The sequence below is a fragment of the Eleginops maclovinus genome, chromosome 9 (genome assembly GCF_036324505.1).
Source record: "Eleginops maclovinus isolate JMC-PN-2008 ecotype Puerto Natales chromosome 9, JC_Emac_rtc_rv5, whole genome shotgun sequence".
In the NCBI taxonomy this organism is placed as follows: Eukaryota; Metazoa; Chordata; class Actinopteri; order Perciformes; family Eleginopidae; genus Eleginops; species Eleginops maclovinus.
The window spans coordinates 1-126,441 of NC_086357.1; the positions used below are offsets into that span (position 1 = coordinate 1).

General features: G+C 42.4%; 2 protein-coding genes and 1 long non-coding RNA gene across 3 annotated transcripts; 1 reads left to right on the forward strand and 2 right to left on the reverse strand.

Moving 5' to 3' along the window:
* Positions 1 to 6,822: 6,822 nt before the first annotated feature.
* Positions 6,823 to 10,949, reverse strand: LOC134869712 (zinc finger MYM-type protein 1-like). Its single transcript, XM_063891582.1, has 4 exons — positions 10,906 to 10,949; positions 7,788 to 8,906; positions 7,581 to 7,683; positions 6,823 to 7,047 (listed from the first exon to the last, which is right to left on the reverse strand). Exons 1-4 carry the CDS (start codon positions 10,947 to 10,949, stop codon positions 6,823 to 6,825), a joined length of 1,491 nt encoding a protein of 496 aa, XP_063747652.1.
* A 6,858-nt stretch (positions 10,950 to 17,807) lies between these two features.
* Positions 17,808 to 106,508, forward strand: nrd1b (nardilysin b (N-arginine dibasic convertase)). Its single transcript, XM_063891681.1, has 31 exons — positions 17,808 to 18,120; positions 19,205 to 19,426; positions 36,560 to 36,833; positions 37,240 to 37,321; positions 37,451 to 37,604; positions 50,059 to 50,132; positions 50,328 to 50,423; positions 50,558 to 50,680; positions 51,713 to 51,770; positions 51,975 to 52,048; positions 52,305 to 52,374; positions 52,871 to 52,948; positions 53,043 to 53,163; positions 53,275 to 53,333; positions 53,806 to 53,860; positions 54,346 to 54,450; positions 72,082 to 72,205; positions 72,539 to 72,625; positions 72,731 to 72,850; positions 81,423 to 81,474; positions 81,578 to 81,728; positions 82,826 to 82,953; positions 83,673 to 83,835; positions 84,293 to 84,324; positions 103,722 to 103,860; positions 104,093 to 104,140; positions 104,359 to 104,411; positions 104,506 to 104,589; positions 104,670 to 104,877; positions 105,229 to 105,321; positions 105,711 to 106,508. Exons 2-31 carry the CDS (start codon positions 19,233 to 19,235, stop codon positions 105,930 to 105,932), a joined length of 3,321 nt encoding a protein of 1,106 aa, XP_063747751.1. The 5' UTR covers positions 17,808 to 18,120; positions 19,205 to 19,232; the 3' UTR covers positions 105,933 to 106,508.
* A 4,822-nt stretch (positions 106,509 to 111,330) lies between these two features.
* On the reverse strand, positions 111,331 to 112,560 carry LOC134869843 (uncharacterized). The gene is made up of 2 exons (XR_010166459.1): positions 112,073 to 112,560; positions 111,331 to 111,799 (listed from the first exon to the last, which is right to left on the reverse strand). It is a non-coding gene; the product is annotated as an uncharacterized LOC134869843 (long non-coding RNA).
* Between the last annotated feature and the right edge of the window lie 13,881 nt (positions 112,561 to 126,441).

Here is a 126,441-nt window from a genome sequence, read left to right on the forward strand (position 1 = left end):
ATTAGGAGAAAATGTAATTCCCTTATCAAAAGACATAATTTTTACGTGAGGGGGGACCCTTATCAAGAAACATATTTTTTACGTAAGTGGGGACCCTTATCAAAAATTATTTTTTAAGTAAGGGGGACCCTGATCAAAAAACATAATTTTTACGTAAAGTGGGGACCCTTATCAAAAAACATAATGATTACGTAAGTGGGGAACCTTATCAAAAAACATAATTTTTATATAAGGGGGGACCCTTATCCAAAAACATGATTTTTCATAAAGGGCGACCCTTATCAAAAAACAAAAATTTTACTTAAGGGGGGACCCTTACCCAAAAACATCATTTTTACGTAAGGGGGGACCCTTATCAAAAACATATTTTTTACGTAAGGGGGGACCCTTATCAAAAAACATAATTTTTACGTAAGGGGGGACCCTTATCAAAAAACTACTTTTTAAGTAAGGGGTGACCAATATGAGAAAATGTATTTGCCTTATCAAAAAACTGCTTTTTACGTAAGGGGGGACCCTTATCAAAAAACATAATTTTTACGTAAAGTGGGGACCCTTATCAAAAAACATAATGATTACGTAAGTGGGGAACCTTATCAAAAAACATAATTTTTACGTAAGGGGGGACCCTTATCCAAAAACATGATTTTTCATAAGGGGCGACCCTTATCAATAAACAAAAATGTTACTTAAGGGTGGACCCTTATCCAAAAACTATTTATTACGTAAGGGGGGACCCTTATCAAAAAACTACTTTTTAAGTAAGGGGGGACCAATATGAGAAAATGTGTTTGCCTTATCAAAAAACTAGTTTTTACGTAAGGGGGGACCCTTATCAAAAAACTAGTTTTTACGTAAGGGGGGACCCTTATCAAAAAACATCATTTTTACGTAAGGGGGGACCCTTATCAACAAACATATTTTTTACCTAAGGGGGGACCCTTATGAGAAAATGTAATTCCCTTATCAAGAAACATATTTTTTACGTAAGTGGGGACCCTTATCAAAAACTATTTTTTAAGTAAGGGGGGACCCTTATCAAAAAGCATAATTTTTACGTAAGTGGGGACCCTTATCAAAAAATGTATTTCCCTCATTTAATGAAATATTTTCTACGTAAGGGGTGACCCTTATCAAAAAACATAATTTTTACGTAAGGGGGGACACTTAACAGAAAATGTATTTCCTTCATCTAATGAAATATTTTTTACATAAGGGGTGACCCTTATCAAAAGATATATTTGTTACGTGAAGGGGGACCCTTATCAAAATATATATTTTTTTCGTAAGGGGGACCCTTATCAAAAAACGACTTTTTAAGTCAGGGGGGAGCAATATGAGAAAATGTGTTTGCCTTATTAAAAAAATAGTTTTTACGTAAGGGGGGACCCTTATCAAAAAACATCATTTTTACGTCAGGGGGGACCCTTATGAGAAAATGTAATTCCCTTAGCAAAAGACATATTTTTTACATAAGGGGGGACCCTTATCCAAAAACATAATTTTTACGTAAGGGGGAACCCTTATCAGAATATGTATTTCCCTCATATAATGAAATATTTTTTACGTTAGGGGGGATCCTTATCAAAAAACATAATTTTTACTGTAAGTGGGGACTCTTATCCAAAAACTATATTTTTTACGTAAATGGGGACCCTTATCAAAAAACACAATTTTTACGTAAGGGGGGACCCTTATCAAAAAGCATAATATTTACGTAAGTTGGGACCCTTATCCAAAAACTATATTTTTTACGTAAGGGGGGACCCTTAACAAAAAACTACTTTTTAAGTAAGGGGGGACCAATATGAGAAAATGCATTTGCCTTATCAAAAAACTACTTTTTACGTAAGGGGGGACCCTTATCAAAAAACATAATTTTTACGTAAGGGTGGACCCTTATCAAAAAACATAAATTTTACTTAAGGGGGGGCCCTTATCCAAAAACTGATTTTTACATAAGGGGGGGACCTTATCAAATAATATAATTTTTACGTAAGGTGGGACCCTTGTCAAAAAACATAATGGTTAAGTAAGGGGAGACCCTTATCAAAAAACATAATTTTTACGTATGGGGGGGCCCTTATCAAAAAACTAAAATTTAACTTAAGGGAGGGCCCTTGTCCAAAAACTATTATTTATGTAAGGGGGGACCCTTATCAAAAAACAAAAATGTTACGTAAGGGGGGACCCTTATCAAAAAACATAAATTTTACGTAAGGGGGGACCCTTATCCTAAAGATATTTCGAAGGGGGACTTATCAAAAGATTATTTTACGTAAGGGGGGACCCTTTCAAAAAATTTTTTTACGTAAGTGGGGACCTACAAAAGTATATTTTTATGGGGGGACCTTACAAAGATAATTGTAGTAAATGGGGACCCTTATCAAAAGATATATTTTTTACGTAAGGGGGGACCATATCAAAAAACTATTTTTTAAGTAAGGGGGGGACCCTTATCAAAAAACATAATTTTTACGTAAGTGGGGAGCCTTATCAAAAAAATAATGATTACGTAAGGGGGGACCCTTATCCACAAAACATGATTTTTCATAAAGGGCGGACCCTTATCAAAAAACAATAATTTTACTTAAGGGGGGACCCTTATCCAAAAACTATTTTTTACGTAAGGGGGGACCCTTATGAGAAAATGTATTTCCCTTATCAAAAGATATATTTGTTACGTAAAGGGGGACCCTTATCAAAAGATATAGTTTTTACCTAAGGGTGGACCCTTATCAAAAAACATAATTTTTACGTAAGGGGGTCCCTTATAAAAAACCTATTTTTTACGTAAGGGGGGACCCTTATCAAAAAACGTAATTTTTACGTAAGGGGGGACCCATATGAGAAAATGTATTTCCCTTATCAAAAATCAAAAATTTTACTTAAGGGGGGACCCTTATCAAAAAACATAAATTTTACTTAACGGTGGGCCCTTATCCAAAAAGTATATTTTACGTAAGGGTGGACCCTTATCAAAAAACATAATTTTTACGTAAGGACCCTTATCAAAAAACATAATTTTTACGTAAGGGGGGACCCTTATCAAAAAACTAAAATTTTACTTAAGGGAGGGCCCTTATCAAAAAACTATTTTTTATGTAAGGGGGGACCCTTATCCAAAGACATAATTTTTACGTAAGTGGGGACCCTTATCAAAATATATATTTGTTACGTAAAGGGGGACCCTTATCAAAAAACTATTTTTTAAGTAAGGGGGGACCATTATCAAAAAACATAATTTTTACGTAAGGGGGGACCCTTATCAAAAAATGTATTTCCTTCATATAATGAAATATTTTCTACGTAAGGGGGGACCCTTATCAAAAAACATAATTTTTACGTAAGTTGGGACCCTTATCCATAAACTATTTTCTACGTTAGGGGGGACCCTTATCAAAAAACATCATTTTTACATAAGGGGGGACCCTTATCAAAAAACATAATTTTTACGTAAGGGGGGACCCTTATGAGAAAATGTATTTCCCTTATCAAAAGATATATTTTTTACGTAAGGGGGGAGGGATCCTTATCCAAAACAATAATTTTTCATAAGGGGCGAACCTTATCAAAAAATAAAAATCTTACTAAAGGGGGGACCCTTATCCAAAAACCATTTATTACGTACGGAAGAGTATTAGGGCCACATGAAGAGAAAATATTTTTTGAAATTTTCGAGAAAAAAGTCAAAATTTTCGAGAACAAAAGTCGAAATTTCTGAGAAAAAAAGTCGAAATTTTTGAGAAAAAAAGTCGAAATGTTTGAGAAAAAAAGTCAGAAATCTGCCAGGAACGGCGGAAGTGGGCTACTAGTCCTTCACAACAGAGCTGGTTCGTGTTTGGTTTTATGCTAAAATGGTAGACTTAATTGAGTGTTATTTCAGGATTCGGTTAAATAACAAGGAGATCCTTGGTGTCTTGGCTCAGAATCACAATATTATTATTTCTATCCGTACGTTAAAGAGGCGTTGTCGCAAACTTGGTCTTTTCAGGAGGCGTAATCAGACCGACATAGACCAAGTGATAGCCTTCATGCAGGAGGAACTGAGGGGAAATAGCCAGATGCATGGGTATCGTTGGCTGCACCTTCGAGCAGTTCAGAGGGGATTGGTAGTCTCGCAAGAAACAGTAAGGCAGATCATCAAAGCACTTGATCCACACGAGGTACAAATGAGACAGGCCCATCGTCTGAGGCGGCGTCTGTATACAACCCGCGGGCCTAATGCACTTTGGCATATGGATTCATATGACAAATTGAAGCCATTTGGGATTTGCATCAACGGGTGCATCGATGGCTACAGTCGTTATGTCTTATGGATGGAGGCTTACACCACCAATAATGATCCCAAAGTCATTGCTTCCTACTACCTCCAGTGTGTTGAGCGTGTTGGGGGCTGTCCAGAGCGGCTGCGAGCTGACAGGGGCACTGAGAACGGTCACGTTGAGGGCATGCAAAACTTCCTAAGAAGAGAACACAGCGATGCATTTGCCGGCGAAAAGAGCTTCCTGTACGGCCGCAGCACTGCAAATCAGCGCATCAAATCCTGGGGGGGTATCCTTCGAAAGCAGAGCGTCCAATTTTGGATGAGCCTTTTTTAAATCGGTGCAAGATGCTGGTCACTTCTCCGGGGATTTTGTGGATAAGAGTCTCATGCAATTTTGCTTCCTCGAACTAGTTCAGGTATGTTATATGTGCATCAAGACAATAATTCTCCACACACACACACACACACACACACACACACACACACACACACACACACACACACACACACACACACACACACACACACACACACACACACACACACACACACAGGCAATATAGGCCATAAAAAACCCTTGGCTACTACTTTGCATGGAGGTAATCAAAACACTGCTCATGTGTCATATTGTAAAAATACACAGTAAATGATTTTGATGTATCGTCATTGACAAAATCAGATGATCATGTAGACTAATTAAGCACTATCCATTTTCTTGCAGAAAGAGCTGGACGAGGTTGTACGGACATGGAATTCTCATCGAATCAGACCAGTTCCATCCAGGGGTGACTCTGGGGGTCGCCCAGTCCTACTCTACACAGCCCAACAGATTTTTGGTGGAGAGGACAGACTGAAGTTGTTTGATCAAGAGGAAATCGACCTTTGCAAGGAGGAGTGCAGACCCAAGGGTCAATTGCCTTGTGATGAAGATGTCTTTGATCTGTCAGTGTTGCTGATGCAGGAAAATGGATGGGACACTCCTAAAGATGCGTTTGATGCTGCTGAACTGTACACACTGTTACGAGAGGAGATACGAAATAAGTTTTGAGGACTGACTGCCATCTCCTCTGCCTCCACTGCTGTGCCCATCACCATCGTCTCGGCTGCTGTGCCCATCTCCTCTGCCTCCACTGCTGTGCCCATCTCCACCACAAACAGCATTATCCATACTGAATGTAAACTACATAGAATATGTTGTAATGTTTTATTTTATGCTGCTTGATGATGTTTATAAATTGTATAAAATGTACCTAGTATGCCTATAAATTAAAATGTCCGTCACATTAAATTGCATGCTTTTCCAAAATGCCCTTGTATTTTGTTTATGTGGTCCTTTTTAAGACTCAGCTATATTTATTTATCAGTATGATCTCAGCTTTTGTTGGAAGTGACAATAACCTGAACTAAAAAGATTTAAAACAAACATGAAGTAATTCAGAAGTAAGACTTTATAGGATATGGCTATATAATGTTTAGAATGTGACATAGTAGCCCTGCACCACAGAATAAGAACAATTGTATTATCAAATGGAGTATAAGCATTAGCAATATTAATATATCAGAGTATGTAACTCCGTCATCATGGGGTGTTTTGACAGGCAACAGGAGACAGAGTAAAGGGTGCTTGACAAGTCTTTTGAGTGGTGTGCCCAAAAACCATCTTCAGGTAAATGTTGGTAAGATCTGACCTAAGATTTTCATCTGTGGAGTTGATGTGGAAGTTGTGCACTCCTACAAATACCTTGGTGTGCACTTAGATGAGAGACTGGTGTGGTCTAGGATTACAGAGGCCCCTTATAAGAAGGGGTGTAGCGATCTGTATTTTCTACCAGTTAAAATCTTTTAATGTCTGCAGTAACCTGCTACAAATGCTATCAGGCAGTGACATGTAGTGGTGGTGTGAAAAGCAAAATACATCAACAAACTGTACAAGCTGATCAGGAAGGCCTGCTCAGTCATTGGTGGAGCAATTCAACTGGACTCAGTGGGGATGCCTCCGGAGAAATGGATACTGGACAACAGTGGCGGCTGGTGAACATTTTTTTTGGGGGGGCGCAGTTGGGCGGCACGGTTTAAATAGCACTCCGCAATGAGAAAATAACCCACAAAAGAGATTCAGTAGAATATATTGAAAAACAAAGATTTATTAAACAAAAACACACTGCTCATTACAAACATTGGAACTAGGTTTAGATTAGTATTCAGACACATATTCATCACATTTGACATTTATGTGCCAGAGTAGGCCCCACTACTTGTAAAGAAATTTAGCCCTCCTCTCTTTCAAGCTGGCAAATTCCTCAATAACTCTCTGGTTAAAGTCAATCATGTCTGTGACCAGCCTTTTTTCCATTGAGAGCATGGCTAAGGCATTCAGTCTCTCCTGACTCATGGTGTTCCTGAGGAAGGTTTTAATCCTTTTCAGAGTTGAAAAACACCTCTCAGCCTCAGCAGTGGTCATGGGAGTTGTGATCATGATTTTCAGCAGTGTAACTGTCTCTGAAAATACCTCAGATAGATTGTTTTCCATGAACAACTGGAAAAGATCCACAGCACTACGGCAGGATCTGAATTCGTCTGTGCCATAGATGAGGCCAAGCCTCTGTCTTCAGCTTGCCTCCATCCAGAATTGGATAGGCCTTCAATGTGGTGGCCAAAGCAACTTCAGGGAATACCTTGAGGTAGCATTCAAACTGGTTGCCCTGCAGTAAGGTGGCACTGATGAGGTGGTCTTTGAAGGCAAAGCGTTCCTTGGTGTGTCCAAGTATGGTGTCACATACCTACAGATAAATATATATAGAGAGAGAGAGAGGAAAGACAGATAAGTTGTGGGAAATATCTATATCAGATCACTTAAAGCCAAGTCTTAGTCTGGGTTAAGTTTAGATGATTTATTTAAATCAGACCATAATCTTACACACCAAACTACATCTCAAATAGACCCACACTCTTAGTTTGCATAGCACCAGGTCAGAGCAATCAAGCTTAGCCTTTTGTTTATGTTTAAACCTATCAGACTTGGTTCTTTGCTTTTGTGTGTCTAAGAACCAGAGCTATCAGATTTGGTTCCTGGCTTTTGTTGGTCTAGGTGCCAGAGCAATCAGACCCTGATGGTTGGCCTATGTCTGAAGCCATGACATTAACATTTGTATGGCCATACCCCTATGGTCAAGCACACCCCCTACCACCAAAGAACTCAGTATTTCAGTCTCTAAATATTGAACTCCAGCCATGTTATTAACTCAAACTGTATATCAAACCTATTTGCATGGATTTAACTGTAACACAGGCATCTGCTGATTTTGACACTCACCTCAGCAGCAATCCTTCTAAGCTCATCTTCCGACACAGCCCGGCGCTTCCTCGGCTGCTGAGAGCCACTGCTTTGCTCCACCACCATTGCATGGAGAGAATCTCTGTAAATAAAAATAACAATAATTTACAAATCATGTTTATCTTATAACTATGGTACAAGTGAAAGAATGCACTGACTACGCTTACAGAATAACAATGAGATTACCTGATTTTTTGTATGTCCTCTTGGAACTGCTGGATGCATCTTTCTATATGGACTGAATCTATGTCTCTCTTCTGGAGCTTGGCATAGAGGACGTCCACGTGTGGCATTATTTTATGAAACAGTTGCAGGAAGAAGTTGAACTGAGGATCCTCCAGTAGCCTGATGTAGCCTCCTGCTTCTTGGCTGGTCTTGTCATCAAAGCCACCTGATGCTCGAATTCTTTCAAAGCATTCAACGAGGTGTTCTCTTTGCTCAAACACAGTATTGACGGCACGGCTGTGAAAGTTCCATCTCACAGTGCTGGCTGTTGGTAGTCTATGGGCCACTACCTCATCAAGCACACTGGTCCGCTTGGGGGATCTTGAAAAAAACGCAGAAAATCCACCCAGGTCGGAAAAAAAGTTTTTGACTTTGACTACGTGGGAGGTAGCCTGTTGCATGATAAGATTGAGCTGATGGGCATAGCAGTGGATATAGTGGGCTGTTGGGTAGTCATCCCGGATTCTCTTCTGAACTCCTGAAGTGGCACCCCTCATTACACTAGCACCGTCATATGCCTGGCAGATGAGTTTACTTTTCTGCTCACCTGGGAGGATGGCAGCAAGGCGTTCTTTTAAAGCATCGGCAATGGTCTCTGCTATAGCCGACTGCAGAGGGATGAACTCAAAGAATCTTTCCACCAGATTCTTATCGTTGATGTAGCGAAGCACAAGCACAAGTTGGGCTTGTGTGCTAATGTCCGTGATTTCATCTGCTTGGATCGATAGAAAATCGCTGCTTTGAACTTCACTGATGATCTTTTCCCTCACAACAGACAGCATACAGTCAAGAAGTTCATTCTGGACTGTTTTGGATGTTCCCTTAAAGACAGTTGCGCTCTCCAGATGCTCTTTCAGTACACCGTCCAGTGATGCAACGACGTCCACCAAGCCACGAAAAATCCCTGGGTTCTCCGAGTTTTCGCTCTCGTCATGGCCACGAAGGGCCAACTCAAAGGCACCACAGAACTTCACACAGTCTATTATTCTGGAGAGGATGTGTCGGTTTTTTCTCACCTCTTCATTATGTTTCCGAATGCCAATTCGGTATCCTTCATCCAGCTGCTCGGCAATGCTCAGTCTTCCAAAGAGGTTTAGCTTAAGACAGTTGGTTAGGTGGCTGCGGCCACATTCGTGCTTCTTACATTTTTGTGTGAAGTGCTTTAGATCCTTCATCCCGGTTGTAGTCCAAAGTGTTTCAGTCCCAGGACTTTGAAATAACAGACAAGGGAAACAAAAAAAGGCATTGCTCACTGTACAACCAGCTAACCAATTCCGCTTAGCATACAAGTTTGAGGAGAAAGTCCGAGTGTAGGTTCTCCCGCGATCAGTGGTCGTCTGTTGAATGTTTAAATCCGGACGCTCGGGTCCCAAGTCTTTCAATTTCTTCTTTTCGACATCTGATAGTCGATGAAACGGTGTTCTAAGTAGAGCTTGCACGGAGTTCTCAGCCATCGATGTCGCCATATTCACTCAATCTAAGTTTCAGCTAGCTACGGTGCTGCTCTTTACGCTTGTGGTTAGGGAATGATAACTATGCTGATTCGCCGAAATAGTCCAATCGCGTATCTAAGAATGTCACATTGAACTAAGAAACAATGCCATTGGCTGTGGGTGCAAAGATTAGCGCCCACAGATCTAAGTTTCATCCCCCAATGAAAAGCTATCCTTGCTAAAATGACTGAGAAAAGTATAAGCTCTCCTATAGACTCCCATGTTATCGGCGCCCACGGACGGTAGCCGACCTGCCTATTCTCAGAAAAGGCGAATGGCAATATATTATGTCCGGACACATTTTAGCGGTTCTTGACAGTGGTCTCCCATACACATTTAACCCATAAACACGGTACATTTCTTATTTCAATTATGTTGTATATATAACGTTTTTTAACTCAAAAAGTCAGGGTGGGCGGCGCCCAAGCGCCCACTATTGACGCACCGCCACTGCTGGACAAGCTGAACATTCTAATCCACTGAATGGCAAGTCTGTTGAGCTGAAGAGTACCTTTACTGGGTGATTTCCTCTAAGTGTTTTGACTAGAAGATACTGTTCTTTTCTACCAGCAGTGATGAGGCTGTACAACTCATCTCTTTATCACCCTCAGAAACTAACTTGACATATTTTATTTTTATCTATCTTACTTTTGTTTGATTTTGCACTTGACAGTGCTGTTGTGACACGCTGCTTACCCTGCCACAGACCTCACAGCATGCCATCACTGAATAACAATGTAAGTGACAAATAAAATCACTGACTTCTTAAATGGTTTCGAAAGCGTTTACTTAAAACTCATTTTACTTATTGTTTTCAATGTACTCAAGTACACTGAGCAGCTCAAGTTCCAACAAACAACACATAGGCCTATTGTGTTCAAACAGCACATAGGCCTACACCATATAAAACATGACAGCTTTACAAAAATACAAAAAAGTACAAATACAAAAAAATGCATACAACAAAAGTTATGTAGTGCTAGAGAACAGTATACATAAAAGTATAGATCAATATTTCAAGAGGAATAACTTTCAAATGCATGTAGAAACATTTATGACCGATATGCATGTGACAAGCCAAAACATACAAATCTCAGTCAGACTCAAATACATAGGCCTAAACACAAATTGTGTCCAATGAACACATAGCCTAAACTGTATAAAACATGAGTGCAATTATACAATTGGCTGTATAATAAAAAAAAACAGCTGAAGTGCTAGAGAACATAAACATATATGTTACAGAATTAACGTTTCAGGTAGCAGCGTTTTCAAAGCCCTGTAAAAACATCCCTGAGCAATATGCATGTGACAGGGCAAAACATCAGAAGCCTAGACAATGTCCATAACCCAGATGTTGCTGTCCAAAACAGCATCTAAAATCTGGGAAGTTATCGTAACTATCTGACACCTCCAGCACAAATGCACATGTGTGGCCAATAGGCCTCCTGGAGAAGTCTGACATTTTTGTAAAGACAACCTGGATTTTGGTACAAGTGATTATATCACAACAATCAATTACATACCTAGGTTTTTGTACTAGTTCTTTATGTGCAATCTCCTTCAGGATCTGTGGAAGCGTTTACGCTTTGATCATCTTTCGGCACTCGTAGTTCTCAAGGACTTCCATGAGCTCGCTGGGATCAACTGATGAGAAATCCTCAAGCGCCTTTTTGAGAATGTCCTGGTCCTGAATACTCACATACTGAAGAAAGCTTTCTAGGAGTTTGCTGCACACAGATCCATGAAAGAGGTTCTCCATCAGAGGAAAAGCTAATTTTATCGGCAAATACTGACATGTTTGTAAACCTGAAAGCAAAATTCTGGCAATGGCCTTCCAGGTTTCACAGCTAAAGTCATGCCTAATGAATGGAACTTTGACTGCTGTTCCAGCAGTACAGCGATCATAAAATTATTGCCAAAAAGAACAGTAAATATCTCTGACAACACCTTCGCCAATCCCTTTTCTACACTGTTATCTGGAAGTATTCTTCTCATAATTAATGGGCGTGTGAGCAAAGTAGGATCCATGAACTCTTTAATCAACTCATTTAGGCAATTACCGTGGTGTAGGTTTTATTTTGGCGAGATGGCCTTTTTGGGGGGCCGGAGTTGGGGGAGTGTTTTGGGATATGTTGATGTGGAGAGAGTTGCCAGGGGGGGGTCCATGACTTGCTAAAGTGGGGAGAATGAATAGAGGAAAAGGGGTTATGGTGGTATTTTGGTTTGGGGGCTAAAACCCCAAAATAAAAGGTTTGTGTTTGTTGGTATTTAATTGCAAAAAAAAAGGTTATTGATTAATGTATTTGGGTAAAAATGTATATGTATATGTTGGACTTTTTCCTTGATTTTTTTTAATTTTAAGAGAGTTTTTGTTTTTAAGAAGTGGGGTGGTGATATTTATTATTAGTTATTTAAGTTTTGTTTTTTGTGGTATTTTTATTTGGGGGAGTAAAAAAAAAATGAAGTGATGAAAAGTATATAGTAAAACCAATTTTATGGGGTTTGTTTATTTTAAGTTGAATTGATTGTTTTTGATGAAATATCAAAAAAGGTTTTTTTTGAAGGAATTTTTACATTTTTTAATAGGTAATTTTGTTTTGTTTAAAAGTTTTTTGTTTTTTTTTTTAAAATTTTAAATCATTTATTTTAAAGGGGGGTTGTTTGTTTGTTTGAAAAATGTGATGAATAGTGGTTGGTTTTTTGGTTTTTTCCCCTTTTTTTTTCCCTTTTTCTTTTCTCGATTATTTTGCTTCAATTTGAGAAAAGAAGATGGCCCCGAGGATGGCTGCCGTTTTCCGACTCCTAACAACCCACTCTTTTTTTTTATTGTTTTACTTTTTGGGTTGTTTTTAACTTTTTTTTTGCAACAGAAAACGCCCAAGCGACCCCTAATCCAATAGTAAGAACAATTTTAACCATCAGGTCGTGGGGGACAGCAATAATCCACGAGACTGCAAAAAAAATGGGGGTCCCCCGTGTTTACCTGCTGGGCTTCCCTTGGAGCGCGGGAGAAGAGACACGAGGTTCCCGGGGGCCCGGGGTCCTGGTAAGGCTGGGAAACATAAAAAACGGCCCCCTCTACCGAGTTTATTCTGGCAAATTCAATCCCTGGAAAAAAACCTGGACAAACTCCGACAGGGGGCATTCAAGGGGGACATAAACCTTAAAAAGGGTTTTCCGGAGCTTGGCTCGCCCCGTACAACCCCCATTGTCCACACGATTCTCCTTTCTCCCCCGGGACCCGGGGAAAATTTTAATGGGAAAAAGGGGGGAGGGTCTGTTCATGTTTAAAACAACTGGGCTCAGAGTGGAGCATTTTTCGGTTTTCCCCCACCTAGAGCAATTGATGGATCCCGGCCTTTTATTCCCGGGGGAGTTCACTCTGTTGTTCTAACAGCAGTGTAGTTTCCCCCGACGCTGACAACAACACAGCGGGAGGAGCTGTATGGGATTATCGAAGGAAAGCCCCTTCTGGGCCCAGAGGGCATTTTTTGTGGCCGGGGTTTTAAACAAGCCAACATAAAAAATCTGCCAAATATATCAGCACGTAGCTGCCAGGTTGGGGAAAAAAATAATTAAGGGGTTTAAACCCAGCCGGCAAAAAAGCCGGGATGGAACGGCGGATTTGGGGAGTACAGGTTAAAAAACATCGGGACAAGGGAAAAAAAACGGGGGGGGGGGATAAACAAAAAAAATGGGTTGGAAAAAATTTCAACTCAAAAGGAACGAAATTTAGGGGGGGTTTGACCCCCGGAAGAAAAAAGCCGTTTAGCCCCGGTTTACCCCAAAAGGAGGGTCCCTGAGGTTTTTAACCCAAATTTTTAACCGGGAAAATTCCCCCAAAAGGTTGGTGTGGCATTCCGGGCCCAATGGTAGTTCGCTGGAGGGCCCAAAAATTTAAAGGTCATTCCCCGTTGGCCCATGTTTTTAAGGGGTAGCCCTTCCCCCAAAACAAAAAACCCTTGGCCCAAACAAACCCCCTTATCACCTCCTCCGAATGCTTTTAAGGGGGGTCAAAAATTTTTTTTTTCCCCCCCTCCCGCCACTGGCCCCCCCTTTTTCCAAGGGGCAAAAGGGGGATGTGCCCTTCCCCCCTCCAAAACCCCTTCCCAAAAAAACCCAGGAATTTTGGTCAAACTCGTTCGATTCAAAACCCTTTTGCCCCAAGATCCAAAAGGGGGCCTTGGGGTCAAAACGCCCCTTACGGGCGAGCCCTAGGGGGTCCGGGTTCTAAACTTTCCCCACCCCGACCCAAAAACCACCCTTTGGGGGGTTTCTACCCCCTTCCCTTTGCACGACGCAGGGGGAAAACCCCAAACCACATCTTTTTTTGACCCCCCCCCCCCCCACCCCCCTCAAAGGGGCCCCCCCGCCCCCCCCCCCAAACCCCCCCCCCCCCCCCAAAAATTTTCCAAAACAAAAAACCCCCCCCCCACCCCCCCCCCCCCCCAAAAAAAACCCCCCCCCCCCAAAAAAAACCCCCCCCCCCCCCACCCAAACCCCCCTCCCCCAACCCCCCCCAAACCCCCAAGGCCCCTCCCCCCACCCCCCCACCCCCCCCCCCCCCCCTACCCCCTTTTCCCCCCCCCCCCCCCCCCGGGGCCCCCCCAAACTTTCCCCCAAAAAACCAAAAAAACCCCCCCCCCTTTTCCCCCCCCCCCCCCCCCCCCCCACCCCCCCAACCCCACCAAAAATACCCCAAAAACCCCCCCCCCCCTTTTTCCCCCCCCCCAAACCCCCCCCCCCCCCCCCCAAAAAAAAAAACCCCCCCCCCCCCCAACAAAAACCCCCCCCAAAAAAACCCCCCCCCCCCCCCCCCCCCCCCCCCCCCCCCCCCAAAAAAAAAACCCCATTTTTTTCCCCCCCCCCCCCCCCCCCCCCCAAAAACCCCCCCCCCCCCCCCTTTTTTTTTTTCCCCCCCCCCCCCCCCCCACAAAACCCCCCCCCCTTCCCCCCCCCCCCCAAAAACCCCCCCCCCCCCCCCAAAAACCCCAACCAAAAAAAATTTTTTTTTTTTCCCCAAAAAACCCCCACCCCCCCCCCCCCCACCCACCCCACAAAACCGCCAAAAAAAAAAAAACCCCCCCCCCCCAAAAAAAACCCCCCCCCCCCAAAAAACCCCCCCCCCCCCCCCCCCCCCCCCCCCCCCCCCCCCCCCCCAAAACCTTCAAAACCCCCCCCCCCCCCCAAAAACCCCCCCCCCCCCCCCCCCCCCCCAAAAAATTTTTTTTTTTTAAAAAAACCCCCCCCCCCCCCCCCCCCCATTTCCCCCCCCCCCCCCAAACCAAACCACCCCCCCCCCCCCCCCCCAAACCCCAACCCCCCCCCCCCCCCAACCCAAAAAACCCCCCCCCCCCCCCCCCCCAAAAAACCCCCCCAAAAATTTTTTCCCCCCCCCCCCCCCCCCAAACTTTTTCCCCCCCCCCCAACCCCCCCCAAACCCCAAACAAAAAAACCCCCCCCCCCCCCCCCCCCCCCCCCCAACCCCCCAACCAACCAACCCCCCCCCTTTTTCCAAACCCAAAAAAATTTTTCCCCCCCCCCCCCCCCCCAAATTTAAAAACCCCCCCCCCCCCCCCCCCCCTTTTTTTTTAAAAAAAAAAACCAAAAACAAACAAAAAAAAACCCCCAAAAAAACCCCAAAACACCCCCCCCCAAAAAAAAAACCCCCCCCAACCCCTTTCCCAACCCCCCCACCAAAACCCCACCCAAAAAAACCCCCCCCCCCCCCCCCCAAACCACCCCCCCAACCCAAAAACCCCCCCCCCCCCCCCCCCCCAAAAAACCCACCCAAAAAACCAAAACAAAACCCCCCAAAAACAACCCCCCTTTCCCCCCCCCCAAAACCCAAACCACCCCCCCCCCCCCCCCCCCCCCCCCCCCCCCCCCCCCCCCCCCCCCCCAAAACCCCCCCCCCCCAAAAAACCCCCCCCCCAAAAAACCCCCCCCCCCCCACACCCCCCCCCCCCCCCCCCCCTCCCCCCCTTTTTTTCCCCCCCCCCCCCCCCCCCCCCCCCCCCTTTTAAACCCCCCCCCCCCCCCCCCCCCCCCCCCACACCCCCCCAAAAAACCCCAAAACACCCCCCCCCCCCAAAACACCAAAAAAAACCCCCCCCCCCCCCCCCCCCCCCCCAAAAAAACGTGGAACTGTCCATTTTGTATTTTGAAATTAGCACTGATAGGGACGTAGCCTGTGCAAGTAACTGAAATACACTGTTCACTAAAATCAACTTTGTCATTTAAAAGTGGCATGATATTTTATCGATGGGAAACTTGGGCTGTGCAGACGCACGTTAAGCTACCTAACACGAAGGACATATTGACAACGGGCTCAATGGAAAACGTAAACTTGGGCTGTGTAGAGACGCACGTTAGGCTAGCTACCTAGCTCGAAGGACACCTAACTGACAACGGGCTCAATGGAAAACGTGCTTGCCATTCCGGCTTAACATCGCAAGAAAGCACAAGGCCTACAGTAGGCCTATATTAATCCACAAATGCGTTAAGTTACCCTGATGAATATGATTCATTTTAGTCTTTTCTTAAAGATATCAATGCAGCCATCAGCACATAAGCCCAAATGGACGGCAGCGATGACAGAGATTTAACAGAGCTGTATGGGCAAAGATACAAACATATACCGTCTTCGGTATGAGTTTACGCAATCATAGTAAGCAGCTAGACTAACCTATGCCTACAAAACGAACACTATCACCTCATATAAGTTAATTCACTCACCTGATGCAGCCATGGCATGCCGATCGATCCCGATGCCCTCCTCATGCCATCCTGTAACTGGAGTGACTCATAGCCCACTTCCGCCGTTCCTGGCAGATTTCTGACTTTTTTTCTCGAAAATTCTGACTTTTTTTCTCGAAGATTTTGACTTTTTTTCTCAGAAATTTTGACTTTTTTTCTCGAACATTTCGACTTTTTTTCTCAGAAATTTCGACTTTTTTCTCAGAAATTTCGACTTTTTTTCTCGAAAATTTCGAGTTTTTTCTCGAAAATTTCGAGTTTTTCTCAGAAATTTAAAAAATATTTTCTCTTCATGTGGCCCTAATACTCTTCAGTACTCTTCCGTATTTTTGTCAGAAATAATTTCAAAAGATATTTTAAAATGTTTAATATTTAAATTTGAAATGTTTGCACACAAAATTATTCATTTTTAAATGTTTATCTAATCATATTTTTTTATTATGAATCCATTTATTTGATTGTATTTCCTTGAGGCTGGGAAAGATATCCAGCATGTTCAACATGCAAATGTTCTAATAGAAGTAAGTAATGTATAAGTATACCATGAACAAGTAAATGAAATAAGTTTAATTGGAGGATGTGGATTTATATTCTCTCACATTGTATTTACACAATTAAACTATCTGTAATTTAGCTCTGGCCTTCACTCACAAAAAAACATTATGTTGATTTGGATACATTTTTACGAAGGTCCATTGACTGACATGCAAGGACAGCGACTGATGGAAAGATGAGGGTGATGAATCTGCAAGAAATGAACTAGGGGCAGAGACAAATCTCAGTATTAAAGACAACCGCATCATAAGAGTGAAATGTGTGTGTCACTGTGCTAAAGGATAGTTGTGACCAGCTATCCAGGCCAGTCTCTAAAGACTTTCCAAACAAAATAAAATGCTGCTGCTGGAATACTGACTGGAAGCAGTGCTGATATCAGTCTACCATCCTCTTATAATACTCTGTCCAACAATATCAGTCTCCTGAAAGAATGTTGCAAAAACATGCATTCTTGTATTCAGGAGGGGACTTTGACAGAGGATTACTCAAAAAAGGTACAGTAAAAGTACGTCATAGTACTTGTGGGATTAGTTTCACTAGTACTGAGTCCATCAGTATCAATAACACGAAGCACTTATGGCAAAAAAATAATTGTATCCCTCATAAAACTTATAGAGTAGAAGTGGCTTGATTTTGTTCTCAGGAGGGGGCTTTGACAGAGTATTTCACAAAAAATACACAGTAAAAGTACTTCAGTGTATTGTTGGTAGAGGGCCTACTACTACAAAGTCAAATAGTATCAATTTAATTATGAACTAATGTCAAAATAAAATAAAAAAATATTTGTATCGCTCATCAAATAGGCTATAGCAGGAAAAAAAGAGCTGCTGATTTGACCAAGAAAACGCGAGATACCGCTGAGTTGACCGCTGTATAATTTAAATCTCCTAACAATGCTGTCCATTTTAGACACAGCCATACGGCGCTTAGTGGTTTATAGATTTACAGTACAGCCCTCAATATCTTTTTTTTTTTTTTTTTCTGGGCTCAATGTGTGTCGTTTTCGTTGTGATCGCAATGAACCAGCCTAAATTCACGTCATTTTCCCTTGTTTATAATATTATCATTGTTCCTTCAGCCGGATACTGTAGTGCTTCAATGCGAGTGTATTTTAGCATGCGAGTGCTTTTGTTTTGAAATGACTTCCGAGAGTTTTGCCCCGCCCCTAGCTCCAATGACCGTTGGACCATTTAGAAAGGTAAAAAGCAAAAACGAAAAAAGCTTGACGCTCTTCCGTTTACTGGTTCGACAAAGAAAAACAAATGGCCCGTAGATACGAGGATTATACACGGATTTCCATTGCTACTCGGTGTTTTCATTCAAATTCAAATGCTCTGTCACATATTCCACCAATCAGTCAGACCGTTTGTTTGTGATTGACGTGCTCTCAGCGAATCACACTCTTTGTTTTGATTTACCACTATCTAACCAAGCTAGGCGGCTGTATTGATACTGTTGACGTCCATAAACTGGCAGAAACAAAGGTGAGAGCCTCGTTATGTTAAACGAACTGCTATGCCATGATTTAGAGTTTAGACAAAGCTAGCTGGCTTGTTAATGGCTACACAACACGACTCGTAATGTAGCCACTACGTTAAAATGGGCATTCTCAATAACAGGATTACTCAAATCCGATATACAGCTAACGCTAACGAAGCCGGTAGCCGTTGAGCCAAAGTCACTGCCTGTAGCAGCGGTGATGTTATTACGATTTTTTAAAGTTAACTCAAACTGTTAGCTTGGTAGCTTCCCAGCAGTTCTTGTCGCTATATGTCATGTCCCTTATGATAGCAACACATGAACATATTAACGTGACGCTTAGTACACAACAGCTCCGTACCATCACTTCCCATAAATCTGATATTTTCATGTCATGTGTCTGTTTAATATATAATCATGACACGACAATTGGAATTAATCTGATCGGATTTAGAAAGGGACTACTGATCAATTGAATGTTTTGCAATGAATGTATGTATGTTGTTTTTTTTTTTAAGTGATCCCATAATTTTGTGTATATTACAATAGTTTTTATTCGATGTAATGATTGTTCCTATCCTCACTGGCTTTGAAAAGACTCTTTAATTAATCCCATTTCATTGGTGGAGAAAATTAACCACATTCCTTGATGTGTACAAAAATATTTCTAAAGATCAGCATTCTGAGTGATACATTACCTTTTGTATGTCTCCCTCTTTATATATTCACCCACAATGGCCCTTTAATCTGTTGTTGTTGTTGTTGTTGTTTTATCCTGTAAAATGATATACAATGGTAAAAAAAACAAAAAACATTTGTGTTGCACATTAGGAATACTTTTTTCTAAATGAACATTATGTTTTGTAGCAACATATTTCCCATTCACTAGATCAAGGGCTACAGTACATACCTTGGGCTAATTAGTTAACCTGTAGGATTTTGGTACAATAGGACAATATTGATGATTCCCAAACTTTCAAAAATGTTAGAAAAATAGCTAAATGGTTATTGATTGGTAGATTTTTTTGTACCATTTTGACAGAAACTCATTCGTTCAACATTTACCTGTGTGCTTTCATGCATCTCTAGCGCTGTTACTCCAAAGGACTCTGTCAAAATGCCTCAGACCAAGAAGTCAGTGAATGGTTGCAGTGCTCAAGTACCGGCTTCTGCTCCAGACCAGGGTGAGCCAACGCATCCACAGGAAGTCGGGTATCAGGTGGCTACTGGGGATGGAGGTCAAAGAGTTCCTGCAGAAGACCAGGGGGACTTGGAGATCATCAAATCTCCCAGTGACCCTAAGAAATACAGGTGAGAGAGACAATGTCTTGTTTATTTTATTTTAGGATTTTGATATAACAAGTCCAGTTATGGTCTGGTAGCATTAACATGCAGAGCAGAGAAGCAATGCTCTTACACTGGCCGTGAATAACAATACAGGATTGAAGACATTTAAAATTTAACAAATGTTTTATGAGGAATGAAATGCATTCATCATGTTTGTTAGACTTCAATGATACACGCAAGGAGCTTTGGTAAGAAACACCTAATGAAACTATGTTTTCTTATTTAAAAGAAAAGTACACATGACTGTTCAGTAAGTTTGATATGGAAGCCCGTTTGCGCCACAGAAAAAAACCCAAAAACATTTAAGTCATAATGATGACTTCTCCATGTCATGACTTACCATCTCATTGTTATAATTTTTTTAAACAATAGATTTTTAGGTTTTTCCAGTTTTTACAACACAATAATGCATTTATGATTACAGGAGATTTATGAGGTTCCTTTAACAATAACAGTCGACAATTCAGGTCAAGGGAAATTTAACTAAGGCTGCCAGAGTGTATGGATCTGGTCAGATTTGGCATGTAAAACATTGGTGAGATATTCCACGGGAACCAACTCAAATAAAATGTTGCGCAAGCCTTTGAGAGATGGAAACTGATCCTTACTACACTGTAGTAAAATATTTTTCCTAGCAGCAAAAGTAAGGACATTCTATAATCTTCTGTTCGCAGCAGTAGGGAGTGATTTGACTGGTAGACCTAAAATCATAGACAGATCCATATCTAAATGTCTGAAATATCTTCCCTATTTCATCTAATATGTCAGACCAATATTTCTGCAGTTTGCAGCATGACCAGAAGCAATGGGTCAGGGTTCCTACTTCTGTTTTACATTTAAGACACATGGGGGAGAGTGAGGGGTTAAAACAGTGCATGCGATTAGGGGATATATGTAGCCTGTGTATAATTCTCAACTGTATTGCTTTTGTTCTGGCACATACATCTTCCCATGTCTCCTCATCGATAGTCACTGACAATTACTTATCCCAAGCCCCTTTGATTGTCTGCGTATTATTAGGAGTCATGCCTCACATTACTTTGTAAAACAAACTGAGAGACAATCTCCCTGGTTGACGGTACAGCAACTTCTCAGATACCTCCATGTGATCTATTAGCAGGGGCGCCGCTTGCCAACAGGTAAGGCAGGCAACTGCTTGGGGCCCCAGACCAGTAGGGGGCCCCCGAGGGCCGACACAACTTTAAATGACAGCAGTGTCGATTCGCAAAGGTTTTTTTTTTATTTTAATTTTTTATTGATTCAAAATTAAGAACATCAAATGATAGAAAAAATAAAATTCAACAGACATCATAAGCCTTAATCAAATTCAGTTCATCTACAATAGTGAGGCTATGCGCAACGTTTGCAATGACAGTAGGTAACCTCCCTAGCGGGGACCCACCTGATCCGTCTCACTCCCATCAGCGTCGCAAGTCGCGTGCATGATTCTTGTTTACAAAAAATCCTGATGACAACTTGGAAAACAACTGAAAAATTAAGAGAAATTATCCTTGTGGAAAAAAAAGTAAGAAGAAGAAAGATGAAGAGGTGGAGAAAAAACAAGACAGTGGTAAGTTGAGCAGATAACAATGAAAAAAATAACTAAATGCTACTATTCGGTGGGAGGGAGAAACTTGAATTAAGTAACTTCCAGCATGAAATTATTTATTTTGTTTAACATGAGTTAACTTCGCTCACATAACATTATCTGCTCTGCTGGCCGTGACATTGCTGAGTCAAGTGTGCGCGGCCGGGTCGTATTGACGTGTTAGCTTAGCTTAGCTAGCCAGCTGGAAGACCGTAGAAGCTAGTGTAAGAAATGTTCGTTTATTTGAAGCCCAGGAGTCGGTTTAAAAGAAAGAAAGCAAACCTCCCTTAAAAGTTATAAAAGGAGTGTTTAATAATGGATGCAGTAGTAGGTTTTACAAAAGTTTCACAGCTGTGGCTCAATAGCCCGGGACACGCGTCCACAGGCCACTGACTGAGTGGAGCTCATCAGTAGTTACTGTCTGGCGGTCCGGAACAAAAGAGAGCCTGGTTCTACAATACAAACATGTTTTATAGAACCACCCCTTTCCGACCATGCAATACACAACTTCAAAATAAGACGCGCTCCGCTCTCGTGCTCTCATTGGTTGGTAGCGGGGGGCTGGATCCTGTTGGCCGCTTGTCACATGGGGTTCTCTGGACTCTTCTATAGGCTGACGTTGTCGGGGGCGGGTCCTCTTATGACATCACCGGTGCCATCTTGTTAGCGAAGTCCTGGAGCTCTCAACTACAATATTCTATTATGCAATTCTTCTGAGGTTTATCAGTTATTAAACAGGCAACTGTATCATTGCAGCATCAATGAGTGAGAGGTAGAGGCGGTGTGTTTAGTATGTAACTCCACTGGTCCTTCTCCCTCTACTCATGTATACAATACAATATTAGCTTTATGCTATCTGAGACTAAAAACAACATCCGGTAATACTACCAGAAGTGGACAAATATGATCTGTCCAGAAACAGTGAATTATCTTTTAAAGTTCCGCTCCAATATATTGATTATTTCTAACACTAGTAGTTACAGGTCATAACCTGTTCATAACCAGTCAACTTGGTCTTTGGCATTGTTACTAAAATAAACATGGTCTCAGCCATTTCCAGATCAACATTTTACCTGTCGTTTAATAGGACACCATTAATGGAGTGATGGGGTAGCGGGGATAAGCAAACTTTTTCTGTAGGCTAGTTAACTGATGAAGCTTTGTCTGACTGAGCTAACTGTTAAGCTTTGAGGTTAAATTATGAAATTTAGATGCAAGAAATGTGGACAAGTGTACTCTAAATAACTTAAATGTATTGGTGGATTGTCGAACCTCAGATTGAGGAGGAACAATGCAGATTTCGTCCTGATCGTGGAACGACGGACCAGCTTTTTACTCTCGCAAGGATCCTCGAGGGGGCCTGGGAGTACGCTGATCCGGTCTACATGTGCTTTCTGGATTTGGAGAAGGCATATGACCGGGTTCCCAGGGAGATACTGTGGGAGGTGCTGCGGGAGTATGGGGTGAGGGGGTCTCTACTCAGGGCCATCCAATCTCTGTAGTCCCAAAGCGAGAGCTGTGTCCGGGTTTTCGGTAGCACGTCGGACCGATTTCCGGTGAGGGTTGGCCTCTGCCAGGGCTGCACTTTGTCACCAATCCTGTTTGTGATATTGATGGACAGGATTTCGAGGCGTAGTCGTGGGCTAAGGTTTGCACCACTGCTTTTTACAGATGATGTCGTCCTAATGGCTTCATCGGTCTGTGACCTTCAGCACTCACTGGATCGGTTCGCGGCCAAATTTGTGAAGCGGCTGGGATGAGGATCAGCGCCTCCAAATCTGAGGCCATGATTCTCAGCAGGAAACCGATGGACTGTCCACTCCAGGTAGGGAATGAGGCCTTACCCCAAGTGGAGGAGTTCAAGTATCTCGGGGTCTTGTTCTCGAGTGAGGGAACAATGGAGCGTGAGATGGGCCGGAGAATCAGAGCAGCCGGAGCGGTACTGCAGTCGCTTTACCGCACCGTTGTGACGAAAAGAGAGCTGAGCCAGAAGGCAAAGCTCTCTGTCTACCGGGCCATCTTCGTTCCTACCCTCACCTATGGTCATGAAGGATGGGTCATGACCGAAAGAACGATATTGCGGATACAAGCGGCTGAAATGGGATTTCTCCGCAGGGTGGCTGGCATCTCCCTTAGGGATAAGGTGAGAAGTTCAGTCATCCGGGAGGGACTCGGAGTAGAACCGCTGCTCCTTCGCGTTGAAAGGAGCCAGTTGAGTTGGTTCGGGCACCTAGTAAGGATGCCACCTGGGTGCCTCCCTAGGGAGGTGTTCCAGGCACGTCCAGCTTGGAAGAGACCGAGGGGTAGACCTAGGACCAGGTGGAGGGATTATATCTCTTCGCTGGCCTGGGAACGCATTGGAATGCCCCAGTCAGAGCTGGTTGATGTGACCAGGGAAAGAGACATTTGGGGCTCTCTGCTGGAGCTGACCCTGATGAATAAGCGGAAGAAGATGGATGGATGGATGGTATTGGTGTAAGTTAGTGTGCTATTTGCAGTGTGGTGATTGTATTTTCTTATATACTCCGTATCTGTAGTACAGTAGGCCTATTGGGTTTTATGATACTGAAAACTGTACATTTTCACTACACTTTACACAAACTTTAGTAGCCATAGTGCTCGCTCCTGCACGTAAGTTTAATCCTCTGTATTGGAACCATGTTAACTTACATTGTCAGTTTCAAATGAAAGGGAAATAGTAAACAATGAAGAATAGTGAAAGCTATACCTAAGAACAACATTCAAAAGCTGAATAGGAGGAATTTGAATTCTATAAAGAAAAAGCATTTTAAATTGACGTTAACATGTTACTTTATTATCTATCCTCAGGATCATCCAGTTTATTTTTTGGTCAAAGCAGTTCAGTCAACAACCACTTTGAGTGGGGATTCAACATCTGCCTCCAGTAGGCAGTCAGCATCTGCCTACAGTAGGCAGTCAGCATCTGCCTCCTCCAGTAGACAGTCAACATCTGCCTCCAGTGGGGAGTCAACATCTGGCTCCACTGGGCAGTCAACATCGATCTACAGTGAGACAGCAACATCTTCTCATCACGAAGATGACATGTCACCCCCTACCTCCAGCAGCAGCAGCAGCAGCAGCAGCAGCAGCACAACCACTACAACATTTTTGATCACATCAGATGACCCTGCTCAGTGGCCAAAAGGCCTAAGTTATATGTGCAAAGGTCTTTGGATCTGGAAGACATAGTCACAGCGCTTGGACAAGCCAAGGCCCGTAAGCAGCATTACTAAAATCAGTGCTTAAAGGGTGTTGATGGGCATTGACTGTATAATGTGGGTTTAGTTACCTAAGATAACTTTTCAATGATAAGAGACTGTATTTTTACTTTGTTTATTCATATTTTTAAGTTATTTAATATTTTCATTGCTCTGAGTGTTCATATTGTGCCAACTCGTTACATTTTGTTATTATTTATTTAAGGTTATGTTGTTCTGTTTTTGGGGGGTTGTTCTTTATATTTATATGTTTTATTTATTCATTTTTTAATATCTTTTATGTTTATATTTAGAAATGAACAAAAATGGTAACTTGTAAAATAAAAAACGGTTTACATTGAGCAATTTTTGTTGTTAGTGTCAGATTATTTATAACATAATGGTGCTGAACGCTGGTTCGAGGGGCCCCAAGTGAATTTTTGCCTAGGTCCTCGACAAACTCTAGATTCGCCACTGTCTATAAGCATTGTATTCTTGGTGATAAACCTGATCTGCAAGAAACAAAAGGAGTCCTGTCTGCGGAGCTGATACTTTGTCATCAGTTGATCAAAAGACATGAGACCACTGTCAGAGAACAAGTTCCCCAATGTAGTTAAGCCTTTGTTACGCCACTGCTGGAAGCTAAGGTCCATTACTCCTGGCAAAAAGTCTGGGTTCTTGGTTATCTGGGTGAAAATGGAGGTCAATTTGAGCCTCCCCTCCATACCCTGAGATGACCACTATGCCTTCAAAGCATTATATTAGGGCCTTAGCTCGACTAAAGTCGGAGCGAAGACCTATTGAAACTGCAGGGATTTATTGAATATCCTTTTGAGGCCCTTGGCATGCATACAAAGTTGAGATTTTGATGGGACGCACAAAAAAGTTAGTGAGAGCCATATCGTAACCCAAAAAGAAGCCCATCTTTTTTTGAAGTTCAAATTTTGCCCTTTTGATGGGTCCAAACAAAATCTATGTGTTTGTTGTGGTCCTTTATGGACTATTCTTTGTTTGTGTGTGTGTGTGTGTGTGTGGAAATTCTGATTCCTATGTAGGGAAATGTAGTGAGGAAATCATTTTATCGCTGCTACAACAACAAAAGGGGGGCAATACGGATCGGTTTGTGACGATGGCAGTACAGTGCTGCACGTGGGGGGGATCCTTGAAGTACCCCTGCGTGCGCTAACTTGCGAACGCCCGATCATCGCTGCTTGCAGCTTTAATTGTTATTGGGTTGGTACATTTTTCTTTTATGTTTTTAAAAATCCCAAAATACAGTAAGTCCTGTAAAGCACATTTTGATAATGAAGATTCAATATCCAACCATATAGAAGAGGCATCATTTTTTATCCATTGAGATATTGCTGTCAGGTGAGCGCACAGCTGATACACTTTAATAGTTGGCAGGTCCATGGCACCCATAGTGCCAGGCAGCTGCAGCACTGGCATTTTCAGTCTAGGTTTACTTTTAAAAGAGCTAAGACAGCTGTTCAGATCTTTAAGCGCCCTGTTGGAAAATAAAATAGAAATCATCTGAATGGGATAAAGCACCCTAGGTAATACATTCATTTGTATCAGGTTATTCGCCCAAGGCAGGAGTTAGGGAGGGAGCTCTAGCGATCTAAATCTTGTTTTAACTTACCAAATAATGGAGTAAAATTGGCTTTGTACAGTTGACCAAATGATGGGGTAATAAATATACCTAAATAAACAAAACCTGTTTGGAGACCATTTAAAAGGAAAGGATGGCATTGTATTTGGTATAGTCCCAAGACTACCGATAGGCATAGCTTCAAATGTATTGAAGTTGATCATACCCAGAAAAATGAATAAACCAATCTACCCTCTCAATGAGAGCTGGGACTGATATCTCTGGCTGGGATGAAAACACTATGACATTGTCCGCATACAACCTTATTTTATGACATATCTCTCAAAGCTGCAAGCCATGTATGGAAGGCTCTAATGATCTCAGCCAGTGTTCAATGGCTAGCGCTATGAGGAAAGGAGACAGTGGACAACCCTGCCTGGTACCTCTATGTGTTGGAAAGTACTCTGATCTTAATCTGTTAGTTACACCTGCAGCTTGTGGGTATGTGTACAGTATTCTTACCTATTTCAAAAAGTTATTGCCAAGACCAAATGTGTCGAATCTGTAGAATAGGAAGGACCACTCTAGACAGTCAAATGCCTTCTCTGCAACCATGGAAAGCACCAATCCATCTATAGAATATTTTTCAAATGCCTGTATAACGTTCAAAAGAGGTCTTACATTGTTTGTAGAATTACGGCCTTTTATAAAACCAGTTTGGTCCTCTGTAATTAGTATAGGCAAAAGATCCTCCAAACGAGTTGCTAGAATTTTAGAAAGCAATTTCCGGCCTACATTCAAGAGCGCTATTGGACTAAGGAGGCACAATATGCTGGGCATTTCCCCTTTTTTAATAGAAGAGATATGTTTGCCTCCTTCAAAGTCTGCGGTAATTCTGTCTTAGTAAATTAATGATTAAACATTTCGAGTAATGGTTTTAGAACCAGGCTGCTAAATTCTTTATAAAGTTCATCGGTTTGTCCATCTGGTCCTGGAGACTTTCCACTCTGGAGATTTTTAAGGGCATTGATAAGTTCCTCTTTTGTGATTGGGCCATTAAGGAGACCTCTTTGCTCCTCTGATATTGTTGGAAGATTAATCTTATTAAAAAAGTCATCCATTAAAGGTCCGCTATTATGCAAAATGAACTTTTGCTTTCTTTTATACATAAATATGTTTCACCGGTGTGTAAGGAGACTCACAAAGTGTCAGAAAATACAACCCTTTCTCTTTTCCTCCTTACCCACATCTCTAAAAACGGGGGTACAAACGATCCAGATTCGCTGCCTATATGACGTCATATCAGAAATGTGGGCTGGCTTTACGTTGAACTCCTGGCAACGCCCTCCCCCACCTGACACGTACCAACATATCTTCCGCAATATACAGTCGCGAGCTGAATCTCCTCCGCAGCACCTCTGTATGTTCAGCAGGATGTCAGAAGGAGGGACTTAGAGTTGTTGTTTATATAATACATACAGTGGGGCAAAAAAGTATTTAGTCAGCCACCAATTCTGTAAGTTCTCCCATTTAAAAAGATGAGAGAGGCAGTCAGCATCTGCCTCCTCCAGTAGACAGTCAACATCTGCCTCCAGTGGGGAGTCAACATCTGGCTCCACTGGGCAGTCAACATCGATCTACAGTGAGACAGCAACATCTTCTCATCACGAAGATGACATGTCACCCCCTACCTCCAGCAGCAGCAGCAGCAGCAGCAGCAGCACAACCACTACAACATTTTTGATCACATCAGATGACCCTGCTCAGTGGCCAAAAGGCCTAAGTTATATGTGCAAAGGTCTTTGGATCTGGAAGACATAGTCACAGCGCTTGGACAAGCCAAGGCCCGTAAGCAGCATTACTAAAATCAGTGCTTAAAGGGTGTTGATGGGCATTGACTGTATAATGTGGGTTTAGTTACCTAAGATAACTTTTCAATGATAAGAGACTGTATTTTTACTTTGTTTATTCATATTTTTAAGTTATTTAATATTTTCATTGCTCTGAGTGTTCATATTGTGCCAACTCGTTACATTTTGTTATTATTTATTTAAGGTTATGTTGTTCTGTTTTTGGGGGGTTGTTCTTTATATTTATATGTTTTATTTATTCATTTTTTAATATCTTTTATGTTTATATTTAGAAATGAACAAAAATGGTAACTTGTAAAATAAAAAACGGTTTACATTGAGCAATTTTTGTTGTTAGTGTCAGATTATTTATAACATAATGGTGCTGAACGCTGGTTCGAGGGGCCCCAAGTGAATTTTTGCCTAGGTCCTCGACAAACTCTAGATTCGCCACTGTCTATAAGCATTGTATTCTTGGTGATAAACCTGATCTGCAAGAAACAAAAGGAGTCCTGTCTGCGGAGCTGATACTTTGTCATCAGTTGATCAAAAGACATGAGACCACTGTCAGAGAACAAGTTCCCCAATGTAGTTAAGCCTTTGTTACGCCACTGCTGGAAGCTAAGGTCCATTACTCCTGGCAAAAAGTCTGGGTTCTTGGTTATCTGGGTGAAAATGGAGGTCAATTTGAGCCTCCCCTCCATACCCTGAGATGACCACTATGCCTTCAAAGCATTATATTAGGGCCTTAGCTCGACTAAAGTCGGAGCGAAGACCTATTGAAACTGCAGGGATTTATTGAATATCCTTTTGAGGCCCTTGGCATGCATACAAAGTTGAGATTTTGATGGGACGCACAAAAAAGTTAGTGAGAGCCATATCGTAACCCAAAAAGAAGCCCATCTTTTTTTGAAGTTCAAATTTTGCCCTTTTGATGGGTCCAAACAAAATCTATGTGTTTGTTGTGGTCCTTTATGGACTATTCTTTGTTTGTGTGTGTGTGTGTGTGTGTGGAAATTCTGATTCCTATGTAGGGAAATGTAGTGAGGAAATCATTTTATCGCTGCTACAACAACAAAAGGGGGGCAATACGGATCGGTTTGTGACGATGGCAGTACAGTGCTGCACGTGGGGGGGATCCTTGAAGTACCCCTGCGTGCGCTAACTTGCGAACGCCCGATCATCGCTGCTTGCAGCTTTAATTGTTATTGGGTTGGTACATTTTTCTTTTATGTTTTTAAAAATCCCAAAATACAGTAAGTCCTGTAAAGCACATTTTGATAATGAAGATTCAATATCCAACCATATAGAAGAGGCATCATTTTTTATCCATTGAGATATTGCTGTCAGGTGAGCGCACAGCTGATACACTTTAATAGTTGGCAGGTCCATGGCACCCATAGTGCCAGGCAGCTGCAGCACTGGCATTTTCAGTCTAGGTTTACTTTTAAAAGAGCTAAGACAGCTGTTCAGATCTTTAAGCGCCCTGTTGGAAAATAAAATAGAAATCATCTGAATGGGATAAAGCACCCTAGGTAATACATTCATTTGTATCAGGTTATTCGCCCAAGGCAGGAGTTAGGGAGGGAGCTCTAGCGATCTAAATCTTGTTTTAACTTACCAAATAATGGAGTAAAATTGGCTTTGTACAGTTGACCAAATGATGGGGTAATAAATATACCTAAATAAACAAAACCTGTTTGGAGACCATTTAAAAGGAAAGGATGGCATTGTATTTGGTATAGTCCCAAGACTACCGATAGGCATAGCTTCAAATGTATTGAAGTTGATCATACCCAGAAAAATGAATAAACCAATCTACCCTCTCAATGAGAGCTGGGACTGATATCTCTGGCTGGGATGAAAACACTATGACATTGTCCGCATACAACCTTATTTTATGACATATCTCTCAAAGCTGCAAGCCATGTATGGAAGGCTCTAATGATCTCAGCCAGTGTTCAATGGCTAGCGCTATGAGGAAAGGAGACAGTGGACAACCCTGCCTGGTACCTCTATGTGTTGGAAAGTACTCTGATCTTAATCTGTTAGTTACACCTGCAGCTTGTGGGTATGTGTACAGTATTCTTACCTATTTCAAAAAGTTATTGCCAAGACCAAATGTGTCGAATCTGTAGAATAGGAAGGACCACTCTAGACAGTCAAATGCCTTCTCTGCAACCATGGAAAGCACCAATCCATCTATAGAATATTTTTCAAATGCCTGTATAACGTTCAAAAGAGGTCTTACATTGTTTGTAGAATTACGGCCTTTTATAAAACCAGTTTGGTCCTCTGTAATTAGTATAGGCAAAAGATCCTCCAAACGAGTTGCTAGAATTTTAGAAAGCAATTTCCGGCCTACATTCAAGAGCGCTATTGGACTAAGGAGGCACAATATGCTGGGCATTTCCCCTTTTTTAATAGAAGAGATATGTTTGCCTCCTTCAAAGTCTGCGGTAATTCTGTCTTAGTAAATTAATGATTAAACATTTCGAGTAATGGTTTTAGAACCAGGCTGCTAAATTCTTTATAAAGTTCATCGGTTTGTCCATCTGGTCCTGGAGACTTTCCACTCTGGAGATTTTTAAGGGCATTGATAAGTTCCTCTTTTGTGATTGGGCCATTAAGGAGACCTCTTTGCTCCTCTGATATTGTTGGAAGATTAATCTTATTAAAAAAGTCATCCATTAAAGGTCCGCTATTATGCAAAATGAACTTTTGCTTTCTTTTATACATAAATATGTTGCACCGGTGTGTAAGGAGACTCACAAAGTGTCAGAAAATACAACCCTTTCTCTTTTCCTCCTTACCCACATCTCTAAAAACGGGGGTACAAACGATCCAGATTCGCTGCCTATATGACGTCATATCAGAAATGTGGGCTGGCTTTACGTTGAACTCCTGGCAACGCCCTCCCCCACCTGACACGTACCAACATATCTTCCGCAATATACAGTCGCGAGCTGAATCTCCTCCGCAGCACCTCTGTATGTTCAGCAGGATGTCAGAAGGAGGGACTTAGAGTTGTTGTTTATATAATACATACAGTGGGGCAAAAAAGTATTTAGTCAGCCACCAATTCTGTAAGTTCTCCCATTTAAAAAGATGAGAGAGGCCTGTAATTTTTATCATAGGTATACCTCAACTATGAGAGCCAAAATGAGAAAACAAAATCCAGGAAATCACATTGTCTGATTTTTAATGAATTAATTGGTAAATTCCTCTGTAAAATAAGTATTTGGTCACCTACAAACAAGCAAGATTTCTGGCTCTCACAGACCTGTAACTTCTTCTTTAAGAGGCTCCTCTGTCCTCCACTCATTACCTGTATTAATGGCACCTTTTTGAACTCGTTATCAGTATAAAAGACACCTGTCCACAACCTCAAACAGTCATACTCCAAACTCCACTATGGCCAAGACCAAAGAGCTGTCAAAGGAGACCAGAGACAAAATTGTGGACCTGCACCAGGCTGGGAAAACTGAATCTGCAATAGGTAAGCAGCTTGGTGTGAAGAAATCAACTGTGGGAGCAATTATTAGAAAATGGAAGACATACAAGACCACTGCTAATCTCCCTCGATCTGGGGCTCCACGCAAGATCTCACCCCGTGGGGTCAAAATGATCACAAGAACGGTGAGCAAAAATCCCAGAACCACACGGGGGGACCTAGTGAATGACCTGCAGAGAGCTGAGACCAAAGTAACAGAGGCTACCATCAGTAACACACTACGCCGCCAGGGACTTAAATCCTGCAGTTCCAGACGTGTCCCCCTGCTTAAGCCAGTATATGTCCAGGCCCGTCTGAAGTTTGCTAGAGGGCATTTGGATGATCCAGAAGAGGATTGGGAGAATGTCATATGGTCAGATGAAACCAAAATAGAACTTTTTGGTAAAAACTCGTCGTGTTTGGAGGAGAAAGAATGCAGAGTTGCATCCAAAGAACACTATACCTACTGTGAAGCATGGGGGTGGAAACATCATGCTTTGGGGCTGTTTTTCTGCAAAGGGACCAGGACGACTGATCCGTGTAAAGGAAAGAATGAATGGGGCCATGTATCGTGAGATTTTGAGTGAAAACCTCCTTCCATCAGCAAGGCACTGAAGATGAAGCGTGGCTGGGTCTTTCAGCATGACAATGATCCCAAACACACCGCCAGGGCAACGAAGGAGTGGCTTCGTAAGAAGCATTTCAAGGTGGCCTAGCCAGTCTCCAGATCTCAACCCCATAGAAAATCTTTGGAGGGAGTTGAAAGTCCGTGTTGCCCAGCGACAGCCCCAAAACATCACCGCTTTAGAGGAGATCTGCATGGAGGAATGGGCCAAAATACCAGCAACAGTGTGTGAAAACCTTGTGAAGACTTACAGAAAACGTTTGACCTCTGTCTTTGCCAACAAAGGGTATATAACAAAGTATTGAGATGAACTTTTGTTATTGACCAAATACTTATTTTCCACAATAATTTGAAAATAAATTCTTTAAAAATCCTACAATGTGATTTTCTGGATTTTTTTTCTCATTTTGTCTCTCATAGTTGAGGTATACCGATGATAAAAATTACAGGCCTCTCTTTTTTTTAAATGGGAGAACTTGCACAATTGGTGGCTGACTAAATACTTTTTTGCCCCACTGCATAATGTCTCCGTTCTAGTGGTAAACAATAATGAAGAAATAATGCTTGATGTGGTTTTCAACATAATATGGCGTTTAATCAAGGCAGCGTTTAGCTGAGTTTCTCGGTTAGAAACTTCTCTCTTCAGACAGAGAGATCATGCACTCCAAAGGGCCATGGCCAGCTTCAGGTCAGCTCAAATTTAAAGTGACAGTCACAGAATCAGCACTTAGGAAAACAGGGGTGAAACAGAGGGATGCTAAAATGCATGATCTGTTTGGTATTTTGAGCAAAACACGTCATCACTGTGTTCATAAAGCCTCTGCTTAACATATCTAATTTTCTTCTCTGCCTCTTTAGTAAACAGACAGTTTAAAGCTGATTTGAGTGCAGATATTTATTCCCATGAAGTAGGTGATGTTGAGTTGAGCTTTTTCCTTGTCTGCCAGTTCAATCGCTAAGGTTTTTTGCTCTACGTTTCTTGTGCCTCTTAGTGGTTGTGTAAGATATAATCAGGCCTCTTGCATGGGCTTTGAAGGTTTCCGACAAAAGTGATGGATAATGTAGGTTAGGTAAATAGAAAGGAATACTTTACATTCAGTTATAAAATAGGATATAAAGGTGTTGTCTTTCAATATAACACTATCCAGTCTCCACTGCCTAGGCTGATTTATTGGCTTCTTAAACTTTAAGTCCATAACCACCGTGGCATGGTCGTATATAAAATTATGCTCCCAAAGTCACAAGATAGTATGGAGTGCAAGATATTAACTGCAGCTTTAGTTTGAACAAAAATAGTCAATTCTAGTCTGATACCCATGGGGAGCTGAGAAGAAAGTATATTCCTTGTTAGCGGGGAGGAGGTTCCTCCATACATCTTCAAATCCAAAATCTTTGCAAACAAAACAAAGAGCTTTTGCTTGACGAGAGGGAGTAATACTGCTATGAGAGAACCTGTCTATTAGTGGGTTCATTATACAATTAAAATATCTTCCCAAAATGACTGTATCAGCTGTAATTTCTGAAAGTTCCATAAACATATTAGTGACAGAATCTGGTGGACAACCTGGCGGATGATAAACATTCATAATAAGAATATCTTGCCCTTAATTATTAGTTTCCACATTCGAAATTCTGTCCTCAGCCTCGCAAACACTTGCTCCAAGCGCCTGAATCTGAGTTGTTGGATCTTTTATGGCTTGCAAGCACTGTGTCTATTTTAGCGTTGAAACGTTGACATTTGTTATGCTTTCTGTAATGTCCATTGCTTTTATAATATTTGGATCCGTGTTATTGCTGCTGCTGCTTCTGCTAGCAGGTTCAAGTGCGCTAGCTTGGGCTCCCTCGCCATGCTCCTCGTCCTCTGCCTCAGTCGCTTTTGCTTTCTTTTGTCTTGTCATGATGTCCGAAGTTTTTGAAAAGTAGTACTCCAGAGTAATTATGTAGTAACAGCGATCGTAAACTATGTGTCAGGATAGGGGGAAAGACCCAGGCGCAGAAGCAATAGAGGAAGCAGGGGTTCATAGGTAACAAAGGGCGAGCTTTTATTAATAAAAAAGCTGATAATAAAAATGTACAACGAAGGAAAAGTAACAAAAGAAAACACAGACTAACCGGTGGAAAAGGGAGGGCCGAAAAAGGGAGATGCAAGACATCACAGGGAAACAGTAAATAATGACGACGACACAACAAAGAACACATAGGAAAGCACAGACTAAATACAGATGAGGGTATCACAAGACAAAAAACAGTTGGGAAGGAGGAGGAAACACACAGGGGCAACAGGTGAGCACGATCAGACAATAAGACAGGAGGGAAACTAAAGACAGGAAGTAAATTAGACAAGACAGGAAGTGACAAAACAAGAAACATTTCAAAATAAAACTAAACTATAAATACCCAAACTGAGATCCTAACACTATGATACTTTTGCCATGAAAATGTGATTAATAAACAGATTATTTAACAGTTATTGCCGGAGCTCAATGAAACACCTCTGTCCTCTACGCCATCTTGTTCCCTTACTATCTCAATATTATGACTTAGCCCTCTCATTATTATGACTTACTATCTCATTATTATGACTTACTATCTCATTATTATGACTTACTATCTCATAATTATTACCTACTATCTCATAATTATGACTTGGTTTCTCATAATTATGACTTAGCTTCTCAATATTATGTCTTACTATCTCATTATCTTGACTTAGCTATCTCATAATTATGATGTACTATCTCATTATTATGATTTAATATCACACAAGAGAAATGGTCAAATGAGCTTTCATCCATTTGCACCAAAGCAACAGAAGCAACTGTGTGGGAAACACTTAGCTGAACTAATGGATAATATAATTGAAGACTACTTTAGACGCAGATTCACAAATACGGAAATTATTACTGCACACGGAAATGCAGGAGCCCGTAGCAGCTGGGTCACAACCTTTATATAAAGTCCATGATCTTGATGCCTTAGTCTTAACTCATAATATTATCAGAGATATATTTACTTGGCGAGTAAGAACAAAACGTTTGCTTAGCGCTGCCACCTCTCAGTGTACAACTTGAATGGTGATGTTTAAATAAAATATATATATTATAATTTCATGTGTGCCGGCCGTTCTGGGATTTTCCAGAACTCACAGATGGCCAGTCCGCCCCACAGTGTATATTAGAATTGGTGTGAAACAAAATCAGCTATGTAGAATTCATATCAACATGTTGGTCAGTGTGGAGCAGTAAAATAGGCTATGGCTTATAAATATGAGGCAAACAAAACTTTGCAAGCTTGAACACGTTTTAAATAACCATGGTGGAGCTCTCTATCATAATATTTAACATTAGCTCATTATCAATGCACATTATCTTGCTCGCCACTGAAAGCTGGTGTGTTTGAGCTGACGTGTTTGAGACTTTCTCGATTTACTATATAGGCCTCCACGGTATGAATCCTGTCAAAATTGAGTCAAAAGCAAAAATGTTCCTTAATTAATTGAACGATACAGTGCGCATCGTTCCGAGGCTTCGATCCGCTTCCAGTTATCCGCTAATTGCAGTTTGCTGTGTTTACCTTTTAACACCTGAAAAACAACAACTATAGCACTCAGGCACACATTGTAAACAAATTGACAACAGGAGTTGTTAATGTTATTTTAATAAATATGTCAGTTAACCCAGTAGGCTAACACTATATGAAATATAGCAAGAAAGTTACGTTAGACACCTACATCTAGCGAGACAATTAGGCCATCCAAACAGTGCATGCTATATTTAGCGTTTATCAATGTGTAACATTACTTTAATAGATTTTCTCTTTTGAACAGTAAATGATATCTTCATGAAGTGTGTGGCAAGAGCAGAAACAATATCTTCTCTTCAGGAGTGCTCAAAAATCATGCTTGTTTACAGCTAGCTAGTGTATGACTTTGACTTGCTGGTGGTCGGCTTAAGTCATAATAATGAGATAGTGAGTCAAAATTATGAGATAGTAAGTCATAATAATGAGATAGTCAAGATTAGGAGATAGTAAGTCATAATAATGAGATAGTAAGTAAAAATGATGAGATAGTAAGTCATAATAATGAGATAGTAAGTCAAAATAATGAGATAGTAAGTCAAAATAATGAGATAGCATATCATAATAATGAGATAGTAAGTCATAATTATGAGATAGTAAGTCATAGTAATGAGATAGTTAGTCCTAATAATAAGATAGTAAGTCATAATAAGGAGATAGTAAGACGAAATAATGAAATAGCAAGTCCTAATATTGAAATAGTAAGTCATAATTATGACTTACAGGATTATTTCATTTTTCTTTTGTGGCGGGTTTCCATACGTTTTTCTGTCTGTCCATATGTCATCAAGTTTACAGCATTTGTTCTTTTGTAATATGATGGTGTGAACATAACTCTGGCCACAAATAAATATTTTCTGTGGTCTGGATCAGAGGTTTTTAAACTGTGAGGTGCTGGATATCTACTGATAAGAGGCTCTATATTTGTTACCCTAACTTACAGATTAGATCAATACTGGTTCCTCTTGAACCAGTGTTTAAAACAAATTCCGGGATGCAAATGATGTGCATAAGATAGTAAGTGCTAAATTAATGTATTATAAGCTATCGTAACTACACAAAGCAACTTTTGTCTTTACAGCTACTACATTAAGTTTTTTCTGCTAAAAACATTGTAAGCTTTGTGTTCAAAATCTTCTCCCACTCTTTTCAGATACATTGAGCTAAACAACGGCCTCCGAGTACTCCTTATATCTGACTTCAGTGGAGAGAACCGGAAAAAAGGAGGTGAATATGGCAAGGTCAACGGGAAGATAGAAGATGTGGAGGGTGAGGAGGAAGAATGCAAAGGTTTGGAAGAAGATGATTCTGGTGAGGGCTCAGAGGAAGATGAGGAGGAAGACAAAGAAGAGGAGCAGGACAGTGACTTTGAGGAGCTGGACGAGGAGAATGCAGAGAAGAAGAAGAAATGGATCTCTGAGAAGCAGGTGGGGGGGTTTCTATCACTGAATGTACTTATTTAATATATATTTAGGATTTAATTCAATATTATTGGATTAAAACAAATCACAAAAGCCTGCAGATGTTATACAGTGGTTTTCTTGTTAACAAATCTTATGCGTATATCTGCTGCCTGATAACTTATTAAAGCACCAAATGTGGATTAATCCACCATTTAAAGTAGTCCCCTATAAATTAAACTACAAATGTGTGATGAATTTTTGAAAGTATAGCTGAGTAATGAAAGTTATGATGTCATTTGTATTGCTTGTCAGTGGATACTGTTAGCAAAAGGTTTGTAGGGAATTTAGCTTTAAAATATTGTACAGTATTCCACCTGAAAAGTGTTAAATTATTGGATACAAGTTGAAAATTGTATATATTTGTTTCCAGGCTGCAGCTGCTCTGTGCATCAGTGTCGGGAGCTTCAGTGACCCAGAAGATCTGCCTGGCCTCGCTCACTTCCTGGAGCACAGTAAGTCTATTTAATGTTGCATCCTGATAGTGTCTTAGAAACACAAGAAAATAGTTGTATTCCTGTGGCTAAAATTCTCTTCTCCTGATTTCTGCTTGACCTTTTTATTTCCTACTCTCTGATGTTCAGTGGTGTTTATGGGCAGTGACAAATACCCAGCGGAGAATGGCTTCGATGCTTTTCTGAAGAAGCATGGCGGAAGCGACAATGCCTCCACTGACTGCGAGAGAACCATCTTCCAGTTCGACGTGCAGAGAAAATATTTCAGAGAGGCACTTGACAGGTGAGGCTGGATCAGAGAATCACCTCGTCTGTGACCTAATTGTATGGGTTTGTCGAAATAACAAAAACTTAATAATAATTAACTTTATCTATATAGCACCTTTCAAACTGAGTTACAACTGCTTTACATAAACAGGCCGTTCTAAAAGTAGGTTTTTCAAAGAAATTTAAATAATCAGACAGAGTTTGCAACCCTGATCTCCTTAGGCAGGTGGCGCCAAAGTCCAGGAGCCATAACAGCAAAGGCTCTGTCTCCTTTGAGTTTCTACCTGTGCCTTAGAACAGTGTTTCCCAACCACTGTGCCGCGGCACACTAGTGTGCCGTGACAAATCATCAGGTGTGCCGTGGAAAATTATCCAATTTCACCTGATTGGTTCTAAGTGAGCGGCATGTAGTGACAGCAAAACAATTCGATGCTCTTCCAATAGAGGGCAGTGTATCAGAGCGATATGTCGTGACGGTAATGCTAGTTGTTGCTGGTTTGGTTGCCAACGGTCTTAAAAAATACAAAGAAGAAGAGTGATATGTCCCGCAGCAGCCGGAAGTTCATAGCCATGCTTCGAGTGAGACAGTGCAGGTGATAACTATGGATAAATATTTGAAAAGAAAAAGTACTCAATCTGACCTGGGTCCTGAAGAAAATTCCGACCCAGATGAAAGCCCTGGCACGAGTACTGGTCAGAAGAAAACAAAAAAGGTGAGCCCAAGACAGTACAGTGAAAGTTATCTTGCCTTTGGATTTACCTTTACCGGGGAACCAAGTGCTCCAACTCCGCTATGCCTGGTGTGCGGGGAAAAGTTGTCCAACAGTGCCATGGTTCCAAGTAAACTCAAACGCCATTTAGAGACAAAACACCCGTCACTTCAAAACAAGAATACAGACTATTTTGTTAAACTGCGTGAACAGACCTGGAAACAGGCAGCGTTATTGAGGAAAACCACCAAGACGGGTGAAAAAGCTCTTAAAGCTAGCTACCAAGTTGCTGAACTCATCGCCAAATCAAAACAACCACACACCGTGGCAGAGACATTAATAATGCCTGCATGCAAAATTATCTTGCAAGAGATGCTCGGCCCTGGCGCCGTTAAAGAATTAGCCCAAGTCCCTCTTTCAAATAGTACAATTTCCAGACGTATTCAAGACATGTCTGCAGACATTGAAAAGATAGTTTTGGAAAAGTTGCGCATCAGTGCTAAATTTGCATTACAACTTGATGAATCTACGGATATCAGTGGACATGCGCAACTTATGGCAAATGTGCGCTTTGTAGACGGAGACACCATCAGAGAACAGTTTCTGTTTTGCAAGGAATTGCCAGAAAGAACAACAGGAGAAGAAATTTTTCGAGTTGTGTCAGAGTACATTGAACAAGGAGGACTGAAGTGGCAAGACTGCGTAAGTGTGTGCACCGATGGAGCAGCTGCCATGGTCGGGCGCACCAAAGGATTTGTTAACAGGGTGAAAGAACAACATCCAGATGTCATCGCGACGCATTGTTTTCTGCACCGGGAAGCATTCGTTGCCAAAACATTGCCAGAAGACCTAGTTCCTGTACTGGGAGATGTTGTGCGCATGATACATTTTGTGAAAACGAGACCTGTGAAAAGCCGCATGTTCGCATCATTGTGTGAGGAAATGGGAGCGGAGCATAAAGTGTTATTGCTGCACATGGAGGTCCGGTGGCTGTCCCGTGGCAAAATTTTAGCTCGTGTGTATGAGCTGCGGGAGGAACTTAAAGTGTTTTTGACAAATGAGAAGTATGATGACGCTAAGTTGCTCTCAAGTGATGAGTGGTGTGCAAGACTAGCATATCTGGCAGATATATTTCAACATCTGAATGACCTGAACACACGAATGCAAGGCCGAAATGAAAACCTGCTCACAAGTACAGATAAAATACAGGGATTTCGTTCAAAGGTGCTGCTCTGGAAACAACATGTGGACAGTGCCAATCTTGAAATGTTCCAAAACACACAGAAATGGCAAGAGAAATGGCCGAGTGTCAACAGTGCTGCACTGTGTGAGACAATAGGTAAACATCTGCAAAGTCTTGAGCAGAGGTTGTCATTTTATTTCCCTTCACTTTCCACTGATTGCCTTGACTGGGTGAGGAACCCATATAGCTCAACTGCAGTTGGAAGGGACATGACATTGCAGGAGCAGGAAGAAATAACTGAACTGAGACAGAATCGTGGTCTAAAGCTGAGCTTTGCTGATCTACCTTTGGACAGTTTTTGGCTGACTGCTGCCAAGGAGTTTCCTATTCTGGGAAACAAAGCAATTTCAGCTCTTCTCCCTTTCTCCACCACCTATCTGTGTGAGCTGGGCTTTTCAAGCATGACTACTTTAAAGACTAAGAAAAGAGAGAGACTCAGAGCTGTTGAGGAAGATCTTCGTTTGCCTTTCATCAATTCCTGCAAGAATATCAGATTTGTGTTCAACTAAACAAGCCCAGGTTTCACATTGAGTAAGTAAAATGAGACTACATTTTCATTATATTTCATTATATAAACTTTTTGTGACATTTTTATTTGGTGGTGTGCCGTGGGATTTTTCTAACGTGAAATATGTGCCATGGCTCAAAAAAGGTTGGGAAACACTGCCTTAGAAGGCCCTGCATGATCTCAGGGTAGGGAGTCTTAAACCCGATTCTAAAAGCAACTGGTAGCCAGTGCAGGGAAGCCAGGATCGGTGTGATGTGATCATCATTTCTAGTGTGAGTTAAAATCCTAGCAGCAGCATTTTGGATGAGCTGGAGGTGGGAGAGATGTTTAACTGATGCCAGGGAGGAGGGAATTAAGTAATCCAACCTACTGGTGATGAATGCATGAATAGCAGTTTCAATATTTCTGGGATTTTTTAAATGTTTCTACAATGCTGGGTCATAGGCTGGTAAAGAGAACCAAGATTGTTATATAACTGGGTGATTGTACATTATGTTGAAGGTAGCTTTTCAATGCCCATTTGGCTCTCTGATGGAAGGTCACCGGTTCAATAAAGATCAACATCAGCACTTCACTTCCTTCCAACAGCCAATGTCCACTCTGTAGCCACATTGTTTCTGTAGCTGTTTTTAGATCAGCAGTCCCTTGATTGGAAACACTGGAGAACACATAGGACGAGGCGACTGCAGGTGTATTTCTGAGTTAGGTTTAGTCAGGGACATCTTCATAATCAGAATTACTTGGTCCCTGGAGAGGGGGATTGATTTTGTATACGTTCCAAATAATCTAAATAATATTTGACTTGTCAATTCCTTGTTAATTTTATTATTCATTTATTGATTTGGTACATAAATTGTCATAAATTGGAAAAAACACAACTGACAATTGCAACGTCCCAGAATGTGTACTTAAAACACAAAGTTATTCAGTTTTACCAATCATATAAACCAGAGAAATACTCACATTGGAGAAGCTGGAACCAGATTACTATGTGCATTTTTGTGTATCAAATGATAGGGCTATACATAGGGTTGGGTATCGTTCGAAATTTATCAATTCCGATTCCGATTCCGATTCTGCTTATCGATTCCGTTTCTTATCGATTCTCCGTATATAATTGTCCAAAGAGGTTGTATTCTAAAGTTTGCCTGAATATAATCATTGCATAGGTGTGTAGTGTAATATTGTGTAGTTTATTTATGGCATCCCGTTGGATTTGACGTCATCTGAACAGGACATCGCGCGCTCACTGACTGACTGCTGCTTGATAGCGCGCAAAGGTTCGTTTACGCCAGTTGAGAGTTATGGGGAAATGTAAATTTGCGTCCAAATGGTTGGAAGAGAAGGAGTTTGAACCATGGCTGAGACCTGTCGCTGGGAATAACCGCGAGGCCTACTGCTACATGTGTCGGAAGGTGATCAGTGTATCTTCGATGGGGATCAAAGCTGTCCGGTCCCACATACTAAGTGCTAGCCACAAAGCCGCTGTGGGGCGCAGACAGCAGGTCGCAATTGCGCACTTCTGCGCAACATCACCGCCCCTACCCACCATCGCTGAAGCTACTACAGCCACCGCTTCTAACCTCCGAGTGATGCTTGGGGCCACTCCAATGCTGCGGGCAGAGGTTCTGTGGTGCCTCAACACCGTGATAAAACACCAATCCATCAACTCCAATGAAGGGATTTCCGATCTTTTCCAAGCTATGTCAGATTCAGAAATAGCCAAGAAGTTTGGGTGCGGAATAGACGAAACAGGGTACATAGTCCCCTTACTTTAAAGAACAGCTTGTTAATAACCTCAATAAGGCTGGGCTGTTTGTGCTGATGTTTGACAAGAGCCTTAATCAAGCCAACAAGAAAAAACAGATGGACGTCCTCGTTTGTTATTGGGATGATGGCTGTGTGTGGGCTAGGTATCTTGGGTCCCAATTTTGGGACACGGAAGAGCCGAGCATCACATAATTTGTTCTATCTGAATTATGATAAGGATTTATCACAAACTGTTGAGTTGTGCTATCTTACAATCAATACTTTATAGCCTATAGTAAATGTGAGGTAAAGTGTGTCGTCAATGTAACCTGTTAGAACTCAAAGTGGCAATGAGGTCTTAAAATGTATGGAAAGGTGCTTAAAAAAGGTCTTAAAAGGTATCAAATGTGATGGCCAGGGAGTACAGCATCCCGGACAAAGAGCAGCCCTGTCTGACTCCTCTCTCGGCTTTAAAAGGAGCACATCAATTACCGTTAATCTTCAGTACACTCTCAATGTCCCTGTACAAAACCTGGATCTTGGCTATCAGACCAGAGCCGAACCCAAAAGCCTCCAGCGTCTGCCACAAGTATTGGTGCTCAACTCGGTCAAAAGCCTTTTCTTGGTCTAGAGCAGCGGTTGCCAACCTGTGGTCTGTGGCCCCCTAGTGGGCCGTGAAGGCATTGCAAATGGGCCGCCAAATAATTTGCAAAACATAAAAAAAAATATATATATTTTTAAACTTAAATTGAAAGTTGATGGTAGGAACTTTCCCGCGGGACCACCTTGATAATGCACCTGATTGGTCGGTTTTGGTAATAAAAAAAAAACATCCGTAGTGTATAAGTAAGGGATAATGTGCAGCAAGGTGGTCATTATGGGGAAAAGAACACCCAACAGGCTGATCAGGGAGCCCGACGCAAAGTGATCTCTTGCTCCTGGCAGAGCCTACATGCTGCATTTACAGCATTTTTTTAGGCCTATTAATTTAATGCACTTGTTTTGGCTTGTTTTGATGTTTCGGTTTTTTCTACACCATTGTATGTGTGATTTACCTCACTACATCTGATGCGTGTAATGAATGTGGAATTGTTAGGTATAAGAATGCCTTTCTCAATTTCTAAATGAAATAGCTATTATTTGCCTATTGCAGACAGCCCCTCACTTTTTAGTTTCTTGTTTCTGTTTATTACTGATGGGCAGCTCCTTTTATAAATGAAATAAAAAGTAATTTGAGAACTTTATTCAGCCTCCGTATTGCTTATGGTTGAATGAGGGCCGCGGAATTTCTTTTTATTCTTAAGTGGGCCCTTAGTCGGAAAAGGTTGGGAACCGCTGGTCTAGAGAAATCAGACCAAGCTCACAGCACAATGACCCTAAGAGGTCCAAAACATCTCGAATCAGAGTAACATTGTCATTTATCAACCTGCTGGGTACACAGTATGTCTGGTCTACATGAATGACATGCTCCATCACTTTCTTCATCCTCGTCGCCAACACTTTTGAAATCTGTTTTTAGTCGGTACAGAGAAGGGATACAGATGCCAGTTCTTAATCTCCTGCAGGTCTCCTTTCTTGGAGAGGAGAGTGAGCACAGCCCTCCTGCAGCTCAGAGGCAACCTCCCCTTACTGAGACAATCCCTGAGGACACTCAGCAGGTCGCCATCCATAACAGGCCAGAAAACCTTATAGAAGTCTGCAGGCAGGCCGTCTATGCCAGGAACCTTCCCACTCTGCATGGCCTCCTGCAACTCCTTGGCAGAGAGTTCAGCTTCCAGGTCTGCGCTGTCCCCTTCAGGGACCTTAAGAAGGCCCTCACAGAAGGACAGCGCCGCTTCTGGTTCTGCCTGAAAATCTGACCTGTATAGCTCCCTATAAAAACTGACAGCACACTGCTGAATGTCCGCCGACTCCTCAAGCAGCTGCCCAGGGTCTTACCGCAGGGAGTGGATCAGCCTCCTCTGACCATGCTTGCGCTCGAGACCGAAAAAAAAGTGTGAGGGAGCATCCATTTTTACGATGTTCTGAAACCGGGATCTGACCAGAGCACCCTGAGCAGAAAACCCCAGCAGGTCGGATAGAGCTGAATTTTTACTTTTGAAAACCTCAACATGTTCTCACTCTCCTGTGGAGTCTGCCAATCCCTGCAGCTCCACCACTTCCCTCTCCAGAGCCCTCAGAGATCTAGCCATGTCCTTGGTGACATTGAGAGTGTACTGCAGGCAAAGCTGTTGATTTTGACTTTCCCCACATCCCACCACTGCTGAAGACTACTGTACTCACTCTTACAATTATGGTAGTTTTGCCCAAAAAATGTGAAGACTGTTTTAAAATGATTATCAGTTCAGAGAAACCAACAGGACTAATGGAGTAGCTCCTGCTTATATTAATGTGGTGATTAAAACAGTACACTCGGTCCAGTCTGGCTAGAGACCACAGATTGTCCCTAGGGTGCACCCAGAAGTACTGCATTAAAGCACTCTTAGAAGCAGCATGCGGTTCCCGGTGGTTCCTGTCCAGCACAGGGTTTTCTGTGCAGCACCCCAGGAACAGATACTCCTCACTCCTAGACAGCCGGCCCTGCCACCTCCTCAGCGTGCCCAGCCCCCCCCACACAGCGACAAGCGGCAGCGACAGGTGCCACCACCACTGCCGCAACGACAGGCGGCACCGCCACCGCCGCAACAACAGGAGGCACCGCCACTGCCCAACGGCAGGCGGCCCCCCCCCGCCGCAAGAGCAGCAGCAGACGGACCCGCCGCCGGAGCAGCAGCAGCAGCAGCAGCAGCCGGACTCGCAGCCAGACTGTCACCCACTCCCCCCGGGCACGCGCGACTCAGATGTCCCTTAGCTCCAAATCCAAAACATCTCAGAGTATCGGACCTGACATGAACAGTGTAGGCAAAATCGTCAATACAAAAACGAAGAGTCAAGTTGAGTTCGCCCTCATCCTTCTTTAGGATCATAAGCACCTTTCTCCTGAAAGAAACCACGTGCTTAAGGTGCGGAGACTTGCAGCCGAGGGGAATCATTTTTATTGGAGACACAAGCTGCCCGTGCTGAGCCAAATCTCTCTCCAACAACTCCATCCATCCATCCATCTTCTCCCGCTTTTCCGTCAGGGTCGCGGAGGTAACAGCTCCAGCAGAGAGCCCCAAACTTTCCTTTCCCTGGCCACATCAACCAGCTCTGACTGGGGGATTCCAAGGCGCTCCCAGGCCAGGGAAGAGATATAATCCCTCCACCTGGTCCTAGGTCTACCCCTCGGTCTCTTCCCAGCTGGACGTGCCTGGAACACCTCCCTAGGGAGGCGCCTAGGTGGCATCCTCACTAGGTGCCCGAACCACCTCAACTGGCTCCTTTCAACGCGAAGGAGCAGCGGTTCTACTCCGAGTCCCTCCCGGATGACTGAACTTCTCACCTTATCCCTAAGGGAGATGCCAGCCACCCTGCGGAGAAGTCCCATTTCGGCCGCTTGTATCCGCGATCTCGTTCTTTCGGTCATGACCCACCCTTCATGACCATAGGTGAGGGTAGGAACGAAGATGGCCCGGTAGACAGAGAGCTTTGCCTTCTGGCTCAGCTCTCTTTTCGTCATAACGGTGCGGTAAAGCGACTGCAGTACCGCTCCCGCTGCTCCGATTCTCCGGCCCATCTCACGCTCCATTGTTCCCTCACTCGAGAACAAGACCCCGAGATACTTGAACTCCTTCACTTGGGGTAAGGCTTCATTCCCTACCTGTAGTGGACAATCCATCGGTTTCCTGCTGAGAACCATGGCCTCAGATTTGGAGGTGCTGATCCTCATCCCAGCCGCTTCACACTCGGCCGCGAACCGATCCAGTGAGTGCTGAAGGTCACAGACCGATGAAGCCATTAGGACTACATCATCTGCAAAAAGCAGTGGTGCAATCCTTAGCCCACCGAACTGCAAACCCCCTCCCCCACGACTACGCCTCGAAATCCTGTCCATGAATATCACAAACAGGATTGGTGACAAAGCGCAGCCCTGGCGGAGGCCAACCCTCACCGGAAATTGGTCCGACGTGCTGCCGAGGACCCGGACACAGCTCTCGCTTTGGGAGTACAGAGATTTAATGGCCCTGAGCAAAGACCCCCTCACTCCATACTCCCGCAGCACCTCCCACAGTATCTCCCTGGGAACCCGGTCTTACGCCTTCTCCAAATCCACAAAGCACATGTAGACCGGATGAGCGTACTCCCAGGCCCCCTCCAGGATCCTTGCGAGAGTGAAAAGCTGGTCCGTCGTTCCACGACCAGGACGAAAACCGCATTGTTCCTCTTCAATCTGAGGTTCGACAATCGGCCGGACCCTCCTTTCCAGCACCTTAGAGTAAACTTTCCCGGGGAGGCTGAGTAATGTGATGCCTCTGTAATTGGCACACACCCTCTGATCCCCCTTTTTAAAGAGAGGAACCACCACCCCGGTCTGCCACTCCTTCGGTACTGTTTCCAACTTCCACGCAATGTTGACGAGACGTGTCAACCATGACAGTCCCTCAACACCCAGAGCCTTCAGCATTTCTGGGCGGATCTCATCCACCCCCGGGGCTTTGCCACTGTGGAGCTGTTTAACTACCTCAGTGACTTCCCCCCGTGAGATTGGAATTGATCCCCCTTCATACTCCAGCTCCGCCTCTAACATAGAGTGAGGAGTTGTCGGATTCAGGAGTTCCTCAAAGTGTTCCTTCCACCTCCCTAACACACTATCAGTTGAGGTCAACAGCGCCCCATCCTTACTGTACACAGCTTGGATGGTACCCTGCTTCCCCCTCCTGAGGTGTCGGACGGTTTTCCAGAACAACTTTGGTGCCGACCGAAAGTCCTTCTCCATGGCTTCTCCGAACTTCTCCCACACCCGCTGCTTTGCGTCGGCCACGGCTGAGGCTGCTGCCCTTCGGGCCTGTCGATACCTTGCAACTGCGTCAGGAGTACCCAGGGATAACATATCCCGGAAGGCCTCCTTCTTCAGTCGGACGGCTTCCCTAACCACCGGTGTCCACCACGAGGTTCGAGGGTTACCGCCCCTTGAGGCACCTAAGACGTTGAGACCACAGCTCCCTGCCGCAGCTTCGGCAATAGAGGCTTTGAACATCGCCCACTCTGGTTCAATGTCCCCAGCCTCCACAGGGATGCCTGAAAAGCTCCGCCGGAGGTGTGAGTTGAAGGCCTCCTGGAGTTGGGACTCCTCCAGACGTTCCCAGTTCACCCGCACTACACGTTTGGGCTTGCCAGGTCTGTCCAGAGGCTTCCCCCGCCACTCGACCCAACTCACCACCAGATGGTGATCAGTTGACAACTCCGCCCCTCTCTTCACCCGAGTGTCCAAAACATGCGGCCTCAGGTCCGATGATACGATAACAAAATCGATCATGGACCTTCTGCCTAGGGTGCTCTGGTACCACGTACACTTATGAGCATCCTTATGTTCGAACATGGTGTTTGTTATGGCCAATCCATGACTAGCACAGAAGTCCAGTAACAAACCACAACAACTCATTTTGCAGAAACTGGGGTACGTTCGATATTACTACTTTTTTCGCAGGAGTTGCAAGGGGTAGCACGGGTAGCAGCGTCCCTTTAATCACCATCCCACTTCTCAGTGCTGTCTAAGAAAATGACCACAGCACTGTTCATCCGTGAGGCAGATTTCACCCTGCCATATCCCACCACAGCACCCACAGCCAAACTACACTCCTCTACCGAAAGACCGCCAGGTGGAGAGAGCTTGATGGCGTGCTGGCGAGTCAGCTTCTCCAAACCGGAGCTGCTGCCACGAGACAACAAAAAAAGTGGTTTATTTTTTCAGCAATTTTTTTATTATAACAATGTAATGTAACTGAAAGACAAACTTACTTTTCAAGAATCAATCAATGCACACCATTCAGACAAACAAAAACGTGTAGGAATTATAGGCCTGTAATTATAATATTATGAATGAAATGTGCGTTATTTGGAAGAAAGTCGAGGTGTGACAGTGACATTGCTCTATACAGTGGATCCACCGTTCCCCCCCTTGTCCGTTCCATTTGGGAGACCCAGATGTGAACTGTCAACCACGCCCCCTACCCTTTCCCCTTCTCACACAGCTTCTGTGCACGGCGCCTGCAGATGCAGGGGGCGCCAATTTGCCAATTCCCCACACAGTGATATGATAGATAGAAAACCACTTTGCGGCCCAGATGACTTTTTTTTTTCAAGCGCTTGCTGGTGCCGCCCCCCACGGAATGCCTGCCCGGGCGGCTGCCTGCTTCACCCATGCCCAAGACTGCTACTGCTTATTGATCTGGTCGCAAAATGATCTGGTCGGAAACCAAAGATCTGTTAATAACATAGCCAAATGCGCTAAATTGGATATCCGGATAGCATCGGTTAGAGTAGCCTATAGTAGTTATTTGGTTTTCCCCATGAAAAGTAGGCCTCTAATCAGTGTAATTTTAATAAATAAAAAACAGCAATTAGGCCGTTTCCACTGCAGGAAGTTCCGGGTAATTTTACGGGCCCGGGGCCGTTGGTGCGTGTCTCCACTGCAGGAACCAGCCCTGAAAGACATACTCCCGGAACTTTTATTGGGTCTAACGGAGTACCTGGTCGAGGGTAGGTACGCCGTTAGCCCCAGTAAAAGTTCCTGGGTGGGGCTTGTGGTTTCTCGATGCTGAACCGGCATTTTAGCGCAGGACTGGCCCTGCCGGGAGCCCGCACAAAGAGTGGCCGACAGAGGTGCGCCTTCTTTGTACAGCTGTCGGCTTTTACCGCATGTGAAAAATAGGCTGTAAAAACGTTAAAACCATAAAAGCACAAATGTTTGTTTTGACAGCACAAACCAGCACAAACGATAGCGAGTAGTTTGGAGAGATTTGGACGTGGGGGTGGGCTGCGTGACGTCACGGGTCAGAACATTTATTTTTGAATAACTTAAAAGCCTTAATAGCACAAACAAAAATGTTTTCCCTTAATATAATTAAAACAGGAGAGTTATATAGAAATTCACCCTCCTCACAGTTGTCATGAATAGGGAAATTAGCTATAGAGACCAAAAGCAATTTTTGTACCATGCTGTAAACATGTTTATTTCTGCTGTAAAAATTGGCATTTTGAGATTGTGGGGTCTATGTAAATTGCTCTGTTTTGGAGCCAGGCCACGCGGCCATTCGCTGAACTGCAGTTTTTGGCATTTCCCTATGTGTTTCACTGCTCAGCCCCGGAGCTTGCCCCTTGCTGGCGACGTATTCTGTCAGCTCTCTCTTCTCCTCTTCTCAGCTACACTTCCCGGGCACTCGCACTAGCCAATCAGCGCTGGAATGTGAGATGACGTTGTAGTGGGGATGAGAGCGCGTTGCCCCACTCGTGTTTTTTGTTGTTGTTTTTTTGCCGCACACACTGAATAGAAAAGTACTCTGAGCATGCACAGTGTAGTTTTCACAGCACACGTTCATTTTCACAGTGAGAGAGGGGCAGCCTGGACTTTGACCCACACCGCTCAGCCTGGCTCAATAGGCACACTGAGGACTCACTAATCAGACGAACGCAGTCCGAAGCAGCAATGTACATGACGAATACAAAAAAAGAGTTGAAACTGGTGATGGTCATCACAAGTTGAAAACCCAACCCCTGAGATTTTTTTAAATACTAACATGTAAACTACGCATTCTGCTACACTCTGAGAAGAAAATAAATACATTTATTACATGGCATATTTAATAATATTTAAGGCCATTTATCTTTTGTTACTTTGTTCTGACAGCTGAAGCTGCTGCTCCTCACAGAGAGGAGAGGAGAAGCTTTGTGAATTACTTAAAGCTGTGGATAACAGTAGATAGCCCCCACTGTTCTGTGGGTCAAAAATAGCAGAAACATTTTTTCGTTATTATCATTTAAAAAAAAAAGATAAATGACATGGATGAATAAAGAGTAGTTCTACTACAAAGTTATTCCCCAATGGGACTTGCAGCAACATGCCATGATCTTGATTCTGATTGGCCAGAAGACACGAAAAGCATCAGCAAAGATGTTTTATTGAGAAGATGATCACTACCAGATGGCAGTTTTCTGGCCTCCGACATTTCCTGTAGAACTGCTACTGCATGCGCAGCATTAGAAATTCTGAATTTTTTTTTCACTTGCTTATCTGCGACCCACTCAAAACACTTTTGGGTCGCGATCCACCAGTTGAGGAACACTGCTTTACAGTATCTCTCCATTTCCTCCTGAGTTTACATTTATTGTGTGTTTCTTCCAGGTGGGCTCAGTTCTTTATCTGTCCTCTGATGATAGAAGATGCCATCGACAGAGAGGTGGAGGCTGTGGACAGTGGTAAGTTGACACTCTCAGATACTCTTAACATCTTAAAAATGAACTAGTGCCCCTTTAATTTGCCTTACGTTAGTTTTTATAACCGTTATGCTCCACATGTTCTACTGTGAACTACGGTTCAGACTTTCTGCTCGAGTCACACTATTTTTTAGTTTTTTCTTCATTCATGTCACTTTTTTCATTTCCTGTCTCAAGAGTACCAGTTAGCAAGGCCTTCTGACTCTCATCGGAAGGAGATGCTGTTTGGGAGTCTTGCTAAACCGGGACACCCTATGGGAAAGTTCTTCTGGGGTAAAAATAACACACATGCTTTTTTAAAGCGCTCAAAATGTTTCTACTAAATCCTCTTCGTGTCTTTTAAGGTTTTAAAAAGTGATGTTTCTGAGTTGATGGGGCTGTGAAGAAGTGGTTTGATTTTCTTTCAGGTAACGCTCAGACTTTGAAGCACGAGCCCAAAGAGGAGCAGATCAACACCTACCAGAGGCTCAGAGACTTCTGGAGGAGATATTACTCTGCTCATTACATGACGCTAACTGTGCAGTCCAAAGGTAATCGCACACTCCTGCTCCACCCCCTCCTCTCTTCTTTTCACTCTCCTATTTCCTGTCTCATTATCCTCCCCTTCATTTTCCTCCTCCTCTCCTCCCTTAATTCTTACCTCCTCCTCTCCTTTTTCATTGTGCCTCCCCCCCACCTCTCTTGATTCCTATCTTCTTTCCTCCTCCTCCTCCTCCTCCTCCTCCTCCTCCTCATCTTTTCATTTGTTTCCTCTCCTTTCTATTCCTTCTCTCCTCTTCCTCCTTTTCCTCCTCCACCTGTCTTGAATCCTATCTTATTTTCTCCTCTTCCTCCTGTTTTCTCCTGTTTCCTGAACTTTCTTTTCCTTTTCTCTTTGCCCCTCCTCCTCCTCCTCCTCCTCCTCCTCCTCACAAGATTCCTTTCCTCCTCTCTTTCGACACAACTTAAAATCATCTGCTTTCTAGAGAAGTGATGAGTAAGGAAACCAATACACTACAGATAATGTTTCGTATTTCCATCTTCCAAAGGTCTTAAATGTGTGCATTCCTCTTAGGGGATAAGAACTCAGAAGTTAGCTGCACACAGCTTCTTATAGGGTTTCTCCAAAGCATCACATACATACATCTAGGCCAGTAGATCGAACCAAATAATAGACCCATTAGATGTTCTCCTTCATATGATGTTGTAAAAGGCCCCAGGAAACTTGTTTATCTCTTCCTGCAGTCATAAAACACTTTATCTTAAACATCACACCATATGGTTTTTCTCAAACATAACCTCAAAAGATCTAAAACCTCTTAGGTTACATTACTTGAAGATACCTTATGGTAAAAAATCTCATTAGCATTACACTTTGTAAAAGTGCATCACATCTCCTTTCTAGTTTCCTCTTCTATCTCTTCCTCTCCTTTCTCTTCTCCATCTCTCCTCCCGGTGACAGGTAGCAACATAACATAACTTTTCGTTTAGTAACCTAAATCAAAATGTTGACATCCAGCTTTAAGAGTTAAACCATCAGAGGTGAAAATAAGGTTTCAGTTACTGTGTACTTTGTTGTTTAGAAACTCTAGACACTCTGGAGCAGTGGGTGAGAGAAATCTTCAGCAAAGTTCCCAACAAGTGAGTGTACTACAACTACTTGTAGTTATCGTGTATAAAACAATTCAGTGCACAAGATATTTGTAATGTTCACCACATTGTTTCAGAAACGTCCCACTATGCGGACGTTACGTCTTAGTTGCAACAACTGAAGTCTGTAATTGAATTAGATTTTTGTAAATGAAAAGAAACGTATTTGTCTTTTTTTTTTTTTCTTGTATTTAGTGGTGAACTCAAAGCGGACTTCTCTGACCTCCTGCAGCCATTTGACACTCCAGCCTTCAACAAACTCTACAGAGGTCAGAAAGTAGTGGCATTATATGCATGTTATCGTACACAGTCTAGAATCCCAAGGTATATGTATATTTGTATATGTTATTGTTAAATATAAATATGTTAATATGGTATAAGAAGAAACTGCCCTTTTGGGAGCATTGATGCTGACTAACCTATAACAGCTGTTTTGTTATTTATATTTGTCTAAGATGAAATCAAAATAATTGTTGGTCTAATTTTAAAATGTAAAACATATTAATACATACACGTGTGTTGCAGTGGTCCCTGTGAGGAAGGTTCATGCTCTGAACATCAGCTGGGCCGTACCACCACAGGGGAAACACTACAGGTGCGTCAGCATTTACTACTAGCATAAAACACTGACCAAAGAAAATGTACAAAGATGTGCAGAGGCAGGTTTTTTAAAATGTTGTTCAGAAAAAGCAGGATTAACACTGGACCCAATGTGCTGCTAAACAGGACCTCTTACATCTCTTCTTTCAATCTTATTCTCCATCTTAATTTATCATTTTGTCTTAATGTATATCACTTGTCTTAATGTTGTTGGATTTGTTTTTCCTTTTTTATTTTGTATGGAATAATAAGTATTAATCTTGTCCTTTAGTTCAGTAAGAAAAAGATGATTCTCCATATATAATTGTACTGTATACTGCATTTTTGAAAGTTAATTGCTGAAGTCAGGAACAAATTAGTATATCAAAGTTGTACTTCAGTGCAGTCTTAAATTAATGTTCTCACCCCTACTGTTAATGATATTGCAGGCTGGTGTAGGGCATATTATCTCTCCAATCAGATTATAATTCATAAATGGTTTTATTTTGCAGGGTGAAGCCTCTTCACTACATCTCCTGGCTGATCGGACATGAAGGAACAGGCAGCATCCTGTCTCTGCTCAGGAAGAAGTGAGACATAAAGAAATGACTGATTAGAAATTGCTAATAAATGGTAAATGCTTGCACAAGTCTCATTGTGTTTTGTCATTGTGTGTGTATTCAGGTGCTGGGCCATGGCTCTGTTTGGAGGAAACAGCGAGACAGGTTTCGACCAGAACACCACCTACTCCATCTTCTCCATGTCCATCACCCTGACTAACCAGGGCTACCAGAACTTCTACCAGGTCAACACCCCGTACAGCAACATGTACTGGTCAACCTTGGCTGTTTAAATAGTTAATCAAAAAATATAATAAGATGTAGTTTGCTTAGGGTTAGTATTTGTCTCTGTGCAGGTTGTCCATTTTGTCTTCCAGTACCTAAAGATGCTCCAAACTCTCGGGCCCCAGAAGAGGTCAGGCTTCACATGCACAGATGTTTTTGGTTCCATGATTCACTCTGCAGAAACAAACTTTATTTTTTTTATAAACATAAACTTACAGTTCATTTGTTGTTATGAAAATATATCTGGAAACAACCTTTACATAAATATAAGAATTTTTAAAAATCTATAAGATGACACAATAAATAATTTTTTAATGAAATGATAGATGAATTGGCATATAACTATGACCAGCCCCTTTTAAGTAGACAAGCAACTCTAGAAAGTCAACATTAACTTTATTTTATGCCTATATACAACTCCGGAAAAAATTAAGAGACTAAGACCAAATTTTTCTTAAATCTTTATCTCTACATGTATGGCAGCCATTCCTAGTTTATAGAATACAATAAAAAAAACTAATTTAACTCAAAGACATACCCATAAATAATAAAAGAGAAAATGATAATACTGATGTGGTCTCTTATTATTTACTTTGTTCAAGGATCTATGAGGAAATTCAGAAGATAGAAGCCAACGAGTTCCACTATCAGGAGCAGGTACTGCTGCACAAACACACACTGTACAAACAACTCTGGGTAAATGAATGTGCCTACAGACAAATAACAGTTCTGTCAGCAGATTAGTTGTATCAGCTGTTCTCCACATTAACATGTTTAGTTTCCAGGAAATAATTATTTTTTATTATTGTTAAAACTACGATAGTAGTTATGATGATGGAAAGGATAGCCATTATTAATTTTATACCTGTCAATCATCACTAATATTAGAGATGGAATACTCCCTTACTCTACGTTTGTTTAAATTTAAAAACAGAACATGCTTTTAACCCAGGATAATAATAATCATAATAATAAATAACTAATCAATAATATGTCTGCTATTATTAAGCCAATAATTAAGGCAACAAAGAAATGACAACTCTGCACCTTTTTTTATATACATTAATATATGTTACGGAGAAAACTATTTGATGTTGTGATTAGTAATTTGATGTTGTCTCTGGTTGTTTCTGAACCGACAGACAGACCCCATCGATTTTGTGGAGAACATCTGTGAGAACATGCAGCTGTTTCCCAAAGAGGACTTCCTGACTGGAGACCAGCTCATGTTTGAGTTTGACCAGGAGGTAACCAGGACGTAATCAGTTAGTAAGGGAAAAAGTAAAACAATCAACATTCACATATAACCACATGCTTGCCAGATTAACAAAAAAAGTATATAAAGTGATAATAACTGTTTAGATAAAAAGATAATCTTTTGGGTCACCAAGGTTTCAAGGTCTCAAGGTTTCAAGGTTTCAAGGTTTCAAGGTTTCAAGGTTTCAAGGTTTATTGGTCATATGCACAGCATATACAACGTATATGTTGGCAATGAAAATCTTATGTCCCATGCTCCTTCAACAACTCAACATACATGGTGCAAATAAGATAAATAAAATAGTGCAATTACAATAACAACAATAAAGATTTGAGGATGTGAAATATATACATATGTGGAATACATTGAAAGTATTTAAATACTTTACACTGTTGAATGAGGAGGTATGGACAGATGCATATATTATGTATAACAGAGGTATATGGCAGATATGTATAATATATAGATATGTGTACTATAAACAGATATGTATGGCAGATATGTATATATGTGTGTACTATAAACAGATGTGAGTAGACATTCACAGAGCTCAGGAGTTCAGCAGTCTTATAGCCTGTGGTATAAAACTCTCTCTGAGTCTGGTGGTCTTGGTACCGTCTGCCAGACGGCAGCAGACAGAACAGATTGTTGCTGGGGTGATGGGGGTCCTTTAATATCCTACCGGCCTTCTTCCTACACCGTTGGGTGTAGAGGTCCTCCATAGCTGGCAGCTTCGTCCTGGTGATGTGCTGAGCAGTTTTCACCACCCTCTGTAGAGTCTTACGGTTGAGGGCGGTGCAACTGCCATACCAGGCCGTGATGCAGCCAGTCAGGATACTCTCAATGGTGCACCTATAGAAGTTGCAGAGTATCCTGGAGTCCATGTTGAACTTCCGCAGCCTGCGGAGGAAGAGCCGCTGTCGAGCTGTCTTGGATATGACCCTGGTGTGATGTGTCCATGTCAGGTCCTCACTGATGTTTACCCCGAGGAACCTGAAGCTGCTGACTCTCTCCACAGGAGTCCCGTCGATGGTGATGGGTGTGTGTGCTTCTCTCTGCCTCTTCCTATAGTCCACAATCAGCTCCTTTGTTTTGCTGACGTTGAGATGGAGTTTGTTGTCCTGGCACCAAGATGACAGGGCTCTGACCTCCTCTCTGTACGCCGTCTCGTCGCCATCTGTGATCAGGCCGATGACGGTCGTGTCGTCAGCAAACTTGATGATGGTGTTGGAGCTGTGTGTGGCCACGCAGTCGTGCGTGAACAGGGAGTAGAGGATAGGGCTGAGCACACAACCCTGAGGGGCTCCGGTGTTGAGGGTCAAGGTGGAGGATGTGATGTTCCCCATCCGCACTGCCTTGGATCTGCCCGTTAGGAAGCTCATGATCCAGTCACAGAGGGCGCTGTTGAGCCCAAGGTCCCTGAGCTTAATGATGAGCTTGGAGGGCACAATGGTGTTGAATGCTGAACTGTAGTCAATGAACAGCATTCTCACATAAGTGTTCCTCCGGTCCAGGTGGGAGAGGGCAGTGTGGAGGGTGAGGGAGATGGCATCATCCGTGGACCTGTTTGCTCTGTAGGCAAACTGCAGGGGGTCCAGTGAGTCAGGGAGGGAGGAGGTGATAAAAGTTTTGACTAACCGCTCAAAGCACTTCATGATGATGGAGGTGAGTGCAACTGGGCGGTAGTCACACTGCAAAAAATGCCCTCTAAAAAATAAGAAAAATATATAGTGTTTTAGGTGAAAAATTGCTTATTTTGAGTAAAATAATCTGCCAGTGCAGCAAGCAAATGGGACTTGGTAAGATTTCTTAAAACAAGAAAATAATATCCAAGTAGTGAGCATACAAAAAACTTATATCAAGTATAAAAATCTATTTTTTTCTTTTACTTGTTATGATTTTTTCTCTTATTTCAAGCAATTTCTTCTCATTTATTAGTCATTATTGCTTAGAATCAAATGTCCTCTTACCAATAATTGCTCAAAACAAGCATACAAGAGGCTTAAAAACAAGGCAAATGTACTTGATACCAGCTCATTTAAAGGCTTAAAATTAGTCTGATTTTCTTAGCTAGAATACTTATTTTCTTAACTAGAATTAATTTCTTGTTTAGGTGTAGTAAATGTATGAGAAAAATACACTTGACAAAAACTTCAAAACATTTTGTTTTATTCATCTTTTATCAGCTTGACAAGCAGCCTTTAATGAACAAAAAAAAAAAAAACTGTTGCCCTTATGCAACAGGAAATAAAATGTGCAGCACATTATTTTGTCAGGGCATATTGTCACACACAACTGTTGTCATGGCGTACTACTACGCATTTCACATGACATATTTAACTATTCAGACAATGTGCATCTCTAATACACCCTACATAAGAAAGGCCTGCCAGTCGGCTTTGGCACGTTTAAAAGCTGTTGTTTGGTCTCTCTCATGAATAGCATCACCTAAGACCTCAGTCTGAAGGAATAACAGAACCGATGACACACATTTTGGGTATGTCATGTGAAATGCGTAGTAGTACGCCATGATATACAGGACCGACTCCGCAAGACTGCTCCTTCCAAAGGACGCAACAGGGGCATTTCCGGCGCAGAGGAAGCAGTCCTCCTCTCCTACCAGGATGAACGGTGTGGCTAGTGGCCGTCTTCTAAGATAAACGTCTGGGGCCTCTGTGGGCTGAACATCAACACAAGATAAAACTTTAGCTCAAGGACACTTTGATGGTGTAGTCAAGAGTGAGGCTCAAACCTGCCAAATGTTAAAGATATTTTATCTTGCAGAAGGTTATGTAATTAAGTTGGTTCACCTGCAGAACATGAATGAGTGCCTCTGATGGAGATGACATCTTCTTTGGTGCGGGATAACCAGAAGGGAACATAACTGGCAGGGAGATGATCAGGTCAATGGCTTGCTCATCTACATAGAGACAGAGAGAGAGTGAGAATTGAGTTACTTAGTTAGACAGAGTAATTGGAGCTACTCAGTGAAACAACAAATAGTGCAATTTGCAATTGTAATTTCAGAAGGATTGCAAAACCTTACCAGCAGGAGGTCCCACCGGTGGCTTCAGGACCTTCTTATAGACACCATAAAAGGAAAGTTTGGTTGTGTAGTCTGCCCAGCGCTCCTTCAGCTCTTTCACAAAATGTGCGTTGTCCTTTGCCACTATTCGCCTCAGCTCCTCAAGAACCTTGGCATTATATTGCAAAAAAAGGGGATTAATACAACTAGTGTTTTTCTTAAAATACAAGGATAAAGGCTGACGGGTACATTCTTCCCTTAATTCTGAGTAGTGAGTGTACTTACATGGTCTATGTTCTTGAAGCACGAGTAGGCCTCAAGGATTTTGCCAGGTCTGTCGGCTTCCTTGAGGGTCTCCGAATCGATGAACTGCCGTCTTCCCTCAAATTCAAGGTCAAGGAGCTGTGACACATCGTCTTGGTTTTGTTTATTCTTCCGGCACATCCCTTGGAGATGTCTGTAGTGCCTTGCCTGAGCCATCCTACTGTCGTGTCCTAAATTTAAATAGGGATTAAAACATCACATCATTACATTTATAATCTCAATCAGTGGCGGCACAGAAGATAACTCCGGCTGCCTTTGACTTGTCAGAACTGAAAACATGTCGTTTTTTTGTTCGGACAGTGTTTCTTGCACGGTAGGCTAGAAAGATAACCCATTGGGGCAACCTACCAACAGAGTCCCCCTTTTATAACCATAGCCATCATGAGACAATTTGTATAAGAGGAGACAGAGCGCTGAAGAAATAAATAAATGAGGACAGTTCGTAACAGCAGTATGGCCGTTATCCCGGTTATACACATCAGTATAATCAACTTCTCGCAACTGATAATTATCTATAAGTCTATTAGTCATGTTTCCCCATTCATTTCGAGAGGGTCTGGTTTTACTAATCCGAAATAGAGTAAATACAATTTGCTTGTAAGGCTAAATGAAAATGTGAAATCCAATACACTTACCAACAGCTGCCTCTTTCACTGGAGTGCTTGTTGATGGGGTGTGGACCTCAGGGAGTGTGGAGGGCGGAGTGAGGACCTCAGGGGTGCTAGGGGTGCTGCTGTTGGGGCTTGCCGAAAGAAGAATGGTAGATGTGGTGGAATCATCAGTGTCATCGGCATCCATATATTTCAGTTTTCTCTTCCCCCTTGCAGGAGTGCCACCCTGGCTTTTCTTCGGTGATCGAACATTGTGGATTCTCTTTTGCAGCCGTTTGTAGACTTCAATCTAGGCAGAAAATACAAAGACCAAGACATTGTCAAATATCCACATTTGCTAAGGAAAAAAAAAAAAAAAAAAAAAAACAACTTTAAAATCTACTCCATTCTGTGTCAAACATTACCCAAATCAGAATAATAAAGCCTTTTTACCGTACCCTTCTACAACGTGTATCATTAAATAATAATAATAGCAATAATAGGTTTAGGTATGTTACCATACAAGTATGTTACCTAATGTAATGGGTGCATGTATGGGAGACGGTGGAATGAACAACCAAAGGCCTCTGTAAACAAGTGTGCGATTTGAGGTACTTTATTACATTGAAAGCAATACTTACCCATGGACGCTGTATGTCAAGCTTATCAGAGAGCATGGGATAGTAGATCACCAGGCGTTTGGCCATGGCTACGAGGTCCTCCTTCGATGGATACTGCTTCTCTTCACAGTGCAATGCCCTCACTGCTGACACCATGTTGGTTATTGTATTGCGGATCAGTCTACATGTTAGCTCTTTGGAGAGCTCACACTCTCCTGCTCTCCCAAGTCTTTTCAACTGAAAAAAGTATGATTTCACATTCTCCAATTCAGTATCAGTGTATATGACATATTGGGGGCTTGGCAGTGTAAGTGTTCTGTATGTAGTCCACCCCCCCTTCTCCTCCTCTTTGCTGTCACTTCCCCCACTACTGGTTCCAGTGGCTGCACACTCTTTTCCGTCGCTGACCTCAATGGAGGCGGCAGAAGAGCTGCATGAGGCCTTCTCCTGTAAAGGAATCAGCAAAAACTAGTCAGAAAACCAATGCTTAATTGATTTAACAAATAAAATTTCAGAACATACCAACACAGAGGACAATTGATTGAACACATAAGATGAGGCAACTTGGTATGAGAGAGAGAAAGAGAGAGAGAGAGAGAGAGGTGGGAAAAGAGTGACAATACCATACCCCATGATATTGAATAGCCTATTTATAGGCCTATAATAAACCTAACTCTTAGCAAAAACGAAGACGATAAACCATTGTAGATGGATTATAGTGTTTGTATAATGGGACATGGTTAGTGGGTGGCACACTAAATATGAGCATGAACAAAACTGAATCCAATCGCCTAGATACCAAACTTGGGCTCAAACTCCCCAACAGACATTTAACAAAACTCCAGTCCAGTCAAGTACTTTTCCACCGTAGTCTCTGTGCATGTAGGCTACTGTATGTGTGCAAACTGTGCTTTTTTCTCTATCCACTGCCATCAATGGATATGACACAAAAGCATCTGGCATGAATGAGTTAACCACTGGTTGTACATGAGGTTTAAAAAACGTTGCTTACCACAGGGTGACACAGATCCCATATACATTTTCTACGTAAAAAATGGTCAGGCCCTGGGAAGAGGTCACGAAGCTCTTCTCTCGAAAGCGTCTTCAGTGCCTCCATATCGATATTGGCAGCTGTGTCACAAACAAGAGACAAAAGGTACAGAACATCAGCTGAATCAGATTAATCAACAGATGAGGTTCACTGAAGCCCCAGTGACTGTCATTTAACATTATTTTAGTGTGTGGGAGATTCTATTGACGAGTAAGTGAAAAGTATCTCTGATTTAATGTAATTTTTAGTTTAGGGATTTATTGTGGCTCTACTGTATGAGCTTGCTGAATGCCTTAGACAGAACAAAACTGTATAGTGAATGCACAGCTGACACCAAGATTGACCCATAAGGTCACTTTCACTTTTGTTATTTACAGCAACATTCACATTATCTTCTGATCTGATCCAGTTTGTTGATCCAAATACTTTTGATTCCATTTGTCTAAAAATCCCATTCAGCAAGCTCATACAACTAGCCTATTGTAATGAACTATAATTTGAAATGAAATTAGCATACACAAATGATAAAATTGACACTATCTTCATTTACATTCAAACATGAGCACCATCATCACTGTATCACGTTATCACTTACCTGTTAAGATGTCTTTGGCCACACGGTCTAACTTTTCCATATTGCCGTCCATCCGTTGAGTAAAGCAGCTGGATCCAACTCACTCGGTTAACTGTGAATAAAAACAACATACTGTCATAACATCCAAGCTATACATTAGACAGAAAATCGTGCAGAACCAGCCTTTAAAACCAGGCAGAATTGTTTAGGTTAAGTATTGACCCTTTACAGACACGTGAGTTTGACGTATTTGTGAAAGTGGCGGCCATTTTGGACATTAAGTGCACTTACAGTGGGGCAAAAAAGTATTTAGTCAGCCACCAATTGTGCAAGTTCTCCCATTTAAAAAGATGAGAGAGGCCTGTCATTTTTATCATAGGTATACCTCAACTATGAGAGACAGAATGAGAAAAAAAATCCAGGAAATCACATTGTAGGATTTTTAAAGAATTTATTTTCAAATTATTGTGGAAAATAAGTATTTGGTCAATAACAAAAGTTCATCTCAATACTTTGTTATATACCCTTTGGTGGCAATGACAGAGGTCAAACGTTTTCTGTAAGTCTTCACAAGGTTTTCACACACTGTTGCTGGTATTTTGGCCCATTCCTCCATGCAGATCTCTCTAAAGCAGTGATGTTTTGGGGCTGTCGCTGGGCAACACAGACTTTCAACTCCCTCCAAAGATTTTCTATGGAGTTGAGATCTGGAGACTGGCTAGGCCACTCCAGGACCTTGAAATGCTTCTTACGAAGCCACTCCTTCGTTGCCCTGGCGGTGTGTTTGGGATCATTGTCATGCTGAAAGACCCAGCCACGCTTCATCTTCAGTGCCCTTGCTGATGGAAGGAGGTTTTCACTCAAAATCTCACGATACATGGCCCCATTCATTCTTTCCTTTACACGGATCAGTCGTCCTGGTCCCTTTGCAGAAAAACAGCCCCAAAGCATGATGTTTCCACCCCCATGCTTCACTGTAGGTATGGTGTTCTTTGGATGCAACTCTGCATTCTTTCTCCTCCAAACACGACGACTTGAGTTTTTACCAAAAAGTTCTATTTTGGTTTCATCTGACCATATGACATTCTCCAAATCCTCTTCTGGATCATCCAAATGCCCTCTAGCAAACTTCAGACGGGCCTGGACATGTACTGGCTTAAGCAGGGGGACACGTCTGGAACTGCAGGATTTAAGTCCCTGGCGGCGTAGTGTGTTACTGATGGTAGCCTCTGTTACTTTGGTCCCAGCTCTCTGCAGGTCATTCACTAGGTCCCCCCGTGTGGTTGTGGGATTTTTGCTCACGTTCTTGTGATCATTTTGACCCCACGGGGTGAGATCTTGCGTGGAGCCCCAGATTGAGGGAGATTAGCAGTGGTTTTGTATGTCTTCCATTTTCTAATAATTGCTCCCACAGTTGATTTCTTCACACCAAGCTGCTTACCTATTGCAGATTCAGTTTTCCCAGCCTGGTGCAGGTCTACAATTTTGTCTCTGGTCTCCTTTGACAGCTCTTTGGTCTTGGCCATAGTGGAGTTTGGAGTATGACTGTTTGAGGTTGTGGACAGGTGTCTTATACTGATAACGAGTTCAAAAAGGTGCCATTAATACAGGTAACGAGTGGAGGACAGAGGAGCCTCTTAAAGAAGAAGTTACAGGTCTGTGAGAGCCAGAAATCTTGCTTGTTTGTAGGTGACCAAATACTTATTTTACCGAGGAATTTACCAATTAATTCATTAAAAATCCTACAATGTGATTTCCTGGATTTCTTTTCTCATTCTGTCTCTCATAGTTGAGGTATACCTATGATAAAAATTACAGGCCTCTCTCATCTTTTTAAATGGGAGAACTTGCACAATTGGTGGCTGACTAAATACTTTTTTGCCCCACTGTATGTATTTGACGAGAAAACGACTAAAAAAAAAGGACTAATAGGAAAAAAATAAAATGCAGAAAACATACTGGTATGTAACTAGAAGCACTCAGAGAGCGCAAACCTCCGCCAAAACCATTGGGTTACTGATGCCATAACATCTACACGCTGATCCGGAGCACCACCAAATGTAATCACTTGTCCCTTTTGTCACGTTCAAGTGCAGCGCTAATGGCACAGATTAGCTGCTAATAAAGCAATCATTGAATACTGAAATTCCACGTAGTAACTGAAATCGCTACTCTTGGGGTGGGTTATTCTCTCTAAATATGCTCACCTGCAAAGTAAACAGCAATAAATTAAACGTTATAACTTATTAGCAGCTAATTAGCTAATCGCTAGCTACTATGTATTCTAATGGGTTTGGTTTTAAGTGTTAGCGGCAAGCTAACTATAAGGCTGAAACGTTTTTGTGCTTCAGTCATGACCTACAATATTCTGTTTGACTTCACAGCACTCGTCTAGCATATAAACAACAAACAGAGTCAATTAGACTAATAAAAGTCGTGTAGATAACCTTTATTCACATAATATATTTGCCGGTAACAGTCCTGGGGCTCCGCCATGTTAAAACGCATTAGCCATCTGGAGATTGTGCAAGGTGCACCAAGTTTTAGCCCCCTTTTCCAATAGTTTTTTTTTTAATTTACCGGAACCTCGACTCCGTTAAAAATGTACTCAAATGATCTTTGACTGAAATAATCTTCAACCCTCTATTGTCTGAAAGTTTCATACACACCTTATAGCGTATATTTATCTTCTTATTTCCTTCTCGTCTTCTTGTCCTTGCAGCAGCCAGGGTAAAAGAACGTGCATATATTTTTGAGCGGGAACAAAGTCGTTAGGCGAATCCAAGTCAGCCTGAATTGGGAGTGCATGGAATTGTGAAATAAAATCGAAGAGTTATGAAGTAGTCAATTATAGCAGTCAATAAAAGATTCGTCTACAGTTTTGAAAAGGAAATTGAATATTTGGATAAAAGAGGCTGGGTGCAATCACACAATTCACATTAGGTCAGTCACCCCACCCCCCCGAGGTTTTGTATGGAATTGTCCAACGCGCGAAAGCGAAGTAGCCTGCAAAATGCAAAACGCAGCGGTTTTCAATCAATGGCAATGCATGTTAGGAACAGTTTGTGAAGATGGCTGGTTGGCGATGTGTGATTTGCTTTGCATTTATTGCACTGACTTTAAAAGTATTTTTAAGCCATATTAACACGGCGCATGGACGTAGTAGAAACTTCCGTGTGATTTGTGGAATCGATGGGTGCAAAGAAGAATACCGGGTATTCAATTCGTTCTATTATCACATCAAGCGTAGGCATGCAGCGTACCTCGCCAATGGTCGTCCGCCCAGGGATTGCATTCCAGTTAGCTCAAGGTGCCATGGAGGTGAACGATTCGACATGGGCCTACCTATTTTTTCCAACTGCATTACTCCAGCTACCCACCAAGTTCAAGATTCTACTCCAACTACCAATATGAGGCAGAACACAACGCAGGTTGACTTTAGACAAGATGACGCTTGCCAAGAGAGCGGGGGGATTCAACCACTGCAACCTAACAAGGAAAAGGTAGGCATACAAACATTGATCAAATGTTGCTTCAACCATTTGCAGTAGCGGTGCGTCAACAATTGAGTGGCGTCATCATAAAAAGAGGTGTCAAATCAATATGCGTGAATTTCAGTTCTTGCAGTAGTTCTAGGCTAGTTGTTAGTCTAGCTCTAAATACAACAACTACTGCAAGAACTGAAATTAATGACGTGAGTGATATCCACGAATAGGCCGTGGGGCAACTGAACTAAGATTGCTCGTTGCCATGGTTACTACACAAACGCAAAGTCCTGCACACATGAGGGAATGCGGCAGATATCATACATACAGGTATACCATTACCTTAACATTCCTCCAGCAAATTCTCAACATGCTGCACAGTAGTCAGATAAATGGGTCAATGAGGTGCTTCAATGTCTCCACTTGCTCAGACATGAGGGCTCGCCAGCTGAGGAACATTTTCTCCTAGGTCTGGTTCTGGGACCTCCCCACTCTAACCCTAACCCAGTCTCTTAGGAATGGTCATCATAATGGTCTTAATGTGTTGAAAGCAAAGAAGAACCTCTAATTTTAACACGTCCCTATTTGATAGTAGCATACATGAAAACACAGTAGGCCTATATAGAATCTTGAATGTTGAGCTTCAGAATTTGATCAATGGTTCGTTTGTTATTGTCATTTTATAGAATTCTGAGTAAGCCGGTGTAAACTTAGTTGTGAATTTGAGCAAATTCAGAATTCATCATTGTCTGTAATGCAAATGGCACTGGCAAAAACAACTTTGACAACAGTCACTGAACAAGCTTAATCTGCTTCTTTAACAGGAATTGACCAGACATGCAGCTGCCTTTACCGTGGATGTTCGTGAAACATGCTGTCTTTCTCGGGTAGGATATGCTTTTTTGTGATTTTATGGTTTTTACCGAGGACAGATCTCATTTTTACTTTCATTTTTTTGCAATAAAAGATGTGAATACTACTTTAAATTCTTCTGAGTGACACCTTTTATGTTTTCACCCATATCCTGTCATTCATAGTCTTTGTAATGCCGTAATAGCATGCTTTTCTGCCTCTTCTCACTACAGGGTAATACCAACAGGATTATAGGGAAAACACAGCAGTTACAAATGGCTGTTGTAGGAACCTTGCAGGACAGAGTGATGGATGTCTTTGATAGACATGATCCTTCAGTCAGCATTGACCAGCTCCAAAATGAGGTTTTGGCAACGTTTGAGGGTTTTCCAGATCCATTTGCCAACTTGACTACAACTTACATGCAGGACCAAACCATTGAGGAACTTTTTAAACCAGTGGAACCAGAGGAGGTTATAATTTCACAAAGACTGTGTAGAGTTAAGCGAGGCTCTTCAAGGGTTCTTACCATTAGAAACAAAGTTTTTTTCTATGTTCCTCTTATCAAGAGTCTACAGCAACTGCTATCCAACCCTAGAATTTTTAGCATGGTCAGTAATCCACCAGAAAATTGTAACAAAAATGGATATCTCCGTGACATTGTGAATGGCAGCCTTTTCAGAACTCATCCATTGTTTTCTGTTAAGCCAACTGCTTTACAGTTAATTTTGTATTCAGACGAAATAGAGATTTGCAACCCTCTTGGACCCCATACCTCTATGAACAAATTACTCATGTTTTATTATACTGTAGGAAACATTAACCCCAAGTTTAGGTCTAAGCTTGCTGCCATAAGACTTCTTGCCATTGCAAAAGCTAAGGATATCTCAGAGGCTGGTGCTGATGTTATATTAACAAGAATTGAACAGGATTTGAAGGAACTGTACAATGGTGTCAACATTCAAGTTGGAAATAGTGAGACTATATTATATGGTGCAGTAATATCAATATGTGGTGATACCCTTGCTCAGCATGACCTGGCTGGGTTTAAAGTCGGAGTTGGGTTTGCTTTCAGTAAGTGTAGGCATTGTGAGTGTGACTTTGAGACAATGCAAAACCAATTTGATGAAAATAGTTTTACCCTAAGAACATTACAAAGTCACATCAGACAGTGCAGAGAAATAGAGAGGGCCAGTACCTCTCTTAAAAATGCCCTCATGACTACCTATGGTATAAATAGAAGGAGTAAACTTATAGATTTTCCAGGCTATGATCTTATTCAACAAACCCCTCAAGATATAATGCACATCATGCTTGAGGGTGTTGTTCAACAGGAAATAAAATGTGCATTGAAGCACATTATTTTGTCAGGGCATATTGATCTAGACTCTATAAATTCAGGTATACAAGGTTTTCCATATTCAACCAGGGATATACGTGACAAGCCATGTCCAATCAGTGTCAGTACAATGGCATCTGATGATAACAAAATAAAACAGTCTTCTGGACAGATGCTGATATTTCTGAAGATATTCCCTTTTATTATGAACAGCATCAAGGACAATGTCTATGTACAGTTTATCATAGAATTAATTGAAATAACTCACATCCTTTTTGCTCCTATTGTGATGAAGGAAACCTTACAAAAACTGAGAGTAATGATAGAGCAGCATCTGAAACAATTTAGGCAACTTTTCCCGGACAACAACATAACCCCTAAGCAACATTATATGCTACATTTACCTTCACAAATTGAAGCACTGGGTCCTTTGACGAGACACATGTGCATGAGGTTTGAGTCTAAGCATTGTTTTTTTAAACAGTGGTCCTCTAAATTAAATTATAAAAATGTCTGCAAATCTCTTGTAAATCATAGCAAAATTGTCGAAAGTACCTATCAAACAAACAATATATTTGCTCATGAAAAAGAATTAGGCCCCACATCAGCGGTATCAGAGGCCTCAGAGGCATATGTCAGTTCAAAGATTAGAGATTTTTTGAATATTGACAGTTTCCATCATGTAATCTCTGTGAAATGGGTGTCTCTTAATGGCAACAAGTACATTAGTGGAAAGACTTTAATAATCACAGACTCAAATGATGGGCTCCCTATTTTTGGACTAATAAGTAATATTTATGTTATTGATTCATCTTTATTTTGCTGTGAATATCAAGTGTTTGACACATTGAAATGGGATACAGATTTACAATCATATGAAATTGCTGTGCCAAATGCTGCACAGGCAACAGAGTTTACAAATTTAGAATCACTACCTGATTACACTGCATACCACCCAGTACCATTCAATAGTAGAACGTATGTTATGAGTAAATATGAACTGACTGATGTTTTGTTGTATGAGAAGGTATGATGTATTAAAATAAATGAGTAAATCAGCACAGAAGAAATTGTTTGCTTTATTTATGTTAATCCTTAAGGCAGAGCTTCTATTATTATAAGCTGTATGATGTAGTTATGATGTATTCTAGTTTACTTTGTTCTGCAAACAGTGAATGGGTCACCGGTGAGGTTCAGAATCTCAAAGCTATAAATCATGAATGACAATCTCAATGGCCCTATCAATTTGTATGCAATCACAGTTGATTAGCTGGAATATCTTAATGAGATAGGGTCAGTTCTTAAACCAGGTTAATATGGATTGTCTTATTGTCTTGAAACAAGTAAAAATGTACTCACAGTCTAAATGTTAACGCGACTCAGTCAGTAATGTGTGCTATTTTAAGAAAAAAGCTGCTCAGAATTAGTTGTATTATTCAGGTAGGATGAAAAAGATTAATTTTCTTGAAACAAGTCAAATAATCTTAACAAGATTCAGTCTTACTAAGAAAATACATTCAAAAACAAGTGTAATGAGACCAAAATGCTGAATTCAAGTTTTTTACACTTGTACAGATTTCCATTTTTTGCAGTGCATTGAGGCAGATGGGTTTTGTCTTTTTGGGGACAGGGACAATGATGGACTCTTTAAAACATGTGGGGGCTACAGACTGGAGCAGTGACCTATTGAAAATGTCTGTGAACACATCTGCCAGCTGAACTGCACACACCTTGAGAGCACGGCCAGGGATGCCATCAGGTCCAGGAGCCCTGTGTGCGTTGATCCTTTTCAGAGATCTACACACATCTGCACTGGTTAAAACCAGTCAGCAGGGATCCTGGGCCTTCTGTGCCTCCACAGCCGGGGGCTTCTCAAAGCGTGCATAAAATGTGTTCAGTTCATCTGGGAGAGATGCAGACACTTCCTCAGCACCACTCGTTGTCCTTTTGTAGTCTGTTATTGTTTTTAGTCAAGACCACATATTTCTGGCATTGGAGCCCTTGTAGTTCGACTCCACCATGTCCTTGTATTGTCTTTTCGCACTGCTAATAGCTCTCCGGAGTGCATACCTGGAATTCCTGTACTCATCCAAATCACCGCCGCCGTGCTTTAAGTTTAGCTCGGACCTCGCCGTTTATCCAGGGCTTCTCATTTGGGAATGTCCGTACAGTAATCCGCGGCACGACGTCATCGATGCATTTGCCGATGTAGCAAATGACCGCGTCAGTGTGTGTGTTTATATCGTCCTCCTCAAACACACACCACTCCGTGATGCCAAAGCAGTGGCGGAGAGCAGAGTCAGACTGCTCCGACCAACTCTGCACTGTCCTCGTCACAGGTCGATCCCTCTTCAGTCTCTGCCGGTAAACGGGGAGCAGAAGAAGAGATATGTGGTCTGACTTGCCGAAGGGGGGGCGGGGGAGGGCTTTATATCCATGCCGGAAAGGAGTGTAAACATGGTCCAGTGTATTTCCACCGCGCGTGGGGCAGCTGACATGCTAATAGTATTTCGGCAGGACTTTCTTCATGTTGGGTCTGTTAAAATCCCCGGCCACAATAAATGTGGCCTCTGGCCGAGAAGTCTCTGTCCTGTCGATAATCCCATACAGCTCCTCCAGCGCTGTGTTGTTGTCAGCCTGCAGCGGAACATACACTGCTGTTAGAACAACCGATGTGAACTCCCTCGGCAGATAAAAAGGCCGGCATCCGATCATGATGTGCTCTAGGCTGGGAGAACAGTCCGAAGAAATAATCTCCACCTCTGAGCACCACTTGTTGTTAATCATGAAGCACACACCTCCTCCCTTGCTCTTCCCTGAGTTTATTGTCCGGTCCTGTCGATGAATGGAGAATCCGTGTGGAGCAATGGCTGCGTCTGGTATCGAGGGGTCAAGCCAAATCTCCGTGAAAACCAAAACATTACAGGTCTTAATGTCCCGTTGAAATGCCATCCTGCTACGGAGTTCGTCCAGCTTATTATCCAGGGATTGGACATTTGCCAGAAGTAAACTCGGTAGAGGAGGCCTGTTTTCACGTTTCCTCAGCGTGACCAGGACCCCGGCCCGGGAACCTCGTGGTCTCTTCCTCCTGCGCTCCACAGGTAGAGCTCCAGCAGGTAAACACAGAGACTCTCCATTGTTTGCAGGTCGTCGTGGATTATTGCTGTCCACCAGCGACCTGATGTGTAAAAGTTGTTCTGTATCATATTGGATGATAGGGCTCGCTTGGGCGGTTTGCATGTTGCAAAAAAAGTTAAAAACAACCAACAAAGTAAAACAATAAAAACACTAAGATGTGGAGTTGCTGAGGAGCTTGAGACACGGCAGCCATCCTTGGCGCCATCTTGAAAGAATGTCTTTACTGGTGAGAGAGAGTTGAAAAATGAGACAGATGAGATGACACGCATAAAACTGTCCCTAGGTCAGGTTCGAACCCAGGGACTTCGAAGCGATGAGTCTGCCCTAGGATATGGGCCGCTAGCGGGGGCCCAATTATACTTCAACTTTACTTCAAAAAAGCTCCCCTCCCACCTGGCTGTCAAACCAGTGTTCTTTCTCTTTGTTGTTTATATGTGAAGGTGGTTCAGTGTAACATCCTCTGATAAATTACGTCATACATTGCCGATTATCACTTAGGTTCCTATTCATGCATACTGATCTCTTACATTTTTGTGTGTATCAATTCTGTCCTTCCTTCCACTTTGAAGAACTCCTATTATGCTATATATGAACAATATCTTGTAGGGCCATATCTATACAGAACCTGTCTCTGAAGTGTTTTGCTCAAAATACCAAACAGATTGTAGCATGCCTCATCCCCCTCTATTTCAGCCCTGTTCCTGAAGTGCTGATTCTGTGACTGTAGCTTTAAATGAACTAGCTGCCGCTGGCCACGACCCTTTGGAGTGTCATGCAGCTCTCTATCCTTTGTGAAGAGAGAAGTTTCTAACTGAGAAACTCAGCCAAGCACTGCCGTGATTAAACCCCATTTTACGTTCAAAAACACATCAAGCATTATTTCTGAAACACTTACTTTCTCAGTGTTTACCACTACAACAGTGACTATATACAGTATATATAACAACTCCACAGCTCGGGAGGGGATTCAGCTCGCAGACTGTATATTGGGGACGATATGTTGGGACATGTCACGTGGGTGGGACGTTGCCAGAGTTCAATGCAAAGCCAGCCCACATTTCGGTCATTACGTCATAAGGACAGCAAATCTGTATCAGTTCATATACAGTGAAGGAAATAAGTATTTGATCCCCTTGCAAAACATGCCTTAGTTCTTGGTGGAGAAAGCCTTGTTGGACAGCACAGAGGGCAGAGGCCTCTTGTAGTTGGTCACCAGGTTTGCTCACATCTCAGGAAGGATTTTGGTCCACTCCTCTCTGCAGATTTTCTCAAAATCCTTAAGGTTTTGAAAGCTTCAGCTCTTTCCACAGATTTTCTATTATGGAGGTCCGGAGACTGGCTAGGCCCCTCCATCACCTTAATGGGCTTCTTCTTTAGCCACTCCTTAGTTGCCTTGGCCGTATGTTTTGGGTCATTGTCATGCTGGAAGACCTATACATGTCCCATTTTCAGTGTCCTCACTGAGGGAAGGAGGTTATCAGCCAATATTTTACGATACATCGCCCCCTCCATCATCCCTTCGATGTGGTGAATCGCCCTGTCCCTTAGCAGAGAACCCCCCCCCAAAGCATAAGGTTTCCTCCTCCATGCTTGATGCTGGGGATGGTGTTCTTGGAGTAATAGTCAGCATTTCTCTTCCTCCAAACACGACTTGTGGAGTTGATGCCAAAGATCTTGAATTTGGTCTCATCTGACCACATCACCTTCTCATAAGCATTCTCTTAATCCTTCAGAGGTTCATTGGCAGACTTCAGATGGCCTGTACATGTGCCTTCTTGAGCAAGGGACCTTGCAGGCGATACAGGATTTTAATCCATTATGGCGCAGTGTGTTACCAATAGTTTTCTGGGTGACTGTTGTCCCAGCTGCCTTCAGATCATTCACAAGTGCCTCCTGTGCAGTTGTTGGCTGACCCCTCACCTTTCTTATGATCATTTATGCCCCAAGAGGCGAGATCTTAGATCGTGGAGCCCCAGACCAAGGGTGATTGATGGTCATTTTGTGCTTCTTCCATTCTCTAATAATCAAACCAGTTGTCTCTCTCTCACCAAGCTGCTTGTTGGTGGTCTTGTCTTCTATTCCAGCCTTGTATCGGTCTACAATCTTGTCTGTGATGTCCTTAGACATTAGTTCCAACATGATCACAAGACCTGTCTGTGGTCTTGCCCTCGGTGGAGAGGTTGTAATCTGATTTAGTGACTTTGGACAGCTGTCTTTTATCCAGGTAAAGAGTTGATATTAGGGGTACTTTCTTAAAGCGAGGAGACCTATTTAACCGCACCATTGGAGCCAGAATTCTTGTTGGTTGCAGGGAAATCAAATACTTATTTCCCCCAATTAAATGCAAATCAATTTATATATATTTTTTAATGTACATTTCTGGATTTAATTTTTGATATTCTGTCTCTCACTGTTAATATAAACATACCATTAAAAGTATAGACTTTTAATTTCTTAAGTGGGCAAACTTAAAAAATTGGCAGGGGCCTGTTGTGATCATTGTCTTTGACATTTTTCCTTTAACTATCCTCTAGTAGAGTTTTTTGGGTTAGAAGGGACAGGCAAATGCCAATGAAACCCTTTCCTAACCATATTGTGTTTTTATGTTTGTGTTGCTTTCAGGTTATTAGTGCTGCTCTGTCACTACTGACTCCTGACAGAGCAAACCTGCTTCTGCTGTCACCGGACAACGAAGGTCACTGTCAACTCAGAGAGAAATGGTTTGGTACCTGCTACAGTAAGGAGGGTACGAGATACACATACGCACACACACATAATCAACACAAAACACAGACAGACACATCATAGCGTCTCATTACAGTTATTTATCTTTTATATCTTGAGGTACTATGTTGTGATTAATGTCAGAGCAGCTTTTATCTATTGTTTGTGAAGATTTGAGAATCAAGGAATGCAAAATGTAATTTCAGTTGACACAAACTAATTGTTTAAAGACATTTTATTGATTTTAATGTAAACGTGCAGGCAAGGAAGGCAATAGCTGCTTTTACCAAACAACGTTCTAAAGAGAAAAAATAAATGATATTAAAGTTGGGAGGTTTTTGTTTTGTCTCATCAGACATCCAAGAAGAGTGGGCTCAGCGCTGGGCGGGAGACTTGGAACTCAACCCTGAACTCTACCTCCCCGCTGAGAACAAATTTATTGGTCAGTACAAACACAGCTGATGCTACAAATTAAAAACATGAATTCAAAATGACCACCTGATTCACCAGATTCCTGATTCTCGTCTTCTTCTTCTTCATGGCACAGCGACCGATTTCGCTTTGAAAGCGACTGACTGTCCGGACACAGAGTATCCTGTCCGGATTGTGAACAATGAACGAGGCTGTCTGTGGTACAAAAAGGACAACAAGTTCAAGATCCCGAAAGGTGAGGCAGAGGCCTGTTTTACAAGACAGGATTTGGGGTAAGCGGGGTAACTTCAGGGTTAACTCAGGTACTACGACGCTGGATAACTTCTTGGAAATCGCCAGAGTTGTGGACTCAAGTCACATGACTTGGACTCGAGTCAGACTCGAGTCAGGAATTTGACGACTTTAGACTTGACTTGACAAAATCTAAAAAGTCTTGCACTTTGACTTGGACTTTAACATCAGTGACTCACATTTGGACTTGGACTTGCCCCTTTTGACTCGAAAAGACTTGCTACATTCCCCAAACCCAAAGATGAAAAAGTATGTTGACATGGACAGCGCTATCTCTCTTTGCACCTGTGTGCATCTGTGTGCGTAACGTGTGCGTGGCACGACATCCAATCAAATTAGATCAATGTTGTTTTGATCGGACAGTATCCAACCAATCAAAGTACTAGAAAACCAATAAGGCGGAACAAACTATAAGGAGCCAAGTAGGCAAAAATTATACCACGGGTAGTTTCATTTGGATTTAAAAACATTGAGGTGGTCAACAAAAAAAGAACTGCAGTCTGTAAAACATGCGGGACGAATATAACAGACGGAGACACGACAACTTCCAACTTCGTTCAACATTTGAAGTTGCACAAAGAACGGTAAGTTTTGAATGAAAGCCAACACTAGCTTATTGGCTAATTGCTAGCTAGCTAGCTAGATATCAATGAGACTGTAAACGTCACCTTGGCTTACGAACACGCTAAACGGTATCTCCTGTGGGTTCATTAATGGATAAGTTCACTATTTTGCACTTTGAGCCCCCTTTCTGGGTCCTTGGATGAAATAGAAATGTTGACGATTGGTCGAGTCTCCAACTTTTGGCTAATTTGGAATCACCCCCTGCTTCAGAATAGTTGGCTACAGGCATTCATAACATTGTCCTTAAAACAACCCTAAACATTCGATTTCAAGGATAAGCAACTTACCGAGTGGTAAGTGGTGTTCGTAGTTGTTTTTAAAAAATATATCGGCAAAATATTTGGTTTCCTTCCGTGTTTTTTGCTATTGTGGAACTAGCTATGTTTTCAGATACCTTACTGACTAGGCTATTAACTTCCGCTTGATATTTGGAATACAAAATGGCAAATTAAACAGAACAGAAACTGTATTTCGCTAAGACACTCGTTTTGGAGCATCACCACTAACCAGTGACCACTCGGTGAGTTGCACATCTTTTAAAACGAACATTTAAGGTTGATTTAAGGACCGCTTTATGAATGCCCTTACATGAAGCATGGGGGACCAATCCTTAAAATGTCGGTGTCAAACACACTATTTCATCCAAGACAAACCAGAAATGGGGCTCAAAGTGCAAAATAGTGAACGTATCCATACAAATATTGTGTAAGGATAGTTTAGGATTTTTAGAAGCGAGATTGTATGTACTTAGCAGCTAGTCAGTGACTCATACACAGTAGACTGCTGCCAGCAGCAAAACTAAAGCAAGCCTAATCAAATCAAGGTCAGTTTAATGTACTTTATATTATAAATATGTGTACCATTTTAGCTTGCTGCCAGACGATTTTTTCCGATAGGAAAACTAAGTGTATCTCACTCTCTCCAGCACACCAGATTCCGTTGACAAAAATGGCTATTTTACTTTGCAGCACAAAGGAGTTGCTAGTCTACTGCTGCCTTGAGGTCGTTTATGTAATTTAGGTTTAGGTTAAATGGAAATGTATTTTATCAATGTAATGTTAAAACAAACAAAATCTTAGGGTATACAATACAATTCATAATAACACAAAAATAAATATTAACACAGTGTTAGCATTGATATATGAGGAGATAGTTTCAAATGCAATTTACGTGTGGCTATAAGGGACTTTCTGACATGTTTTATATGCTTACCTGTTACAGATTTGAAGAATACCAGATGAGTATAAGCATCATAGATGAACCAAAACAGCCTTCAATCTCACAATTATTGGACAGTCGTGTAGCGCATTTCAGCAGAAGTCACCAACGCAATACTGTCCGACTTGATTATTGATTGCAACCTTCCCCTGTCTGTTGTGGAACACAAGAGTTTTCAGCACTGTCTGACAGTAATTGACAGTAAGTACAGCCAAGTGTGTCGCAGAACGTTGACATCAAAAACAGAGAGCCTCGCTGGGGAGAGACTTTCAAGATTAAAAACTCAATTGAGCAACACTGAGCATGTTTCAGTCACTGTGGACATTTGGTCTGACCGAAAGATGAGGGGATTCCTTGGTGTCACTGTCCACTGGATAGAAAAGGAGACAGCTAAAGAGAGGATACAGCTAAATACACACACTTTTTTGGGAGTGAGGATATCTTGTATAAAGTGGTGACACGTTTGAAAAGCTACATTCAACTGTTTTTGTCCATCCATCCATCCATCTTCTCCCGCTTTTCCGTCAGGGTCGCGGAGGTAACAGCTCCAGCAGAGAGCCCCAAACTTTCCTTTCCCTGGCCACATCAACCAGCTCTGACTGGGGGATTCAAAGACGCTCCCAGGCCAGCGAAGAGATATAATCCCTCCACCTGCTCCTAGGTCTACCCCTCGGTCTCTTCCCAGCTGGACGTGCCTGTAACACCTCCCTAGGGAGGCGCCCAGGTGGCATCCTCACTAGGTGCCCGAACCACCTCAACTGGCTCCTTTCAACGCGAAGGAGCAGCGGTCCCTCCCGGATGACTGAACTTCTCACCTTATCTCTAAGGGAGATGCCAGCCACCCTGCGGAGAAATCCCATTTCGGCTGCTTGTATCCGCGATCTCGTTCTTTCGGTCATTACCCATCCTTCATGACCATAGGTGAGGGTAGGAACAAAGATGGCCCGGTAAACAGAGAGCTTTGCCTTCAGGCTCAGCTCTCTTTTCGTCACAACGGTGCGGTAAAGCGACTGCAGTACCGCTCCCGCTGCTCCGATACTCCGGCCCATCTCACACTCCATTGTTCCCTCACTCGAGAACAAGACCCTGAGATACTTGAACTCCTTCACTTGGGGTAAGGCTTCATTTCCTACCTGGAGTGGACAGTCCATCGGTTTCCTGCTGAGAACCATGGCCTCAGATTTGGAGGTGCTGATCCTCATGCCAGCCGCTTCACACTCAGCCGCGAACCGATCCAGTGAGTGCTGAAGGTCACAGACCGATGAAGCCATTAGGACCACATCATCTGCAAAAAGCAGTGGTGCAATCCTTAGCCCACCGAACTGCAGACCCCTTCCCCCACGACTACGCCTCGAAATCCTGTCCATGAATATCACAAACAGGATTGGTGACAAAGCGCAGCCCTGGCGGAGGCCAACCCTCACCGGAAATCGGTCAGACGTGCTACCGAGGACCCGGACACAGCTTTCGCTTTGAGAGTACAGAGATTGGATGGCCCTGAGTAGAGACTCCCTCACCCCATACTCCCGCAGCACCTCCCACAGTATCTCCCTGGGAACCCGGTCATACGCCTTCTCCAAATCCACAAAGCACATGTAGACCGGATGAGCGTACTCCCAGGCCCCCTCCAGGATCCTTGTGAGAGTGAAAAGCTGGTCCGCCGTTCCACGACCAGGACGAAAACCGCATTGTTCCTCTTCAATCTGAGGTTCGACAATCGGCCGGACCCACCTTTCCAGCACCTTAGAGTAAACTTTCCCGGGGAGGCTGAGTAATGTGATGCCTCTGTAATTGGCACACACCCTCTGATCCCCCTTTTTAAAGAGAGGAACCACCACCCCGGTCTGCCACTCCTTCGGTACTGTTTCCGACTTCCACGCAATGTTGATGAGTCGTGTCAACCATGACAGTCCCTCAACACCCAGAGCCTTCAGCATTTCTGGGCGGATCTCATCCACCCCCGGGGCTTTGCCACTGTGGAGCTGTTTAACTACCTCAGTGACTTCCCCCCGTGAGATTGGAATTGATCCCGCTTCATACTCCAGCTCCGCCTCTAACATAGAGGGCGGAGTTGTCGGATTCAGGAGTTCCTCAAAGTGTTCCTTCCACCGCCCTAACACACTATCAGTTGAGGTCAACAGCGTCCCATCCTTACTGTACACAGTATGGATGGTTCCCTGCTTCCCCCTCCTGAGGTGTCGGACTGTTTTCCAGAACAACTTTGGTGCCGACCGAAAGTCCTTCTCCATTGCTTCTCCGAGCTTCTCCCACACCCACTGCTTTGCCTCAGGCCACGGCTGAGGCTGCTGCCCTTCGGGCCTGTCGATACCTTGCAACTGTGTCAGGAGTACCCAGGGATAACATATCCTGGAAGGCCTCCTTCTTCAGTCGGACGGCTTCCCTGACCACCGGTGTCCACCAGGAGGTTCGAGGGTTACCGCCCCTTGAGGCACCTAAGACCTCGAGACCACAGCTCCCCGCCGCAGCTTCGGCAATGGAGGCTTTGAACACCGCCCACTCTGGTTCAATGTCCCCAGCCTCCACAGGGATGCCTGAAAAGCTCCGCCGGACTGTTTTTGTGATCCTCCAAATACCTGTTTGAGGGTGAAGACATGTTTTTTTAGTTCAAGGCTATATTTAAGTTTTAAGATGAAGATTGTTTTGCAAAAATTAGGATCTTTTGAGACAGTTATAGTGCAATAAGCAATGGAAATACAATGTCAGAACTTTCTGTGGAAATTACATTTGCCTTTATTTATTTCAAATGTGTTTGAACAATGTTGTTGGTTTGATAAATATATACAGATCTTAAAAGCATACATGATTTGTGTAAATATTATTTCTCCGTTGTTAAAAGGACTCGAAAGGACTTAAAACTGAAACGGTAGGACTTAGGACTTGACTTGAGACTTGTTGATCTTGACTCGGGACTTGAAAGCAAAGACTTGAGACTAACTTGTGACTTGCAAAACAATGACTTGGTCCCACCTCTAGAAATCACCATGGTAAATTATGCTGAACATAGATAAAAGATACCGCCCTGTACTTAACCTTTTAATTCTGCATTCACACACTCTGAGTTTTTTTTTAAACAACTGTTCTTGTTGCTAACTGCACCCCTTTTATGTGAATGCGCCTTTAGTCGGACTGAGAAATCTGAGTGGACTTACTGAATTGATAGCCTCAGAGGACTGCTTAGTGGGATCGGATTTGTAAGGGTTAGTTAAGCCAGAGAACTCAAAGATATCCAGGGTCTGTTGAAGAGGCTTGAGAGGATGGGCCTCTGGTAGCATATCAGCCTGAAGCATAAATGTTTGCAGGGCTTCATATCAATTAAAGGTTTTCATTAATGTTTCCTCTGTTATATTATTATTAAATTACTATTGTTGGTGTTTATACTACTATATTATTGTTGGAAAGGTTTTAATCCTCACTTCAGTTTAACACCCAAATCAAAGTGTATTTATCTAGCCCAACAGCGCTGTCTCTGTGCTGTAATGAATTATTAAGCCTGACTGAAATTAAGTTATTAATGAATTGATTGTTATTCAAGTATTTACAAAGCTTTTGAGTGACTGCTTTTCAATGAGATGAAGGGAAGGTTAGATATTGGTCTATTGTTGGACAAAACATCAGGAGTAAAAATAGGATGGGAGTCTCCACTGAGACAAGGTATTCCATTGAATGTTGATAGTCCAGTAACAGTGCATCAAAAGTTATTAAAAGTGGTCAGCTAAAGCAGGGTTACGTGGACAGACTATTTAATGCTCGATTTAACAGTGAGCTGGTTTATGTACATGTTCATGGGTCAGTATGAACTGGAAAGTTAATATGCAGACAATTAAATCAGATTTGCATAATATATTTAATTCTGCTTAAACATCATATATCTTCAATGAAAAGTGCAATCAAGTTTATTTATTATTAAGTTTTACGAACCTGCTGCATCATACGTTTAAAACCGTTGATGGAGAAACTTTTGTTGAAGATACATTTATACTTTATATGCCTATACTTACATAACTACCTTTTATATATATATATATATATATATACACACATATACACACATATACACATACACTGTGGAGGAAATAAGTATTTTATCCCCTGCCGATTTAGTTAATTTACGCACTTAAAAAGACATGAACAGTCTGTCATTTTAATGGTAGGTTTGTTTTAACATTGACAGACAAAATGTTTTTTTAAAAATGTAGAAATGTCTATTAAAAAAAAGATATAAATTCATTTGCATTTAATTGGGGGGAATAAGTATTTGATCAACTTGCAAAACATGCCTTAGTTCTTGGTGGAGAAAGCCTTGTTGGACAGCACATAGGTCAGATGTTTCTTGAAGTTGGTCAACAGGTTTGCTCACATCTCAGGAGGGATTTTGGTCCTCTCCTCTCTGCAGATCCTCTCAAAACCCTTAAGGTTTGGAGGCTGATGCTTGGCAACTGGAAGCTTCAGCTCCCTCCACAGATTTTCGATGGGATGGAGGTCCTGAGACTGGCTAGGCCCCTCCATCACCTTAATGGGCTTCTTCTTTAGCCACTCATTGGTTGCCTTGGCTGTATGTTTTGGGTCATTGTCGTGCTGGAAGACCTATCCATGTCCCATTTTCAGTGTCCTCACTGAGGGAAGGAGGTTATCAGCCAATATTTTACGACACATGGCCCCCTCCATCATCCCTTCGCTGCGGTGAATCGCCCTGTCCCCTTAGCAGAGAACCCCCCCCCAAAGCATCATGTTTCCTCCTCCATGCTTGACAATGGGGATGGTGTTCTTTGGATATAGGCAGCATTTCTCTTCCCCCAAACACGACATGTCGAGTTGATGCCAAAGATCTTGATTTTGGTCTCATCTAACCACATCACCTTCTCATAAGCCTTCTCTGAATCCTTCAGAGGTTCACTGGTAGACTTCAGATGGCCTCTACATGTGCCTTCTTGAGAATTTTAATCCATTATGACGCAATGTGTTACCAATAGTTTTCTTGGTGACTGTGGTCCCAGCCGCCTTCAAATCATTAACAAGTCCCTGCTGTGTAGTTCTTGGCTGACCCCTCACCTTTCTCATGATCATTGTTGCCCAGAGAGACGTAATCTTAGATGGTGGAGACCCAAACCGAGTGCGATTTATGGTCATTTTCTGCTTCTTCCATTTTCTAATAATCAAACCAGTTGTCTCTTTCTCACCAAGCTGCTTGCTGGTGGTCTTGTCTTCTATTCCAGCCTTTTGCTGGTCTACAATCTTGTCCATGATGTCCTTAGACATGAGTGCCACCATAATCACAAGACCCATCTGTGGTCTTGCCCTCGGTGGAGAGGTTATAATCTGATTTATTGACTTTGGACAGCTGTCTTTTATCCAGGTAAAGAGTTGATATCAAGAGTACTTTCTTAAAGCGAGAGGACTTATTTAACTGTTCCGTACAAGCCAGAATTCTTGTTGGTTACAAGGGGATCAAATACTTATTTCCAACAATGAAACGTTTTCTAATTAAATTTCTGGATTTCTTTTTTGATATTCTGTCTCTATGTGAAAATAAACCTACCATAAAATTACAGACTATTCATTTCTTTGAAGTGGGTAAACTAACTAAATTTGCAGGGGATCAAATACTTATTTCCTCCACAGTGTGTATATATATATTTATATATAAATATAAAAGGTAGTTATGTAAGTATAGGCATATAAAGTGACAGTAAATGTATCTTCAACAAAAGTTTCTCCATCAACGGTTTTAAACGTATGACGTAGCAGGTTCGTAAAATGTAATAATAAATACACTTGATTGCACTTTTTATTGAAGATATATGATGTTTAAGCAGAATTGAATAACTTATGCAAATCTGATTTAATGGTCTGCACATTAACTTTCCAGTTCATACTGACCCATGAACAACATAAACCAGCTCACTGTTAAATCGAGCATTAAATAGTCTGTCCACGTAACCCTGCTTTAGCTGACCACTTTTAATCACTTTTGCTGCACTGTTACTGGACTATCAACATTCAATGCAATACCTTGTCTCAGTGGAGACTCCCATCCTATTTTTACCCCTGAGGTTTTGTCCAACAATAGACCAATATCTAACCTTCCCTTCATCTCATTGAAAAGCAGTCACTCAAAAGCTTTGTAAATACTTGAATAACAATCAATTCATTAATAAATTATTTCAGTCAGGCTTAAGAATTCATCATGTATATATATATATATATATACCTTTTATATAGAGAATTCTTATTACATGTTTACATTTACAAAATACCCCTTTACAATACAGTTTATGCATTTTACATTTAGATTAAATATACTTTTGATTCCAGTTTGGGAAATACTTTCATATTTTATGAATACTGTACACCCCTTTCACAAATATGTTTTTATTTTATTTTATATTTGTTATATTTTATACATTTAGTTAAAGTTTTGCACCATTTTATGTCTTAGATTCTTATACTCACGTCCTACTTTTTATTATACATAACATATTTGAGAACACGATTATTGTTGCAGGGAGCCTGAGATCTACAGCCAACGACTGCTTTTCTGTAACTGTTGTGCATATGGCAATAAATAACTGTCAACTGCTAGCAAGGGTTTCGAAAAAATTAACAACTCATTGAGTAAAAAATAAGGTAAAATGATGTGGTTTTCTGTCTTTTAGCTTATATTCGTTTCAACCTGATCTCCCCGATGATTCAGAAGAGTCCTGAAAAGTAAGAGTCTCAAATTGAAATCAGTTTGCTTGGATTCATCCTCGGCTTAAAACCTCAATAAGATAAACTGCTGTTGTGTTTAACAGTGTTCTTCCTCTTTCAGTCTGGTTCTGTTCGACCTCTTTGTGAACATCCTGTCCCACAACTTGGCAGAGCTGGCCTATGAGGCTGACGTGGCTCAGCTGGAGTACAAGCTGGTGGCTGGAGAGCATGGATTGGTAATCCGATTTAAGGGCTTCAACCACAAACTGCCGGTGAGAAAACGGACTGTAAACTCCAACAGACACAGTTAGAGAAAGAGTGGAACATCTAGCAGCCAAGCAGACAAATAAAATCCTTCAGGGGTCAGAAGGGACCAAAAACAGAGCTAAGAAAGTTGGACTTGCAGTCATCAGGTGGACATAAAACCTCTGTTTTTAACCATCATGTTACTCTCTTACAAGCAACTATTAGATAAAAGATCAACATACAGCTCTGGAAAAAATGAAGAGACCTCTCCAAATGTTTCTTAAATGTTTATCTCTACATGTATGGCAGCCGTTCCAGTGTCCGTTGAATTCCAACACAGAGAAAAACTGTCAGTAATTTAGAGAATACAATAAAATAAAATAAAAAATAATTTTACTCTAAGACAGACCTATAAATATAAATAAAACAGGAGAAACTGGTAATGCTGAAGTGGACTCTTAATTTTTTCCGCGGCTGTATCAAATGCCATCAAATGTCTTGATGTTCGTTCACATTGTTTCCAAAATATCAATGAGGCATTCTGTTGCACTGTCTGACTTGTTTCTTTTATTTCCATGAACACATAAACTGGTTTCATTCTGACTTAATCCCACATACTGCTGGCCCAAATAGTCCCTAAAATGTTCCACTACTGTGTTGATAAAAACTGCAGTGACATTTATTGAGCCTGTTGTAGGCAACAAAAACTACTTAAAGCATCAGCAGTTAAATTACTTAGTAGGCAGCAATATAGCCTCTGACTTTAAAATGCCATGCAATATTATTCTATGCCTATTATTTGTAATATTACTATAACATAATTTTGGCAGTTGGTTGAGGATATGTTTAACCTACCATACTTTATTTATGTTGTATACATATTTTGTTGTTCCATTCTTAACATTATTTTAGAAACGTATGTGTCTGCATTTTCAATTAACATTTCTTTGTAAATCATGCTGTCAGATTAATGTAGTGGAGTAAAAAGTACAATATCTTCCATAAATTACGTGGAGTAAAAGTATAGTACAAGTACATCAACAACTGGATTATAGTTTTTATAGTTAATTATATTATTTGTTGTAAATGTACAACCAGCACTTCTCTCCCTCTGCTATTTTAGCTGCTGCTGAAGCTCATTGTGGATCATCTGGCAGCGTTCAGCGCCGCTCCGGGCGTCTTCAACATGTTCTCTGAGCAGCTGAAGAAAACCTACTTCAACATCCTCATCAAACCTGAGAGACTGGGCAAGTATGTGTCACACACTGCAATTACAGACACTGTTAATAGTCTTTTCATTCGACCAACACAAAGTATAGGGATTCACTGTATAAGGGAAATATCCGGATAACATTGTTGAATTTGCCATAACAATTACTGTAAATTAGTTAACATTGGTTAAGAATAATTTCTGTTGATTTTAGTATATTGCAAAAATACAGCATATTACTGGGATGAAAAACTATCTTGTTTTGAACAAAAACATTGAACTGAACACAAAGGGCATCAAAGAATGATGATACAATTTTAGAGATTATTACTAATAGTTTCTTTATCACATTTAAATATATAGAATAATTATAATATGCATTATTCATATTTCAACTATTTAACAATACCCAAAATCCAGAGGGTACCAGGCTTTCATTTGCAGGCTGGTATTTGAGGCATTTATTCCTAATTCCCTCTGGTTGAGAGTATGTTGGTCACAGTTAAGTATTCCCTTCATTTCATACCAAGCAGTGTTTTTGTAGCTTAATAATAACATCTTCTTACATGTTTATTTATCACAGAAACATGTAAATATATCAATGTAGTCAAATCTATAAATCTTCTTCTACAAAATAATTGATACATTTTTCAAACATGCGAGCAGGCAAACTGCAGGCAGATCCACTGAAGAGCAGCTGCATCCATAGAGCAACAGTGACTTACATGTCGGCTTGTTTTCATCTAATCTTTCCCTGCAGGGATGTCCGTCTGCTGATCCTGGAGCACTGTCGCTGGTCTGTCATTCAGAAGTATCAGGCAGTCACTAAGGGTCTGACAGTGGATGACCTCATGACCTTTGTCACTGGGCTGAAGTCGGAGCTGTACACTGAGGGGTTGGTGCAGGGGAACTTCACCAGCAAGGTGAGACGGAGAGATCTGTGATGTGAAAAACTAACAGCAAAACTAAACATTCAGAATCCAAATAGTTATAGAAGTTAGTTCAGCCAAGTTACAACAAATATTTCCCTTTAGTTTTGGCTTTATGTGTCCAGTATTTCTCGCATCTGTCTCTGAAAGTACTCTATTAGATATCAACAATGATGAGCTAAGAAAGATATATGGTAAGGATGACAAGTTGCTCATGTTTTAAAACTTACTTTTTTGTGAGTTATAATATATAATCTGAATTACATTTAGATGTACGGTATATCGTTAATTCAAAGTGTTGAAAGAAACTGTCCCCGTAAAACTCGGACTTGTGTATCTTAAAATGCATTTAAACATAATTTCAGAACCCACTCCCCTTTCATACAGATGCTTGTTCTACTTGGGGTAAGTTGTTGAGTTATAATCTCACTCATGTTGTTTCCCCTTACAGGAGTCCAAAGAGTTTCTTCAGTACTTTATTGGGTGAGTGTACTGCTTTTTTTTTTTTTAATATATATTGCAGTTTCTGGTGTAGGAATTTTTTCCATCATCAGATAATGGATTTCTTTATCCATTATCTGATCAAATTTGAATCAGTTTTATTACCAAGTAAGTTTACACATACGAGGAATTGGCTATGGTATATGTGCATACAAAGACACAAAAAAGAATATGTATCAAAACAAAATAAATAGTACTGCTATAACAACTATTTTTTTAAAAAAATTTAAGACTATTAATTTGAATAAAAAAAAACCACAATATTTACACAAAATATAATTTCATAAGAAACTGAATACAGTCAAATATAATAAAATATGACAAATGATGGAGCACAGCCGCCGGCAGTTTGTGTCCAGGGGTCAGCTCGCCCCAGGCTCCTGAAAGCATGCAGGTCATGGAGGGAGGTCAAATTGGAGCGGATGATACGATTGGGGTGTAAAAGTTCACCATCATCGTCTTTGGAAGGTTGGATTTTTTCAGCTGCTATAGGAAGGACATCCTCTGCTGGGCACAAACAGGATCCTGGCGTAGGTTCCTGTTGGCTCTGTAGGCAAACTGAAGGGGCGCTCAAAGGACTTCATAAACACAGCGGTCAGGTCTGTAGTCATTGAGTCCTGTGATCCTTGTTTTTTTTGGGATTGAGATGATGGTGGAGGTTTTGAAGCATGCTAGTACGTGGCATGTCTCCAGTGAGCTGTTAAAATTGTCTTGGGACAAAAAAAATTGGGACAGCTGAGCACAGTGCTTCAGGATGGAGGGGGACATGTTTTCCGGGGCCAGCAGCAGCTTTTGCAGGTTTAGATTATCAAACAGTCGGTTGAAGTCTCTTTCATTGGCAGATAGAGTCTTTGATGTTTTGGGGAAGGAGCTTTGCAATGGAAGCCAGTAGTGGGGGGAGCAGCAGGGGACAGGCTCCAGTGTGATAGGCTCCAGTGATGGTGGTGTAGCAGTGATCCAAAATAATAATAATAAGAATAATACATTTGATTTATAATGCCCTTTTCATCAAAGATCTCAAAGTGCTACAGGTTAAAAACTAAAAAACAAAAAGGGAAGGGAAAGGAAATAAAAACAAGATGAGCACTTTTCTTAAAGAATAAAAAAGGTTTTAAAAAACATCTAAGGGGGACCAAAAGCTTTGTTAAAAAGAAATGTCTTTAGACCTTTTTTAAAACAGTCAGCGGATTGTGGTGCAGCAGCTCAGAAGGTCCTATCTCCCATGATCCTGAGTCTGGTTCTGGGTATGTGGAGGAGGTTTGAGTGAGTGGAGCTGAGGGAGCGTGTTGTGGTTTGAGAAGTTCTTTGAGGTAGGGGGGGGAGCATGTCCATGGATACATTGGTGTGTGAGGAGGGAAACCTTGTACTCAATCCTGGTGGAGACGGGAAGCCAGTGGAGTGACTGGAGAACGGGGGTAATGTGCTCATGTTTCCGCACTCTCATCAGGATCCTAGCTGCAGAGTTTCGGATGTATTGAAGCCTCTGCATGCTCTTGCTAGGAATCCCAATGAGACGTGCGTTACAGTAATCCAGTCTGGAGGAGATAAAGGCATGAACCAGCTTTTTGGCATCTGAGAGGGAGAGAATAGGGCAGAGTTTGGAAATGTTACGGAGGTTGTAGAAGGAGGTCTTGCAGAGGTGATTGATATGGGCTTCAAAGGTGAGTTGGGGGTCCATTTTTACAAGATTTGTAACTGTTGAGAAGGGGATGTTGAAGCCAGAAAAGGTGATGCTGGTTATGGATGATGATTTGGTCTGGTGAGGGGTGCTAACCAGGATGGCTTCAATTTTGGAGCTGTTGAGTTGGAGGAAGTAGTGCTCCATCCATACCTTCATCTCCTCCAGACAGGTGGTGAATTTTGATGGGGATGGTGGGATTGCAGCTGTGGTATTTACATAGAGCTGTGTGTCACCAGCATAGCAGTGGAATGAAATTCCGTGACGGCTGATGACTTGGCCAAGGGGGATGAGATAGAGGATGAAGAGGATAGGGCCAAGGACTGACCACTGGGGGACACCGCAAGTGATTGTGTGTGGGTTTGATTTGGAGTGACCCCGGGAGATGTATTCTGTCCGGTTTGTGAGGTATGATTTGAACCAACTGAGGGCAGTGTCATTGAGTCCAGTGGTGAGGTGTAGCCGGTTTAATAGAATGCCATGGTTGACAGTATCAAGTGCAGCAGAAAGGTCCAGGAGGGTGAGGAGGGAGGAGCCAGCATCGGATGATATGAGGAGGTTGTTAGTGACTCTTACGACGGCAGTTTCTGTGCTGTGGGCGGAGCGGAAACCGGACTGGAATTTTTCGAAGAGGTTGTTATGTTTGAGGTGGTCCTGAAGGTGGGTGGCAACTGCTTTCTCAAGTACTTTGGATATGAAGGGTAGGTTGGAGATGGGCCTATAGTTGGATAGGACTTCCGGATCAAGAGTGTTTTTTTTTAGCAATGGTCTGATTATGGCATTTTTTAAGACAGGGGGATCGTGACCAGTTTGGAGGAAGTGATGTATAACAGCGGTGATCAGGGGACTTAAGACAGTGATTTGGGTTTTTACCAGGGAGGTTCGGAGAGGGTCCAGGGCATAGATGGAGGATTTCATCTTCCTGATGATGTTCTGCACCTCTTCTGATGAAACCTCAGGAAAGCAGTTTAGGGGTTGGGAGATGGCATAGTGGAACAGTTAGGCTGGGAGGACCAGAAAGGGCAGAGTGAATATGTGCAATTTTTTATTTGAAAAAATCCATGAATTGATTGCACTGCTCTTCTGTAGTGCCAGTAAGTGAGGGGATTGTGGTTTGAGAAGGTGGTTGACAGTGGATAAAAGCTGCTTGGAATTTCCTGGACTGTTTCTCATGGCATCGGAGTAAACTGTGACCTTGCCTCTTAGAGGGACTGTGCATATTTTTGTTGGAGCCCCGGTAAATTTGTTTGTGGACATTGAGGCCAGAGGCTTTGAAGCACCAGCTCAAGGACCCGCCCTGCTGCCTTCATCTTACGAAGCCCATCTGTGAGCCAGGGAGCTGAGCGGCTGAAGGTGACTGTTCTGGTTTTAACAGGGGGGGTGGAGGTCCAGGAGGCTGCTCAGATGGCTGTTGTAGTAGTCCACTGCTTGGTCGGCTGATGAAAAGTGTGTGGAAGATGCTGAAGGTCTGCTGCCAAGAGTTCTGTTGTTTTTTTTGTTGAGGTTTCTGAAACAGATATTCCGTTTACGCTTGGAGAGGGTGGATGGGTATGACAACTCCATAGAAATGGCCTTGTGATCAGACACACCTAGGTCATACACCTGCAGGTTGGTGAGAGGGGCAGAGTTTGTAATGACCAGGTCTAAGATGTGCACCCTTGTGTGTGTGGGGACATCAACAAGTTGCTTTAAATTAAAGCAGTCCAGTAGTTGAAGAAATTCAGCTGCAAAGCGGCAGGAGGGGGTTTCAACGTGGATGTTCATATCACATAAAATTATAACATCGGCAGAGGATGTGCAGAAAGTTGTGAGGAGATTTGACATCTCAGTGATAAATGATGAGTTTGGTTTTGGTGGTCGGTAAATGAGGAGGAACAGCACAGGGGAGCGAGACAGTTCAGGTATGGGCTGCAGAGATAACTCCAGATCGCTGCGATGGATGACTGACAGGCCGCCACCACGACGTCCTGTGCTGAGAGCTTTCTGGAGGTAGCTATATCCTTGGCGACAGCTCTCATTTAAAGAGAAAAAAGTATCTGGTTGGTGCCAGGTCTCTGTAATGCACATATAATCCAGACATTTATCCAGGATATGGTCGGGAATGAGGCAGGATTTGTTTATGATAGACTGCCTTTAAAAGTTCAATTGTGCTACTTGATGATGCAACAAGTCTTTGCACTTTGCTGTACGAGCCGAATCATATGTGGTTGCCAGGTTTGTCATTTTCACCTTACTTGTGTGTCTGAAGTGTGACCAACATGTGCAGATCACCTACAGAGAACAACACAAAATATGCTGGCCAAGAAATAGAAAATATATATACAATATTCCAACCTCACCGACGGGATTCGAACCGGTAAATCTGAAAATATAAATTTCAGCCATGATCGTTGCTCGATACGCCACCAACCGGCTGAAACAACGCCCTGCTTAAGCCAAATACATCTTGTCAGCTCTAGTCAGCTGTTTACAAATCACCGTTTAACATGGATGAAATAAGCCCCACCATGTTAACTGGTGATATTCACAGTATGACACAGGCAGACGCTGCCAACGCAAGCCTCAAAAACGAATGCAAAAGCCATGTGTTACAGACAATAGACAAACATGGCCATCTGAATGGATATTGCTTTGTGTTTTAGCCTAAAGAAATGCATATAGTGACCATTACAATGCACATATCAAACGCTATGAAAGTAGCCGCTGTGAGATACGAACCCAGTCATGCTTTCAAAAGGTAATATTCCACTGCCTTACCGCTAATGGCCTGAGCTACTGTTCAGACGTTGAAACAACAAGGTGAATATTTATTATTGGCAATTTGCTTGTAGCAAATCACTCGCACCCACTCCAGATGACATGACCAGCGGGAGAGGTTAAGGCCACGCTGCCTCATGAAAGCCCTGTTTAGTAGAGGGCTCATGAATGACTAAACACCCAAAGTGACTAACCCCTCACCCAAAATAAATGGACCCTCCCCACACCATGTCCCTCACATACCTGCTGACTTCTGTGTATCTCTTCAGTGCTTGAGACTGAGCCCCAAATGGATCAACATAGAGGGAGTGTTTCTCTTGCGGATAGATGGCCTAGACCAGGGGTCCCCAAACTTTTATCGGTGGGGGCCACATCAACTTTCCTTTCTGTGATGGGGGGCCGGGGTCAGTCTATAACAGGAAATAATATGGACCAAAGTGACAACCAGTATTATTGTGGAAATATAATGATCATTTGTTGCAGCTGCCCTTTGCTTGGCCTTGGCACCACCTGTTGGTTTGCAAAAAAAAGTAATACAAAGTCTTCACGTGTTTATTTGAAGTACCACAGATACTCCTTTTATTTTATAGAAAATAAAAGCACAAGCTGATGCCAGGTAACAATGAGGTGATGTGATTTTGTAACCGTACCAATTGTTTTTGTGAAATAACAATTGGTAGGTATTTTGTATTTACAGATAGTGAAATAATATTAATACAGAATAAAAGTAAAAATCAGGTGAAGTAATCTTATCTAAGTGAGCTGAGTGAATGTGTATATACAGAGTAAAGTAAAGGTGAGTTAACAACAGGTACATATTTTGTTTTTACTGGTTTGTTTGTATCTTAAGGCCTCACAGTGAAATAATATTAATAATACAGAATAATGGTAACAATCAGGTAGTCTTATCTTGGTGAGATGATTCTATATTTTCAGATAAAGGTGAGTTAACAAGTATGTTGTCTACACCGGTATATTTGTTTACTAAGGCTACAGTGAAATAACATTAATGCAGAACAAGTGGAATAAACAGGTATATAAGGTGATCTGATTTTGTATTTACATGACTCTTAGATGAGGTTTTTGTGCTGTGATGATGAGGATCCTGGCTCCAGGATGGGAGCGGTCAACCAGAATCTCTCCTCCTCACTTCACCGTGGTCCTGGAAGCATGCAGGCCCTTCAGGAATGCTAGATAAAAAACACAAGCAGCCGATCAGCAGATGACATGCTGCAGTTTCATTTTGTCTGTGAAATCACTGTTCAAGAAACATGTTGCCTATAAAAAGAGCATTGCTATACTGACATAGTATAGTATGTATAAATTCATAATATAAATGCATAGTTATTGAAATCAGCAGGCTTACCATATCAGTGTGAGCTGTGGGCTTGCTTCTGACTGGTGAGGAGATTGATGTCAGGTTCTATCCCAGTTACAGCCAGTCTCAGAGACTGATGCAGGTGTTGATCTGAGAGTCTTGATCTCATCGGATTTTTTATCAGCTTCATGCGTGAAAAAGCTTGCTCACAGATATATGTGCTCCCAAAAACTGTGGACATCTTCAGTGCGTGCTTTCTTATGTTGGGGTAGGTCTCGTTTGGGAGGGAAGCATAGAACTCTATGAGACAGTTGGAGTTGAATGCGTCTTTCAGCACATCACAGGTCTGCAACTCAGCCAGTTCAAACTGAAGAGAAGGCAGGGTGTCAGTTATGTCGGCAGCAAAAGGGTTCTGGAATATGCAAATGTCTTAGCGTGGACATGAAGCTCACGGAACCGCACACTGAACTCCGCCCTCAGCGTTTCCAGTGCATCCTTGCACTTCTTGGTTGGGAATGGGACCACTGGTTTCTCAGCTGAGAGGCTTCGAGTAGCAGGGAGATGGGTGAAATCTTGTTTTTGCACTTGTCCAACAAGCAGCGCCAGTTTAACCTCAAATGCTTTGACATGGGAATACGTGTCACAGATTAATTTTCCCTTGCCTTGGAGCTGTAAATTGAGGCTGTTCAAAATTTCTGTCACATCTGTTAAGAAGGCGAGGTCCCATTTCCATTCTGTGTCAATCAGCTCTGGGACAGTTTTTCCCTTTGTCAGGAGAAAGGCGTTGATTTCAGGTAGCAGCTCGTAAAAACGCTTCAAAACTCTGCCCCGGCTTAACCATCGGACTTCAGTGTGGTAAATCACGTCTCCATGGGCAGACTCCAGCTCGGATAGAAAAGCTTGGAACTGCCTGTGTTTAAGTCCGTTTGCTCTGATGAAGTTTATGCAGGACACAACCACCTTCATGACAGATTCCCACTTCAAAATTTTGCAGCACAGTGCTTGCTGGTGAATCAGGCAGTGGACTTGTAGTGGGGGGGTGAGACCTCGTCCCTCCATTTCGCTTTTTATGCGCCCCACTACCCCCCTCGACGCACCAACCATACTCGGAGCACCGTCCGTTGTGATGCTAGCCAGCTTAGACCAGTCTAAATCCAACTCTTCCATCGTTTGGCGTACTTCACAAAAAATATCCTCTCCTGTCGTAGTACTCGTGAGACTTTGTAGAGCTGCCAGCTCCTCGGACACTTCAAAAAATGAATTAACTCCCCGAATAAAAATCAGCAGTTGTGCTGTGTCCTGCACGTCATTGCTCTCATCCATTGCCAATGCAAAACACTCAAAATCTTTAGCTTTCTCTTTCAGCTGGACATGTACATTATGCCCCATTTCCTCAATTCGCCTGGTGACTGTAGATGCGGACAGACTCACCGCGTTCAGGGCATCTTTTTTGTCCGGACACACCTCCTCCACGACAGCGTTCAAACACTCTTGACAAACTCCCCATCACTGAACGACTTTCCACAGCTTGCAATCAGTTTAGCTACCTTGAAGCTGGCCCGAACGGATGACAGGTTCATCTGTGTTTGGCGTAACACTGTACTCTGCTGGGCAGCTAATCCACTTTTTAGCGTCTTCACCTTGTCTCTCCTCACTTGGCCCAGCAAGCTAGCATACTGCTCTCCGTGGCGGGTTTCATAGTGTCGGCGAATATTAAATTCTTTGAACACCGCCACTGTTTCTTTGCAGATTAGACAAACTGCCTTTTCCTTGCACTGGACGAAAAAATAGTCATCTGTCCACCGCTGTTTAAAAACTCTGCACTCTGAATCTATTTTCCGTTTCCCCAACAGTTTCGACATTTTGCTGTCTAGCTTTCTTCCGTTAGCTCGTCTCGGCCACGTGCGCCGTGCACTTGACGTTTGATCACGAGTAAAGTCACGTCGGAATATACCATTGTGAAAATTAGCTACTACTATAAATAGTAAATTTAAGTTTTGTAATCGGAAAACGCAATTTAAAAAAAGTTTGGGATCGTGAAGTGGGCCACTCTAATTGTGTAGGCGGGCCGGAAGTGGCCCGGGGGCCGTGGTTTGGGGACCCCTGGCCTAGACAATAGCAACAGATATATAAGGAACAATTACATCAACATGAGTTATGTGTTATCTAATCTAAATATAGCCAAGGCCCCTTACTGTGAGTGTCCAGTGGTTTTCATCACAAACCGCTCCCACCATGACATCATAATCCATGGGGTCCACCTGCAATTATGCAATAAAGTGCAAAGACACTGACTACCTCCTTATTGTCCACAGTGTGATTACATTTATTATCACTGACCGTCCTCAGGCCTTTGTATTTTCTTTGCCAAATGGCACTCATTTGGAATGAGTCTATTAAATATGCCCGCTTGCCTGATCTGTTCAAATCCCTCACCGTTGTGGTGAAGTAAGCATTTATGATCTGTAATGAAATTTAATGTTAAATGTTCGATATGGGAAATGCCAATTTCCAAACACCAAACTTTTGCTCACCTCACTTTCCACAAGGGTCCCAGGTGCTCGCGCAGGTTTCGGGACAGAAGTTTATACGGGCCTATCTTGCTCCACAGAATGTCCTCATTTTCCCCAGTCCAAATTTTATGAACCACTGTGTCGATTGATGATGTTGTCAACATAGACAACATCATCAATCGACAAAATAAGTCCATCATTACCAGTTTCCAGAGTGTCTGCTTGTATTTCTTGTAGTTGTGGAAATGTAGGGCTGGACTGAGGTGGGGATCCGGACTGAGGTGGGGATGGGTCAGCAATTGTAGATGGGGAACCAGTTTGCCATTTGTGCGGCACACGTGGTGTTGGCTTTATGCATCGGCCGAGTTGGTTTATATTTACTTTATGCAAGGTCTTACCCTTCTTTGACATTATGTATGATTATAAATGGCCCGAGCATTGACGACTCCATCTTCACGCCCTTTCGTTGTTCCTGCCTTATATTTTGTTTGCAACACTTTATCGCCAACTTTGAAGTAGTCATCATGGCCCTGCTCCTCCCTCTTCCACTTCACTTTTGCCCTTACCTTTTTTGTGTTTTGTTGCCCAGGTAGTTTTGAACACCTGGTGACAAGGATTCCTGACCAGCAAGGTGTTCCAAATGATCATCAGTTATCTGTGGCAACAACGAATAGTCATGGCACAATTTCAGCACATCAGATGGGCATCCATGCAGTCAAACTTCATAATCTCATACACACAACACACATATGAAGCACTTTACTACACACCTCGTATGCTTCGGGAACCTCAGTGGGATACCTGGCCTCCCGACCAAACATCAGAAAGTAAGGTGAGAACGTTGTTGTCAGCTGCTTTTTGGTTCTGAGTGCAAAGAGTGTGGCCGGGAGGTGGCTGTCCCAACTATTAGGTTTCTCCGCCACCAACTTTGTCAAGGTCTTGTAAGGTCATACATACACAACAAAGTCACTTATAGGATTGGAAAGTGTATTAAAAAAAAAACATATACATTTACAATACCTTTGATAGTCCCATTCATCTTAAGCAGAGAACACGCCCCCCGAAAGCGTAATGTTTCCTCCTCCATGTTTGCTGCTGGGGATGGTGTTCTTCGGGTAATAGTCAGCATTTCTCTTCCTCCAAACACGACATGTCGAGTTGATGGCTAAGATCTTGATTTTGGTCTCATCTGACCACATCACCTTCTCATAAGCCTTCTCTGAATCCTTCAGAGGTTCACTGGCAGACTTCAGGCGGCCTGTACATGTGCCTTCTTGAGCAGGGGTGCTGCAGAATGTTAATCCATTACGGCACATTATGTTACCAATACTTTTCTTGGTGACTGTGGTCCCAGCTGCCTTGAGATGATTAACAAGTCCCCCCTGTGTAGTTGTTGGCTGACCCCTCACCTTTCCCATGATCATTGATACCCAAAGAGGCGAGATCTTAGATGGTGGAGCCCCAGATTGAGGACAATTGATTCTTATTTTGTGCTTCTTCCATTTTCTAATTATCAAACCAGTTGTGTTTCTCTCACCAAGCTGCTTGCTGGTGGTCTTGCCTTATATTCCAGCCTTTTGCTGGTCTACAACCTTGTTCTTGATGTCCTTAGACATTACTTCCACCATGATCACAAGACTTGTCTTTGGTCTGGCCCTCGGTGGAGAGGTTGTAAAATGATTTATTGACTTTGGACAGGTGTCTTTTATCCAGGTAAAGAGTTGATATTAGGGTTACTTTCTAAAAGCGAGAGGAGTTATTCAACCGGTCTGTGGGAGCCAGAATTCCTGTTGGTTGCAAGTCCACAATTAAACGCAAATCAATTCATATCTTTATTTAATGTACATTTCTGGATTTTCTTTTTGATATTCTGTCTCTCACTGTTAAAATAAACGTACCATTCAAAGTATAGACTTTTAATTTCTTTGTAAGTGGGCAAACTTACAAATTAGCCGCGTCATTGTATAAGCCGCGAGGTTCAAAGCGTGGGAAAAAAGTAGCGGCTTATAGTCCGGAAATTACGGTACACTGTTCAGCGTACATGAGTACACCCCCTTTGAAAAGTAAAATTTTAAACAATATCTCAATGAACACAAAAACAATTTTCAAAATGTTGACAAGACCAAGAAGTTTTATATAACATCTGTTTAACTTCTAACATGAAAGTAAGGTTAATAATATAACTTGGATTACACATTTTTCAGTTTTATTCAAATAGGCGATGCAAAAATGAGTACACCCTACAACAAAAACTACTACATCTAGTACTTTGTTTGGCCTCCATGATTTGTAATGACTGCACCAAGTCTTTTAGGCATGGAATGAACAAGTTGGAAACATTTGCTTTTTCCATTCTTCAAGAATTACTTCTTTTAGAGACCGGATGCTGGATGGAGAGTGATGCTCAATTTGGCTCTTCAGAATTCCCCATAGGTGTTCACTTGGGTTCAGATGAGGAGACATACTTGGCCACTGAATCACTTTCACCTTGTTCTTCTTCAGAAATCCAACAGTGGCCTTAGATGTGTGTTTAGGATCATTGTCATGTCGGAAAAGTGCCCGACGACCAAGGGCACGGAGTGATGGTAGCATCTTCTCTTCCAGTATAGAGCAATACATCTGTGAATTTATGATGCCATCAATGAAATGCAGCTCCCCGACACCAGCAGCACTCATGCAACCCCGCATAAGTGTTAACATGCTTATATTTACATACAGTTTTGATTATGTTCACGTAACTACATATAAATGCCTGTATAAGAGTTGACATAGTCGAAGAAAGTAGGGGCTCTTATTGTGAAATAAACAGGAAGTTAGTTGTTGGTTTTGGCACTTGGAGTGTGGAGTGGATTATAGCTAGCGTCAATAAAGGAGTTGTTGTTTAACTACAGAAGTTGTCTTCTTGTCGAGTAACGATAAGGTTAATAATATAACTTGGATTACACATTTTTCAGTTTTATTCAAATAGGCGATGCAAAAATGAGTACACCCCACAACAAAAACTACTACATCTAGTACTTTGTTTGGCCTCCAGGATTTGTAATGACTGCACCAAGTCTTCTTTACATACAGTTTTGATTATGTTCACGTAACTACATATAAATGCCTGTATAAGAGTTGACATAGTCGAAGGAAGTAGGGGCTCTTATTGTGAAATAAACAGGAAGTTAGTTGTTGGTTTTTGGCACTTGGAGCGTGGAGTGGATTATGGCTAGCGTCAATAAAGGAGTTGTTGTTTAACTACAGAAGTTGTCTTCTTGTCGAGTAACGATAAGGCTTGAGGCCGGACAGTCCGGCTTTTCAATGCCCTGTCCGGCGTCTGTATACATATACATATATATATTGTCCAGATTTTCACTAAACTACCTGCTATAGTTTAATAAACTCCCCTCTGGAAGGGTTATCCGGACAAGTACGGCGGATACAACTCGAGCCACTTTACAAAGTTTTATTGCGCATACATACACAATAAATTCACCCACTGTTTCAGCTACGCTAGCCCGTTGGTAACGTTAGTTACTTAGTGACATTTAGCTAGGTTGTAAACCTGCAATGCAAACACAAAACAAAACCCGAATTAACCAATTAAATTATACACTCGTTCATATTAACATTAATTCCTCATTTAACCTAGCTTAGCTTATAGTCACTCACCGACAAGGCGTACCAGTCCTGACCATCAATCGAATGAAAACAACAAAAGGGGGAGGCACCTTGTGGCGAGTCGTGCATATACACACACACAGGTCGGAAACCAAGTATGATAACAAAATAAACCTTAATATAACATGAAAGATATTACAGCAATCAGTTACAGTAACCTGGTTTGATTACAATATAAATATAAACATAACTCTTCCTATCACTTATAAATATATATATAAAGCAATAGTTTCCTCTGCTGGAAAGTTCTACACCTCCCACTTGGGCTACTGATTCTCGAATCCAAGTAGGCCACCATAACCAGCTCAAACAGTTAAACTTCTATATGAATTTCCCCCCATAACCATGCACATAACGTTGCACTCTTGAACATGAATGCCACAATATGAATAACTATAGGATCAAGGCAGTTTTAATGTCCATAACCAACACTCATCATCCTTGATGAGGTGACGTCTTGATATCCTTTACCGAAACACACCACCAACCTCTAAGAGAATGGCCGTGGGGGGGCCTTGATCCTTTACCGAAACACACCATAGTGGGGCTCCTTTACTGTCCTTTACCAACTGAAACACACCATGGTGGGGAGGTCATTTGCTCCTCCACTGGTAGCAGGACCACCAGCCTCCTAACGTCCCTGTGGAGGATGGTGGAGGGACAGTTCTCAGCACCACGGCTTCTCTTGCACTGCCCGCCGACAACCGGACAGCTCTGGCATGTTCTCACTCTCACGTCTCGTACTACACCCTTCACATCAGGACACGCCTCCACGACTCGACCCAGCCTGAACTGGCCCCTCAGCGCGTTCTGGTCAGCCAACCACACCAGGTCCCCCGCCGCAACATTTCTAGCAGGCGCGTGCCACTTCTGTCGGATGTAGAGACCCGGACCCGCCAGCTGGCTCCACCGCTTCCAGAACTTGTTGACCTCGATCTGGACTGCTCTCAGACGCACGACGGGGTAAGTTGGATACTCGAACCCTCCGGCGTCCCCACTGGGTCCTGCGCGTCCGAGCAGGAGGGAGTTGGGAGTGATAGCTTCCGCGGTCTCGTCTTGTACCTGGGCCCTGGCACCGATTGGTCTTTCATTGGACAGGTTAGCAGCCAGGTAGAGGAGGGTCTGGAACTCCAGAGCTGTCAGGATACCTTCTTCACCAACGCTACTCAACGCTCTCTTAAGCACACGGACCGCTGCCTCAGCTGCCCCATTTCGGTGAGGAGAGCCAGCCGGGTGAAATACCCACGTCCAGTCGGTTCCTGCAGTGCCGCCTTCCCTTGGACCTGATCCTTGTCGATGTCACTTAGGAACTCATAAAGCTCCCGCAACACCGGCCTGGCGCCCACGAAGTTGGTTCCTTGATCCGACCAGAGCTTTCTTGGGTGACCCCTGAGAGCCGTGAAGCGCTGGTACGTCTTCAGGAATATTTCCGTCGACAGATCTTCCACGATGTCTGCATGCACTGCTCTCGAAGCCATACAACTGAACACCACACCCCAGACTTTCATCTTTATTCTTTGTTTTACAGTGTCTCTAACGACGTAGGGACCGAAGAGATCCAGTGCCGCAAACTCGAAGGGTGCGGCTGGTTCAGTTCGTTCGAGGGGAAGCTCATTCATCACCTGTTTGCACATTCTTGCTTTGGTCTTTCGACAGTGCATACAGGAGTCAATGACACTTCTGGCGATCCTTGGTCCCTGTACCACCCATGCTTTAGACCTCACCCGGAGGAGTGTACCAGCAACACCTTCGTGGTTAGCTTCATGGACCTCCCGCGAGAGAAGGGTGCTGATCCACGCATTGTGGGGGAGCAGAGGCACACCGATCTCCCCCTGGGTAATGGTCTGGACCCTACCATGGCATCGCAGCAGTCCTGAAGCTTCATCCCTGCTGACAACGAGTCTGTTTAGTGTCGTCACAGGAAATGCAACTCCCTTCTGAGCGGCCAGGCACATGTCTTGGAATGCAGCTTTGAGTTCCCTTACTGTCAATACTGCCTCCCACTTTGCTGGCATAGAGGCTCTCCCTATATAGGCCAACCACTTCTTCACAGCTCTGCGGACATAACCGACTATTCCACAGAGCTTAGCTAGAGAACTGCACCTTGATGGATCCACTAGGTCTATGAGCGCAGCTCCCCACAGCGTCTCTGTTTCCGCGGTTGAGATCAATTTCATCCCATTTTCTGAGGACGCTGGAGCCCCGCTAACTCCATCTGTGACTACTGGACCTTCACCACCAGGACTGTCGGGGTCTAACAACTTCCTTGCTTGAACTCTGGTGAGGACTGCCGAAAAGGCCTTTCTCTGGAGTTTGCTCACCATCTCTCTAGCATCGGTTGCCACTTCTGAAGCGGACTTCATGGGCCAATCCTCGACTGGACTAGACAGGAACTTGGGACCCTCCTGCCACTCAGAGTCCCCGCCCAGCAGTTCAGGAGAGCACCCCCTTGTGACTAGATCAGCGATGTTGACCTCACCTGGTATCCACCACCAGTCAGTCACGGGTCCAGCCTTCTGAATCTCTCCGATTCGGTTTGCGAAGAACGTCTGGAATCCGTAACACTCTTTCTGGATAGCTCCCAGCACCGTCTGACTATCAACAAAGTGGTACCACCTCTCCACGTCCAATCGCCCATGCTTCAATACGTATCCCTTTAGACGTGTGGCGAGGACAGCCCCGCAGACCTCAGCCTTGACCGCGTCGCCTTTCTGTTCGAGGGGGGTTAACTTGGCCTTTGACTACACCAGCCGGGTGACCACACCATCTGACTTCTCCCATCGCAAGTACAATACAGCGCCATAGGACCCACAGCTCCCGTCAGAAAACGTGAGTCCCCAGGGCTTTCCCTTCCAACCGGAGGGCGTGAGGCTTCTATGGAACTTGATGCTACTCAGGCGAGCGTACTCCTTGAACAGCTCAATTGCCTTTCCTCGGAGCTCGTCAAACAGAGGTTCATCCCAGGTGTCTTTATTAAGCCTGCCAGCCTCCTGGAAGGCTCTTCTCACAAGGATCACTCCTTTCTGTTTCACAGGTGTTGCTAGACCGATTGGGTCAAACAGCCCGGCAACCTGGCTCAGTAGAACCCGACGAGTCAGTGGTTTTGGTGTCTTCACTTCCACTTCTTCTTCCGCGAGGTCAATCTCAGTTCTCATCTTCTTCTTCCTTCTGGAGAAGTTGATGGAGACCATCACAAAGAGTTTGTCCTCTTGCACGAGGTAACCAACCCCCAGGGCTTTATTGTCTTCCTCCCCTAGCTTGTTGGGCAACATCAAAGTCACCGGCTTGGACTCTGTTCCTTCCCGCCTCCCACTTTGACTAGACCGGACCCAGGGCTTGAGGTAGAAGCCTCCTGCTTTTAATATCTCCTCCACTCCAATTAGGACCTTGTCTAGGCATTCCGGGTCATTGTGGGACGTGAGGAGGTCATCGACGTAGGAGTCTTCCTCAATGACTCTTCTCTCCTCCCTCATATCAGAGAACTGGGGCAACTTTGCAGTCTCCCGCATGGCAACCTGCGCAATGCACCCCGCCGGTTTGTCTCCCATGTTCACCCTTACCACAGCACAACCTCTCCACTGCTAGGATCAACTCTAACGTCTCCCGTGACTGGTGGTTTCCTTACAACAGGTCGTGATTGTAGCTCCACCACGATCTCTTCTGCCGTTTGCGCTTTATCACCATACCGGTTTTCTAATTCCCTGAAGATATCGTTTGCGTCTCTACAACGCAACAGTCTGAGCTCATTTCTCACAGCCTCACCTATACTGTCTAGCAAATGAAGTTTCTTGCATTCCCGTGACCCTGTAGGTTCTGCCTGCGCCTGGATACTCTCCCATTCAGCCTTCCAGCGCCAATAATCCTCCTGTCCCCGGAAAACTTAGGCAAACTTATGGGTGGGAGCCTTATTTTAGGTCGGGCCCACTGAGAGTTGTTACCCCACCCTTCGCGCACACCAGAGCCGCTATAAGACCCGCTACTTCCTTGTCCCATGCTGAGATCGAAGGGCGGAGCAGCCCGAACGTTCGACAGTTGTGGCGTGCTGGCGAAGGTCGGAGGTGGAGCAAAACTAACATTAAGTCCACCGTCAGACTGTCGTGACTGCCGGGTGGGCTGTAATGTCTGTTGGGGAGTACTGTCTGTGGCGGCTGTCGCATACACGCTCGGAGGTTGACTACTGACCTTAGCAACTTGAGCAACGCTGGTAGTGATGTTTGCTCTGTCGCTTGATGTGACATCCCCCACTGACTGCGTCATCATCTCCCGTGTCTTCATCCTCCCTCTTCTCACCTCCATCACCGCTGCAATCATCATCGTGTTCTGTACTGTTCCTCCTTACGTCCTTTATTTTCACGCCGGCATGTCCACTCATCCATCAGTTGCTCCTTACCCTCTTTCAGTGATAAAAAGAGCACCCATTTCTCCTTTCCATGCGGCCGATAATCTCTCCAGGTGTACACAGTGTTTCTGAGCTCATGGAGTTTTCGGTCCAGTTTACTGCTTTCGACCCCTTGCTGCGTCCATGGCACTACTTTATCTCAGCCCGTGCCTCAGCCCGATCAAAAACAGATTTGAACTGCGTTACAAGAGCACCTATATCTGGTGCTGCATACTTGGACCACAGCATTTCCATGACTGTGTTCTCAGCTTCACGGAACTTTTGCTCACTGGCGTCTCTCCTCGCCATGATAACAAAATAAACCTTAATATAACATGAAAGATATTACAGCAATCACTTACAGTAACCTGGTTTGATTACAATATAAATATAAACATAACTCTTCCTATCACTTATAAATATATATATATATATAAAGCAAAAGTTTCCTCTGCTGGAAAGTTCTACAAAAGATGAGAGAGGCCTGTAATTTTTATCATATGTATACCTCAACTATGAGAAAAAAAATCCAGGAAATCACATTGTAGGATTTTTAAAGAATTAATTGGTAAATTCCTCGGTAAAATAAGTATTTGGTCACCTACAAACAAGCAAGATTTCTGGCTCTCACAGACCTGTAACTTCTTCTTTAAGAGGCTCCTCTGTCCTCCACTCGTTACCTGTATTAATGGCAACTTTTTGAACTCGTTATCAGTATAAAAGACACCTTTCCACAACCTCAAACAGTTATACTCAAACTCCACTATGGCCAAGACCAAAGAGCTGTCAAAGGAGACCAGAGACATAATTGTAGACCTGCAGCAGGCTGGGAAAACTGAATCTGCAATAGGTAAGCAGCTTGGTGTGAAGAAATCAACTGTGGGAGCAATTATTAGAAAATGGAAGACATACAAGACCACTGCTTATCTCCCTCGATCTGGGGCTCCACGCAAGATCTCACCCCGTGGGGTCAAAATGATCACAAGAACGGTGAGCAAAAATCCCAGAACCACACGGGGGGACCTAGTGAATGACCTGCAGAGAGCTGGGACCAAAGTAACAGATGCTACCATCAGTAACAAACTACGCCGCCAGGGACTTAAATCCTGCAGTTCCAGACGTGTCCCCCTGCTTAAGCCAGTACATGTCCAGGCCCGTCTGAAGTTTGCTAGAGAGCATTTGGATGATCCAGAAGAGGATTGGGAGAATGTCATATGGTCAGATGAAACCAAAATAGAACTTTTTGGTAAAAACTCGTCGTGTTTGGAGGAGAAAGAATGCAGAGTTGCATCCAAAGAACACCATACCTACTGTGAAGCATGGGGGTGGAAACATCATGCTTTGGGGCTGTTTTTCTGCAAAGGGACCAGGACGACTGATCCGTGTAAAGGAAAGAATGAATGGGGCCATGTATCGTGAGATTGTGAGTGAAAACCTCCTTCCATCAGCAAGGGCACTGAAGATGAAGCGTGGCTGGGTCTTTCAGCATGACAATGATCTCAAACACACCGCCAGGGCAACGAAGGAGTGGCTTCGTAAGAAGCATTTCAAGGTCCTGGAGTGGCCTAGCTAGTCTCCAGATCTCAACCCCATAGAAAATCTTTGGAGGGAGTTGAAAGTCCGTGTTGCCCAGCGACAGCCCCAAAACATCACTGCTTTAGAGGAGATCTGCATGGAGGAATGGGCCAAAATACCAGCAACAGTGTGTGAAAACCTTGTGAAGACTTACAGAAAACGTTTGACCTCTGTCATTGCCAACAAAGGGTATATAACAAAGTATTGAGATGAACTTTTGTTATTGACCAAATACTTATTTTCCACAATAATTTGAAATAAATACATTAAAAATCCTACAATGTGATTTTCTGGATTTTTTCTCTCATTTTGTCTCTCATAGTTGAGGTATACCTGTGATAAAAATTACAGGCCTCTCTCATCTTTTTAAATGGGAGAACTTGCACAATTGGTGGCTGACTAAATACTTTTTTGCCCCACTGTATGTATATGTATATATATATATATATATATATGTATGTATGTGTATATGTATATATGTATATGTGTATGTATGTATGTATGTATATATGTATATGTATATGTATATATATATATGTATATGTATATGTATATATTATATATATATATACTGTATATATATATATTATATATATATACAGTATATATATATATTTATATATATATACTGTATATATATATATATATATATATATATATATATATATACTGTATATATATATGTGTCAACAAAAACCACTCACTATCTGTTCTACTACCAATAGGAACAAAACCCATACAAGGGTGGCAACAATCAAATAACTTAGTGTGTCTAACAAAGATTTACCTACGTGGTGAAATGTAGATTGTACCCGAAACTTACCTAAATACTCAACTTCCTGGCACATACACATTTAACAATAATCATAAACTGTAACCAGATTCACTAAGGAATCACCAAATCTACCAAGCTTCACAGAAGAATCAACTCTTTTAACAAAGATCACAGAGGCTTTGGAGTCAGCAGGAGGGAAAACAACACAATCAGCCGAGCCTGCCTGGCAGTGGACACGTACTGTATACAAACATGTCAATAAAACTGATTCAATATAGTTTAATCAACATTGTCTTTACTTAAGAAGATTTGATGACTATTTATAATTCTATTTCAGGGGACTCGTTTGTTTATTTCCTTATTCCATACATATTCATACTTATTGATTTAATATTGGCTTCAAATAACATTCAATATTTTGCACATTGGCAAAGAGGCATATTTCTAACTTTTTACACAGAAATTAGTATTTTTTTAAATGTGAAAGGGACTAAAAGCATGATGACAGCAAAAATATCACTACTTATTCCTTCCATATTTATTATTTATTTAATATATTTTTTAGATGAATTCAACCATTTCCAGTCGGAATGTATTTGTAATCTTGACAATGTCTGTGCTAGTGTACGTCTTTTTAAGTGTGTGTGTGTGTGTGTGTGTGTGTGTGTGTGTGTGTGTGTGTGTGTGTGTGTGTGTGTGTGTGTGTGTGTGTGTGTGTGTAGTAAGCTTCAGTTCCAGCCTCTGTCAGCAGAGGTCCCTGTGTTGTTCCGGGTGGTGGAGCTGCCTCAGAATCATCATCTCTGTAAAGTCAAGTCTCTTAACAAAGGAGACGCTAACTCTGAGGTCACTGTCTATTTCCAGGTAGGTGACATCATGCAATTTCCCCAAACAAGTCAAATAACAGCTGCAGCGTGGTTAAAACAACAGCGTTCAAAACTACATTTCCTGTTCCTTTTAACAGAGGAAATATGTAATGTTTCTGAATGCTCAGTTCATCCACAACAGCGTAGTTTAAGTCATTTTACTTAAGTTAAGGATCTAAGTACTTGTCTTAAGATGTTTACATTTATTTGTATTCTCTTGATTCTTGCAGTCAGGGCTGAAGAACCTCAGAGATCATGCTCTGATGGAGCTGCTGGTGGTAAGTGATTTGACAAACACCATATTGCAATGAATATAACATGATTCTGAGTGTGAACCAACCTCTTCCTTACCGAAACCACATACATTCCTATGATCTGATGGGGAGGGTTCCTGGCTCTCTATTGAAAGAATGTCATTTGAACCCTTCTTTTTACAAACTGTAAAAAAGAAAATAAGATGTTTCGTTTGTACTTTGACTTGGGTTTGCCTCCCCAGATGCACATGGAGGAGCCCTGCTTTGACTTCCTCAGGACAAAGGAGACGCTAGGGTTAGTTTGAGTCATATTAACAGAGCATAAAGATCAGTAGTGTGCACTGAGAGCGTCTGTTTAAAAAGCCCTCTCTTATCTCATTCCCCTCCAGGTACCAGGTGTACCCAACCTGCAGGAACACCTCTGGGGTGCTTGGGTTCTCTGTCACCGTGGAAACACAGGCCACGAAGTTCAGGTTGGTTGAACAATCTGTGTGGTTGTCTCCTGAGTTGGTTTTTCGTATTCTCTTTTAAATCCTTCTTTTTGTCCCCACAGCACAGAGCTGGTGGAGGAGAAGATTGAGGAGTTCCTGGTCAGCTTCGGGGAGCGTCTGTCAGCGTTGAGCGAGGATGCCTTCAGGACGCAGGTGAACGCTCTCATCAAACTGAAGGAATGCGAGGATACTCACCTGGGAGAGGAGGTGGACCGCAACTGGTTTGAGGTTGTCACACAGCAATACATCTTTAAGAGACTCAACAAGGAGGTGAGAGTCATTTGCTCTCCATGATCTGTCACAATACACTCCGCCCTTATTATCTTAAATGGTAAGCAAATGTCACCCAAGCAGAAAAATAGTTGATGTAATTTATTAGGGTTAGGTATAGGAATAGGATAGGACATTGATAAAAAAGAAAAAAAACAAAGTTAGTTAAAGCTCTTATCTGGTTTAGTTACATTTTTATTTGTTTTAACAGTTACTATATGTTTTTATTTATTTACTGATACTGTTAAAAAGAAATGTGGTCTCAGCATTGCTAATGAAAGTGAGTAGCTAGTTACCGACAGGACTCTGGTCCTGATCCGTGGTTCTGATACGCTGTGCTCCCTGCTGCAGATTGAGGCGCTGAAGCAGTTCTCTCAGTTGGAGCTGCTGTCTTGGTTCCTGGAACACCGAAACAGCAGCAGCAGCAGGAAGCTCAGTGTACATGTAAGTATGTTTTTGTGCATCGTACAGTTACCCCTTTTGGTTAGAAGTCGGAAGTTCCCTTTGTTGAATCATTACAGAGGCATGCTCTGACACAAATTATAGAAGGCTGTATTTTTTATTTGTTCAACACCTTGAGCAAACATTAACAGCTAACAGAGATATTTCTTGAGAATGGAAGAAATTGGAGAAATTCCATCAATGCGGGATAAAGAGTGATATAACAGGGATAATGCTCAAAGGAAATTGGTTGTACACACAGTTTTTTAAATAACGCAAAACTAAGCGGTACGATTGTTATTTAGACATAGCGTAGCAAATACACTTAGCATAAATAAAAGGATCAAATAATAAATCACAAGCTACTTGTCTGTTTTCTCCATCTCCATCAGGTGGTTGGTTTCGGGGTAGAGGAGAATGACCCCCCAGAACCGAGTGCCACCTGCAGCCCAGAAAGCATTGTCAACCCCCCACCCTCGGCCTACGGTGAAGTGAGCAAGCTAACCTTCCTGATGGCCTCCTCGCCTTTGCTCCAGGACGCCACGCTCATCTCCGACATCCGAGCGTTCACCTCCGCCATCCCCCTCCACCCTTACCACAAAATCCTCAGCTAAGCCACTCACTGCAGACTGACAGAAAAGACCTCTTCGCTGTCATATTAATAATACAGTTACCATGGAAACAGCTCGCATTGATTTTTGTTAAGAGGATACTGTTAGGATGTACATAATTTACATTTACCAGGCTTAGATCTTGAGTTTAATGTACTCTCATAGAGTTAAAATATTGCTAGAGCTGAAATAATATTGTAAAAATGCTGCATTCATATACTGTGTGGAAAAAAGCAAAATCTTATATAGTATATCATGCTTATAAAACATCTCACTGTTGATGACAGCTGAAAAATAGCAATGGAAAAATGTCAATGCAGAAAACAACCACTTTTGTCACACTGAGTCCAGCGTGATGACTCAGGGATCTTGTTTCAAATACAGTCAACAACAAAGAAAGGCAGAACTATCAATTTTAGGCCGGTATCACTGAATAATAATAGAATGTTTGAACTTATGTATTTACATGTGGTCATACTGTAATATTGGATGATGTACAGTACATGTACAAACCTCTATTCCAATGAAGTTGGGATGTTGTGTAAAATATAATAAAAACAGAATACAATGATTTGCAAATCCTTTTCGACCTATATTCAATTGAATACACTACAAAGACAAGATATGTAATGTTCAAACTGACAAACTAAGCATGTTTTTTTGCAAATATTCACTCATTTTGATGCCTGAAATACTTTCCAAAAAAGCTGGGACTGAGAAAGTTGAGGAAAGGTAGGTAGATACTTTATTGATCCTGAGGGAAATTGAAGGTCTCCAGTAGCTTATAGACAACACACACAACATACACATACAACATAAAAAAGGATGATATAAAAATCCACATGAATTTAAATAGAAAAAGTATAGGCATACGACGCTTGCAGTGGCAGGGCCTGACCCTGTGATTCAGTGTTTATTGTAAGGTGCTCATGGAGAATGTGTGCCATGGTGTAGTGCGAGGGAGTCTTACAGTGCAAGGCTAAAGCCTAAAAAAAAAGCATTAAATATGAACTATAGAAAGTAATGTAAACAGTAGGAGAGACACAGAAATCAGCACGTTTAGTAATGTAAACCTTAGGTGAGACACAGAAATCAGCAGCAAATCTTAGAGTATTAAGTATTAAAGTTACACCTGGTATTCAACTAATAAGTTAAAAGTTAGGACACAGTCCAGGTTGGGGGAAGGAGGAAGGGGTGTGTGCATATGGGCTAAAATAGCCAGTAGACAGTCAGACAACAAACATTGTTATAAGTTGCAGTGGAAATGGATGTGGTGGAGAGGGAGACAGACTTGTGCAAAAATTCAATGTCTCCTCTACCCCTTAGTGACGCATTGTAGAGATGTATAGCCCTGGGTGCAAATGACTTCCCCAGCCTGTCCGTTGAGCATGACAGTGCCCTTAGTGTTGAGCTGATCATGCTCCTCTGCTTTGTGAAAGTGCTGTGCAGTGGATGACAATCATTGTCCAGAATGGTTAGCAGTCTGTTCAGTCTCCATTTCTCCCCAGTAGCTGTAATACCCTCCAGCTCAAGGCCAGCAACAAAGCCAGCTTTCTTTCCTGTCCAGTCGCCCAGCATCCTTCTTCGTAATACTGCCTCCCCAACATACCACAGCATAAAAGATAACACTGGCGACAACAGACTGGTAAAACATACAGAGGAGCTTGCTACAGACATTGAAGGACCGCAGCCTCTTCATGAAGTAGAGCCAGCTCTGCCCTTTCTTTTAGCATGCATCAGTGTTAGCTGACCAGTCCAGTTTATTGTCATCCCTAGGTACTTGTATGTGTTGACCACCTCCATTTTGGCCCCCAATATGCAGACTGGCAGCAGAATGGGCTTTAACCTGCAGAAATCCACCACCTCCTTGGTCTTTAAAGTGTTGAGTTGCAGATGTTTATGCTTGCACCATTGCACTAAGTCATCCACCGGGTTCCTGTACTCCGCCTCCTGCCCATCCCTGATACACCCCACAATTGCAGTGTCGCCCGAAAACTTCTGCATGTGGCATGACTCCGTGTTGTAGCAGAAGTACACAGAAGCATGTGTACAGGGTGAACAGGACTGGTGACAGAGTAGTGCCCTATGGTGCTCCGGTGTTACTGACCACAGTGTCAGAGAAAAAGTATTTTTCAATCTGACGAACTGTGGCCTCTCTGACAGGTAGTCTGTGATCCAGGATACCAGGTGGGTGTCCACCCCCATCTTCAGGAGCTTTTCTCTCAGTCTGAGGGGCTGGATGGTGTTAAAGGCACTGGAGCAGTCAAAAAACATAATTCTCACGGCACCTTTCCCCTTGTCCAGATGAAAGTGTGTTCTGTGCAGCAGGCATATGACAACGTCTTCCACGCCCACCTTCTCCTGGTACGCACACTGCAGCGGGTCATGGTGAACCTGTGGTTTGAGGATGTGAAGTACAAGTCTCCATGGTCTTCATCATGTGGGATGTTAGAGCAACTGGCCTGAAGTCGTTAAGCTCACTTGGGTGTGGCTTCTTTGGAATGGGGATGAGGTATGATGTATTCCATATTACCGGGACTTTTCCCAGTCGGAGGCTCAGGTTAAAGAGATGTGTTTCCTTTTAATCCTAATTTGAAAATGAGTAAAAAATATAATAACACATTTTGAAGGGCTTTTATTTTTGAAAGTCCACATCAGAATGTCCTGAATGACTTGTGACACTTGGTCTGTCATTTTGATTGGACTTTGAAAATGTATTGCTTATTATTAAATTTGACTTATTATACACACGATTCGAATTAAAATGTTCTCTGAAATATAGTTTGCAGGCGTAGCTACTTGCAATTATTTCATTTATTATTTAATATTTATTCATTTAGTTTGATTAATTATTATTATTATTATTATTATTATTATTATTATTATTATTATTATTATTATTATTGTTATTATTATTATATTTGCATTTTTATTTACATTCACCAGCTTTATTTTGAAATCTGTTCCTCCACGGATATATGCACACCGCAAAACAACGATGGTGCTGGCTTGACTATGTTTTCCGAAGACAGGGCTGGCTTGACCGCAGTGAAATTCGGGTGTTCCATGCAGTAACAGAGAAGAGGAAAAACAGTACAGGTTCACACAGGGAAAGAAACAGCGTCTCAGGGCATGTTAACATTTAACAACGTATTAATGTGGCATACTCATTTAACTGGAAGAAACTCAGCTACCAGGCCATATTGTAGCGATCTGGTTGTAGGTTGCTGTGTGGGTCAGTCAGCCGTCCCCTGTCTCTCAGCCAATCACAGAGCTGCACAGCAAAGTTGGTGGTGTGCGGGGCTGTGATTGGCTGAGCAGGGGGGAATGGCTGTAGTGTGTGACGTTGACCCTGTTGTGTGTGTGTTTTTGGGTATAAAGTTGGTCATTGAAACCCTTGTCCTGGAGTTGAGAAACGGTCTGTTGGTGACAACAGGTTCATTAAAATAACCCAACACTTCAGTCCTGCCTCCGCCTCTTTGTGGAACATTACATTGGTGTCAAAAGTGACTTTTTTAGGACGGAAGACGAGCTCGTAACTGCGTCACGGAGTAAGCCAGTGAGCTAGCGGACATGGAGAAGTTCGGCAGGATGGGAGTGAAGCAAGAAAGGAGTGACAGAGAGGAGGATGGAGCATGCAGGTGTTCGAAGGACATGAATAGGGAGTTCGAGATTGCACGGGAGGCGAAAGAGCGCCTGAGAGAGTCAGTGATGAGGATGGCTTGTGTTAGAAATAATCAATATATTGAAACAAAACATTAAAAGATAATTCACTGTTTCAGGACGGATCATATTTGTCCAATTCCAATCCGTGTATCATTCGTTCATTTGTTTTTCCGATTTCAAAACCAAAACCAGAAATCGGATAACGGTTCGTTTTCTCGTTTTTCCGATTTCAATACCAAAACCAGAAATCGGATAACGGTTCGTTTTCTCGTTTTTCCGATTTCAAAACCAAAACCAGAAATCGGATTACGGTTCGTTTTCTCGTTTTTCGTTTTCTCGTTTTTTCGATTATGCACCCCCAAACGGAAAATGGAAAATGAAACATTCGGATAACAAATGAACGAATGATACACGGATTCTTGCGCAGGGCTGGCAGGGCTCGTTTGGTTGTCAGGGAAACCAAACAATCGCGAGCCACAGGGTAAAAGATCATCGGTGCCTACTGTATGAAGCAGCTTGTAACATTGGGGTTTTGAGCATTTGATCTAAATAAATACGTCATATGTTTAATCCTTACTTTAGCAATCTCCATCGTAGCCTATTCGCGTAGGTCTGTCATTGTTATGTGCATTGTTGTTGTTGGCTGATATCAGGCTAGCTTACTATGAAAAACCCATGCAAGTCCATATAGGCATACAAGAGTAGACCTAGGAAATCACCTTATCACCACTGTTGGGCAAGTTACGCAAAAACTGTAAAGCAGCCTACTGATCAGGCCTACCCAATAGGCATAGGCCTACTGTCTTTTCAACCCTTACACTACCATAGGCCTATTACTATTTAAAATGTAGGCCTAAGGCATTACTTTTGCATTACTTAAGTAACTTTAACAGACTAAAAAAATTGCAGGTTCAGGAATAGCTTTCTGACCCACCACACTGAACACCATTAAAATCCAGGTTACAGTAAAACGTATTGTAACTTAAGTTACTAGCATTGTAACTAGTATATATTACAGTTCCCCCCTCTGCAATGCCTTACATTAGTTACAGGAAATAAATAAATAATGCATTACAGTAATTAAATACTTTTGTAATGCTTTATTCCCAACACTGCTTATCACGTGGGTGATATCAACAAAATACAACAATACGATAAGATAGATAAATAAACTTTATTGTCCGTTAAGAAAGCTTTCTGCTGAGGAGTTCTTGTAGTTGGTGGTAGTAGATTGAATCTCCTGTCTGGTGGGAGTTGATGAAGGGGATGAGAGGGTCCTCTATCATAAATCTTAATTCTTATGGTAGTCAGCGTAGAGAAGCTTAAGCAGGAGTGATGTCATAGACTGCAGAGAATAATGTTGAGGAATAAAGATGAAGTCTTGGAGAACTGTGGCCTATCCAATGGAACTTGAAGGACACTGTCCGGTGGGATAACAAAGTAAGACTCTTCGGAAACAGACGCAAGAGAAGCAGATCCCAAATCAGGAACATCACATTGCTGTGGAAGAAGACAGAAAAAAACCAGGTATGAGTATATGGGTGGTTGACGTGAACTCAAATCCAAAGTGAAAAAAATAATAATTCAAAATATATGTCCAATGACATATAATTATATTCCCTTATATGTGAATAATTCAAAACTGAATGTGTCCATTTCTAATTCTTCATATATTTTGCATATTATTCACTTTTTGGTGTGGTAGTCCTAAAATGTGTCCACCGGTGCAATGACATAAAGAATGCCATTATTTAATTCAGAGAATGTTGGACAGGTAAGATAGATAAGCACAAGGCATATTAGTTTGTCCCAATTATATTTCCACATCAAACATACCCCCAACAAATTCAGAATTATGTTATTTATATACTATAAGATGTACACATAGAGACTTAACCCAAATGTCTGGGTTACATTCATTATAATTTGTATAAAACTCAAGGAATCTTCATTTCATCCTTAAAGCTGCATAGTGATGATATCATTGTTATACTATCCAACACTTTTTACATACATTTTTCATTAAAATACCTTTTCCCCTCACAATTCAATTTGTCGCACCACAGGACATTTTGTTGCACCGTTGGACAACAGAATACTAGTATGCCTATGTTGTGTACAGTCAAATTTATTATTTCACCCACTTTCACCCCCACAGATGACAGGTACCCTGTCATAAATTTCCGTCCGTACGTTGGACCGGTCTATGGACAGTAAATAAACACACAACTAAACAAACAAACAAATACCCTAATAATAAAGTCATAAAGGATTACAAGTGTGTAGCCTAGCCTACATTCAATTATTAGGCCGAGGCTAGGCTATTTCGGCTACGGTTTAGCCCAGACGGCAAAATATGTTTGGCCCGATCTATTTCCTATCTGGGGCTCATCTGGCCCTGAATCGTTTTCGGTATTCATAAGGCTATGGCAATAATATTCAAACAAATGCCTAGTTCTAGATCTAGGCTTACTCACCTTTTGAATAGATGTCAGGACAGCTTCTTCCAGCTCTTGGTCTGTGATGTGCCCCTTCCGTCTCAGCCCAACGTCGCCACAGAATCTCCTCACCGACATCTCCGAGGACCCCTTAATTCCCATACTCTTCAATGTCTCAGACATTTCGGCGTGAGTTTTCCCCGACAGAAAGAGTTGATTTATCATCTCGTAGTGAGACTCCAAATTAGCCATGTTTCCTTACAGATCAGTTGTGGCATGAGTCAGTTGTTGGCTCGCGATCGGTTTCCCTGACAACTAACATTCCCAGGATTTGTTATCCGAATGTTTCATTTTCCATTTTCCGTTTGGGGGTGCATAATCGAAAAAACGAGAAAACGAAAAACGAGAAAACGAACCGTAATCCGATTTCTGGTTTTGGTTTTGAAATCGGAAAAACGAGAAAACGAACCGTTATCCGATTTCTGGTTTTGGTTTTGAAATCGGAAAAACAAATGAACGAATGATACACGGATTAATTCCGGTAGTATTACCGGATTTTGTTTTAGCCTCAGTTAGCATATAGCTAATATTGTATTGTATGAGTAGAGGGAGAAGGACGCGTGGAGTTACATACTAAACACACCGCCTCTACCTCTCACTCATTGATGCTGCAATGATACTATTGCCTGTTTAATAACTGATAAACCTCAGAATTGCATAATAGAATATCGTAGGTGAGAGCTTCAGGACATCACTAACAAGATAGCGACGGTGCCGTCATAAGAGGACCCGCCCCCGACGACGTCAGCCTATAGAAGAGTCCGGAGAACCCCATGTGACAAGCGGCCAACAGGAGCCAGCCCCCGCTACCAACCACGAGAAGTTGTTTATTTTATGGCCGGAAAGGGATGGCTCTGTTGGTTATGTTGTATTGTGAAATCGATTTCTCTTTTGTTCCGGACCGCCAGACAGGTTTGTCTGCCCGATGAACCTGGGTTCATCGGAAGCTGTGTTGTCTGGAACCTTGTGTTCCTGGTAGGGTCTCCCTTGGCAAATTGGTCTCAGGTAAGGGGCCAGACTAAGATTGGTTCAAAAGACCTCATGGAAAACAAACATGAAAGCGAGGATACCCGGCCCGGAGGAAGCCCAGGGTCAGAAGGCAGACTCGTTGGCGAGCATCTGGTGGCCGGGAACAGCCCGAATAAGCAACGTGGGCAACACCTCCGCTTCCCCGTCTCGCGGGCCCACCACCTACGGGAAACAGCGATGGGGTCGGGTGCGCTGCCAGAAGGGTGGCAGTGAAAGCAGAGGGTCTGGACGGACCAGACCCGGGCGACAGAAGCTGGTTTTGGGGACGTGGAACGTCACCTCTCTGGGGGGGAAGGAGCCGGAGCTTGTGCGGGAGGTGGATCGTTACCAGTTGGATCTGGTGGGGCTCACCTCTACGCACAGCGACGGAACCTTACTTCTTGATAGGGGTTGGACTCTATTCTTCTCTGGAGTTGCCCAAGGTGTGAAGCGCCGAGCGGGTGTGGGGATACTCACAAGCCCCCGGTTGAGTGCCACTTTGTTGGAGTTTACCCCAGTGGACGAGAGGGTCGCCTCCCTACGCCTGCGGGTTATGGGGGGGAAAACTCTGACTGTTGTGTGTGCTTATGCACCAAACAGCACTTCAGAATGTTCAGCCTTCTTGGAGACCCTGAAAAGAGTCCTGTATGGGGCTCCCGAAGGGGACTCCTTAGTCTTGCTGGGAGACTTCAACGCACACGTTGGCAATGATGGAGACACTTGGAGGGGCGTGATTGCGAGGAACGGCCCCCCAAACTGAACCAGTGTGGTGGTTTGTTACTGGGCTTCTGTGCTAGTCATGGATTGGCCATGACAAACACCATGTTCGAAAATAAGGGTGCTCATAAGTGTACGTGGTACTAGAGCACCCTATGCAGAAGGTCCATGATCGATTTTGTTATCGTATCATCTGACCTGAGGCCGCAAGTTTTGGACAATCGGGTGAAGAGAGGAGCGGAGTTGTCCACTGTTCACCATCTGGTGGTGAGTTGGGTCGAGTGGCAGAGGAAGCCTATAGACAGACCTGGTAAGCCCAAACGTGTAGTGCGAGTGAACTGGGAACGTCTGGAGCAGGGGTGCCCAAATACTTCCCAGTGGAGGGCCAAAATTGAATGTGGGGGGAGGGTCATGGGCCAAAATGTTAATTTTGCAGTACATTAAGTTAAATATACGTGTGCAGTAAATATATGTGTGCAGTACATTAAGTTAAGCAAAGGTGTGCAAAATAAACACTATCAAAGTCATTTTGAAAAATGAATGACAATGTTTATTGTGCTTCACATTTAAGTTCATAAAATTACTGAACATCAATCTGGCTTCTTTAAATTAGAAACATAATTGAAGCACTATGAAATATTTGAAGACCGACATGGAACATTACTAGGCCTTGGGCCTAACATACTCCAAGGTGACACATTGGAGGCCTATGCCTACACATTCTGCCTGAAGTAGGCCTATCAGTGGGAGACATGAAGCCTGTTCTTGGTTTTTAAAAGTCTCTCAATATCAGGCTCAAGCTGACTAACTGACAAAGTGAGAATCTCATGTAGGTGAGAGTCAGATAAAGCATTTCGCAGTTTGGACTTGTCAAGATTCATCAGGCTGAAAGCCTGCTTACAGACATAGGTACTTCCAAAGAGGGATAACATAACCTGGGCATGTTTGCGGATCTTGCCATATCTGTATGCGGTAACACATCTGTAAAAGTCCTGTAAGGACCTGCTATGGAAGTCTGAATCAGACTGAAGTTCCAAAAGTTCCATTTGAAGCTCCTCACTGACTGCATCCACATTTACAGAAAAGGGTTGCGCAAACAGCTCAAATGCTGTTGTATGTGCACGAAAATCTTCAAAGCGATGGTTGAACTCCACCTCAAGATTGCTGAGAATGTCGAGGTATTTTCGTGTGTCTTCCTCCATCAACCCAACTTCTCTGAGGCTGGGAAAATGTGCCAAATTTCCTGAATGTACAGACACAAAGACAAAAGTAGCAATGTAAGATGCAAAGTTGTTCATGAAATGAAATAAAATACCAAAGATCAATCAAATGAGAAAAAAACAGATGTTTTTGTTTTGTTTATGGCTGCAGTAGGCTATGAAAAACCAATACTGCTACTGTTAGTAGATTTAATGCCTAAATTTAAAAACATCTATTTTCCACCAACACAAAGTCTGCTAAGCAACTGGAGCTTTTGTTTGGAGGCTCTGACATGGTCATACATCTGAGTGATTATCTGGTCTCTCCCTTGAAGCGGAAGATTGAGGATATTAGGCAGCTCTGTGATGTCCACAAGAAAAGCCAGGTCTGCAAGCCAGTGACTGTCCGAGGGCACTTGGATGCTGTTTGCCTTTGTGGCTTGAAACACCCTGATTTCCTCATGCAACTCAAAGAAACGTTGTACAACTTTCCCACGGCTCAGCCACCTCACCTCCTAGTGGTACAATACATCACCATACTGGGCATCCATCTCATCAAGAAGAGCTTTGAACTGACGGTGTGAGAGATCATGTAACAAGAATTGAACTGTGCGTAAAATCATAACAGAAATCAACTCTATAATAATACCAAGTTGTAATACGTGATTAATCATATAAAAACAGTGGTTTATAGAGCATTTCATTTATATAAACATAGGAAATTATAAAGCACTTCTTTTAGACAAACGTATCCTCCTCATGGTCTAAATAAGGGATCAAAACATCTTTCATCAGTGGTTTTAACTGTCCCTTTAAAAGGAATTGACCTTCATCAAACTCCCTTCAGTCTAAATTTGATGTTTTGATTGTATTTTGGCTGGTTGGTTAATGTCTCTTACTAATCTCTTTAGGTCAAATGTGTCGTGTAGCTATTAACTGAAAAGTTAACATTAGGAATTATGTGATTTAAATTTTTTTTATTTAAACTCTCTAAAGCTTGTTTACACAATGAATTTCATCCAAATGTTTATGTAGTGTTGAACTTGTTCAGCGGTCAAATTTATATTGAGTTATAGCCCTGCAATTTTCATTAGATCATCTAATCTTATTTGTGCAGTCACTAAATAATTAATTATGATGAATGTTATGCTCAACATTTTTAATCCCAATATATCATTATCTGTAATTCAACATTTCTTCCTGTCATTGAAAAATAAAAAAACCCTTATGGTCTGATATAGCTTCAAAAATGTTATTAATTGGCTTGTGCCATAATCACACTCAAAATGGAACTCCAACATCTTCCGGTAAGTTATGTAACATGTTTCAATTAGCTTTGAATTTCCAATTAGTATCTAAGTTATTCCTAAATTTTAAAATCCCTATTTAAAGTCAAAATGTAATAGTTAACAACTACTCTCATTTCTGGATCAGGAAACACCAATTGTGTAGATAGAATAAAACCAGTAAAACCATGATGCAGCCAGAATGAATGAATTTCCTGGTTGTTCTTCCTGAAAAGGTGTGCATGAAAAATACTTCTGGATCAGAGTCAATTACCCAAGGCTTCCCTTCCTGCCAATCACATAACCTCTTTTGAGGTATCAGTAATGAATCTTCTGGGATTTGGTAAACCGTTTTCGCTGTGTGGCAACTGCTTTCTCTTGTGCCAAACTCCATTCACCAATCCTCTGCCTGAATCGTGTGCAAAACTCCCTTCCTTGGCACCAGACAAAACTGCTTCTACCTGTTAGTTTTTAGATCTTAACAAGCTGAGAAGATGAATTCAGATATTCAACACACTGTCATCACATTTCTTTCTACTAGGAACTTAGATTACTTCTGTGAAACTATTGTTGACGATATAAACACACACACTGACGCGGTCATTTGCTACATCGGCAAATGCATCGATGACGTCGTGCCGCGGATTACTGTACGGACATTCCCAAATGAGAAGCCCTGGATAAACGGCGAGGTCCGAGCTAAACTTAAAGCACGGGCCATCGCGCACAGCGGCGGTGATTTGGATGAGTACAGGAATTCCAGGTATGCACTCCGGAGAGCTATTAGCAGTGCGAAAAGACAATACAGGGACAAGGTGGAGTCGAACTACAAGGGCTCCAACGCCAGAAATATGTGGTCTGGACTAAAAACAATAACAGACTACAAAAGGACAACGAGTGGTGCTGAGGAAGTGTCTGCATCTCTCCCAGATGAACTGAACACATTTTATGCACGCTTTGAGAAGCCCCCGGCTGTGGAGGCACCAAAGGCCCACGATCCCTGCTCACTGGTTTTAACCAGTGCAGATGTGTGTAGATCTCTGAAAAGAATCAACGCACACAGAGCTCCAGGACCTGATGGCATCCCTGGCCGTGCTCTCAAGGTGTGTGCAGTTCAGCTGGCAGATGTGTTCACAGACATTTTCAATAGGTCACTGCTCCAGTCTGTAGTCCCCACATGCTTTAAAGAGTCCATCATTGTCCCTGTCCCCAAAAAGACAAAACCCATCTGCCTCAATGACTACCGCCCAGTTGCACTCACCTCCATCATCATGAAGTGCTTTGAGCGGTTAGTCAAAACTTTTATCACCTCCTCCCTCCCTGACTCACTGGACCCCCTGCAGTTTGCCTACAGAGCAAACAGGTCCACGGATGATGCCATCTCCCTCACCCTCCACACTGCCCTCTCCCACCTGGACCAGAGGAACACTTATGTGAGAATGCTGTTCATTGACTACAGTTCAGCATTCAACACCATTGTGCCCTCCAAGCTCATCATTAAGCTCAGGGACCTTGGGCTCAACAGCGCCCTCTGTGACTGGATCATGAGCTTCCTGACGGGCAGATCCCAGGCAGTGCGGATGGGGAACATCACATCCTCCACCTTGACCCTCAACACCGGAGCCCCTCAGGGTTGTGTGCTCAGCCCTCTCCTCTACTCCCTGTTCACGCACGACTGCGTGGCCACACACAGCTCCAACACCATCATCAAGTTTGCTGACGACACGACCGTCATCGGCCTGATCACAGACGGCGACGAGACGGCGTACAGAGAGGAGGTCAGAGCCCTGACATCTTGGTGCCAGGACAACAACCTCCATCTCAACGTCAGCAAAACAAAGGAGCTGATTGTGGACTACAGGAAGAGGCAGAGAGAAGCACACACACCCATCACCATCGACGGGACTCCTGTGGAGAGAGTCAGCAGCTTCAGGTTCCTCGGGGTTAACATCAGTGAGGACCTGACATGGACACATCACACCAGGGTCATATCCAAGACGGCTCGACAGCGGCTCTTCTTCCTCCGCAGGCTGCGGAAGTTCAACATGGACTCCAGGATACTCTGCAACTTCTACAGGTGCACCATCGAGAGTATCCTGACTGGCTGCATCACCGCCTGGTATGGCAGTTGCACCGCCCTCAACCGTAAGACTCTACAGAGGGTGGTGAAAACTGCTCAGCACATCACCAGGACGGAGTTGCCATCCATGGAGGACCTCTACACCCAGCGGTGTAGGAAGAAGGCCGGTAGGATATTAAAGGACCCCCATCACCCCAGCAACAATCTGTTCTGTCTGCTGCCGTCTGGCAGACGGTACCGCAGCATCCGGACCAAGACCACCAGACTCAGAGACAGTTTTATACCACAGGCTATAAGACTACTGAACTCCTGAGCTGTGTGAATGTCTACTCACATCTGTTTATAGTACACACATACATATATATATATATTATACACATCTGCCATACATATCTGTTTATAGTACACATATCTATATATTATACATATCTGTTTATAGTACACATATCTATATATTATACATATCTGCCATATACATCTGTTATACATAATATATGCATCTGTCCATACCTCCTCATTCAACAGTGTAAAGTATTTGAATACTCTCAATGTATTCCACATATGTATATATTTCACATCCTCAAATCTGTATTGTTGATATTGTAAATATTCTTCTCTCTTTTTCACTATTTTATTTATCTTTTGCACCATGTATGTTGAGTTGTTGGAGGAGCACGCGACATAAGATTTTCATTGCCAACATATACGCTGTATCTGCTGTGCATATGACCAATAAAAACCTTGAAACCTTGAAACCTTGTGTTTATCACCCTCCTTATTTTCATCATCTCAACAAGTCTGTAGTTGACCTTCACCTTTTTTGCACTATTTTATTTATCTCATTTGCACTATGTATGTTGAGTTGTTGGAGGAGCCTGGGATATAAGAATTTCATGGCCAACTTATACGCTGTATCTGCTGTGCATATGACAAACAAAACCTTTGAACCTTTGATACTTCTCAGTCTCTACTAGAAAAAAAGGCGCTGACTAACTTAGTTCCCGTTTCATCACATACTATTTTTAGTTTAACTTTAACTGTTCGTATTACCTCCACACTTACTAACCCCAGGTAGTATATCTGTTAAAAAAAACAAAAAACATTTACAAATTCATTATCATTATCACAAGTCAACTTCTTTCATAATTCCACTCTGGAATTATATATCGCTCTCTCTCAGCAGCCTGTAGGCAAGGGGTTTTCAAATTGGGTGAATGTGAGCCTCCCCTAGAATAGGAAAGGACAGCCGAGGCCCACCTTCCCCAAAATCCCGTCCGCCTGCCCTAACCCACACACACCTCTGCAGTAAATGCCATCTTTTGTGTGTTCCATGAAATGACGAGTTTCATTAAAACTGATAGAATGTAAATATTTTTTAATATTGTATCTGAAGACATTTTATTTTAAAAACATTTTAAAAAGTGCATTCATAAACGATATTTGCAACAGAAAATACTTTCAAACTTCATGCAGGCCTAATTGAGGCTACTTTTAAAATCACTGAACATCAGTAGGCCTATCCACAATTTAAAAAATTGGCGCACATTTGAAGGAAATGCACGTCTTGCACAAAATCAGCACAATTGACAGCTCTCTGATCAATGAACGACAATGCTGGTTGTTCAAGGAACACATGACATTTAACAGTCAACTGCATTGAGGGCATGTTATCGGATCGAGCAGATTCACATATTCTCTTAACATTTTTTAACATTTTCAGCCACATAACACCTCAGATTTAACCCACAAACAAAATGACGCTATTCACGTCATTTGTGCTACAAGAGCGAAATCAACCCTATGGCCCAACCAATTTATGCATTCAAGACAACACAACTTTGAGTTTCAATGTAATCGTCCATATCAGTGGGAACAATGAGGCCGCGCTTTTGATGCGCAGAGGTGTTCGATGCGGGGGCTGCACTACCGAGAGAAATAAACGCAAGTTGTCCTCCACCTGCAGCCTTGATCTGTATTTGTTTTTAATCAGGGTCAGTGCAGGAAACCCACACTCACACAAGTAGGGTGGTGGTGAAGGGGATTAGCTGTTGTGAGGGCGGGTAGACAAAACAACAAATCTTCCTGCACACTGAGCTCTTTGATAAACCGAACGTACACCATCAATTGAGCACAGTGTGCGACGTCAGTGGATTCATCTAGTTGAATAGCGTGAAAGGGGCTTTCACGAACACCGTCCAGGACCTGCTCTTTGACATCACAAGCCATGTCTGATATTCGTCGCTGGATGGTATTGTCAGAGATAGGATCACGTCAAGTTTAGCAGCAGCTGCTTCTCCCAGCATCACTGAACACATATCTCTAGCTGCAGGGAGTAGCAATGTTTCGCTGATGTTATGGTGTTTGCCCGCCTTCGCTATACGTAGCGTGACACAATAAGATGCTTCTGTCGCCTTCATGTTAATCGTGCCAAACGACTGTATTAGGCCTATGCTTTTTTTGTGACTGAAAATCATCACGCTTCCTCCGAAAAAACTCAACTGGCTTGCTCACTAAATTCGTGTGCTTAGTTTCAATGTGACGCCGAAGTTTGCATGGTCTCATGATGTCATTTGCTAGCACCTCCTTGCAGACCACACACTGCGGCAGAGGTGCAGCCTCGGACCCCGAACAGGTGAAACCTAACTTTAAGTACTCAGGATCATATTTCCTATGTTTTTTGCTGGGTCCTGTCTCCTCCCTTAACTGCTGACTTCTGTTGACTTGGGACAAGGAAACGATGCATTTTACAGCTAATATACAAACAATTACCGATCTCAATAGAGCGGCATACAGATGTGTACGTTATTTGTTCTTCGCACGTCGCGCCTCCCCTGTGGCTCTTTGGTGCTCCCCAGGGGAGGCGCGCTTCACCTATTGAAAACCGCTGCTCTAGGCAACTGATTCTGCCTTTACTGTAAAAAATGTAGAGAAAATGTAAACAGTATCATCATTTGCAAAAAAATGGAATTGTTAATAATGGAATTTTATGAGCAACCATGTTGCCACTGAGCAACCATGTTGCCACTCCCCCTTTTTACACATCTTAACAAAAATGTGTAGCAAAAACCTGTTCAAGAAAAAGAACTTCAGTTAAGCAATGGTTAAAAAAACACATCATTCATTATTCAGACACTTCAAATCATTATTGTTTAAACATCAAACGCTCCAGTTAAAAAGAGCGTCTCTCTCCTCCCATCAGTCCTGGAAGAAACAAAATGTCTGGATTAGATTGTGTTCGTTCAAAACATGCTCAGTTAGTCTCTGTTCCTCTTTAAACTCATGCAATTGCATTGATCAGATGCAAACATTCTTTCTCACTCACACAATCGGGTCTGGTTAGGTTCAACCCAGAGTCAGTCATCAACAGTGCTGTTGTGAAGTAACACTTTCTGTCCAGGTCAAAGGTTATTTGGTCTCAGTTTAATGGTCACGTCCTGCTCTGCAGAGTCTTTGATTATTCCATCATCTTCTTTCATGTACAAAAAGAGTGTCATCATATGTTTCCTTTTATTACTACTATATTTTAAATATATCTTTACTTATTAGGATATGTAAAACTCTGCTCGATTCTCTTAATATACTTCATTATTAATTATCAATTATAGTCTTCTTGAAAAATATTTCAAGTCTTTAATCGGGAAAACAATGTTTGAAACGGAGAGCTTTGACATGTTATAATTACAACTTCAATCTATAAGATTTTTTTAAAACAGGAGTGACTTTAATAATGGTTTCCATTCATGTGGTTAATTATATTTTACATGGTCTGTAAGCTAATGCTGGAGTTAACTCTATGATGAGTTTGTTTCATTTAAATATCATATCTGAGATCAAGTGTGTACTGAATCTCTCCCTCCTTCTGTAGATCAAAACTCCCACAATTTAAACTCTTCTAAAGTCACACCCCAATATAGGCTCTGAAATAATAATAGGTTAACATGATTAAAATGTTCCTACCCTGTCCTCCTGACTCTTAAACAGTTTCTACCAAAAGTGTAGTGGATCTTTCTTATCTCTGTTCTTTCCCCCTTTTCCAATAGTGTGTTTCAGATTTATTCACTCATTCACTTTAATAACTTCCCTTTTTTAATTATCATTTAACAATCAATAAAATATTGTGTAATAAAACATTTTTATATTTGATCTTAAATTTAAAAAGTCAATTCAAATTCTTTAAATTTGTTCCCCATTCCAGCTCCCCTTCCTGCCTCCTTTGCTCTCTAGCTTGATGACCCTGTCCTCCTCACATTCTGCCTTTTGACCTTATCGCCCCTTCCTCTGCGCCTAGTTATTGACAGTCTTTGTCTTTTTGAACCTGCATTCCACATCAAGCTTCTCTCCTTGTACTGCTTTTCATTTCAGCTTTAGTCTGCTCAATCACCGTCTCTGGATGTCTTTCTTGGGGGGCGGAACCCCGTTGTCATGTGTCTCATTATTGTCCATCAGAATCTGTGCTCTGAATCAACCCTTGTTGCTCTGGAACTCTGTGCTCTTAGCAGAAGGACTGGTGATGAGTAGATCTGTCAGTCAGCATGATGCGTGTTTGTAGCTGACCCAGGTGGAGATGCAGAAGGATGCCGTTCTGGACACAGCCCTGCTGTTGCCGTCCATTTCTGGTTCTCTCTGTTGAATAGTGAGGAATTCGCTGTGGGGGATGGCCTTTCGCATTGCTCAGGAGGGTCGGGGGTCTGTCACCAGATTGCAGAAGGACAGTCCAGGTTGCAGCACACTTTAACCTATGAATCTCAACACACTGGTTAATAAATCCACTTAATTTTCACTTTTTCACCTAAATATGTCTTCTGTCTTGCGTATTAAATGCCATCTACTGTAATCAACTAAATGAATGTCTTCTAATAACATATCTCTCAAATGCATTTGACTTAACTCCTTTAGGGAACTATTTTCTTCCATAAATTAAAATATTCACGTCCAAAACCATATTCCCACACATTATCTTCGTACGGCCTCTGTTTTCTGGCCTTTTCTTTTCCTCTATAATAATAATTCCAATGTTTTCTTCAAAAGTTAAAATCCCTGTTACTTAACCTGTACAACATATTCACAGATCACTAAGATGTAAATTGATTCACTCCTTTATTTATTTTTATACTTACTAGTGTTAACACTTTTATATATTATAATTGCTAAAAGCCTTTTAAACAGCACTTTCTTATAAGTAATCCCTGTTCTTTAAACTGTTTCTCTTCTCTTGTTTAATGCTTACAGACAGATGACTCCTGAGTCTCCTCTCTGTGTTTGAGAAACATCAAAGTTAATTTACATGATAACACCATTTGGGCTCACAAGATGTCTCCCCATTCACAAAACTCTCTCAGGAACAATTGGGTGTCGCCTGCACCCCCCTGTGCAGTTTACTTCTTCTCCCCTTGTTTTCCTGTATTGTCTTACTTGTTACAGGCTTTATCTTTATGGTTATTACTCAAACTACTTCACCCCCTGTTCTGTTCTCTCTCTTATCAGAGAGCTGTCTCTCTTCTCTGTTATCTTGGGATCCTTTCATCCTTTAACCTCTGGCAACCTCCCACCATCTGCTTCTTGTTTGTAGGGAATTCACTCTTTTAAACTGTAATTGTCTTCTTGCTATTTGTGTTTTCTCTCTTTTTAGCATTCTTAATTTCAATGTATCTGTCCTAAACTGTAACTCCCTTAATGGGAAAACTGGTGTTGGATTGAAGATCAACATCAGACTTAGCTCTATTGTTATTCGTACCCATTATCTCTCTAGTTCTTTCGTCTCTTGAAAGATTAACTAATTGGTCCAGATATACTGGATCCACCAAACAGTGTAAAATCACTACAATAATCACAAAGAAACATCTATCTGCAAAACTCTGCGAGAGTTCCGGGTAGTTGGCGCACATAACTGCATGTTGCCTGGATGGTTTGTGTGTTTTCTTCCTTGATCTCTGTCATTACCATTTGGACCTCCCCTTTGTTGGTACTGTATGGAGCGTATACTGGTGGTTGTTGCTGGTATTGTGGAGTATAATTTTCTGGGACATGTCTTTGCTGATATTGTGTGGGAGAGTACTCTGTTATATATTGTTGCTGGACACTCTCTGGACCAGTGCATAGTCTGACCACATCTGTAACATCAATTATTCCTAAACCCTCGTCTTTTTGGTCTATAGTTTCCTTTTTCTCTGCTCCTTTGTGAATTTTGGTTCACTGCTGATTCTTGGACTGGGGTAGGTGGAGATGTCCATCGAGCTTGTTCTGCTAGTATGGCCATCTCTGACATCTGTCCCATCTGCTTTGTTACTTTTCTCATGTTCTTTCTTTCATTTGGCCCTGTTATAGCATCTGATCTTATATTTATACTTTCCTTTATACAGTGGTATGCAAAAGTTTGGGCACCCCTTAGGAAAACCACTGCATCAGTTTGTCACTTGCTGAGCTTTTGAAGCAGCAACTTCATTTTAACATATGTTATACCTTATGGTAACAGAAACATCTCAGTAGTGAAATAACTTTTATTGGTCAAACAGAAACATGTTTATGTGCATTCAAACAAAAATAGGCATGTGCATAAATTTGGGCACCCCTAAGAAATAATTCCATTAATATTTAGTATTGCCTCCTTTTGCTGCAATAACGGCCTGTAGACGCCTCCTGTAGCCACAGACAAGTCCCTTAAGCCTGGCAGGTGGTATTTTGGCCCATTCTTCCACACAAAACGTCTCCAGTTCAGTCAGGTTTCTTGGCCTCCGTGCATGGACAGCCTTCTTCAAATAAATCCATACATTTTCAATGATGTTAAGGTCTGGGGACTGGGATGGCCATTCCAGAACATTGTACCTGTGCTTCTGCATGAATTCCTTGGTGGATTTTGATCGGTGCTTAGGATCATTGTCCTGCTGAAAAATCCAACCCCGGCGTAGCTTCAACTTTGTGACTGACTCTAGAACATTCTTGTCAAGAATCTCCTGGTACTGTAAGGAATTCATGTGGCCCTCAACTTTAACAAGTTTTCCAGTACCTGTGCTAGCCACACAGCCCCATAACATGATAGATCCTCCACCAAATTTTACAGTGGCAACAAGTTCTTTTCATTGAATGCAGTGTGTTTTTTCGCCATGCATACCTGTTCATGTTATGACCAAATAACTCAATCTTGGTCTCATCTGACCACAGTATTTTGTTCCAAAATGCTTCTGGCTTGTCCAGATGTGCTTTTGCATACCTCATGCGACTCTTCTTGTGATTAACACTCAGGAAAGGCTTTTTGCACATCACCCTTCCAATGAGCTCTTCCTGGTGCAAAGTACGCTGGATTGTGGAACGGTGAACAACTACACCATCAGCAGCCAGATGTTGTTGTAGTTCTCTGGAGGTGGTCTGTGGCTTCTCTGTGACCATTTTCACCATCCTTCGCCTGTGCCTTTCCCCTATTTTTGTCGGCCTACCACATCTTTCCTTCACACGGACTGTTCCTGTGGCCTTCCATTTCACAACTACGTTTCTGACTGTGGAGACAGACAGTTTAAACCTGTCAGATAATTTTTTGTACCCTTCTCCTAATTTATAATGTTGGATTATCTTAGCTTTCAGGTCAGTGGAGAGTTGTTTTGAGGTCCCCATCTTGCCACTCCCTAAGAAAGAACCTAGGCCAGGCACAGCCAGCTATTACCTATGTTAAATAGCCTTTTTCATGATTGGTTCCCCGTCTTTGTAATTGAAGGTCAAGGCAAAACAAAGAATTTTTTTGGGAGCAAAACCCTTTAGCTTAAAACCTTCAGGTGTTTAAAAGAAGCATTTATAAGGGTGCCCCAAAATTTTGCAATCCCCTTTTTTGCATTTTATTTTATTATAATAAAACTTTTTAAAAGCTACCTAAGAAATTTTGGGCGGAAAAAACTAAAACGTTAATCTTTGTGGAAAACAATGTTGTTTCTGTGATCTTATTATAAAGGAAAAACAAAATTGTCTGAAATCTAAAGGGGTGCCCAAACTTTTGCATACCACTGTATCTGCCATTTGGGCCCGGTCTTGGATTTCCGTTATTTGGGGTCTGTCATTTGTTTTTTTGGTTTT

What these genes read in the sequence shown, in the direction of transcription:
- nrd1b (XM_063891681.1), top strand. Translation starts at nt 19,233, where the DNA reads ATGCCTCAGACCAAGAAGTCAGTGAATGGTTGCAGTGCTCAAGTACCG. An exon ending in GGTGGAGGCTGTGGACAGTG is followed by an intron (nt 50,133 to 50,327) that starts GTAAGTTGACAC and finishes TCCTGTCTCAAG; the next exon opens with AGTACCAGTTAGCAAGGCCT. An exon ending in AGGTCACTGTCTATTTCCAG is followed by an intron (nt 103,861 to 104,092) that starts GTAGGTGACATC and finishes TGATTCTTGCAG; the next exon opens with TCAGGGCTGAAGAACCTCAG.
- LOC134869712 (XM_063891582.1), bottom strand. Translation starts at nt 10,949, where the DNA reads ATGGAAGTCCTTGAGAACTACGAGTGCCGAAAGATGATCAAAGC. An exon ending in GAGGACATACAAAAAATCAG is followed by an intron (nt 7,684 to 7,787) that starts GTAATCTCATTG and finishes TTTTATTTACAG; the next exon opens with AGATTCTCTCCATGCAATGG. An exon ending in TTAGAAGGATTGCTGCTGAG is followed by an intron (nt 7,048 to 7,580) that starts GTGAGTGTCAAA and finishes ATTTATCTGTAG; the next exon opens with GTATGTGACACCATACTTGG.